At 37.4% G+C, this 115,901-nt stretch overlaps 2 protein-coding genes across 13 annotated transcripts; one reads left to right on the top strand and one right to left on the bottom strand.

Annotated features, from left to right (window-relative positions):
• Positions 1–11,511: 11,511 nt before the first annotated feature.
• Positions 11,512–78,360, top strand: LOC114306065 (disease resistance protein UNI). Its single transcript, XM_082898502.1, has 5 exons — positions 11,512–11,626; positions 11,860–11,979; positions 60,664–63,551; positions 67,427–67,960; positions 78,000–78,360. Exons 3-5 carry the CDS (start codon positions 60,693–60,695, stop codon positions 78,030–78,032), a joined length of 3,426 nt encoding a protein of 1,141 aa, XP_082754628.1. The 5' UTR covers positions 11,512–11,626; positions 11,860–11,979; positions 60,664–60,692; the 3' UTR covers positions 78,033–78,360.
• LOC114306066 (uncharacterized) lies at positions 76,806–98,649 on the bottom strand. 12 transcript variants are annotated; one of them, XM_082898506.1, is made up of 6 exons: positions 98,259–98,649; positions 95,699–95,805; positions 87,377–87,566; positions 87,105–87,266; positions 86,854–87,027; positions 76,806–77,179 (listed from the first exon to the last, which is right to left on the bottom strand). In XM_082898506.1, exons 1-6 carry the CDS (start codon positions 98,562–98,564, stop codon positions 77,135–77,137), a joined length of 984 nt encoding a protein of 327 aa, XP_082754632.1. In that variant the 5' UTR covers positions 98,565–98,649; the 3' UTR covers positions 76,806–77,134. The 12 variants fall into 12 exon arrangements, with proteins under 12 accessions (XP_082754632.1, XP_082754637.1, XP_082754641.1 ...); XM_082898511.1 differs by having other exon boundaries at positions 87,458–87,566; positions 98,259–98,647; XM_082898515.1 differs by having other exon boundaries at positions 76,806–77,189; positions 87,458–87,566; positions 95,699–95,793; positions 98,259–98,646.
• Positions 98,650–115,901: the final 17,252 nt, after the last annotated feature.

Below are 115,901 nucleotides of genomic sequence, written 5' to 3'. Positions count from 1 at the left end.
TCAATGTCGCAAAATATGTAAAAAGTGTATAATTATATGGGTTTGGTTTCTCTGAAGTTATCATCTCAACTTGAGAAAGCATTTGAGCTTGGTAGGTCCATTTTGGGACCGATTTCGGTAATCTGAATCGTTCTCTTTTAGACTCGTTGAGTAGAATATTCATATAAAAAATCAAGACGATTGGACATTGATAGCTATATGTTTGAATGATATATGTTTTAAAAAATCAATGACAAATATAATTTAAAAAATAACCATTCATTTTTTATAATACAAATTTGATTCAAATGTATAGCTATTGATATCCGATCATCTTAATTTTTGACATGAATATTTTACTCAACGAGTTTTAAAAAGTGAACAGTTCAGATCACCTAATCGGTCAAAAAATAGGCCTACCAAGCCCGAACATGTTGGACAATCTTCACTGTATTTAAAAAGATTTAATTCTGTTGTGTACAAAACAACAACAAGAATAAAAGAAATAGAGAAAAGGAGAGAATATGTTTGATTACAAAAATCAAACTCAAAATAAAAATAAATAAATAAAACCACAGATTTTATTTTGTTACAAAAACAAAATTAAAATCTGATTAAATAAACAAATAAAAACAGAATTAAATTAAACAACTTACTTGGTTAATTTATATGAATAATAATATTTCTGATCAAGTCCAGTGTTTAACACTGTGTCCTTAAGACAGATTCGTCCTCTCCACGGTGCTTTCAGAATATGGACGTCTATCTCCCAGGATGAAATGATCTACCACAAACAAGCAGCACTACAAATTGTTTGCCTTACGAACACACTAAGTGTTTACACTCTTTCTTTCGGAAATAAAATGCAGCAAGATGAAGAATATAAATAGCAGAAGTGAAATACGAAATTTCTGAATGCAAAATATCAAATGAGGGTGGTCCTATTTATAGATGTGAAGGTGGCTCTTGGATTTGAAATAAACAGGTATGTAACTCTTGGTTTTGAATTGAACAGGTATCATACCTGTTGGGTTTTGAATTCAAACAGATAGTAAAACGGGAAGGGCCCTGTTTGGGTGTGCACTAATTCCAAAACAGTTTATTTCTGTTTGAAACCGGGAAGGGCCCTGTTTGGATGAACAAAAAATCCAAACTAATTAAATTCAAATTTTTTTGGCCCAAAAAGATTAGAAGCCCAACCCAACCACACACCACGCACCCGCGCCCAAGCCCAGGCCCAGCCCAGCCCAGCCCGGACCGACGGCGGCGGCGGCGCGCGCGCGCGTGTGTGGTGATTTTTGGGTCCAATGGGTCTAGCCCATTTTGCCCATAACCTCTCCCTCTAAAACACTTGGGTACCCCTTGGGGCACACCCCAAGTATCTCACCCTAAGCCTTATAAACCCTTTCAAAACCTCCCACCAAATCAATGTGGGATAAGCCAATTTACAACCTTAAGGAATTTCCACCAAAACTCCATTTCCATGGAGCACACTTTGGCTTCAATTTCCCATTCACTCGGTAATGGTTTTGTGCAACCAAATATACCACGTGAATCACAACGCGGCATAGAACGCGTTACCACTTTGACCCGAGTAAATCGACACTCGGGGCCCACCTAAAAAATAGACCGAACTTAGGAAAAAATTCTGGTTTTATCCAGAATTTTATAACCATTCCCACAATCCCCCACATGAATGGAATTTGATGACAACGGAAATGCAACAAAATGCAGACTTTAGCGAAAGAGTATAAGTCGAAAATATCTTGCATCAGGATAGGTAGTTTTCGGCTTTGAACCTTCCCTAGTGATAACCTATCGGACTTACTGGCTAACCAATGGACGCAATGCCTTGAATTGTTCAGCCGTTTGTGTAAGCCAAGACAACAGATTTCACACAAAATATCTTCTAACACATCGTGGTTCTCACTGTTGTGTTCATTTTGGCCTTGAACGCGCCTGGTTTTCATAAGTGTTTCTAGAGAATTTAGTCTTTGCATTCTCATAGAACCGGCCCCAGTTCAACACTCATATAGGTGATTCTTATTGTGAGTATCTCCTTATACTCGTCTTGATTTTATGTCTTAATCAAGATATAAGTAATCATTAAAAGCAAAGCTTATCCTTATACCTCTGCATACAACATATGTTGCAGATATCACTCTCACCATAGGAATGGGTAGGAATTTTAATCCCTTGGTGATTTCTGGCGAGCCATACATAACTTAGTTGTCCCTTTGAACTTAGTTCTTGGGATCTCTAGTCATATAAGTAGGGTTACCATTATGACGACTCTTATGTAATAGGCTTTAATCCCATCCCCTTCGATGAACTATACACTAGCTCTTTTGTCAAACCTTTTGTTAACGGATCCGCAATATTCTCTTTAGATTTTATATAATCTATTGAGATTATTCCGTTTGACAACAATTGCCTTACGGTATTATGTCGACGTCGAATATGTCGTGACTTACCGTTATACATGTGATTCTGTGCCCTGCCTATTGCAGATTGACTATCACAATGAATGCAAATAGCTGGCACAGGTTTTGGCCACATTGGAATGTCTTCTAAGAAGTGACGAAGCCATTCTGCTTCTTCACCTGCTTTGTCTAAAGCAATGAACTCGGATTCCATTGTGGATCGTGCGATGCAAGTTTGTTTCGTGGACTTCCAAGAAACAGCAGCGCTTCCTAGAGTAAAGACATATCCACTAGTGGATTTTGAATCTTTAGTATCCGATATCCAATTGGCATCACAATAACCTTCGAGTACTGCTGGATATCGAGTAAAGTTCAAACCATGATCACGAGTAAATCTTAGATATCTAAGAACTCGAATGATCGCTTTCCAATGGTCTTCTCCAGGGTTACTAGTGTACCTACTCAATTTACTTATAGCATAAGCTATATCAGGACGAGTACAATTCATTAGGTACATTAGGCTTCCAATGATTTGGGAGTATTTTAACTGAGACACTGCATCACCTTTATTTTTCGATAAATAAAGACTGATGTCTACAGGTGTTCTAGCTAAATTCAAATCATCCTTGATAAATTTATCAAGAATTTTCTCAATATAATGAGATTGAGATAATGCATATCCGTCAGATGTTTTAGTAATTTTCATTCCTAATATAACATCTGCGACCCCCATATCTTTCATATCAAATCTTTTGTTAAGCATCTGCTTAGTTGATTTGATCATGTTTTGACTGCTTCCAATGATAAGCATGTCATCCACATAAAGACAAACTATGACATATCATTGGTCAGTGTTTTTAACATAGACGCATTTGTCACATTCGTTTATCTTAAACCCATTAGTAAGCATTGCATGATCAAATTTTTCATGCCATTGCTTAGGTGCTTGTTTTAATCCATAAAGGGATTTTACAAGTCGACAAACTTTCTTTTCTTGCCCTGATACTACAAACCCTTCGGGTTGTTCCATATAGATCTCTTCATTTAGATCACCGTTTAAGAAAGCTGTCTTAACATCCATTTGATGTATTTCTAAATTAAACAACGCTGCTATAGCAATAAGCATGCGAATGGATGTTATTCTTGTCACAGGGGAATATGTGTCAAAATAGTCCAGACCTTCCTTTTGTCTGTAACCTTTAACAACAAGTCTTGCTTTATACTTGTCAATTGAACCATCTGCTTTCATTTTTCTCTTGAATATCCATTTATATCCAAGAGGTTTAGAACCTGGTGGAAGATCCACCAATTCCCAAGTATGATTTTGCATAATGGATTCAATTTCATTATTAACAGCCTCTTTCCACAAAGGTGCTTCAGGACCTGTCATTGCTGCCTTAAAGCTTTGAGGTTCATTTTCTAACAAGTATGTCAGAAAATCTGGACCAAAGGATTTTGATGTTCTCGCTCTTTTACTTCGTCTTGGTTCATCATTAGTTAAATCCTGTTGGTCGAGACTATTACTAGTCTCTTGTGTTTGATTGTCATTAGTCTCTTGACTTTGTGTACAATCATAAGTTCTTTTCTGTGAACTTAATTCCTGTCCTTTCTTGTAAGGAAAGACATGTTCAAAAAACACAGCATTCCTTGACTCTATAATAGTGTTCACATTTATATCAGGTATATCTGATTTATAAGTCAGAAACCGATATGCACTACTATTCTGAGCATAACCAATAAACACACAATCTACTGTTTTTGGTCCTATCTTAGTCTTTTTAGGAACAGGTACTTCAACTTTTGCCAAACACCCCCACACTTTTAAGTATTTGTAGGAAGGTGGTCGACCTTTCCACAATTCATAAGGAATGCTTTTGGTTTTCTTGTGGGGTATTCTATTAAGAACATAATTAGCAGACAATATTGCTTCCCCCCACAAGTTCTGTGGTAAGCCTGAACTTAGTAACATGGCATTCATCATTTCTTTTAGGGTTCTATTCTTCCTTTCAGCAATTCCATTTTGCTGTGGAGAATAAGGGGCTGTAGTTTGGTGAATAATGCCATGTTGTGCACAAAATTCATTTAATGGTGCATCATATTCACCACCCCTATCACTTCTAACCATTTTAATGGTTTTACCAAGTTGATTTTCAACTTCTGTTTTGTAGAGTTTAAACATTTCTAAGGCTTCATCTTTACTTCTAAGTAAATAAACATAACAATATCTTGTGCAATCATCGATAAATGTTATGAAATACTTTTTGCCACCTCTAGTTTGAATAAACTTTAAATCACATACATCAGTGTGAATTAATTCTAGAGGTTCGGTTTTTCTTTCAACCGATTTAAATGGAGCCTTAGTTAGTTTCGCTTCTACACAAATTTCACATTTATGATTAGGATTAATTTCAAACTTTGGTATATAATCTAAACCAATTAATCTACGCAAAGCATCAAAATTCACATGTCCTAATCTACCATGCCATAAATTTGACTCAAGAATATAAACAAAAGATGTGTTATTCTTATTCCTAGCAACTTTCGGTACAACTGTCATTACATTTAACTTAAAGAGACCATCACTCATGTATCCCTTACCAACATACATACCACTCTTTGTTAATACAAACTTATCAGACTCAAATACAAGCCTAAAACCATTTTTACTTAACAAAGACCCAGAAACTAAATTCTTCCGGATGTCAGGTACATGTAGTACGTTGTTGAGGGTCAGTTCTTTCCCTGATGTCATCTTCAAGATTACTTTCCCTTGTCCAGCCACAGCAGAAGTAGAAGAATTTCCCATGAAAAGTTGTTCACCATTTGCAGCCTCATTGTAGGTAGTGAACATCTTCTTGTCCGCACATATGTGACGAGTTGCTCCAGTGTCAACCCACCACTCTTTGGGATTTCCAACCAAGTTAGCCTCAGACACCACAGCAGAAAGGTTGATGTCATTCACTCCGTCAGAGATGTAATCCAATTCTGTTACATTGGCCTGATTGGTGGTCTTCTTACTTGTACTTCCATGATTCTTTTTAGGGCGGCGGCAGTCAGAAGCTCGATGTCCAGTTTTGCCACAGTTATAGCATTTTCCTTTGAACTTCTTGCTACTATCGCCTTGTTTAGGACCATCTCCAGTAAACTTCCTCTTTTTGTTATGTGGTTTATGAACTTGTTCAACCACATTTGCCTTGGACTCAATGGGATTTTTCCCATTCCTCTTTTCAGCCTTTCGGTTATCTTCTTCAATTCTTAATCTTACAATCAATTCATCCATAGTCATCTCTTTGCGTTTATGTTTTAAATAATTTTTGAAATCTTTCCAAGCCGGTGGTAACTTTTCCACTAAAGCTGCGACTTGGAATGACTCGCTAAGAGACATACCTTCTGAATGAATATCATGCAAAATTATTTGAAAACTTTGAACTTGAGATATTACCGTTTGGGAGTCTACCATAACAAAGTCCAGAAATTTACCGACGACAAATTTCTTCGTGCCGGCATCTTCTGTCTTGTATTTCTTCTCCAAAGAATCCCACAATTCTTTTGCTGTTTTCAGAGGACTGTATACATTATACAGCATATTGTCAAGGCCATTTAGGATGTAGTTTCTGCACAGGAAATCTGAATGTTTCCAAGCATCTACAGCGGCAACAACTTGCCGATCACTTTCACCCTCTTTAAGTGCTGGAGCCTCTTCATGGAGAAACCGGGCCAAATTAAGAGTTGTAAGATAGAACAGCATCTTCTGCTGCCATCTCTTAAACTCGGTACCATTAAATTTTTCCGATTTTTCTCCATGATTGATTGGTACATGAACATGGTTCTGGATAGGGACCGATGTAGGTGTAACAATAGGAGTACCACTGCCAGATGCAGTTTCAGTTGTAGTAGCCATAATCTCTGATTACAAAAATCAGAAAATATTAAAACACAAATTAATTTTCTAGTTACTAAAACCAGAAAATAATTATAACAACAAAATAATTTTATTTTCCTTGTTACTAAAACTTGAAAAATAAAATATCACAAGAATTTTCTGTAATACCAAATAATATTCTGAATTGTTAATGACACCAGTATCGTACTACTAGTAGTTGTCAAAGAAAAGAGACAGTATATTACTACTATCTGTCAAATAGCATAAATCACTATTTGTTTTTCCAACCAGAATATTAATTTGAAAACACAGAAAATTAAATACAATGAAGATACCCAAAAAGGAATCTGTCTTAAGATTGTTGGACAATCTTCACTGTATTTAAAAAGATTTAATTCTGTTGTGTACAAAACAACAACAAGAATAAAAGAAATAGAGAAAAGGAGAGAATATGTTTGATTACAAAAATCAAACTCAAAATAAAAATAAATAAATAAAACCACAGATTTTATTTTGTTACAAAAACAAAATTAAAATCTGATTAAATAAACAAATAAAAACAGAATTAAATTAAACAACTTACTTGGTTAATTTATATGAATAATAATATTTCTGATCAAGTCCAGTGTTTAACACTGTGTCCTTAAGACAGATTCGTCCTCTCCACGGTGCTTTCAGAATATGGACGTCTATCTCCCAGGATGAAATGATCTACCACAAACAAGCAGCACTACAAATTGTTTGCCTTACGAACACACTAAGTGTTTACATTCTTTCTTTCGGAAATAAAATGCAGCAAGATGAAGAATATAAATAGCAGAAGTGAAATACGAAATTTCTGAATGCAAAATATCAAATGAGGGTGGTCCTATTTATAGATGTGAAGGTGGCTCTTGGATTTGAAATAAACAGGTATGTAACTCTTGGTTTTGAATTGAACAGGTATCATACCTGTTGGGTTTTGAATTCAAACAGATTTGAATTAATTCAAACAGATAGTAAAACGGGAAGGGCCCTGTTTGGGTGTGCACTAATTCCAAAACAGTTTATTTCTGTTTGAAACCGGGAAGGGCCCTGTTTGGATGAACAAAAAATCCAAACTAATTAAATTCAAATGTTTTTGGCCCAAAAAGATTAGAAGCCCAACCCAACCACACACCACGCACCCGCGCCCAAGCCCAGGCCCAGCCCAGCCCAGCCCGCCCGACCGACCGGACGCCCATAACCTCTCCCTCTAAAACACTTGGGTACCCCTTGGGGCACACCCCAAGTATCTCACCCTAAGCCTTATAAACCCTTTCAAAACCTCCCACCAAATCAATGTGGGATAAGCCAATTTACAACCTTAAGGAATTTCCACCAAAACTCCATTTCCATGGAGCACACTTTGGCTTCAATTTCCCATTCACTCGGTAATGGTTTTGAGCAACCAAATATACCACGTGAATCACAACGCGGCATAGAACGCGTTACCACTTTGACCCGAGTAAATCGACACTCGGGGCCCACCTAAAAAATAGACCGAACTTAGGAAAAAATTCTGGTTTTATCCAGAATTTTATAACCATTCCAACAATTCCTAGGTTGGTGTTTGCAAGTAGGCTCTCAAAACACTACCAAAATCACTTTATAGGCTCCTAATTGGAAGGAACTTGGTATCTACTCTACGCATGTTTTCAGACTTTCACCATGGATCTCAAGCCAACTTAATTTATAATCAACTACATCCTCTAACTGAACTTACCAAGGTATTTACCCCATTAACTCAACACATTTCCAATATTTCCAATGAATCAATTTCGAAAGCCAAGTACTCAACTTCAATGCGAAAATTAAATCATGAGATTATGTAATGATCAATGAATTTGTAAATATTTCAATTTATCTAATTTGCATGTGAGTTCTACAACAATTAATACAGCACTCCATCAGTTGCCAAAACAATTATCTCTATTCAAAATATAAATTCCAAGAGACAATAAATAGTATATAATCTCATATTTTCAATAGATTCAAAATAGGACTAACAATCAAATGTTTCAACCTCATTCTTTCCAACTCAACCAAGATTCATAATATTAATATTTCCAAAAATTTTAGTTTTTCTCAACAACCAATCATTTATCCAAACTCAACTCAATCTAGGGTTTTGACAAAATTAAGGCGATCCTCATTTAAAGATGGTTTTTCTCAAAGATCATAGAATTCATAACACATATTCTCAAGTATTAAAATCCTTGAAACTTTTGAGGAATTTCCCCTTTAATTCATTAAATACAGATTTAAATAAAACCCTAATTTCCAATATAGCTCAAATTACCAAAATAACAAACAATAGAGGTAAAACACGTACACAATATTTAGAAAATTCCTACCTCAAACTTTATAGGAGAGTAAAGGGAAAAAATCCAAAAAACCGACGTGGTCCAAAAATAATCTCCACGGGTCAAAATGATCCCCTCAATATGCTCGTCAAAATGACTTTAAGAACTAGGGTCTAAATATTAATGAATTTTGGTGGATAGAGGAATTTATGTGGGCTGGTGAGAGTTTAGAGAAAACAGAAAAAATGAAGTGCAGAGAGAGAGAAAAGTGAAAAGTGAGGGAAATACGAGAGGTGCATCAAATTTCAACCAAAAAAAGGGTTCAAAATTCGAGGCTGTCCAGATTTGGCCGCACCTACGGTCCCCCTAGCTACGTGTGCGGCTCTCCTACATGTGCAGTTTACGGCAGATCAAAAATCCAGTTTGCCCACCTGTACCACATGTGTGGCCCAACTCTCCGCATGTGCAGGCCCTAATCTGCATGTGCGGCCCAAGCCGTTTGCATGTACATAACCAACTTTGAAATCCCAATTGCTGCACTAATCCTCACGTGCGGGCCTCTCTTGACCACACGTGCAAGGAAACTTGATAGTCTAAAAATCATTCTAAGGCGTTTTCCACACTCCGGTTCCATCCTTACGCTCAAAATCCGAAAATTTTAGCTTGAAAAAGCTTAAGAAAGTTAAGAATAAAAGGGATTACAACATTGACGCGTCACACAATACTCCACAATTTCGGGATTAAACACATATAGTTTGAAAATTAAGGATTCAAGTCAGGTCAAAAATCTGAAAAATGTAACATTTATCTTAGAAAATTCTAATATCAGGGATCGTAAACTTTTAAAAAATAAAATATGATAATAATAATAATAATAATAATTGGTACATGTTCAAGTTTTTGTATATTTTTTGAATTTGTTTGTTTAATAGTTTTTTAAAAATATATTTTTTAGATGCAACTAAGTTAAGTGTATCTAAATGTAAAAAAATTATTTAAAATATTAAAAAAATTCATCAAAATTGAAAAATATGAAAAATAAAAAACTCAACTTCTAAAAAATTGATAAAAAACAGACAATACAACCTCTTAATCGTCACATCCAACTGTTCTTCTTCCTGTCCCGCACATTACATGGTTGATTAAAACCTTCCATCGTTGATTGAGGATACATAGGCTATTCACATAGAAAGCAAGAATCTCACCTGCGTGAACCAAATGGATCTGTTGGGAAGAGCACTGCAAAAGTACTTAGCATTTTTGAATTCCCCCCTCTCGCTCTATATTTATATAGACATGTTTGTATATGTGTGTGTATAATCACATTGTCATTTTCTCTCAGTTTTTAATTCATCCTATCAAAATAACAAGTAACAAAGAAGTCCAATGAGAGAAGTGTCTCATATTTTGATTATTTCACTTTTTGCATTCTTGCTTCTTTGTAAGTATTCTCCACTTCTATGTTGTATCTATTATTTTTGTATAATTTTGGTGAAATTGTCAATTGGGTCATGATAAAAAAAAAATTCCATGTATCGGGTTATTATTGGTTTGTTTGTCATAGCTCGTTTTCAATTCATTAGAGCATCTCCAACCTTTTACTAATTTTTTCATCAAATTTGATTTCAAATTTCAAAACTTGATTTGATATGAATTATTTCAATTTTTTCATCAAAATCTTTTTTTAAAAATTTCGTTTTATCCCAAATTCCCCTTTTATTCCATATTTCCCTATTCATCAAATTTGATGAAAAAAACCTTATCTTCAATGTTTTATCTTTTTAAATTTTTATTAAATTTAAATCTCATAAAAAATTTGATGAGTTCTTAATTTAATGAGAAAAATAACTCTCACCCAGGTTCTTATTAGGGGCAGAACCACAGATGGGTGTCATCTCACTCCTCTGCTTTTGGATAACCCTCATAGACATCTATTTCAACATGATTCCTTATACACTTTCATTGTTTGGGTTATATAAGATTGTGTTTGAACTTATACTTTGTTGACCTGCTAGGCAGGTCAATTTATAGGTAAGCGTATTAAAATAATAGATTATATTATATAGGTGAAAGTATTACTCTAAAAGGCATCCATGTTTTATGGGGACTTATATACCAAGTTTAAGGGCTAGTTTGGTATGTATTAAATAAGTCAAAAAGTCAAAAAGTCACTATCTTATTTAAGTCACATCATCTTATTTAAATCACATCACCTCTCTAACACATCACATCAAACCCAACCCAAACCCAACCCAAACCCACCAATAAGTCAAAAAGTGCACTTTTTTAGGACATCCCAAACCAACCCTAAGTTACGAAGTCATCCCTTTGTTCTATTGTTCCTTTTTTGGGTAAATTATAAACACACTCTTAAAATTTGATTAAAATATGAGTTTCTCTTATAGTTTTAGAAATTATATCTCGTCTCTTGAAATTTTTAATTTTATAATAAATGAATATTTTTTTTATTATTAATAAATCATCAAGTTAATTAATAGTTTTTAATAATGTCAAAATTTTATTTCAATTAATAATTTATTTAATTTTGTTATTGCATAGGAGAATAATTAGGAATTTCATTTTTTCGATTAATTCTGTTAAATAAAAAATTCTAATAAAGGGGTATTTGTAATTTTTCAAATCATAAAGGACAATTCGTATTTTAAGCAAATTTCAATGGTGTATTTACAATTTATCCTTTCTTTGTAAGTAATGTCTTTATTCTTTTCCTTAATGACACTCATGCACATTATTTGGTTCACTTTAATACTCTTGTATAATACTTTATTCTTTTCTTTTTCTGCAATGTGGACCTTTTTTTTATTCTTTGGGAGTTTTCTGATGCAAGTTTCTATCAATGTCATGCATATAAATTGAGAGGTGAGAAACCCTTTCTACTTTTGCAACAAACATTCGATCACATCGGGCTGTGGTGTAATGCTATTCTAGTTTGATAGACGATTCACGATTTCAACAAATTAAGCGTCTGGGTCTAAACTCTTACATCTCAATAATAGGTTAGCGGTTCGATTTTCATGTGAATAATCATATTCTCCATATATATTTGTCACTTTAAGGATAAGAATTTCTGTGTACTAATTATGTATTATCATAATTCACTGACTTTCATTTTAATAAATAAATAAAGCAATGATATCAGGTCTACTCTTCTCGTTCTAATTACTTGTGTTTAATGTAGTGTTTGGTCCAATCTTCACTCTCCTAATTAATTTGCTACTCTCTCTTGTAGTTGCAGTTGGTGTTGGAATTGGTGACTGCGATTAATATTGTTGATTGGTTGCCATCCTCTGTTGCTGAATTCTGATCTCACTTTCTCTGTCTTCTTTATATATACATATAAAAGACAAAGGTATGTACACTTGAAATACAATGCTTGAATGCTTCCCTCACTATTCTGTTTGATTCCAGTTCAATTACTTGTTTTGATTTAAATCTTATCACTTTTCATCTTGTATTGTTGCTTGACTTATTTATTTATTTATTTTTGGTACTTGTCAAACACAAAAAGAAGAACTGTATATTTATTGGAAATTGAAGATTCAATCTTTCGCTTGAGCGATTATTTATTTATTTTATTTATATAAACACAATTTTCATTTTAAATAATTGATTGCAATTTTAGGTTTAAAACTATAAGATTTAACTTTAATTATTATTATTATTATTATTATTATTATTATTAATCAATTAATAAATTTGAAGAGAATTATGTTCGGACAATCATTTGTCCAACAACTATAGAAGTCCAAGAAAATGAAGACTAGATACACAACACAATAAACCAACAAGTAACTCAACAAAGATCTAACTACTTTTTTTTGGGGGGGGGGGGGAGGGGGTGTTCGATCGCTAGGTAAGTAATTACAAATATAAAAAATGTTACATCAAATGGATGACTAGCCTAACAATAGGTAGAAAGCCAACAATCATCAAGCCCTCTTATCATCACAAATACAAACTTGGAAAGAAATAAAATAAAGGACTATTCCATACAACTTCAATAATGGAAAAAATAAATAAACAAACAACATAAGCGTCAAACTTATATTTATAAAAGTTGAATTTACAATCTCACACCACAAAGTAGTGGTGCTACATAACCATCAGACCAAAGCTCTAAAGAGAATTTTTTTTGACAAGCTAAGCATTAGAACGCTCACTCAATAACACTTGCACTCCATTAATGATAAGATTCTAAATAATCCTATAAGAGATTAAGTTGGATGATCCGTAAAGACTTCACTTATAGTCAGTCATCCAATCAAAAGATGACACCTCACTGATAATTGTAAGCGTATCACCTCCTTGTTCCTGATCCACGCCTCCATTTCCTTCTCTCTTTATAGGTCTGAGCTTTCCCTTCCTCACCCAGCTAGTATTACCAACCATCAACCAAGCCAACGGTTGTCCACCACCGAAAACCATCACCTTGACCTTCCACGCACCGACCATTGCCCCATCCCTTCGGTCCCCACCACCGACCACCAACGACAGTCCCATCCCTCCTCTATCTCAGTATGTAGGGCAAGACAATACGAGGAACGATTGACAATGAGAAAGTTTTGGTGCGAAATCGACAACGGTGAGTAGTGTTAGAGAATGGTTTGTATTGTTCTTCTTTTTGTGTTATGTTAAAAAGTTCAAGACTTATTTTTTGTAATAATTTATTGTTGATTTATTTTTTTAAGAAACTTTTAGTGATTTAAGATAGAAATAGATTTTGAAAAGTGTAGGATATAATATATGTACACAGCGAAGAAATAAGGATGAATTCATATTGGAGGTAAATCACAAACTTTTCTAATATCCACAAGCAATGGAGGAAAACTACTTGAGCTTTACCCATATAATTCACAATACAAAAGTTGTATAAAATTTTTATGGGAAGAGAGAACTTTTGTATTTTGTTGTACGCAATACAAAATCCAAGTTATGTTTATACAGGAGAGTAAAGAGGTGCATATTAGGATACGTATATTATCTCACATAATATTTATTCCAGATTAATATTTATCCCATATCAATAATTATCCTATAATTTAAATAATAGATGAAATATGTTATTATTTGGATATCTCCTAGCTAGGTCATGCCATCATGTGCAACCAAGTTGGGTTTGAGTTCTAAACCTGATTTGATTTCCAACAAAGAGGCTTAAAATGACAAGGGCAAGGTTTGGATTGGGTTGAGCTCCCAAATTGGGCCAAACCCATATACACACTTTGATGTGGCCTAAATAGGAGATTGGGCTAAGCCCAATTGGCCACTCCATAGTGGACCGAACATGGGATTGGGTCGAACCCAATTAGCCACTCCAAGGTCAACCGAAAAGCAACGTGCACTGGATGCACCAAGTCAAATGAACCAAGTTTGGTGCCTCAATTCAGGTCAGACAAAGTAGATGGACGATCCCGGACCGAGCAAAGCCTCAAAGAAGGGATAAGCCTTGGTCTTGGTCCAAAGTAAAGGACACATCACCTTGATCCTCCTTTCTTGTGAAAACTAATAAGAAATGATATTTTCTCGTACAAAGTAACATGGAGTACATCTCGTAGGTCTGCACGCGTAGTAAACTCGTCGCTCTTCTAACTTACTCAGGTACAATTCCAAATAAGACAAAAGGCGACCAAGGGACAGACTGTTGATACCACCCTTGGAGAGCATGGTACACATTGCCTATAAAGGGTAACTTCAGTGCTCATTTCGAGGACATTCCATATTCTCTACAATCACACACTCTCTATATTTGTTCTCTGTTTTGTCTCTCCAAGTCCCTGCCTTCTGCATCAACAGGGTCTTTTGGCCAAACCCTAGCCGGGCAGCTCTCACCACTTGTTGTCCTTGTAGTTCTCAATTCTCGTGTTGTCTAGTTCAGCCACAAAGCTCCACTCATTCAATAGGGCAAAATCTGCCCTACACATTTGAATGATTCACTTATTTTTAGCAGAGTGAACCCAAACCAACCTGAGCTATTTGGGATCAAATTATTCAATTTTCACATTAACTGTACCAAATCATAACTACCATTTGCCAACCATCTTCAACAAATTATCATGTTTATATCGGCCTTTTTAAAGTTGATTTGATGATAGTGTGAGAAAAAACGAAATGATTATGGGTTATATGTGATATTTTGTAGGTGTTTGGGAAGTTGCTATTTTAGTAGGCTAAAATTTTTGTGTTTGGGAGATAGTTAGATAATTTTGTAGTTGGATGTGATGTTTGTGAGAGAAAAAGTGAAATGATTATGGGTTTGATGCGACATTTTGTCTTATTGGCTATTTTAGCTTATTTTGTCTTTTTGTGAATTTTAGCCCAAAAAGCAAAAAAAAAAAAAAAAAGATTTTGTCAAACACCCCATTTGTTTGATTGGCTATTTTAGCCTATTTTGTCTTTTAGTGGACTATTTTAGCCGAACCCTCTTCCCAAACACTCCCATCATGTACTTCATCATATTAGCTTAACCCCTCTCTTCTCTTCACCATTAATCTTCAAGCTTTCACTAGATCGACACTAACACTGTCTCCCTCTTTCCCGTCACTGTCTCCCCTGTTCTCTTGCCACCATCTCCCTTATCTCTCTCAAAAGTTCACAACTCTTCTTCCTCTCATATCATTTATTTTCATGGTGGTGAAGCCTACGATGGCATCAGAAGAAAGGACAGGAATAGAGAAGGGAGGAAGGAAAGAGGTATGGGTAGTGGGAGGGAAGAGTAAGCACACTTACATATACAAATGAAGAGATTATGGGTGAATATCGAAAGGGAGTAATGGCAGAAATTATCCAATCTTGGAAAATAGTGTTTCGCGTTTTCCCCGTAATCCTAATTCTTGTGGACTATATAGTTAGATAATGTTTTGTTATTGCGTGATCGCACCGCCATGGTGAAATTTCTAGAACATTAGATATTTGTTCGAGTAGTGGGCAACTAAGCAGTAATGATACATAGCTCTAATATTAGAGCTCTAAATGGAGCTTTAGTGAGGTAGAAGAAAGAGAGAGAGAGAGTAGAGAGATACAGAGAGGAGTGTGAGCTTCACCTTCACATGGACACTCTCCACATCATTAGAGTTATATTAGAGCTTTCAAACATTATTCAGCAACTAAGCAACCATTTTTTGGTTGGTTATTGGGTTTTACTTTTTAGTTCTTACATTAACTGCTATGCAAAAGTAAATATTTAAAAAAATCTAAGGCAGTCGGTCCAAAAGTTCAAATTATAAATTTATTTGGCCGACGATCCACGTAGGGAAACAATTTGTCCAAAATGACAAGCTCAATCAAAATGACCAAAATACCCTCTATATATATTGATATACACGAACATACACTATAACAAAAAGCATATTTCGCGACTAAAATTGGATTTTTCGTCGCTAAAAGTAGTAGAATTGGCGACTAAAATGGAATTAGTCGCCAAAATTGATCACTTTTGCCGACTAAAAGAGTTTAGTCGCCGAATATAAGGGTTTTAGCGACTAAAAGTCAATTTAGTTGCCGAATATAGCGGTTTTAGCGACTAAAGGGTTTTTAGTAGCCAAAAGTGACAGTTTTTGGCGACTAAAATAATTTAGTAGCCAAAAGTATAGGTTTTGGCGACTAAAAAACAATTTGGTCGCCGATTCTACGTGTTTTGGCGACGAAAAAAGGTTTGGTCGCTGAAAGTGAAGTTTTTTGGCTACTAAAAAAAAATTAGTAGCTAAAAACAGGCAATTGGCCACTAAAGTTCAGTTTAGTAGCCAAAAGGGGACGTTTTTGGCGACTAAAAACAGGTTTAGTCGCCAAAACTGGTTAGTTTTAGGCGGAATGAATTTTTTTAGCGACTTAAAAATAATTAGTAACCCAAAATTATAGAATTGGCGACTAAATAATGGATTTAGTCGCCAAAAGTGGCCTCAATTTTTTTTAGTAAATAATTTATTTTTTACATAAATTATATTGAATAAAAATAATTATATTTATATATATAGTTTTATATTAATACGGCGAAAATATACTATATAAATAATATATATTGCATATATATTCATGTGGTGTTGTAGTGGCATAGTGGAGGGAGTGTGTTGCTAAAGGTTTAGAAAGTGGGATAGGTTGGCAATTCGAATCTCAGAAAAAGCAAAAAAGTTGGTATTTTTTTTTTTCACGGAAGCACCTTTGGCGACTAAATGGTTTAGTCGGCGATTCAGTGAGTATTGGCGACTAAAAGATTAGTCGCTAAATGTGTGATTTTAAAAAGTGTAAATCACTATTGGCGACTAAAACGTTGGTCGCTAAAGAGCTGTTTTTTGCCAACTAAAAAAATTTTAGTCGCCAATACCTCCGGTGGCCATGTATACGCGACAAAACGGGCGACTAAAAATTTTAGTCGGGGAAAGTAAAAACTCGACTTTCAGCGACTTAAAATGGACCTTTGGCGACTATAAATTTAGTCGCCAAAGGTGATTTTTCTTGTAGTGATAATCCATAACAATCAAAACTCTCTCTCTCTCTCTCCCCTTTTCGATCTCACTGCTCACTGCCTTGCGTTGCTCTCGCTGCCAACAACCTCCACCACACGGTTGTTGCCACCATCGCCCTTAGTTCTTAGCTTTATTTGTTTCATTTTCATAATCAATTTTCAGAATTCAAAAAATAATTAGTTTGATAAAAATAAATACTCAAAAGATTTTTAATTTTTTTTAATTATTTTCGCTATAAAAAAATTCATATGAAAATGATGAGTATTTTTTTATTTTCTATTATTTTTACTAAATTAGCTTTTAGTTTTTTTTTTAATTACAAAAAATAAATTCTGAAAACTTAAATAATTTATTTATTAATAATTTTCCTATATTATTTAATTATAGTGTTCTACCTTTTTTGTTGAAACGCACTTAACACTATAGAAGGCCACAAAAAATTAATGTACAATCAAATAATATTTTTCTCTTTTGATCGGTTAAAATTAAGAAAGATTGTATTGATGATAAACCGGAAAAACATAATTACACATCAATGAGACAATGGGAGAAAAAATGCATCATAGCTGGACTAAAACATCTTAACGAGGTTAGCACCTTTGGGCCAGCCCAATCATGTGCCACTCTGAAGCGATATAAGAAAAAACCTAGTTGGCAAGGCACCAATTAGGAGAAACAGAACATGTCCAAAGATCCAAACGCTACAAGGCCTTTTCCTGCAGCGAAACAGAACCGAAAACATGACCAAAAACAGAGTCAAAACATGACCAAAGATTTAAACACTACAAGGACTTTTCCTGCAGCAAAACCATAGTCCCACTACTTTAACAAAGTGAGCCTCTTGATTGATTTTAATTTCTTAACTTTCTCAATATGAAGCAGAAAGTCATCGATCGAGGAACCATAATAACTCGAGTTTATCTTGCACCACTGAGTCGTCTACACTTTAATTTCTTCAACTAACTGTATCCAACAAACTTTAATTTGCTTGAAGATTTCATTATTCCTTGAAAGCCATGACTTCCAGCAAACACTAGCAAACAAACTTCCCAAATCACTCTTTTGAATCCTCTGCGTTTGGAGTTTAACTACCAGGTTGAGAGAAAGGAGATCGAAGCAGGGCAAACCTATTCAACACCCCACCATCGAAGGATAGTTGATATATAAGCCAAGAATGGTGGCAGAGAAGAAGAATATGCAAAAATAAATAAATAAATAAATGCAAAATCTATCAGCCCCCGTGGGGAGAATCATTCTTCTGAATCATAGGTCTCTTGATGCAGTTCTTCCTTCAAAAAATAGCCAACAGAAAATTTTCACCTTTGGGGGGTCAACACTACCCCCATAATCTTTTACAATTATCAACATCACTACCTAGCATCATCTCAAAGTAAGACACAAAAGATTTAACAGTGAACACACCTTGTTTATCGATTTTCCAATTTAAAGAATCCTTTTGATTAGGTGTAGAAGAGATGCAAACAATCAGTTGATGCAAACAATCATTACAAACACAAGACGGTAGTTTGAATGAAGACATAGTTTGAATAAAGAAATATAGTGAGAAGAGCTATGTTTTCTCTTCCAAGTATATAGAATCTTTTAATACTAGTTGCCAGACCTTACCAGCTTTAGCGTGAACACCAGTCGGAAGGCCCAAATAAGTTAACGGAAGACTTGCAATCTTGCATCTCAAGAGAGTTGCTGCCTGATTTAAGAAGTTCTCATCCACACTAATCCCACAGATTTAACTCTTATGCTGTGTTTGGTTGAGAGATTTGGAAAAGAAAAGGAAAAAGGTAGCTGAAATATCATTTTTCCTTTCCCTTTCCAAATTCGTCCCCAAATTCTCCAATCAATCACAACCTTACAAAAGTAACTTTGAACCCTGATAGCAGCACAAAATTATAAGAGCGCATTTTAGCTGTTTTAGATCCCTCCAACTCTGCCATCGAGAAGAGTACCAATCCATTTGATCCAACCGCTCTATGAATAAGGTTGGATTATCAACCTCTTTGTAGCAAGCAAGTCCTTCTACTACGATTAAAAATAACTACGGTAAAAGAGAGTCCCTTGTCTGAGACCTTTGGACATGCCAAATTTAGCTGTGGTAGATCCATTTGAATTTCAAATAAACAATCTCCAAATTAACAAAATTTCGAGTTCACATTTAAATTAGGAGTTATTCATCAAAATTAAACTAATGAACTGAATTTTTTTTTCTTCATATTTTGAGTCCAATGCATTGCATTGCATTTTACTTCCAATGCATTGCATTGCATTTTACTTCACAATATTTTATGAACATATTCTGGCTGACACAATTTGATTTCTTCATTTTTTTGGGGGGGTAAAATTCGGGCGAAGCCAACAGCAAGAAACTACAGAATAACACGACGGCATTTGGATTTCTTTATGATACTATATAAAATGTTTCTTTAAAAATACTATCATTTTCTTAAAATTATTTATGCACTGCTAGTTTAAAAAAATAATAACCTTACTATACCACATAAAAAGTTACATTCTAATAACATCTTTATTATTATTATTTTTAACAGCAAGCTATGGAGGTTTTTTGTATCGGTGTAATGCCTAGGCATCAGATTAGATGACTGGAATTTCTTATTAGCTTTTATATCTTAATATTAAAAAAGCCTTGTTTTTCTATATTTTTTTCTCGTTAAAATAAAAAAAAAAAAAAAAACCCACTATTACTTTGCTGTCATCTGTTGCTTGAAAAGTGATTTACAAATATAATTTTTATACATAAAATACGTTCAAAATAATATGGTAGTAGTATGCTAGGGTGCTTTGACTAAAGGGAAAGGACTATAATTGTCCATGTCATTCTGTAAAAAACTTATGTTTGTATAGCATTAATTGTTGTTGAAGACACTCTCTTCACCCTTTCGTGGTTATTATTTTGATTTGTTACATAAATTTTTTAAAAAAAGGTTAATTACATTTTTGGTCCCTAATATTTAATGTTTAAATTGCATCAATTTTGTTCACAATGCATAAAAAGGGCGCTTCAATGTTGTGTAAATCGAATGTTTTTCTCTTCTTGTGAGAGCTTCAATCCCTTAGGGGTATTAGAGTTATTTGATTGTGGGGAAGACTAGGGTTCTAGGTGTGTAGTTGATAGGAGGATTGCTAGGATTAACGGAAGGCTGCAACGGAGGCGGAAGTGATGTTCGTAGTTTCAAGGTTTTGCTTTGATAGGATATGAGGAAGAGGCTATAATCATTGGAAAGGAGTTGCATGATAAGGCCATTCAGGTGTGTTCACATAGTTTGATGGGTCGAGTGTTGGTGGAGAAGCCGTGTGTGGAGCTTTGTTTCGAATATTAAAAAAACATTTATGTTGGAGATAATCTGTTTCATTTTTGTTTTCCTTCGGAAACGGAGATGAGGAAGGTTATGGAGGGTGGTCCGTGGTGGTTTGACAATCACATGTTGTTGTGTCCTTGGGAAGCCAGTATGAAGCTGGTGAAAGTTAAGTTCGATTTTGCAAATTTTTGGGTGCAATTGCGGGGACTGTTAATTGAATGTCTTACTCTATAAATTGGCGCAGTGATTGGGCGATGTACTAGAGAGGTGCATGAGGTGGACATAAGGCAAAGGTGATGGAGAGAGGGCATTTCATGCGTATTCAGGTGCATGTTGATGTGATGGAACCTCTATGGAGAGGCAAATTCGTTGTCTTGTGAGGCCGAAAGTGGCTATTGCTAGAATACAAATACGAGCTGAGAAGGGGATTTCATAAGTTGACATTGGGTCGAACTAATTCGGACCGAGCTAAGTTGGGCCAAACGCAGTTGGGCCGAGCTAAACTCATACGGATACTAAGCGTGCTCGGTGAAGGCCCTGGCCCGGTCCAGTCGGAGCAACCAGACCATCAGCTCGGTTAGACATGTTCGTTCCGCCGAGTTAGACGGGTGTAGTCTTCCACAGATTAGTCTGGCTGGGGAGCTAGGTCATAACTTGGGAGGTCAGCTAAGCCGCAATGGGATTCTCTAACAAAACCGAACAAGTAGCACGGTCGTGGTGTGTTGGTGTGGCGTTGTACAAAGAGTGGCTCGGCGGAGAGTATTGCGCGTCTCAGAAGGCAGCGCGGTCGCGGTGAGATGGCGTGGCGCCGTGCTGTCTGTTCGCGCCAATGCTGTTTGGCGGTTTTGTTGGGTGGTGTTTAGTTGTATTTGTGTTGACACGTGGGAAAATGTGAGAGAAAAGAAGGTCCACGCATCCAGAGGGGATTGGACGTGGAAGCGTGCGCAAAAACTATATAAACATGCAGCGCCTCCATACACAGGTCTGGACATTTTTTCATGATCACAACTCACCTACCACCTTCTCTCTCTCTCTTTCCCTCTCAAAGTGTGCTAACTTGACCGTCGGAGGGGTTTTTCGGCTGCACACCGCCGGGTAGCTCACCTTCATTGTGTTCTCAGGTAGATCGGGGTGAAGCGGAGCTTGGACACGAGGAGTATGGGTGACATCGGATATTTGGCTCCCGTACAATTGGCGCCATCTGTGGGAAGCTTGACAAATAAAACCTTGTCCTCCAAGCTCGTCCGATCTTCTTTCATGGCGAACAACAACGAAACTCCGTTCTCTATCATCGATGGCATCACCCCAGAGTCAGTCCGGCGGAGAGACGGACCTCCCGCCGTTCCTAACATGGTGGGCCTTGAAACCTCATCTAGAGGGCTCCCTAGAGATGCGCGAGATAAGCGCGCCAGGAGCACCGACCACTCTCGGAGTCCAGACGGACACTGGCTGCGAAGAGAGTTGCATGCTCAACGCCTAGAGCACAAGTTGAGAGACCAATACGCCATCATCCGGAGAATGGCGCCAGAGATGGAGGCTTTGAAGCGGCAAGTCAAAGGGAACGGTGTTGCGGGAATGGGAGACCACAGTGAGCGCACCGGACCCCATTGTTCGGACAGTCAGAATCAACGGATGGCACCTTTCCTCTCCATCACGAGGAGCTATGGGGTTGGAGACTCAGACCCGCCGGTGGATGAGTCATACATGCAAGATAGCAGTTACCGTCCCTCGCGTCCGTCAATGACGTCGAGGTATTCCTACTCCGCTCGGTCAGAGGACCTGAGAAAGATCCTAGAAGAGCGAGCGCGTCGGCGAGAGGCACAAAGAGTGCCGGCACTGCAGTGGTTATCCCACGGAGGTCACACTAGTGAAGAAGTCGCAATGCCGCCACCACACCCAGTGCTACCCGTACCTATAGATAGGGACTTGGCGAGGCTGAGCGCTACCCCTTTCTCCCTGGAGATAGAGATTACACCATTGCCTGCAGGCTTTCACCAGCCCAAGTTTACACTTTATGATGGAAAAACTAATCCTTACATGCATGTGAGCCACTTTAAGCAAGTTATGGCTAGCTACAGGCGTAACGATGCACTTATGTGTCTTATTTTTCCGTCAAGTTTGGACGAGTTAGGGTTAAAGTGGTTCAAAAGGTGGCAACAACTAGCGAAAGCGTTCGTGACCCGATTCAAAACAAACACCAAAACGCCCAAAAAAGTTGACCATCTCCTAAGCGTTAAGATGGAACTGAGCAATTCGCACAAGGCGTACAATGCAAAGTACTAGGAAACCTTTAACGAGATTTTTGATTGTCTGACCAACCTTGCAATCGCTCAATACAAGCGCGGTCTTCCAATCAGACATAGACTGAGGGACTCGCTCACAATGAATCAACCGGCAACCATGGAGCTACTGATGCAATGCATTAACGAGCATAACCGAGTAGAGGATGATACTACCACGGCCACCATGAAGGCAAAACCAATGGCGGCAGATAAAAGAGTGACTGGAAAGGTTCGCGTGGTCAGACAGAAGGTGAACTGCCCGAGTGACCGTGCAAGAGAATCAGACCACGGTGCAGACCGCAGCAACCGGGGTAAAGGTTGCTGCACCGACCGAGCTGATTACTCTCGTGATGTCGTGGCAGATGCGCAGAGAAAGCTAAATGCCCGAATAGGCATCACTATAGTCTTCAAGATCCTAATCTACCGTATCCTTTGCGAAATCCGCGACGAGACATACGTTCGGTTTCCGACTAAGCTGGGCGACGCACAGAGAGGCTTTAATCCGCGGTATCGCTGCACCTTTCACGACGAGCAGGGGCATCGTACCGAGGATTGTCTGCTTTTAAAACAACATTTGGAAGAGTTAGTGGCCGCCGGTCACTTGAACCGTTACATTGATGGAGGCGTCAAGGCCATGCCCCATGCTCCGGCTGAGCCAAAAGGTTTGGCCACGCAAGAAGAGCCCTTCCAAGGCGTGGTCAATGTGATCCACGGTATCATCGAGCCAGCGCGGGTATGCGAGCTCGGGGGAATGATTAAGAAAGCAAAGCACATGAGGGAGGTCTTGTCAGTCCAGTTTGCGGTCAAAAAGGGGATAATCGAGCTAAAAGATGTGCTTTTTTTTTCCAGTCGAGAGCTAGAACGTATTCAAACGCTACACAATGACACGCTGGTGGTCATGCTGTGTGTTAAGGAACTTGACGTTAGGCGCATTCTGATTGACCAGGGCAGCTCGGTCGAAATAATGTACTACGACGCCTTCAAGCAACTCAAGCTGAGTGATAAAGATTTGGCCCCAGTAACCTCACCGCGGGTTGGCTTCAACTCGTAGCCAGAATGGCCCATGGGGAAGATCATCTTGCCGGTCAACTTCGGATCAGTGGTGAAGCAGGTGGAGTTCTGGGTGCTGAAGGTGTCTTCCATATACAATCTGATTCTAGGCAGAGGATGGCTTTACGTCATGGAAGCAGTGGCTTCGATCTACCACCAGGTTATGAGGTTCCCATCTGTCACGGGGATGATTGAAGAGATTTGGGGCGATCAAGTCATGGCCAAGTAGTGTTTCGTAGTCGTAAATGGGAGCCTGGCTGCCAAAGGTTTCGTCCAAATGATTGAAAGACCAGAAGACCAAAGTGTCTTGGATGATGTAGGCACCAAGGCTGAAGACAAGGCTGTTGAAGACTTGGTGGAGGTAAGGGTCAACGCGAATGATCCAGAGAAGTTCTTTCTGTTGGGATCCAGCCTGACTGCCCAAGAACGGTTGGACATGGTTGAGTTCTTGGTGGTAAATATCGAAGTGTTTGCATGGATGCCTTACGATATGCCTGGTGTCGATCCAAACTTTATTTGCCACCAACTCAATGTTTTTCCAGATGCTCGGCCTGTCATTCAGAAAAACGTGGAGGTCGGCGCTTCATCATGCCGAAGTAGTGGCAGAAGAGGTCAAAAATTTGCCTGAAGCGAGAGCAATCTAGGAAGTGCACTACCCTCGGTGGGTTTCCAACACAGTCGTGGTACCAAAGAAGAATAGGAAATGGCGGGTTTGTGTCGACTACAAGACGGTCAACCAAGCCAGCCCTCCCTTGTCGAGAATTGGCCAGCTGGTGAACTTAATGGCCAGACACAACCGGCTCAGTTTCCTAGATGCTTACCGCGGCTACCACCAGATTGCCATGCATGAGCCCGACTGAGAAATTACTTCTTTCACGACTCCAAGAGGATTGTTTTGGTATAGAGTTATGCCTTTTGGGTTAAAGAACGCTGGAGCCACCTTTCAGAGGATGGTTACGAAGATGTTCGCTCCCTTGCTCGATCGAACAATGGAGGCCTATATTGACGACATGGTAGTAAAGAGCAAATTCAAGGCCAACCACTTAGTTGACTTGGCAGAGATGTTTGCCATTCTCAAACAACACAAGTTGCATCTGAATGCGTCGAAGTGTGCCTTTGGAGTGGGGTCGGGAAAATTCTTGGGCTTTCTGGTCACCAACTGGGGCATTGAGGCCGATCCCTTCCAAATCAAGGCCATATAGAAATTGGAAAAACCTAACTCGGTGAAAGACGTGCAACATCTTGCCGGGATGGTAGCCACGCTTAACCAATTTATAAGTTGGTCATCAGATCGTTGCCGCCATTTCTTTCGAGCCTTGAAGTCCAAGTTTTCATGGGACGATGAATGCGACAGAGCCCCGGCCGAGCTCAAGAAATACTTGTTAGCAGCTCCGCTCCTTGTTACACCAAAGCATGGCGAAGAGCTTTATCTTTACTGGGTTGTTTCTCATTATGCTGTTAGCGCGGTGCTTGTTCGCGCAAAAGGCATCTTACATTAACCAATCTTCTATGTAAGCAAAACCTTGCTCCCCGCGGAGTCGAGATACTTGCCATTGGAGAAACTCGCCCTAGCACTAATAATGGCCTCAAGGAAATTGGCACACTACTTTCATGCTCACACGATCGTGGTGCTGATCGAGTTCCCTTTGAAAGCCTTGTTTGAGCAGGCAGACGTTTTCGGCCGAATCTTGAAGTGGGTAGTCGAGTTGGGACAATTCGACATCAAGTTTCGACCCCGAACTGCCATCAAAGCCCAAGCATTGCCAACTTTGTTGCAGGATTCTCGTCTGGAACTCACCCAATTTGCCTGGTGGATCTAACCGACACAACCGAACTGCGGGGGTAGGTACGGCGAGAATTGCACAACCTCCCATCCAACCGAATGTAGAAGGCAACACGGAAGTTGCGTGCCTATCCACGGAACCAATCACTTGAAGGACCACTTCAACCTGACAATGAACCGTTGGATCTGGGAATAACATGATAACTTGTTGGATCCAACGCCGCATCTCCTCGGGCGGATGAAGGCATGCTTGTTGTGGAAATAGCCGAGCAGCTGAGCAATTCTGATCACTTGAACCTTGAAACATCACACGACCCCGCAAAATGTTAGAAGCATTTCGTTGGTGAAATGTGGAAAATTTTTGTAGATGGCATCTTAAACAGGCACGGAGCCAGGCTGGGAGTAGTCTTGATCTCACCAGACGATCTAACCATTGAACATTCCATCACGCTCAGGTTTCCAACATCGAACAATGAGGCTGAATACGAAGCACTTCTTGCCGGATTGAAAAGTGCGCTTCAGTTGTGAGTATCCGAGTTAATGGTCTACAGTGACTCTTAACTCGTGGTAAACCAAGTGTCTGGAGAATATGAAGCCAAAGATGATAGAATGGCCAAGTACCAAACATTGGTGAGAGAGCAAATCAAGAAGTTTCAAGCCATAAGAGTTCAACAAATTGGCCGAGAAGATAACTGCCAGGCAGATGAGTTAGCCGGGTTAGCTTCCATGGCCGACAAATCAACCCCCAGCCTGCTCCTGATTGAATTCCTACCCAGACCCAGCATTGAAGACTCAGAGCAGACGGAAGTTCTCTGCACCGAGCTAGGTCCTTATTCGATGGACCCTATCATCCTTTTCCTCAAGAAAAGGACCCTGTCGACCGACAAAAAAGAGGCACACAAAATCCGGGTCAAGTCTGAGCGGTTTTGGCTCTTTCCATCCGACGCTTTGTATAAGAAGCCATTCACCAGTCCATACCTCAAGTACGTTCACCCACACAGAGTGGATGCTTTCCTTTACGAGATACACGAAGGCATGTGTGGGAGCCACATCGGCTGCAGATCTTTAGCTTACTGCGCTATCTCATAAGGATACTGGTGGTCGTGCATGCAGGCAGATGCGTAGAAATATGTGAGAAAATGCAAGAAGTGCCAGAAGTTTGCTCACCAAATTCATCAGCTGGCCAGAGAGCTCCTTTCTCTCACGAGTCCTTGGCCTTTCGCAATGTGGGGCCTTGACATAGTAGGACCACTTCGAATAACACCGGGCAACCGTAAGTTCTTTATAGCGGCGATATATTACTTCACCAAATGGGTTGAAGCTGAGCCCTTGGCGACAATTAAAGAAGAGGATGTAAAGAAGTTTGTTTGGCAGAACGTGATAACGCGGTTTGGAGTCCCCAAGGCTTTGATCTCTGACAATGGTACCCAATTTGATGGACGGTTGTTCAGGGGGTTTTGCGAGGAACTAAAGATAGAATTCTACAATTCCACCCTGGCCTATTCTCAGTCCAATGGCCAAGCCGAAGTATCAACAAGACCGTTTTGGATGGGTTGAAAAAAATGTTAGAGAAAGCCAAAGGGAAATGGGCCGAGGAACTTCCGAATGTTCTCTGGGCTTACCGAACAACGCCAAGATGCTCAACCGGTGAGACATCTTTCGCCTTGGCTGATGGCATGGAAGCAGTCATCCCGTTGGAGATCGGAATGCCCACCATCCGTAGCGAAAGTTTTAAGCCCGACTTAAATGCTAAAGCCATTGCCTTAGAATTGGACCTTGCAAAAGAGCACCAAGAAATGTCCCTAATGCATATCGCAACGTATCAACAAGAATTGTCCTGAAAATATAACAAAACTATTCATCCCAGACCGTTCAAGGTAGGAGATTGGGTCTTAAGGAAGGTGATGGGCAACGCGCTAGTGCCCGGCGAAGGGAAACTAGGGGCAAACTGGGAGGGGCCTTACAAGATAACCGGCCTAGTGAGGAAAGGGGCATACCATCTCTAAGACTTAGATGGCAAAGCGATACCCTGACCATAGAACGCAGCCAATCTGAAGTTGTATTATTTTTAAGTTACTATTTTTGAATGTCTTTCTTGTATAGGACAAGCTCTCCCATCTGCTTACAAATGTAATCTTTGAAAGTAATAGAAATGCATTACAGCACTTAGCTAATTTGTAGAATTGTACCCAGATGATTTAGATTGGTTAATTGAGTTGGTGAATTGTTCAACTCTAAACTTTTAGCCGAGATGATTTTGCTCGGCCATTAGAGTTGATGAATTGATCAACTCTAACTTTTAGCCGAGATGATTTTTCTTGGCCATTAGAGTTAATGAATTGCTCAACTCTAAACTTTTAGCCGAGATGATTTTGCTCGGCCATTGGAGTTGATGAATTGGTCAACTCTAAACTTTTGGCTGAGATGATTTTGCTCGGCCATCAGAGTTAATGAATTAATTAACTCTAACTTTTAGCCGAGATGATTTTGCTTAGCCAATAGAGTTGATGAATTGGTCAACTCTAAAATTTTAGCCGAGATGATTTTGCTCGGCCATTAGAGTTGATGAATTGATCAACTTTAACTTTTAGCCGAGATGTTTTGCTCGGCCATTAGAGTTGATGAATTGTTCAACTCTTAACTTTTGGCCGAGATGATTTTGCTCGGCCATTAGAGTTGATGAATTGATCAACTCTAACTTTTAGCCGAGATGATTTGGCTCAGCCATTAGAGTTGATGAATTATTCAACTCTAAACTTTTAGCCGAGATGATTTTGCTCGGCCATTAGAGTTGATGAATTGTTCAACTCTTAACTTTTGGCCGAGATGATTTTGCTCGGCCATTAGAGTTGATGAATTGATCAACTCTAACTTTTAGCCGAGTTGATGAATTGTCCTTCTTCCTGGTCTTCTTCAACTCTTCCAGCTCAGCACGCAGAGCATCACTTTCTTGCTCGGTGGTACCAAGTTAACCAAGCAACTTGGCGTTGTCTGCGTTGGCCATCTCGAGTGAGGACTTTGACCGCCCCAGCTCGGTCTCTAGATGTTTGGCCAGGTTAGTAACATCGATCACTTTCTGCCGGAGCCTGTGAATCTGGTCCATGACAAGGTGTTGTTTCTAGATGGCGTGCACGGTAGCAGAGAAAGGTTAATCCAAATAAGAAGCTAACTGGGGTAACACGTTGAAAAATTCACCAAATTCTTACCCTGGTTATAGACTTGACTGTAGATTTCACCAGGCGGGTGTCAGGCATGTGATCGCTGCTGGTAATGTCGCTCCGCAAAAGTAATGCCTTCATTAAGTCATAGGCTAAGAGATGCTCTTTGTCCCCATTTATCGAAGCATTAATTGGGATATCCTTACCTCGGTGCTTCAGTTCTGGGCGCCATGGAGGTGTTGGCTTAGCACCCTCCGCTGGCTGCTCGGTACTCAACTAGGCCACGAGATCGGCCGTCGGATCGGAGCGAGGCCTCTTTCCAGCTCGAGGACTTTCTTTGCCGGCTTGTGCTGCAGCAGTCAATGCCAGAGCGATCAGGGGCAGGAGGGGAGACTCCTGGCGCCTCGGTGGATGTGGCGGCGATGAGGTTCTTAATTCGGCTCTGTTTGGCCATTTCTTGCTCCTCGGTTAACCAGATTAGGGGCACGTCCGAAAGTGTTGGATCTGGTGGTGGAGAGAGTGCTCGTAGGAAGTCGGTAACTTTGCTTCTGCGGGGAGCTGAGTATCGGTAGCTCGGCACGTAACCGATAAGGTCGTGACAATCTCGGTGACGGTACCTCAACACAGTTCTGATAGCAGCCTCGTTTGGGTTTAAGTAATTTGCTTGCAAGGCTTCAATAGCTGCAAGAAGAAAGTGATTAGTAATGGCTAATAAAGGCAAGTAAGTTGACCGGTCAAAGAGCACAACTTACATGTTTCACCAAAGTTCTTACTAATATACCAATTGGGCACGTCGACGGTCTCATAATTCCCAGACACCTAGAAGAAGTCATCGTCGTGCATGTCTTTCTCTGGTGTGCCGGTCACCAATTTTTCTTTGCCTGGCCTTATTTTCAAACAGTAATTAAACCCATCGGCGGTATGGCCGAGGGTGTTTTGGTGCAATATCTCAGCCAGTTCAAGATTTAGACCAAGCCGGTTATTCAGCTCGGCAACCCCATTAATGATTCTGTAAGTGTCTATGGAGACCTGGGTTGGTGGTAGCCTGGTCCTCCTTAAGAATTCGCAGATCAATGGCTACACCGGGAAGCGGAGACCCCCCTCGATAATGGACAACACGGTAAAGGGGCATTGATTTAGCCGGCCCCGTGGAAGGATGTCTTCCTTATCGAGCTCCAAATCTATGTTCGCCAGGATACCGTACTCTTCGTGGAATGCGGCCAAGCTACCTAGAGTTTCTACCAAGAAGCGGTAGCGACCCATGGAGCATGGTACCAGATGCTCGACAGTTTATGTTTCCAAGGATATTGGGTGCTTGGTCCTTAAAGAGGCCTTATGTTGGTGTGCCTGGACTCCTAGAAGTTTGCAGTCAAAAATCAAGTGTAAGTGGCAGCGCATTCGCGCATGAGCCTGATTTTAGATCGGTCACGCTGAGCACACTTGACCACTTAGTTTACTAAATAGCTCGGTCACGCAAGCAAGCCAGATTTTAGCCCGGTCGCGCGACTGCTACAACCTAGTTCGGTGCCCTATGCCCCCGCAAACAACAAACTTACCCGGTCAACCTTTGTTTTGGGATCAAAAGGCATTTTTAGCCCGGTCAGGCTCAGATCTTCACTTGTTCATCACAGAAGATGATGAACAGTGAAGCTAGAGGCACAAAAGCCCTTTTACGATGGAAACAATGCACAAACCTAACCCTATTCAATTTGTGGTGGTTTTTGGGTATTTTTTTCTTCCTTTACAAATTGGTGTGAGATTTAAAGTTCAAAAAATCCAAAAATGTGAGGAACACAAAAAAAATATATCGGAGAAGAATACAAAGGATTTACCTGGACAGAGCTCCAATCGACGGTCCAATCGAAGAAGTGCGCCTCTAATGATGATTGCGTTAGAAGATGAATACAAAAGGAGCTCTAATTTGGGCACTGGGTTCGGGAGAAATGGCTAGGCAGAAAATAGAGAAGACAAACAATGAGAAATGATGGTGAAATAAAAAGGGTGATATATATGAAAATGGAGAAGGCGCCAAAGAATTTGAATTCAAGGCGACGACGGCAGGGTAATTGACGTGAGGCTAATCAGTGAACAACACGTGTCAATGACACAGACGATTTCTGTTTTGAAAAGACTGGCTAATAAGTGGAAGAGTCAACCGTCAACCGAGCAAGTCATGAGGCTGAGCGAGGAAGTTAGCGCGACAGTTGACTCATGGATGACCTAGCAGATGAGTGACCTCGGCCATAGAAGGTAATCCCGGTCACGCTAGTGCAGACGAAATTAAGGGGCAATTGAGAAGGGGATTTCATAAGTTGACTTTGGGCCGAGCTAATTCGGACCGAGCTAAGTTGGGCCAAATGCAATTAGGCCGAGCTAAACTCATACGGATACTAAGCGTGCTTGGTGAAGGCCCCGGCCCGGTCCAGTCAGAGCAACCACACTATCTTCCCAGTTAGGCATGTTCATTCCGCCGAGTTAGACGGGTGTAGTCTTCCACAGATTAGTCTGACCGGGGAGCTAGGTCATAACTTGAGAGGTCAGCTAAGTCGCAGTGGGATTCTCAAACAAAACCGGACAAGTAGCACGGTCGTGGTGTATTGATGTGGTGACGTACTAAGCGTGGCTCGGTGGAGAGTATTGTGTGTCTCAGAAGGCAGCACGGTCACGGTGAGATGGCGTGGCGTCATGCTGTTTGTTCGTGCCAATGTCGTTTGGCGGTTGTGTTAGGTGGTGTTTAGCTGTATTTGTGCTGACACGTGGAAAAATGTGAGAGGAAAGCAGGTCCACGCATCCAGAGGGGATTGGACGCGAAAGCGCGCGCAGAAACTTTATAAACATGTAGGGCCTCCATACACAGGTCTGGACATTTTTTCATGATCACAACTCACCTACCACCTTCTCTCTCTCTTTTCCCTCTTAGAGTATTCTTACTTGACCGTCGAAGGGGTTTTCCGACTGCACACCGCCGGGTTGCTCACCTTCATTGTGTTCTCAGGTAGATCGGGGTGAAGCGGAGCTTGGACACGTGGAGTATGGGTGACATCGGATATTTGGCTCCCGTACACGAGCGCTTATTGCCATTTTATTACAATTATGCCAAGGTTGGTCATGAGGAACAACAATGTAGTATTAAGATAGGGGTTGCTACACATTCTAAGGATGGATCTTTTGGTTATGGTCCTTGGTTTTTTTTTTTAGATGAGATTATGGTCCTTGGTTAGTAGCCTAGATGCGGTTAAGGCATTTCCATGCTAGCAATGAAGATGGGTTGAGGGGGGCGATGAACAGTGATGGGGTAGTTCACAATAGTGTAACTTGAGTTGTCACGACATTGGTATAAAGGTGTCAGGGGACGGTGTTCAAAGGTTTGGAAAGAAAACAGTTGGGCGAAATCAACGTCTCATGGATTGAAGATGATGCTATTGTGAACTTGAACGTGAGGGATTTTTGGGTAAAAGATAGGGTGAATTTAGGGGGGTGAAAGTTTGAATGGGGGAAATAGCGCAAATGTCTTTGGTCTTGGTGGAAGCTAGGCTATTAGCAAATGATGGATTGGATGGGAAAGGTTTTGTTTGTCGTGGTCTTGGGCCAGGTGAGATGGCCATTAGTGGTGGCCTAGTTATGTTAGAATGGTTGTTTAATGATGTGTGCGTTTTAGAAGTCCAAATTTCGAAGGCCCATTAAGGGCATGATGAACTTCTTTTCCATGCAACTAGGTAAATTGGGTCGAGCAGTTCGGGTAGTAGTCATTCTAAAGGTCCAAATCATTATATAAATTGTGCAGAGAAGCATATGGGGTAGAAGAAGAAATGAAGTACCCTATATTTGAAGGGACAATCATCAGAGGATGGAGGCGTTGCTGTTGAGGTTCAGATGAAAAAGATTTTGAAACATAGTTCGGTGGATGTAAATTTGGTGGACTATCTGCCACAATGAAGTTTATCAATTGAAATTGTCAAGGTGTGGAGAACCCCTTGATAGTTTGTCACTTGACAAGGCTTTGTAGGCACCATTCCCCAGATGTCCTTTTTCTAATGGAAACTAAGAATGAGGATTAAGAATGTGGATTCGAAGTTGATTCATGTGAGTCGCATATTGGGTTAACAACAATGAGACACATGAAAGGATTTACAAATAGCTCAAAGGCTAACCTACTCCAGCTAATGAAAACATAAAGAGAAAATATAACTCAATCCTCGTAACTGCCATACTATAAGTTAACAACACCACTATCACCTCAAACCAACCATAAAAGACTATGCAAACTAGGACATAAGGCTAAACTAACGAATACTCACAGTCCTATAGTTATTTTATAATTTCCTCCGAAGTCTCTAGCCAACTCACTCACTCTGAGAAACTTCTTATGCCAACAACGGTCATTCTGAAACAATTCCCTAGACTAACAAAAGAACAAAACATCTCATACCAATATATTTCCCCGATGAGGTATCGGCCAAACAACTTCGTTTAAGATAGTACTATCAAAAGTACGATGGAATAAGATCAAAATAAAGAGTCATCCTCTAACAGGCAAAATTAACATCTCTTAATTAAAAGTACTATTAGTCGTTCTAGGTCTCTCACTTCACGCATAGCAAAACAAGAGATCAATATCGAGGATTCACAGCTCTCATAACAAGGACACAAGGCAGCCCTATAATTAAAGAACAGGTGATACAAAATAATATCTATTTCAACAGTATGAAACACACCGTCACTACACACCAAAATCAATCCAAAGCATGCCCTTATATCTCTGATTTTCAAAATCTTAACTTATAGCTAAGTGCAATTATAGAGAATAACACTAATCACTCTCAATGGTTTAGGAATAAATTTCTGTGAAAATACCCAAGTTACAGTCATGTCACCTATCCCAAAACACCTAATGACAATCACAATCGAATCTTAACATTCTCACAAGGAATTTCTAAGAGTTTCTCTAAGGATACTGGTTCATCTACACGTCCCTCGGTACATTAATCACATCACTCTTCCCAATACCTACCTATTAAACTCAAGTATATCGACCACATAACAACTCTCGACACTCGACACCAAACATAAATATTACCCCAACATCGTTGACCCATAGAGTTCCACACACTTTCACACATCCTTAACTCTACGCTAAATCCTACAACTTTCGCTCCCAATTCAAAACAACATAATGTTTATACCTAAGTGGAAATCACACCCCTTTACATCACTCACGAGAAGACCGATAAGGTCAATGAAAATCTTGCCACTTACACCAATCTAAACACCCACAACGACAAACACAAACACCACTCCCATCAACAAGAGACATAAATCTCATACCCTTTAAGGAACCTTCTCAAAATATACCCAGAACTCTCACCACTATTGAAAAATTCCAAAACGCAGTGTGAAGCCAAGACGTACGCACCCAAAATAATATAACTCCACCCTTTAGGCACTCAAAGATTAGTCACAATGTGAATTACTTATCTCAACGAACAATCTCTAAATCATAATAAGACTCACAAGCCATCACGTGCTCAATTCAAAATAATACAGTCGATATATGTAAATATTAAATTTTCGGTTTCGCAATGACTTATTGACTTAAGGAAAGCTCGAAATTCATTATATGCCCAAATCATGGGAATAAATAGAGAAATATATACAAGCAAGTAGTCAAAATGTGTCAGCATCTAACACCACATCGGGTACAAAAATAGAATAACAACAAGACCATTCCACTAGATATCATCACATAACCTCCTCTCAAACTTATAACAACGAAGGGCCTTCGTTACCACCAACTCTGGAACGAACCCCGACAGATTAGTGAACCATGCCTCAAATTATGCCAAAGGTGGGGTACCTTGGGATAAGTAAACAAATTGTTTCCTCAATTCTTCCCCGTGTGGAAGGAAGAAAATATTCATCCCCTCATCTAGATATCATAACCAAGAATAAGCACAACCTATTTAACACCAAGTACATGTGTTCACAATTGAGTCTCACTAGTCAAATAAAATAAATAATACGACATTTCATTCCACACAGGCACTTAGTCATATAAAATCACATACGAATTATATTCTCAAGATAGAATTTTTCATAGGAAACTCCAAGAGTTCCCATTAGAATGAGCGTTGATCAAGTGCCTTTCTGATAAGAGTTCCAAGTGTTTAATAGATGCAGACAACTGTCAGTTTTGAGAAGAGAAAAGTTAAGGTATGAGTAGTCACTCATCCTCTTTTATATTACATCATAAACATAATTATAGGAGTGAGTTAAGGCCTAAATAAAGGGCCCATTACATCAAATAAAGATACCTAATAAGAATAGAATAGGAAATATCCTAACACATTTTAACACTGCCCCTCAAGCTGGTGCGAAGATATCTCTCATGCCCAGCTTGTTGAGAATGTCACGGAATGGTTTATTCCCAAATCCTTTGGTGAGAACATCAGCCAGTTGATCCCCAGACCTCACGAATGGCGTACATATAGTACCACTAGTAAGCTTTTCCTTGATAAAATGCCGATCAATCTCCACATGCTTAGTCCTATCATGCTGAACCGGATTCTGAGCTATATTGATGGCGGCCTTATTGTCACAGTATAGCCTCACAGAATATGTTTGATGAATCCCCAAATCCCTTAAGAATAATCTAATCCATAATAGCTCACACACACCTTGAGCCATAGCTCTGAATTCGGTCTCTGCACTAAACCTCGCAACTACATTCTGTTTCTTACTTCTCCAAGTAACTAGATTTCCCCCAACAAAGGTACAATAGCCAGGGGTGGATCTTCTATCAGTCACTGATCCAACCCAATTAGCATCTGTACTAAGATAACCATGCTTTGAGAAATAGAGACCATTTTCCAAAGAAGATTTCAAGTACCTCAGAATCCTCATAACTGCCTTTAAGTGAGTTGCACGTGGAGCATGCATAAACTGACTAACCATACTCACTGCAATAGCAATATCAGGACGCGAATGGGAGAAGTAAATAAGCTTACCCACTAGTCTCTGGTATCTCCCCCTGTCTATAGGCTCGCCTCCTTGATCCTCACTAAGCTTCAGTCCAGGCTCTAGTAGTGTATCATAGGCTTTACTTCCAAGCATTCTAGTTTCTTTTAGCAAATCAAGCACATACTTTTGTTGACATATGAAGATGCCATCTTTGGACCGAGCAACCTCAATGCCTAGAAAGTACTTTAAGTTGCCTAAGTCTTTGATTTCAAACTCATTAGCCAAATACTCCTTTAACCGAGGAACCTCCTCAACATCATCCCCTGTGAGTACAATATCATCCACATAGACAATAAGAGTTGTCGTCTTACCAAGTGAGGAGTGTTTCACAAACAAAGTATGATCAGCTTGACTCTGTTTGAACCCATATCTCAACATGGCTTGAGTAAACCTCTAAAACCAAGCCCTAGGAGATTGCTTAAGGCCATAAAGTGACTTGCGTAATCGACAAACCTTTCCTTTGGTTTTAACATCCTCAAAGCCTGGGGGAATGTCCATTTACACTTATTCTTCCAAATCTCCATGGAGGAAAGCATTCTTCACGTCAAATTGATGGAGAGACCAGTCGAGATTAGAGGCAAGGGAGAGAAGGACTTTGACAGAGTTCATCTTAGCAACAGGGGCAAATGTGTCCTAGTAGTCAACTCTATAAGTCTAAGTAAAGCCCTTGGCCACCAGTCTTACCTTGTAACGTTCAATTGAACCATAGGCTTTGTGCTTCACGGTGTACACCCACTTGCATCCAACAAGTCGTATGCCCTTAGGTAACGCAGCTAGTTCCCAAGTGCCATTTTTAGCAAGAGCTCTCATCTCCTCCATCATGGCATGCTTCCACTTAGGAGTAGAAAGAGTATCCTGAAAATTAGAAGGAAGACTCACAGAAGAAACTTTAGACAAAAAAGCTTTATAGGAAGAAGACAGATTAGTGTAGGAGATAAAATGAGAAATAGGATGTTGAGTACAAGACCTAACTCCCTTCCTTTTAGCAATGAGAACATCTAGATTAGAAAGAATAGAGTTACCTGGAGGTTCATCAGCAGAAGAGGATTCTGGACACTTTTCAGAAGGAGAAGATTCATCAGCAGAAGAGGATTCTGGACACTTATCAGAAGGAGAAGATAGTAGTGGAGAATTTGAATTGGTCTCTTGTACCCAAGTAACTTGTTTTCTATCCTTGTCTCTGACATAAACTTTGCCATCTTTTACTGTGGATTCAGATTCAGAACAGTCTCAATAGCTGAGTCACCCTTAACATCCTGCTCAATCACTGATGGTAGTGATACAGAAAGCACTTCATACCAAGGCTCCCCCCTAAAGGGATGACTAGGACACCGGTGAGGACAGGAAGTAGGACTGAGACTCAAAGAACGACACATCTATAGAGACAAACCATTTCTGATAGGGTGGATGATAACACTTGTAGCCCTTTTGGGTGGCAAAGTAACCCAAGAAGACGCACCAAAGAGACCTAGAATCCAACTTACCATGGGTAGGAGAATGGTTATGAACAAAGCACACACACCCAAAGGTTTTGGGAGGAATGGAGAAACTAGAAGAGGAGGACCCTAACAAAACCTGAAGAGGAGTGTGTTTGTTGAGAACTTGGGTGGGCAAATGATTGATGAGGAAGGCTGCAGTGAGAACAACTTCTCTCCAATAGGATCGAGGAACATGCATTTCAAAGGATAGACAACGAGCAATATCAAGAAGATGGCAATTTTTACCCTCGGCAACACCATTCTGTTGAGGGGTATTGGTACCTGAAGTTTGGTGAATAATACCATGAGTGGAAAAATAGCTGGCAACGCCAGAGTCAATATATTCCCCCTCATTATCAGAACGCAAAATTTTGACAACTGTCCCAAACTGAGTGCAAATCATTTTATGAAAATTTTGAAACACAAAAAAAAAAAAACCTCACATTTGTCCTTCATAAGATATACCCAGGTGGTCCTAGAACAATCATCAATAAAGGTGACAAATCATCTTTGACCCTTTAAAGACATAAAATGAGAGGGACCCTATACATCGGAATGAATCAATGAAAAAATGGACTAAACTTTTATTAATAGAAGGGGTAAAAGAAGCTCTATGTTGTTTTCCAAGTTGACACGACTCATAGTGAAACTCATAAACATTATTTTGCAAAACAACTGAAAGAAAAAAATGCTTAAGTAACAAAAAAGATGGATGCCCAAGACGATGATGCCACAACTGGAGGTCTTCTTTTGTAGATGGTAACTAAATGGAGGAATGAGCCAGCTTGTCTACTTGATCCAGGATATAGAGACCATTCGCGTTTTTACCACTGCCAATCATCTTCCTCGTGATAAGGTCCTGAAACAGACAATGATCAAGGAAAAAGGTCACACTACAATTTATGTCCCGAGTAATACGACTCAAAGATAAAAGATTAACACTAAAATTCGAAACATGTAGTACAGAAGACAAATGAAGGAAAGCAGTGGCATGAATTAAACCTTTTCTAGACATAGAAGAAATGATACCATTAGCAATTCAAACTTTATCCTATCCTAAAAAAAAGGTATATGCTGAGAACAAATCAGAAGACCTAGACATATGGTCGGAAGCACTAGAATCAATAATCCAAGGAAATATTTGATGAGAGAGGAAAGCACTTGTAGAAGAAGCTAAGTTGCTTGAATGGGAAAAGTTACCTGAAGACGAACTAGATGCCCGACAGTCTAGCAAGTGGCGAAGAGTAACCTCTAACTCAGAAGTAGAAAAACAAGAGATATCAGCAGAAGAAACAATTGGAGTTGGGGACTGTGGCTCAACTGTATCAGAATGATGGGCCCGGGCATTGGGTTCGTGGCTTCTAGACTGACCGAAGCGACCCCCATGAGAACCAAAACGATCTCTACAACCACCAGATGTCGGCCCATGCAACTTCCAACAAGTCTCACGGGTGTGGCGAGGGCGACGACAATAATCACAGAAAAGGGTATCCTTCTCAAAAGGAGGACGGGAACCACGATCCCCATCTCTAGAGGGTGTAGAAACCAAGGCAGAGCGGTCAGAAGAGGTAGATAGAAGCATAGCAGAACGACGACTCTCCTCATTCTGCACGTAAGTAAACACTTCTTGGAGAGAAGGAAGCACATCCATACCAAGCACACGACTCCAAACAGGATCGAACTCCACATTCAGACCTTCCAAAAACTTGAAAACTCGCACTTGTTCAACAAATTTTTGGTAACCAACAGAATCAGTGGGACAGACAGGCTTGTAGTCCTGAAGATGATCAAGTCTCTTCCACCTATTGCTAAGGAAAGTAAAATACTGGAGGATAGTCATCTCACCTGGACGGACCGTTAAATGGAGCGCCGCAAATCAAAAGTCTGTGAGAAATTGCTTTTGCGAGAATACATAGTGGCCACAACCTCCTAAATATTTTGTGTTGTGTCCATAGACAAGTATCCCTCATCAATCTCTGGAACCATTGAATGTATTAACCAACCCATGATAAGAGAATTGGTAATTGCCCACTGATCATAACCTGCATCAGTGATATTGGGAGCCTGAACGTGCCCATCAACATATCACATCTTCCCTTCCCTCTTTAAAAATATAGTCAAACTCTGTGACCATGCTAGATAGTTCTGACCATTAAAGAGAGAGGTGATGATTCTTTGGCCAGAGTTGAGGGAATCGGTCATAGTATTAGTCAAAATTGGACTTGCGCCCTGAGTAGCAGGTTGCAAAGTAGCAGACTCACTAGCCAATTCTGCCATGGATACTCTACTAAGGAATCCTCACAAACAAACACTGGGCTAATTCACAAACCCAGAAGATGGGAGAACATAACAATAAGAACAAATAGAATTTAAGAGAACATTATTATTATTATTATTATTATTTTGTTTTTGTTTTTTGTTTTTTTTTAAACACAAAACTGATTATGAAGGATGGTGAGAGACGGATTGCATAACAGAGAGAGACAGATTACACGAAGAGAGAGAGAACAAGGAAGAGATGAAGCTACTTAGATGACGTCGCACCCGACTGGACCTCTGGGTTCCTTAGAGGCTATCAACAGCCAGAGAAGAGAAGAAAAAACTCCCTCGACTGAACCTTCAAGCCAACCGACAGGCCTGGGCTGGGAAAAAGAGAGGCTCTGACGAGCCCTAGGGTGCTGTCGAAGCCCTAGGCAGCTGTGACAGGGACTGGCGAAACCCTAGGAGTCGGCGACTAGGGTGAAGGAACCCTAGGGGTGCGGTGACTGTGGTGGTGGTGTGGTGGTGACTGAGGTGGTTTCTAGGGTTTAGAGTAACTCTGATACCATGTCAGTTTTGAGAAGAGAAAAGTTAAGGTATGAGTAGTACTCATCCTCTTTTATATTACATCATAAACATAATTATAGGAGTGAGTTAAGGCCTAAATAAAGGGCCCATTACATCAAATAAAGCTACTGAATAAGAATAGAAAAGGAAATATCCTAACACATTCTAACAACAACATCCTAAGGGTCCAATTCCATACCAACTTAATCACATTAACATGCTATCATTTAGCATACCAGGCATACAAACATTTCCATTAAGCGAAACAAACACATTGTGGTAATAACCACATTTCACATGTATTCAAACTCAGTATGCTTTGATACCAAGTTGTCATGCCCCAAAAGTATGGATACTGAACTACTCTTTATAATTCTCATTAACCATGCAGAAGCTTAAATAATCGTAAACATGAGTTCCAAAACATGATAACGAAAGGAACCAATATTTAAACTAATACAAGTTAATGCCTTCAAAGCTACAAATTTTGAGGCCTTGCCTGATTACAACAAAAGTGGGACATAAGCCAAATACATCAAAGCCCAAGGGTGTACAAGAAAAATACATATAAAAAATAAAAATAAAAAAATAAAACAATGGAGCTTCAAGCTCTAAGATCCTCCCACGTCATCACCTTGGTGGAAGCACATCATCGATAACTAAAAGTTGTTTCCACATAGGGTGAACATAATGCCTAGTACAGATAACATAATGACATGTATGATAATTAACAATGCCATATGGTGAATGCATATGAAATGCCAAAACTTGAGTTTTATCATTTTGAAACAATGTCATGCAAGAGTTTCAAAACCACATTCCAAACAATTCATATGACATAGAAAACAGGACAGCAAATACAATGTTGCAAATCCCCAGGGTTAGTGTCTGCAAGTATGCTACAAAAGCACTACCAAAATACCACTTTATCGGTACTAACCGAAAGGAATGACACTTGACCATGTGGGTTTTAGGACTTTCACCGTGGAGACTAAAGCCAACTTAATTATCCACAACCACACCCCCTAAACGAATTCACCACTTTATTTATCCCTTTCTCGAAAAGAAATCATTTCCATGATACAATAATGAAAGTTTACAAATCTATGATATGATCAATGAGGTGCATGATTTGTAAATAAATCCATTGCCTAAATCACATGTAATTTCTAACACAACAATGCTATCCTCCACCATTAACACTCAAAATTAGCATATAACAATGGTAAATAACATGCATATCCTTAAGAAAATTCCTACCTCAAAGTAATAAGAGAAAAAGACCTAATGCCCCAAAATTAGACGACGACAAAAACGTGATCTTTCTAGATTAAAACGATGCCCTCAACACCCTCTACCTTAAAGCCTAAGGTATTATGGGTAGGAAAGGATTAAAAGGAGATGAACTCAAGGGTCTTATACCTTAAAAGTCAAAAATGGAGAAACATGAGAGAGAAAGGAAGATTTGGATCAAAATTCATCTTTTCATGAGTTGAGGAGATACTTAAAGATTTGAACATCGCGGCTGCAGTCTAAAGCATTGCGGGCGCAAAAGAGATTGTTGTGGCCGTGATCACTCCTATCGCGGGCACGACCACAAGGTTTGATTGATCGCGGGTTACGCACTTTCGCCCAGCCAAGTGACCTGAAGGTGGTTTTGGTTGTGGTGTTGGTTCATATTCGTGTCATTTTGGGTTCATGTTAGAATTACCTCAACACTAACCAACTCGTTTATTATTTCGTGTTATGGTGTCCTGTCATTTTCGGTCCATGTCCGGCTCGTGTTGTGTTAACGCGTCATGTCAAAAAAATTTACTATTAATTAAAAATAACAAATGTATGAAAAAAAAAATCCAATTTCTTCACAAGTTAAATTTTACGAAACTAATCTCTATTAAATGAAATTATTTTTAAAAATATTTGGTTTCAACTTAATTTTTTCCTTAATTTATAAAAATTATATTTTATTATTATTACATTTTTTGCTAGATTAACTCAAATAATAGACAAGAAATACATTAAGTTCAATTAAAAGTAAAAGCAAAACCTATATTAAATTTAAAATCATATTTTACATACTTTTTAATAAATTGGATGTAATTACTTAAGAGATTAAAAAAATGTCATGATACTTTTTAGTGGAAATAATATTAAAACGTGTAACTAATTCTTCATTATATGGGCTATCTGTATCAGTTTCGTGCTATACAGATTTGACACTAACCCGGCCTGTTTAATATTCGTGTTATTGGGTCGTGTAATATACATGTTCATATTAGGAAACAGTCAATCCTAACCCGCTAACTTCGTCTACGATTTGACCTGAGTTATCGTGTCGTGTAACAAATTCCCACCCTTAACGGGCACGACCACAAGGTTTTCCTGGTTACAACCTCATTCAAGGCCCATCATGGGCCACGCACTTTCGCCCAGCCAAGAGACCTGAAGGTGGTTTTGGTTACGGCCCACGGCAGGCGCGACCCACACACTTGTAGGCGCAATGATAACCATCGCAGTCGTGACCAATCAAATAGGGTAGGCTGCCTACTAATTCCTAGGTTCAAAACTAAGGTTCTCCTGTAACCAAACAATCCAAAGATTCATGAAACAATTCACAACAAGGAATAATGCAAAATGAAAGAACTACACTTTCTCAAAATGTCATTTTCTTCCAAAACCACATCACAAGTTAACCAAAGGAACATTTATTCATGAACAAGCAAAACCTAAGAGAAAATTCCCTTTTTATGCACTAATACATAATTCAAATCAAACCCTTGCTTTCCAAAATCATTTGTCTTACAAAATAACACATATCAAAGCTAAAGATCATACAAGACATCAAGAAAATCCCTACCTCAAAGCAAAAGAGGAACAAGGAAGAAGAACCCAAAAATGGATGATAGAAAAATGATGATTTGTTTCGATTAGAATGAAACCTTCAACGAGCTCTACACTTTATCTCGAATGAGGAATAGGAAAAAATGACCCGAGGTGGGTAGATCTGAAGATTTGAGTGAAAAACCTTAAGTTTGGAGAGAGAGATGGTGTTCTACGATGTAGAGAAGAAAAAGAAAGAGAAAAAAGAAGATAAATGAGGAAAGAGAGTAAGTGAGGACCCTATTTATATAACTAGGTCAAAGTGAAATAAAGTCCTAAAGTCTACCCAAAAGAATAAGTCAAACACCTAAAAACTAGGGCCCAAACTGTGACCCAAAATCTAGAAATTTCTTGTAGGTGTCGACATCCAAATGATAGGTGTCGACCCCAAGAAACAGTGATGAAACACCAACATGTGCAGTAGACAGGGTGTCAACACCCAGAAACCTTGGTGTCGACACTAGAAAGTAGTAGCAAAACCTCAACTCAACACCAAGCAAGGTGTCGACACCCAGAAGCTCTGGTGTTGAACCTAAGAGGCAGAACCAAAAAGAAAAGAAAGTAGAACAGAATGTGTCGGCCCTCCAGAAGTCTAGTGTCGACACCAGAACAACATTTCCAAGTTCTCAATGAACTTTTTGACAAAACCAAACGTGAACAAGCAATCCTAACGAGTCTAAATTGAATTACACTCCTCCAAAACCAAGATACAATTACTCTAAAGACTCCAATAATGAAAATGAAGGAATTAAATATACTTTCAAATGGTTAAAATGACGCAAATGTTACACGCTCCATGGGTAATAGGTTGCGTCAAATCTGACCCAATTTCCAACACAATGCCATCCTTAACAATGGTGAAAAATTTTGGTTTGTGAGGGGGGTTGGATTGATTTGGGGTTTGTGGGTTATCTGTATACTTGGAATAATAGGCGTAGTGGTCCTTATAACACTAGGGAGTGGATTGATTGAGCTCTAGCTAATGAGCGATGGTGAGTAGATTTTCATACAGCAGTGGTCAAGAACTTGGTTCCTATTGGGTGAGATCATTACGCATTGCTTATTGATACTGTGGTTCATCATTAGAGGGGGAATGCTAATTTTTTATTTATTTATTTATTTTATTTTTTTTGAAGATGGTCTGGGTATGAGGGGTGTAGGGAAGTGGTTCAATGTGTTAGAATGTGTTAGGATATTTCCCATTTTATCCATTTTATTCTCATTCAATCTGTAATGGGCCTTTATTTAGGCCTTAACTTATGTTTATGATTTAATATAAAAGGGTATGATTAACCACTCATACTCTAACCTTTTTCTCTTCTAAAATTAACATGGTATCAGAGCAGAACTAGAAGGAGAGAAAAAAAAAAACAAAAAACAAAAAACAAAACAAACAAAACCAGTCGACGGCAACTAGGGTTCCGACAGCCACAGCATCACCACCCCAGCCTGCAAGCCTCCGGCGAAGCCACCTAGGGTTCCGACAACCCCAGTCGACGGCAACTAGGGTTCCGACAGCCCCAGTCGGAATCACGACTCCAGTCGAAGGCACAACCTAGGGCTCCGACAGCCCCAGTCGAAGGCACCTAAGGTTCCGACAGCCCCAGTCGGAGTCGCGACTCCAGTCGAAGGCACAGGCTCATCTCTCTCTCGGCTAGCTTGGAGCCCTGTGGTCTGTCCTCGACGACATCTCTCTGTCTCTGCACGTAAGACCTTCGTCTTGATCTTTCTCTTTATCTTCGTAATATTTGCCTCTCCTTAATCTGTCTTCTATAAAAATAAATAAATAAATAAATAAAAAAACAGAAAATTCAAAAAAAAAAAAGAAATGTTCTCTTAAATTTTTTATTTTTAAATTCATTATTATCTTCCCATCTTTCGGGTTTATGATTCACTCTGGATGTGTTTGTGAGGGTTCCGTCGCGACGTCATTATGGCCGAATTGACTAGTGAGTCTGCTACTTCGCAGCCTGTTACACAAGGCGCGAGTCCTGTTTTGACCACTTCGATGATCGATTCCTTCCACCCTAGCCAGAAAATCACCACCTCTCTCTTTAATGGTCAGAACTATCTAGCGTGGTCGCAGAGTTTGACTATATTTTTGAAGAGCAAAGGGAAGATGGGATATGTTGATGGGCGTGTTCAGGCTCCCAGTATCACCGATACAGGTTATGATCAGTGGGAGATTACCAATTCTCTTATCATGGGTTGGTTGATACACTCTATGGTTCCGAAGATCGGTGAGGGATACTTGTCTATGGACACAGCACAGGATATTTGGGAGGCTGTGGCCACTACGTATTCTCGCAAAGGTAATTTCTCACAGACTTTTGAGTTACGACGCTCTATTGACCGGTCTGTTCAGGGTGAGATGACTATTCTCCAGTATTTTACTTTCCTTAGCAATGAGTGGAAGCGACTTGATCATCTTCAAGACTACAAGCCTGTCTGCCCCACAGATTCTGCTGGTTATTGGAAATTTGTTGAACAAGTGTGGGTCTTCAAGTTTTTGGAAGGTTTGAATGTGGAGTTTGATCCTGTTTGGAGTCGTGTGCTTGGTATGGATGCTCTTCCTTCTCTCCAAGAAGCGTTTGCTTATGTGCAGAATGAGGAGAGTCGTCGTTCTGCTATGCTTCCGGCTGCCTCTTCTGATCAATCTGCCTTAGTTTCTGCCCCCTCTCGAGATGGGGATCGTGGTTCTCGCCCTCCTTCTGAGAAGGATACTCTCTTCTGTGATTTTTATCGTCGCCCTCGCCACACCCGTGAGACTTGTTGGAAGTTGCATGGGCAACCATCTAGCGGTCGTGGAGACCGTTCTAGTTCTCGAGGGGGTTGTTCCGGACAGTCTCGAGGCCGTGGACCCAATGCCCGAGCCCATCATTCTGATACAGTTGAGCCACAGTCCACAGCTCCAGTTGATTCATCTGCTGATATCTCGGGGTTTTCTACTTCTGAGTTGGAGGTTACTCTTCGCCACTTGCTAGACCGTCAGGCCTCTTGTTCATCTTCAGGTAATATTGCCCAGTCAGGTAACTTAGCTTCTTCTACAAGTGCTTTTCTCTCTCATCAAACATTACCTTGGATTATCGATTCTGGTGCTTCCGACCACATGTCTGGTTCTTCTGATTTGTTCTCCGCGTATACCCCTTCTTCAGGGCAGGATAAAGTTCGCATTGCTGATGGTACCATTTCTTCTGTGTCTGGGAAAGGTTTAATTCATGCCACTGCTTCTCTCCCTTTATCTTCTGTCCTACATGTTCCCAATTTTAGTGTTAATCTTTTGTCTTTGAGTCGTATTACACGGGACTTAAATTGTAGTGTGACGTTTTTCCTTGACCATTGTCTGTTTCAGGACCTTATCACAAGGAAGATGATTGGCAGTGGTAGACACGAGAATGGTCTCTATATCTTGGATCAAGCAGACAAGCTGGCTCACTCATCCATTCAGTCACCATCTACCAAGGAAGACATCTGGCTGTGGCACCGCCGTCTTGGGCATCCATCTTTTTTGTTACTTAAGCATCTTTTTCCCTCTGTTTTTTTGAAACATAATGTTTTTGAGTTTCATTGTGAGTCGTGTCAACTTGGCAAACAACACAGAGCTTCTTTTTCTCCTTCTATTAATAAAAGTTTAGTTCCTTTTTCTTTGATTCATTCTGATGTATGGGGTCCCTCTCGTTTTGTGTCTTTAAAGGGTCAACGATGGTTTGTCACCTTTATTGATGATTGTTCTAGGACTACCTGGGTGTATCTTATGAAGGACAAATGTGAGGTGTTTTCTGTGTTTCAAAATTTTCATAAAATGCTTTGCACTCAATTTGGGGCAGTTGTCAAAATTTTGCGTTCTGATAATGGGGGGGAATACATTGATTCTGGACTTGCCAGCTATTTTGCCACTCATGGTATTATTCATCAAACTTCTTGTACCAATACCCCTCAACAGAATGGTGTTGCCGAGCGTAAAAACCGGCATCTTCTTGATATTGCGCGTTGTTTATCCTTTGAAATGCGCGTTCCTCGATCCTATTGGGGGGAAGCGGTTCTCACTGCTGCGTTCCTCATCAATCGGCTTCCTACCCAAGTTCTTCTTAAACAAACTCCTCTTCAGGTTTTGTTCGGCTTCCAAGCTTCTGCTGCCTTCTCCATTCCTCCCAAAACCTTTGGGTGTGTGTGCTTTGTTCATAATCATTCTCCTACCCGTAGTAAGTTGGATCCTCGGTCTTTTCGATGTGTCTTCTTGGGTTACTCCGCCACTCAAAAGGGCTACAAGTGTTATCATCCCCCCTCTCACAAATGGTTTGTCTCTATGGATGTGTCTTTCTTTGAATCCCAGTCGTATTTTCTCTCATCCCCGGTGTCCCCGTCATCTCTTCAGGGGGAGCCTTGGTGTGAAGAGACTCCTGTATCACTACCATCACCATCAGTTATTGCGACTCCTGAGACTCCTGTATCACTACCATCACCATCAGTTATTGTGCCTCCTGAGACTATTATTACTGATGATCCAACTATTGAGAATGTTGACTTTCCATCTGCAGTGAAAGACGGCAAAGTGTATGTCAGGGACAAGGGTAGACAGAAAGTTACTTGGGTACAAGAGACCAATTCAGATTCTCCACTGCTATCTTCTTCTTCTGATGAGTGTCCAAAATCCTCTCCTTCTGGTCCATGTAACTCAATTATTTCTGATCTAGATGTTCCCATTGCTAAAAGGAAGGGGGTTAGGTCGTGTACTCAACATCCTATTTCTCATTTTGTTTCCTACACTAATCTGTCTTCTTCCTATAAAGTTTTTTTGTCTAAAGTTTCTTCTGTGAGTCTTCCTTCCAATTTTCAGGATGCTCTTTCTACTCCTGAGTGGAAGCATGCCATGATGGAGGAGATGAGAGCGCTTGCTAAAAATGGCACTTGGGAATTGGCTGCGTTACCTAAGGGCAAACGACCTGTTGGATGTAAGTGGGTGTACACTGTAAAGCACAAAGCCGATGGTTCAATTGAACGTTACAAAGCTAGATTGGTGGCCAAGGGTTTTCCTCAGACTTATGGAGTAGACTACCAGGAGACATTTGCACCGGTTGCTAAGATGAATTCTGTCAGAGTCCTTTTCTCCCTTGCCTCTAATCTTGACTGGCCTCTCCATCAATTTGATGTAAAAAATGCTTTCCTCCATGGAGATCTGGCAGAAGAAGTGTACATGGACATTCCCCCTGGCTTTGAGGATGTTAAAACCACAGGAAAGGTGTGCCGGTTACGTAAGTCACTTTATGGCCTTAAGCAGTCTCCTAGGGCTTGGTTTGAGAGGTTTACTCAGGCCATGCTGAGATATGGTTTCAAACAAAGTCAAGCAGATCATACGTTGTTTGTGAAACACTCCTCACATGGTAAAACGACAGCCCTCATTGTCTGTGTGGATGATATTGTACTCACAGGGGATGATGTTGAGGAGGTTCCTCGATTAAAGGAGTATTTGGCTAATGAGTTTGAAATCAAAGACTTAGGCAAACTGAAGTACTTTCTAGGCATTGAGGTTGCTCGGTCCAAAGATGGTATCTTCATATGTCAACGAAAGTATGTGCTTTATTTGCTAAAAGAAACTGGAATGCTTGGAAGTAAAGCATGTGATACACCACTAGAACCCGGACTAAAGCTTAGTGAGGATGAAGGAGGCGAGCCTGTAGACAGGGGGAGATACCAGAGACTAGTGGGTAAGCTTATTTACTTATCCCATTCGCGGCCTGATATTGCTATTGCAGTTAGTATGGTTAGTCAGTTTATGCATGCTCCACGTGCAACTCACTTAGAGGCGGTTATGCGGATTCTGAGATACTTGAAATCTTCTCCGGGTAAGGGTCATTATTTCTTAAAGCATAGTCTTCTCAATGTGGAGGCATATACAGATGTTGATTGGGCTGGCTCAGTAACTGATAGAAGATCCACCTCTGGCTATTGTACCTTCGTTGGCGGAAATCTAGTTACTTGGAGAAGCAAGAAACAAAATGTTGTTGCGCGGTCTAGTGCAGAGGCCGAATTCAGAGCTATGGCTCAAGGTATGTGTGAGCTTTTATGGATTCGATTATTATTGCGGGATTTGGGGATTAATCACACAGATTCTATGAGGCTATACTGTGACAATAAGGCCGCCATTAATATAGCCCATAATCCGGTTCAGCATGATCGGACCAAGCATGTGGAGATTGATCGGCATTTTATCAAGGAAAAGCTTACTAGTGGCACTATATGTATGCCTTTCGTGCGGTCTGGGGATCAATTGGTTGATGTTCTTACCAAAGGATTAGGGATTAAACCGCTCCGTGACATTCTCGACAAGCTGGGCATGAGAGATATCTTTGCACCAACTTGAGGCGGAGTGTTAGAATGTGTTAGGATATTTCCCATTTTATCCATTTTATTCTCATTCAGTCTGTAATGGGCCTTTATTTAGGTCTTAACTTATGTTTATGATTTAATATAAAAAGGTATGATTAACCACTCATACTCTAACCTTTTTCTCTTCTAAAATTAACACAATGGTGTTAGAGGGATGGAGAGTAGGGCACTTTGTGGTTTCAACTTTATGAGAAGGTCAAGTAATGTTGAAGGGAATTACTTGAGTGGAGAAGGGCCAATTAATTATGGTTTGCAAATTCAAGAGTTACAGAGTGAGTTAGATAGTTTACTATAATAAGATGAGTTTTGTCAAGTAGAGGTTTGGTGGGTGAAAGGAAAGCTTAAAGAAACATATCGCGAAGATGAAGTGTATCGGCAGGATAAGGCTAAGGCTCAATGGTTGTGTGGACAGAGGGGGGGATGGAAATTCAAAAGTCTTTCATGCAAGGGTCATTCAACTAAGGCAACATAATAGAATTAGTGGCTTAGAGGATGATGCTGGCATTTAGAGGATGGTGATGAAGTAGTGAGATGGATAGCTGAGGATTACTTTTAGTGAATTTTCACGTCATGAACTCCAACTGAGGTGGACAATGTGTTACACCTTGTGGATTGGAAACTCAAAGATCAAATGATCCTTATGTTTACAAGATTTATTTCTCAAAGGGAGATTAAGGATGCAATGTTCCAGCTTTGTCTAACAAAATCTTCTAGACCAAATGGTATGGGGGTTGTTCTTTCCAAGATTTTACAATATTGTTGGGCCCTTGGTAGGGGAGGCGGTCAGAGGTTTCTTTTTGATAGGGAAGCTTTTGCATAGTATCAATGATACACATACGGTGCACATTCCTAAACTTAACTGTCCTATGAATATGAGGTAATTACAGTCGATTAGTTTATATAATACGACGTACAAAGTTCTTGCTAAGGTTTTAGTGAATCGTTCGCAACCGATTCTATCGAATGTTGTCTATGAGAATCAGAGCACTTTAGTTTTTAGGCAGCTCATTTCAGAAAACATTATTATCCTTCAAGAAGTGTTACATTACCTGAAGCATCATAGGTATGGAAGACAGTGCTCGATGGTGATTAAGTTAGTTATGAGCAAAGTGTATGATAGGATTCAGTGGGGTGTCCCTTGAATATTATATTACAAATATATCAGTAGCCACTAATCAGTACAAAGTGTATTGATGTCCCTTGGACTCTCCAAGCAAACAATTTAATAATGCTAGCTACCATCAATCAAATTTTCTTACTTGATTAAGTCTTCAAAAGTCAGATATAATATATAAAATATATATTATAACTAACACTAAATTAAATTAAATATTATTTGAATAAATCAATTGGGTCCCACACTCCATTAAGGAGATATACCCACCAATTCTCCCCTAGTGACTTAAGTGGAGACATCAACCACATCGGCCAAAGTTCGACACTTCGACTATGTTTATTTGGCGAATTAGGTTAGATATGATTATGAATACGATGAGATTAAGTGAGCAAATTAGTAACATGGTGGTATTAAGTTGGAGATGTAAGATAAAAAATGTTTGTTTGTACATTACCGGATTAGTAATACCATGACAAGTTTATTTTACCATCTTTGAATGGGATTAATATATGAAACTTCATAAATGTCTTTCTTATTATTTTGTGTGATTTTATGTGTTTTTCTATATTTTTTGCGTTTGTATAAAAATTATTATAAATAATAATATTATAATTTAACTTTATAGTATAATATATAATATATAATATTATTATAATAAAAGGATGATTTGGTAGATGATCCACTATACATTTTATATATATATATATATATATATTATTGTACAGGAGAGGAATATTCACCTCGTTCCGTACTTCCTTGTTGCCAAGCTTAACTCACTCTGTTAGAACTCCGTCGTGCTGTAAACAAAACAAAGGTGAGCAACCTGGCGGGTGGGTTTGCCATAAAACCCTTCCGACGGTCAAGTTAGCTTTCTTGGAGAAGAGAGAAGGGAGAGCACTGTAGAGAGAGAGAGTGGCTAAAGATTTCTTACCCCCAATGTCTATATGAACGTCTTTATCTAGGCTGGCCATGCAGCCTCAAAGATTGTGGGCGCACTACCTCTGCTGTCCTTCACTGGCAAGATGTTATGCTTCCCTCTACATTCCTTACACGTGTAGAGACCAAAACCGCCAAACAGTATTTGTTGCACAGCCAAACAGTATTGACGAATACCAGGGATGGATTTCTCTCTTCTAGTCATTGATCCACATGGCACACCCAACTGTGCCACTACTTGGCAATAAACAACACCAACTCTGACTTCCCAAATACCTGGTTGAATCTGGCCGGTTGCTAACTCGGTGTCAGGGCCAAATTACATCAAATACGGCCTCCCCTGAAATGCGGACAACAATTAGCTCGTTCAATGCCAATGTGATCTTCCCTCAAACCGCTCAGCCGTGGTAGGCACAGTCGGTCATCTCGGTTGAATAGCGCGGCCAGGGCATACTTCACGTTCCTTATGTACGCACCATATTGTGCTTAATCTCACCGACCTTGTGATGTCGCCATGATCTTTGGGACCTTGGTACCAAGAGATGGCCCGGTCCAAACCCAGGGCCCGTACTCAAGTAGCCCAGTCAAGATAGCCGGTCTCAATACCAAACTCTGTACTGGCACAGCTCGGCCCAACACTACATTCCATGTTTTCCTGCCACGGTCCAACACCACATTCCGTATTGGTGCAGCTCGGGCCCACTGTTTGGCACAAATCTCCCTCTCAATTATTAAATAAATATAACATATAATAAATAAATAAAAAAAGAAACTTACTTGGAACACTATGTTGTTGGCTTGATTTTTCAATTTCATCTCTATTCAAGGCATCCTAATCAGATGATAGTATAGGACTACCAGTCTCCTAATAATCCAACAGCCAATAAACCAACCAAACAAGCTAGGTATGGAGTCCACTTCATTCACAATCCAATCCCACTCGTGAGTTAGCCAAATAAATATAGCTTTCAAGTGTTTGTCCCTAGACAAATCTAAAGGATAGTGGATGCTATGTGTGGCAGCAACAATTTTATGACAATCGTGGAAATGTCGCAATGCTACAGTGTTTGATGGTATGTGTCGATGAATGTTTGGAATTTGGTTGTGGCAAATGCCAATCCATTTATTATTATTATTATTATTATTATTATTATTATTATTATTATTATTATTATTATTATTATTATTATTATTATTATTTTAAAAAAATGCCTATGTGTTTGTTACGACAAATAAGTCTAGTGGTGGATTAGGGAGCATGTCATATGAGGTTCATAAGTCTATTAGGTGGTGTAGACCCTAGAGGCTTTGTTAACATTAATTTTAATGGAACCTATGTAGCAAACATTGGTAGGGGAGGATTGAGGATGGTTGCGCATGATGCAAATGGGCAGTTCTTGGTTGCTAGGACCATGACTTATGAAGATGGATAAGAGTATATCGGCTATTCTTACTGATGTGTGGTCACTTTTGGGTGGTGTGAAGGAGGGTACGGTGGAATTTGGGCAGTAGGTGAAAAACATAGTAGCTCACAAGGTGGCACAGACGGGGCATAATAGGGGGGTCTATACAAGGGAGGCCATGCCCCCAGTTTGGTTAGTGGATCTTCTGCAGGTTGATAGGGATGTAGTTTGAGTGGTTTTGGCTATTTTTCTAAGTTTTTCCATCTTTGGAAAAAAAAAAAAACAAAACAAAACTTGATTCTCAAAGTTTAAATTGTATTAATTTAATCTCCAATGTATAAAAATTATTTCAATTTAGTCCCCTAACCAAAGTTCGTCAATAGACGCCATTATGTCAAGGGTAAACGTGTAATTGTTGATATCAAATGAAAAAAATCACATATTTTAAAGATTAAAAGTGTAACTTTTTATGTGGATTTTCACATTTTTTTTTGATTTATCACTAACTTTATCAGGCTCTATTAATGGATTAGATTGGGAAAATAAATTTGATGTAGAACAAGTGGTTGCAAATTTCTTGAGGCAGCTAGACAAACACAAGCCAAGGAAATCGAATTATTGACCAAGGATGAAATGATAGTTTTAAACAAGTTTTACTTGGATACCAAGAATTTTTCTTGATGACCAACAATTATCCTAATTAGTTAATTTATTGTGATACTTGGTCTCCAAGTATTCTTATTGACCAAGACTAGTGTTATCTTAGGTTATTATTTTCTTATATTTTCCTATACTTGCTCTGCAAGTATTCTTGTAGACCAAGACTAGTACTACCCTAGTTAATCAGTTCTTTTTATATTACTTGGTCTCCAAGTATGCTTGATGACCAAGACCTTATCTAGTATAAATAGTTATATAAATCAATATAATTTCCAAGTTACTCTATTTTCCTTGTGGATTCCAGGGTTTCTTTCTTGTGGATTCAAGAATCTTAGTCTACTAGAACGATATCTAGTTTCATGCGTATTTCGCTGTGTCAAGTGGTATTAGAGCAAGGATTTTCCTAGCTCAATGGCACAAGACAAAGATGTACACACAAACCCCACTGATGGTGATCGTGGGGTCGCTGCTTTGTGGAAAGCATTTGAGAGACAACAACGGTAATTGGATGAGATTTGTGACATGATTAAGGGATTGACTCTCAACACCAACAACACACCACCAACGGTTGATCGAGCACAGGCTAAGGGAGCTGCCCAAGGCCAACCAATTAGCCGAGACATAGTTCGAGCTAGAGGAATTGCCCGAGGCCACCTTGTCCAATCCAACTTGAGGCTGGTATCAATCAGACAGTGAAGGGTTTGACCTAGAGGTTGAGGAGGAGTATGGAGGTCGACAACCAAGGAGATAGCAACAATAAATCGATGACTACCAGTTGAAAATTGATATTCCCCAATTCAATGAAAATCTACATATTGAAGATTTCTTGGGTTGGATCTCCGAAGCTGAACGGTTCTTCAAGATGATAAAGGTTTCAGAGTCAAAGATGGTGAAATAGTTGCATACAAATTGAAGGGAGGTGCTACAATTTGGTGGGACCAATTACAAAGAACTAGGCATCAACAAAGAAATAACCCAATTCAGACTTGGTGGTGGATGAAGAAACTTCTCATAGACAGATTTCTACCACCAGACTATGAGCAATAGTTGTTATAACTTTATCAAAATTGCTCACAAGGGTCCAAATCTGTATTTGACTACACTCTCGAGTTTTCTTGAATTTCATATCGTAACAATCTGGATGAGAGAAGATGAGTAGCCAGATATCTCAGTGGGTTGAAGCAAACTATTCAAGAGAAAATTAGTTTGGTAATTTTGTGGACTATGAAGGAAGAACACAACATGGCTCTCAAAGTCCAGTTGTTGGAGTGCAAGCCAACATATTCGAGGTATCAACAAACAACTACGAATTTTTCTTTTCTTACCACTGAAAGGGAAAAGGAGGTCCAGACGTCAAATGCTACAAACCAACCCAAGGGTGCTAATGGCGGAAGCAACAACTAGATGACAAGTTCCATGGTTAGAGAAGCTGCCAAAAACCCTAAGCCTTATGCTAGGCCGACAACAGACAAGTGTTATAGGTGTGGCAAACTTGGCCACCGTTCTAATGTTTGCCTAGAGCAAAGGCCAGTCAACCCAGTGGAAGAAGATGATAACTTTGGAGCTGATGAGAGCAGAGAAGGTGATGATTATGATCCATATGATGGGGCTAAGCTCACCATAGAGGATGGAGAATGAGTAAACTGTGTGGTCCAATGAGTTTTATTCACACCAAAGGCGGAGGATTTTAATCAGGGCCAAAATATTTTTCGATCGTGTTGTTTAGCCAACCGAAAAGTATGTGATTTGATCGTTGACAGTGGAAGTTGCGAGAACTTTGCTGCGAAGAGATTGGTGGAAAACTTAAAACTACAAACTGAACCACATCTCAATCTTTACAACATCGGTTGGATCAACAAAGGCTCGACAACAAAGGTAACTGAAACTTGTTGAGTTCCTATTTCCATTGGCAAGCATTATAAAGAAGATGTTTTTTATGATGTGATTGATATGGATGCTAGTTATAAACTCTTGGGTAGACCTTGGCAATTTGATGTAGATGTCAGATTTAAGGGTCGGAACAACACCTATTTGTTTATATGGGGGACTTATAAAATTGTTATAGCTTATTCAACACAACAAATAGTGTCCAAAGCACCTAAACTAGAGAGACAATCTTTTCAAATCATCGTTAGTTTAGAGGCTAAGTTTATGATAGATCTTAAAACTTCAGAAGAGATTTATATGATGCTTGTTAAAAATCTAATGGAGGAAGGAAAGAAGAAAGCAGTGTTAACCATTTCTTAAGGATTTTAAAGAGCTCGCCATTGATGAACTACCCAATGAGCTACCACCGATGAGGGATATCCAACATCAAATTGATTTTGTGCTAGGAGCAAGTTTGCCGAATTACTGCACTATATGATGAACCCCAAGGAGAATAGGATTTTGAGGTAGAAAGTTGAAGAGTTGCTACAAAAAGGGCATATTCATGAAAGTTTGAGCCCATGTGCCGTTCTAGCTCTTTTGACACCAAAGAAAGATGGAAGTTGGTAGATGTGTGTTGACAGTCGAGCTATTAACAAAATCACCATCAAGTACAGATTTCCTATTCCACGTCTGAATGATATGCTTGATATGCCTGAAGGTTCAAAGTGGTTCTCAAAGATTGACTTACGAAGCAGGTATCACCAAATTCAAATCCGATCGGGAGATGAATGGAAGACAACATTCAAACCAAGGATGGCCTCTACGAGTGGTTGGTTATTCCATTCGGACTTTTGAATGGTCCTAGTACTTTCATGCGGTTTATGAATCGGGGATTGAAGTCATTTACTAGAAAATTTGTAGTTGTTTATTTTGATGATATCTTGATTTATAGCAAATCTGAAAGGGACCATATCGAGCATTTGCGGCAAGTGCTAATAGTTTTGCAGGAGAATAAGTTGTTTGTTAACCTCAAGAAGTGCAGTTTCATGACAAGTAGTGTATTGTTCCTGGGGTATGTGGTTAGTTTAGAAGGTATTCATGTGGATAGAGAAAAAGATCAAGCCATTTGAGAGTGGCAAACGCCAAAAACTGTTAGTAATGTTCGAAGCTTTCATGGGTTGGCTACATTCTACCTTCGATTTATCTGCAATTTTAGTTCAATCACAATGCCAATTATAGAATGCATGAAGATGGGAAAGTTCTTTTGGGGAGAAGATGCTGAGAAGAGCTTTGCTTTGATTAAAAAGAAGCTTTTCTTCGCACCAGTATTAGCTCTACCTAGCTTCAAAAAGATTTTTGAAGTAAAGTGTGATGCTAGCGGTGTAGGAATTGGAGCAGTTCTTTCACAAGAAAAGAGACGGGTGGCTTTCTTTAGTGAAAAACTGAGTGAAGCCCGACAAAAGTGGAGTACCTATGACCAAGAGTTTTATGCAGTGGTGAGAGCTTTCAAGCATTGGGAACATTACCTAATGTAGCGGGAGTTTGTCCTATACACAAATCATCAAGCATTGAAGTTCCTTAACAATCAGAAGCACCTAAGCAACATGTGTGTCAGATGGTCTACATTTCTTCGGAAGTTTCCTTTCACTATCTGGCACAAGTCAAGAACTTTGAATCGGGGTTGCAAATGCGTTGAGTCATCGTGCAAATTTGCTAGTTACAGTGACCCATGAGATCGTGGCATTTGAGTTCTTGAAGGAGCTTTACCTAAAAGATGAAGACTTTCGAGAGATATGTGATAAATGTAAAGAGAATAAACTTATCAATGATTTTCATGTCACTAGGGGATATTTATTCAAGGAAAATCGTCTTTTCATTCCCAAGACATCTCTTCTGGAAAAGCTAATTTGAGACCTACATGGAGGAGGATTGAGCGGGCGCTTGGGTAGAGACAAGACCATAGCAACCTTAGAGGAACGTCACTTTTGGCCTCAATTGTAGTGAGACGTTGGGAATTTTGTAAGGAAGTGCTACACATGTCAGATATCCAAAGGCTAATCTCAAAATACTGGTCTTTATATGTCTTTACCTATTCCTAACAATATCTGGGAAAACTTGTCTATGAATTTCGTGTTGGGACTCCCTCGTACCGAACGAGAAGTATATTCTATATTTGGGGTTGTTGATAGGTTTTCTAATATGGCACATCTCATTTCTTGTTGAAAGACTTCTGACACATCCAATGAGGCTCGATTGTTTTTTTCGAGAGGTTGTTCGCTTGCATGGAGTACCTCAATCTATTACTTCCGATCGTGATGCGAAGTTCCTTAGCCATTTTTGGGTGACTCTATGGAAGACATTCGATACTTCATTAAATCGAAGCTCTACTGCACATCCACAGATAGATTGTCAGACCGAGGTGACTAACAAAACTTTGGGAAACTTGGTTTGAAGCATATGTGAAGCTGAATTTTCTTACAACAATGTGGTTCCAGTGCCACTGGAAAGTCACCATTCTCTGTGGTATATGTGACACCTCCAAGGAATGCAGTTGATTTGGTTCGTCTACTAAGAAGTCCGAAAGTATGTGTTGTAGCAGAGGCCATGGCTAAACAAGCTCAAGCAATGCAAGATGATGTGAGATAGAAACTAGAAGAAACCAATGCAAGGTACAAAGAAGCAGCTGACAAGCGCAGGCATACCAAGGTGTTCAAAGAAGGAGATTCAATAATGGTGTTCTTGTGCAAAGACAGATTTCTAATGGGTACATGCAACAAACTAAAGCCAAGGAAGTATGGTCCATACAAGATTTTGAAGAAGATCAATGACAATACCTATGTGATTGATTTGCCTGGAGATTGGAAGATTTCCAAGACTTTCAATGTTTCTAATCTTTTTGAGTATCATGCAGACGAGTCTTTCTGCCCAGATTTGAACTCAAGGTCGAGTTCTCTCCAAGTAGAGGGAGCTAATGTAGAATAAATGATAGTTTTAAACAAGTTAGACAAACACAAGCCAAGGAAATCAAATTATTGACCAAGGATAAAATGATAGTTTTAAACAAGTTTTACTTGGTTACCAAGAATTTTTCTTGGTGACCAAGGATTATCCTAATTAGTAACTTTATTGTAATACTTGGCCTCCAAGTATTTTGATTGACCAAGATTAGTATTATCTTAGTTTATTATTTTCTTATATTTTTCTATACTTTGGTCTCCAAGTATTCTTGTTGACCAAGACTAGTACTACCCTAGTTAATTAGTTCTTTTTATATTACTTGGTCTCCAAGTATGCATGGTGACCAAGTCTTTATCTAGTATACATAGTTATGTAAGCCTAGAGGCAAAGGCATTTTCCATCAATATAATTTTCAAGTTACTTTATTTTCCTTGTGGATTCCAGGGTTTCTTTCTTGTGGATTCAAAAGTCTTCGTCTACAACCTAGTTTCGTGTGTATTTTGTTGTGTCAAAACTGAAACACTTTTTATATATTGAAAACTAAATTGAAGCAATTTAAACATTGGGACTACATTTAAATACATTTTATACATTGCGAACCAAATTGACAAAATACGTCCCATATTTTAAGATATATATAACGCAGTGGGTAAAAGGATTCAAACCATACCTTGTGTGATAGAATCCGAAACGAGAACCTTGTGGGTAAATCACATGCTTCTTTAATCATGAACTAAGAATCCCCAGCAGTGGGGTGATACCACAGTATAAGTATCACCCACTCTAATCACAGTGCAAAGGCTTGATCGTTTTTCATATGGGAGAGAGTTAGAGAGGGAGAGTATGAAAACAAATGTTATGGGTAAAATCAACATAACGTATTTGATATCAATATATTCAAATATATAATCAGAAATATAACCATATATCAATCCATCCATATCTCCTAAGGATAGGATAGATGTAGATAGATAAAGGGTTATCCTAACAAATAGGATAATCAGGAAAAATCAAATTCAAATTACATAGGTAATTTGAATGAGCCATGGGTCATGCCACATGGGCGCCCAAATTCGGGTCCAATATCTAGCCCAATTTCCAACACGTACAATAGCAACTGTTGTGCGGCTGATGAGCCTCATTTCAAGGGCCATTTCAATAATATAAACCGTTCACATTTTAGGATACATTGAGAAGAGTATACCTACCAAAAATTAAAGTGATAGCATATCGATAGACCTTTTATCGAGTTGCATTTGTACATAATTTTTTTTTTATTTCAAATTAGATTTACCATTTATTTATTTAGATACAAATGCAATTCGATGAATGGACTATCGATGTCCGATTAATTTGATTTTCTGTAGATATATTCTACTCGATTTACACTAAAAAGTAAATTATTCGAATTATCGAAATGAGACCCAAAATGATGTCCATCGACTGCACAACAATAGTTGTTGTGCCTCCCAATTCCCAAAATGGCACAAATATCATATTATGGACACCAAAAATGTAATTAACCCAAATATATTTGTTGTGTGTGTGTTTGGAATTGGTTGTTTTAACGTATTTTTTGTTGACTTTTTTAGTTTATAGTGAACTTTTCAATTTCTTTTTTATTAGAATATTTACACTCTTAAATTTTACTCAGCTATATAGACCTAAAGTTAAAAATAAAAATTTTGAAAAAAAAATCCACTAAGATAAAAAAAAAAAAGTTACTTTTTTTTTTCGAATTTTGTCTTTTTAATTGTTTATTTATGTACATTCTCCTATACTAGATTAGACTGAGTTAATAATTAATATTTTATACACAAATTTAAATAAATAAATAAATAAAGACCACCGAATGCAAAATATAAAAAAATAAAAAAAATCCAAAATATAAATTTGAATTTTTAAAATTGTATCTTGAGAAATTCTACTATACACGCCCTTAAAAGGGGTATACAATATACACCTGTAATTATGCTATTTTCTTCTTTAGGTATAATTAATTTTCTTTTTTAGTATACACGCCCTTAAAAGGGGTGTACAATATATCCTCGTAGTTATGCTATTTTCTTCTTTAGTTATAACCAATTTTCTTTTTTAGTTATGACATTATTTTAGGTATAACTCATGAGATCTTTGGTCATACCTCATGCGATATTTGGTTATGACTTTTTTAGGTATCACGTGAGGTATGACCAAAAACAAGAAAATACAAGCTGTTTTTTTTTGTTTTTTTTTTATTTTTTTTAATTATCACTCAAAAAGTAAGGAATTATATCATTTTTTTCCTTTAATTATAAGCTGCATATCGTGTACCATAGTCTTTGCCCCTAAATTAACATTACGATTACAATTACAATTACTTGCTTTGGTTTGTGGATATGTTCTGGATTTTCATCTTGTATTTGCTTGTTGATTTCTTTTACTTTGAATCAAAACAGCTTCAGCAGTAGGAGAAGAAGAAGTTTAAATGGCTGAGGGAATTGGTTATGCCATTTTGGGAAAAATAGGAGAAAACTTGGTTGATCCAATTGGACGTCAATTTGGTTATCTGTTTTGCTTCAACAGAAACATTCAGAATCTTCAAACTCAACATGATGTCCTAAAAGCGACTAGAGAAGGGGTTCAGCTAGGGGTGAATGAAGCACGCAATAATGTGAGAATCGTTGAACCTCTCGTTGAGGCATGGCTGATTAATGCAAATAACAAAATTGCAGAGGCAGAGACAACTATTGAATCGAAGGCCCCAGTTGAGAAGGGATGTTTGAAAGGGTGGTGTTGGCCCCGTTACTCACTGAGTAGAAAAGCCGCGAAAATAACTCAAGATCTTGTCCATCTTCATACTGAGGGCATCAAGTACACTCAGTTGTCCCACAGTCCACCACCACCATCCATCCAATCTCTACCCTCGACAGGATTCAAGGGGTTTGAGTCTCGAAATTTGATTGTGAAGCAAATCATCGAGGCTCTGAAGGATGACGAGATCAACTTGGTTGGGGTATGCGGGATGGGGGGAGTGGGCAAGACAACAATGGTCAAACATGTTGCCAAAGGAGTGGAAGAGGAGAAACTCTTTAATGAAGTTGCAATGGCAGTTGTCAGCCAAGAGCCAAATTTGAAACAGGTTCAAAGTTGTATTGCAGGCATGTTGGGTCTCGAACTTCATGACTGGGAGAGCCCGATAGCAAGAGCAAGTCTCCTGCGCAAGAGACTTCTGCTAGACAATAAGAAAATTCTAGTCATATTGGATGACATTTGGGAAGAATTTGAACTAGAGGAGTTGGGATTTCCTTTGGAAGGAGGCAGCAACAAGAGTTGTAAGATCCTTTTCACTTCACGAAATCGAAATCTATGGAAAGGAATACCAAATAAAAGGTATATCCAACTTGAAGTCCTAGTGGGTGAAGAACCATGGCATCTTTTTAGAGAGAAGGTAGGCGATTGTGCTGACAACCTTGATCTGCTACCACTAGCAAAACAGATTGTAAATGAATGTGGAGGTTTACCACTTGCCCTCGTAACTATCGGAAGGGCTCTTACAAACGAAACCGACCAACATCATTGGAATAATGCGCTTGAACAACTAAGAACCCCCTGTTCAGAAAGTTTGTCGTCAGAAGTGCCTGCAACAGTGTATCAAGCTCTATATTTTAGTTACAATTTTCTAAAAGATGAGAGAGCCAAGAAGTTGTTTCTGCTCTGTTGCTTGTTTCGAGAAGACGCTGAAATTCGTATTGAAGAATTGGTTAGATATGGAATCGGATTGCGGTGGTTTGAAGGCATCGACAAAGTGGATGAAGTAAGAGATCGAGTGCATGTCTTAGTTGATCAACTTAGAAGTTGTTATTTATTGTTGGATGTTGATCGCGAGCCACGAATAGAGTTGCTAATAAAAATGCATGATGTAGTGCGCAATGTCGCCATATCAATTGCGGCTAAAGATAAGCATGGTTTTATGATAATCCATGGTGCCAAATCGAGAAAGTGGCCAAAGAAGGCGACATATGAGCTTAACACTTCCATTTCGGTGATATCAAATAAAATTGTAGACTTTCCAGGAGGATTGAAATGCTCAAAACTTGAGTTTTTACTAATACATTGTTGGAATAGTTCACTAAAAATACCAAGCAATTTTTTTGAGGGCATGGGAGAACTCAAAGTTTTGGACCTGGCAATCACGAATGACATCTCGTTATTGCCGTCGTCACTGCAATTCTTGAGCAACCTGTTGACATTGCATCTTGATCAATGTCAGAAGTTCAATAATATATCTGTAATTGGAAAGCTATTGAATCTGGAAATTCTCAGCTTTCGTGATTCCTTCATTGAGGAGTTACCTGAGGAAATAGGAGGACTGGTTAATTTAAAGTTGTTAGATCTGACAAGATGTGATAAACTTAAAAGAATAATACCTAGGGTCATATCAGCCCTAGTCCAATTACAAGAGTTGTACATGGGTGGCTGCGAAATCATTTGGGAACGAGAAGGCAAGGAAGGAGGAGAAAATGCGAGCTTAAGAGAGTTGGAATCCTTGTCCAATTTGAATACTTTAGAGATTAATATAAAAGATGTCGTGTGTTTGCCAAGAATCCCATTGTTTAGCAAATTGACAAAATACTCAATTTTGATAGGTTATGGAGCCAACCGCACTTTTGTTGAAAAATACATAACAAGGGTCCGAAAGCTTTTGAGTCTCAGACTTCGTGACACGTGTACTATCCCGTTAGAATGTGGTGGGATCAATTCGTTGTTAAGGAGTAGTGCAGTTGTATGGTTAACAGGGGAGGGTTCGGAGGATGCAGTGCAAGAGTTGTTTCGAGAGGGAGTTGAAGGACTCCAACACTTGAAGAACCTAGCAATTGAAGATTGTGCTACACCAGAATGTTTTGTCAATACAATGGAATGGGTCCCGCGTACACCTAATGCTATTCCTCCTATTTTTCCTATCTTGGAGAAATTGGAGCTCAATGATTTACCCAATTTAAGAAAGATATGTCACTGCCAATTTCCAACCGGCTCTTTTGGAAAACTAGAACGTCTTGAAATCAAGAATTGTGATAGAATGGAAGAAGTTATTTTGAAGGAAAAAGGACAAGATGATGCAACAAACAAGATGGAGTTTCCAGCGTTAGAATCCATGACTTTGTTCAATCTACCAATGCTCATTGGTTTTTGCAGAGGGATTGACGAGATTGAGTTCCCTCAATTGAAGAAATTGAGTCTTGAGAATCTACCACAACTCAAGTGGCTCTTCCTCAATAGCAGTAATCCGTTTTCAGAGTCAATGGAAAACCACAATGCTACCTTCCTATCTCTTTTCCCCCACAAGGTATGTCCACAAGTCTTTCTTTTCTTATAAGGTCTTCTCTCTCTTTCTTTCGTTCTTTCTTAATTTTTTTCTATAAGAAAAAGTAATCATTCTATTCTTATTATGGGGACAAGGTTCTGAATCCATGGAAGCATCTCAGTTATTCTTTGCAAAACTTTGATTTTTCCACTTTGACATAGTTTCTTCGTTCTAATAAGATTTGCTGTAAATAATTTTTTTAAAAAAATGTGAAAATTGAAATCTAGGGAGAGAAAAAAAAAAAAAAAAAAAAAGAAAAAAAAAAAAGAGAGAGAGTTAATACTGTGTCATAAAATGTGATTATACAATAAAAGATCTAAATTTCTATAGGGAAACTCGGATCAGTATTACTAAATATGAAATAAACTTCATGTGTGATTTTTCCTTTCCCATTTTCAAATAATTAATATGGTATATTTAGAACCATAAATATGGATATGACATGTTAAAATCATGCTCACATGACAATTAAAAAAAAATCCAAAAAAATATGAATAAATTACATCTTTGTAGTCTAATTGATGATAAAAATATCTTTTATATTAGTAATTACTCTCTTATCAATTGACCAATTTTTTTTTTTTTTTTTTTTTTTTACATTTATCTATATCAATTATATCAGTTTACTCCTCTCAATTAAAATTTGTAACATCTAACTCTCCTCGTCTACTAATTTTTTTTCAATTTGGACTTTTATGATGAAAATACCCTATCATCAATAGGATAAATTGCATTTTACTCTCTTGAACTATCACCTAATCTCACTTAACCCCTTCAACTAAACAATAATACATTTATCACTTCAAATTATAAATTTATATCAATGTAAATATTTTGTTAAGAATATGTTTCTTAAATACATTAAAATTTGACATGTGACTTATACATGACATCTCAAATGGAATGCCTAAAATAACATTATCAGTTTGTTTGGTTTAGTTTTAAAAAACTATTTTTGAGTTTTTTTTTTTTAATTTTTCATATTGTTTTTCTTTTGTCTTTAATGAATTTTTTTTAGTTTTAATTAGAACTTTTTTATTTTTAGGTACATCTATTCTAGATGCATCTAAAAAGGAAATATTTATGAAAAATCTATTAAAAAAATTAACTAAAGACAAAAAAATACAAAAATATACCAGTTTTTTTCATCTTTAGTGAATTTTTTAAAAATATTTCACAAATATTTACTTTTAAGTCATCTAAAAATTTAAATTTCCTTTCTAAAGTATGAAAAAAAAAAATTTAAAAAAACTAAAAAATTGTATTTTAGCTTAAAAATTAAACAATTTTTGCAGGGGTAAAACAAATTGTAGTTTTTTTCAAAAAAAAAAATTAAAAATTTTTTTTAAAGGGGGTTAAGTGTTAAAACTTTTAGTTCAAGTACAATAGATGAGGGGGTAAAATGTAATTTTCCCAATAAATATTTATAAATGTGTATATATATTATTGCATAAAAATATTAACTATTTATTTTTTACATTATATATTTATGTTTTATTATATCGATAAGGAATCAGTTTTTACATTATAAATATTCAAGAAAAAATTCAAAAAAAAAAATTATCTTACCAATATTGTGTTGATACATAAAAATATAATATATAAAAAAGTGGGTCAATTCACTTCAATTTCATGTAGTGTGGCCTATGTGTGCATAACCCCTTTGTCATTGGGAACTAATTCTTTGTGGTTTGTGGACCAAAGTGTAAGCTGAAAGGCTAAAATACATTTGTACATAAGTAACGGCATTGTCCAAACCACAAGTATTTCGTAAGTGTTTTATAAGGCAAAATTCACTTCAATATTTCTTGTGTTTTACTCTATTTGTGATTTACCTCTTACATCCTGGAATGTGTTTCACACTTGTTAATGTCTTTCATATGTAACCGTACACTTTAATTCACAAATTATAACAATTAGGTTATTTTCAAATGACAGGAGGTAAGTCACACAGAGTAAACCACAAGAGTAAAGTGAAATTTACTTTAAAAAAATGTAGTTTACAAACTAGAAGGAGTTATATGTTTATTTGTAAATGACAGAGGGTAAACCAGACATAGAGTAAACCAAGTAGTAAACTGAGGTTTGTCTAAAGAAATATTTATTTCACAAATTACAAAGAACTATCTGTTTATTCCAAATATTAAAAAGATAAATCGCACTTAAAGTAAATCTAAGAGTAAAGTGAAATTTGCCTAAAAAAATAGGACCATCATAATATTATTAAAATTATTAAAATAATGTGTTTTATATATAAAAGAATACTAGAATAACGTAGTTTACAATAATTGTTCCTCAAATTACCGAAACAGCTTAAACTTATCTCATGTGTGATAAAAGTAGCCAGGTAGAAGAAAGCATGACTGAATATTCTACACAAGTCATCAAAGAATAGGCAACCGTTTCTTAGAAATATTAACCATTCACCAAGGACGGATCTAGGGGGCGGGTTGTGGCGGTCGCACTCCAATTTTTTTTAAAAGTTAGAGTAAATTATTAATAAGTCTTAATAGTTAAAATTATTTTTATTAAGTTTTATTGAAAATAAATTTTAATAAAATTGCTATTAAAAATAATTTTTTGTGATAATTTTTTACATGTCGCTAAAATATGATAATTAGTGACTTTTTTTCTGGCTTTTATAAATTGTAGCTAAAACTTACAATTAGTCATATTTTTCTGTAATGAATTTTTCAAACTGTACTGAAAGTTGAAAATTAACGAAATTGTTTTGTGACAATTTTTAAACTGTTGCTGAAAATTGACAATTAGTGACATTTTTTTTAATAGTGTTCGATAAAAAAACGCCATGAATTATCACAGAATCTAATGAACAATGAGTTTACCTATTAAAACTTACACGTAATTTTCCTGAATATATATATATATATATATATATATATATTGTACTATTCATTAGTAAGATAATTATAAATTGAAGTACTTTGCACTTTCAATAGTTTGCACCTTCCAAATTATTTACATTACAAAATTTTAAAAATAGTTTTTAAATTGAGTTTTATCAAATATTGATCTATTCTATTTGTTATATGTATTGTTTATTATATTTCTATATTGTATAAAGTTTCTTGTATTCTTTTATTTGTTTATATTTGTAACTATTCTTGTTTTCTGTTCATATGTCATTTTTTTTTTAAATCACACTTTAATTTGCTTATATATATATATATATATATATATCTTATTTTACATTTATTTTTGTTTGTTCATTCTCTAGAAATAAGAATATTGTCTGGAAATAAAAATATTATCGATTTCAACATGACATTCTTAAAATAAGTTAATAAAATTTAATATTGCTTATTGAAATGGATTATGATTATACTCAAAAAAACATACATTTTCAATTATAATTTATTTTCAAAACTAAACTACGTAATAAGATGGAAGATGATTTCATATTTATTGAGAAAGATATTAATTAAGGTTTTGATGTCGAGTTTAACATAGATATTTTTATATATATATTATAAAAAGTGGCGACATAGTAATAGTTAATATTTTGTTAAATTAATGCAAACAAGAAATATGTCTAACTCTATTTTTATTCTCAATTATGTTAACAAAGAATGTCCAATTAATAGTAATATTATTTATTTATTGTGCTGGTATAAATCAAAATTTAAAATTTTATAATATTTTTTTTGATGAAAAGTTACATATGTTTCCCCCCTCCAAAACTCAAATCCTAGATCTGTCCCTGCCACTCACTTTGTTTAGAAATGAGCGAAGATCTTTAGAAAAGGTGAATCATAGAAGTTGAATGCTCTAATGACACTAGAGCAGTAAATCTCCTTCTTAAACATTTCATATTAATGCAATTGTTTGTTTTTCAGGTTGCATTCCCTAGCTTGGAGGAATTGGTACTCCATGGACTTCAGAACATGAATGAAATATGGTGCAATCAACTTCAAACCGGCTCGTTCAACAAACTAATTACACTGTTTGTCTCAAATTGTGGCAGTTTGAGAAATATGTTCTCTCCTTTTATGGCTAGACATCTTGTGCATCTAAAAAGGCTAGCCGTAATTAAATGCTCGATGATGGAAGAAGTAGTTGCAAATGAGGAAGATGGAGGAAGGATAAACAGAACACCATTGCCCAAATTGGAGTATTTGGTACTCAAAGATCTACCAGAGCTCAAGAGTTTTTGCCACGTTACTCACGATTGGGATTTGCCATTGGTAGATGACGTCACTATCCTTAATTGCCCTAAAATGAAGGCCTTCTCTCCTGGAGTCATATGCACCCCAAAGTTGCAACGTGTATTTGTGAAGGAGGGAAAGTACAAGTGGTCCCCAGGCAAAGAAGGAGAAGACTGGCTATGGATAAACGACCTCAATCAAACCATACTGCACCTAATTGAAAAGGTATGTTGTTTATATAAATATTTTTGTTTCTCTCTCTCTCTCTTTCTCTTTCTTCCATTAAGTGCATAAGCCACATTTTAACGTCCAAATATCCAAAAAGGAAAACAAGCTCCAGACAATTGAGAAATAAGTCCTTTAAAACTATCAAACCATGATTCTTCCAAAAATTAAAATTTTGTTTACTATACTGCTAAATTCGCAATTAAAAGAAGCATCAAAGTAATATATTTGAAGTACATTTTACATAAAATTTTCTTCCATTCAATTATAAAATTTGAAAGATCAAAAGTTCGTTCTTTCTAAAGCGTGAAAGTTTCTCTTAGGTTGTGTTTGTATCATAGATTTAGGTAGGAATTTAGAAAATAAAAGGGAAATGTTGAGTAAAATATGAATGACATATAGTTACATGTCACATACTTTTTTCCTTTCTCTTTAAAAGCTCTATACAAATCCATGATCCATACATAGTTTTCAAAATTCACAAAATTAGAATTCATTGTATAGGGTTATTTATTCTTGAGCTTTTACTATATCACTTGTGAATTGTGAATATTAAAACTAATATTTTAATTTCTAATTAATGGTAGTACACCTCAAGTGGAACCAACAATTTACTCTCTTCTGTTTGCTTTCCAACTAATACGCCATCATACATAAGCCATAAGATCTATTTATAATAAAAGCATCTACGTTACATATCTGTGAGTACGAGTATCGGTTGTTGATGCCTAGACAAGTACAAGACTTTTTAAATCTTAAATCTTAAGATATTGTGATATATATTCAAAAGTTACGAGGACATGTAACATACACATATCTATATCTACATTCATATTATATAAATTTATTAGATGATATGAGTAAATTATTTAGAAATATACTTAAAATTAAGTAAGATATAAAAAAAATATAAATTTCTATCTCTCAACCATGTGAGAGTAGGCAAATATATATATATATATATATATTAGCAAATGTGAGCTTCTTCCTCTTCAAACATCATATAAAAATTAGAGGATACTAGTGTTTAAATTGGATACAGGTGTTGGACATATATCCAACACCCATATTCTTCTCATATCTAATAAACATGAATATTATAGGAGAAATAAAAGGGTGTATCTAACATTGAAAAGGATCACTTGAGACCTTGAGACATTTTAGTGAATATACAAAATATCATATTAAATCTTAACAACCAGAGTGAGTAAAACATTACAAATAAACAATAGATTTAATAATTAAAGCATACTTCATGTAGGGGAGAGGTTCTTAAGAAAAAAGAAATAAATGAAAGTGGATGATTAACCTAAAGTTTTTTTTATTATATAATTCTAAACAAATTCAAGGGTTTCGAAAGGAAAATATATAATACAATACCTAGAAATAAATTTCCTCCACTAATCAGGAATGCTAGTCCAAGATAAGAGTAATATTGGTCCAACAAATTTCTAATTTTCATCATTATGTACACAAACTACTTTTAATCTCTCACACATCCCTTATGAGAGGGGGGGGGGGGAATCGAGTATAAGAAGCTTAAATTAGAGTGTTGTTAGCCAAAATTTAATTAAGGTCAATTGATAGAAGCCAATCGACAGACAAAATTCAATTTTTACAAAACAAAACAGATCAAGCTTGTGGTTGAGTTTTATGCCTTAAACTGATTAGGGGTTTCTTTGGAGGAAATTAAGTAAAGAAGAAATATAGAGAAACAAATGAACTGAATTTGTGTTAATCAAATGAAATTATCACTTGCCACAAATCACATGAACTTAAACAAGAACAAACATTCGAGAAATACATTGGTCAACAGAGAAATAATAACAAATTATCACTGATCTACTCCTAAAATGATGAGTGACTACTCCTAGATAGAAACTACTCCAAGAATTCATGTTGCGTGAGTTGTGTTGGATATCTTCTTTGTATCTCTCTTGGCTTATTTATAGGCTCGACCACATGTGTGAGAGAGAGAGAGAGAATCTAAACTCAAGATTTCCTTAATAGGCTATGATTTTCTCATCAGGCCATGATTCCTCAACATCATCCATGTCTCATGTTTGACCACTTTCCTAATTCCTCCATATTCTTCACAAATCTAGCAACCAAATTAATAATAACAATAATAACAAAATTGATAAAGATAATAAAATATGGTCATAATCACTTAAAAAGATAATTTATGGTATAAATCGACGGCCACAATAAGATTAGATTTGACAACAATCAATAGGCCATAATCGATAGAAAAATAAATTATGATGTCAGTAATGCCCTTTCATTTAAGATAAAAGTAAATTTTACCTTAAATGATATAAAAGAAAAAATCTGGGCTAATCCAAAATATTGGCTAGTACTAATTAGCCATGTAAAGACGAGGACCACTGTCAATTATGTTGGGCTTCTGTTCCATGTAAGGAGTGGCGTACGTGAAAGCCATTGGAAGTCAAAGAAAGCTGGAAAATGAAGAAAAGAATGCAACTGCAGATTTGAGCTGGAGATCTTCAGTCGAGCTATCCTATTATAGGGTAATTGTGTTGGTGGTTGCTATCAATGTGGTCGGTGGCTCGTCAATGGCTAGTCGGTAGGCAAGCTTAACTTTATGCTTTCCGATTTGTGTATAAATAGAGGTAGATAGAGTAGACAAGTGAGTGGGGAAACCAAAAGAGCAAAATGAGAGACTAAGATTGGCCTTCTGTGTGAAAGAGGGTGCTCCCTCAGTGTGAGAGGGATAAGTGTTCCCTTCTCCTCCATTGTAATCTTTGTATTCTGTCCATCTATAGTGAAATTTGGTTACTCTCCCGTAGAGGTAGGCATTGAGCCAAACCAAGTTAAATTTGTTTGTCTCCTTTATGTGTGTAAGTTGTTTGGTGCATGAATGTATACTCTAGACGTATGCAAGGTTTGAGGTCAAGGGTTCAAAACAGCCAGGCTGCGTTCTGGAAAATATTTTTTTTGTAAAGGATGACACGGTGTTGACATAGCAGATGACGTTAGCATATCCGATCCAGGAGGGACCCAACGCAGATTCGACCCAGATAACATTAGTTGGATCCAATCCAGAAGGGACCCAAACCAGATCTGGCCTAAGAAGGGTCTATGGGTGATGATGTCATTGCTGACACAGTAGGCTAACGTAATGCTAACGTGGAGATGATGTCAGCAGAAGGAATATTTCAAGAGAAAATTAAATATTCCCTGGTGGTTCTAGAAATTGCAGGAGGGCCCAGTTTTTTAGAAATTACAATTTTACCCCAGGTGTTGGGGAGTATTTTCAGTGAGGCCCCCAGAAGTGCAACAATAGTTAGTCCTAGCGAAATGGACCGTTCCGGACATAACCGCAGTGTTAGAATGGTGAAATTCTGAACGGTTTTTAAAGATTACCAAAAGTATGAGTTTGTCATCTTCAATAACTAAAAGGAGGTTGTCAGATGTTGTGAAATGCTACGGATTCACTAAAGAGATCAGAATGGCAAGTTTCTAATCGGATTGGACAGACAGATGCAAATAGAGAGATAGATCATTGGAGACCAAAGGAGATCATGCTTGATCAAGTGGTGGAGCAAGGGAGATCATGATTGGTCAAGGACAATCAGAAGATTGTATATGATTATCTCAGGATTAACAATGTCTAGAAAAGTTTTGTCAAAAAGGCACCTATAATGTCTAAGGAGACTGGTTCGTAAGTAGGACCAATTGAGACCCAATCAGTCTTTCTTGGAAACTTTCCCGGTTATTGAGTCCAGGTTATCAGGAGATCTGGTTCAATCAGGAGAAGATCACTTTATCGGTAGACAGATGATTGGCAACCAATACAGGCTCAGGGGAATGTTGTGGCAGTTGGAGCTACTATCAAACAAGAATACGAGTAGTACTAGTGGTATGTGAACGTGGAAGAGCAACAGCTGCAGAAGTGCACACACAAGGCACAGAAGCACATAGCTATGAGCATAGATGGGTGCGCAGGAGTATCGTACAACGTGCAGACGAACAACAGTGCAAGAGTATGCAATAAAGTCGTACAGAGGTGTAGTGTGTAGGATTTTGGCCTGGAAGCAAGAACCAGCTCACAAAAGAAAGCTCTAGACAGAGAAATTAAGACGGATAAGACACGACAGTGCGCACCCAGTGAGAGGCAAATCTCTTGATTTGTCTTGGATTTGGTTTGTGGCAATGATGTCACGACGGGCATCTAGAGAGTTTGGGTGGAGTCACCTCAATAGGGAAACCGTATGTATTTTATTGGATGATGCAAGTACCTGGTGATAGAGGTGGAAGCCATGCAGGATTATGTATGGCGGTTAAAGACATTTCAAGCAGGAGGTGTAGTGTCACTCCAAATGCTTGATGAAATGGAGGTGTGTTTGTACAATGGCATTGTATCACCCATATAGGTAATGGGGGTGATAAATTTTGTTCACCAATTGGAAGCCAATTAGAAGCCAATTTGAAGACCCTTCAGATTTAGAAGTTCTCATTTCATTTGGAGACTCTCGAGTCAGTTGAAGAACTTCACAATTCATTGGGATCTCTCTAGGAGATAGAGAGAATGGGTATTGGCACAGTACACTATGAAGATTTGGCATGTATGATATGTCCAAATAGTAGTACTTTATTGGCATTAGCCTCTGTGGAGGCATTAGAGATCCTTCATGGATCATTGTTGAAATACCTGCATATGGTGAAGCCTTGGTGTCCACATTTGTCAATTTGAAAGAGAAGTTATGGCAATCTACTTCAGATCTTGGTGGAGCTTTGGCGTTCTTTTTTGCAATGTCTATTGGAGACATTGTTTTGGGGTCTTTCACAAATTATTGGCGACTTCTTTGGAGTTGTGTTTTGTTGAGATTCACTATCACATTTGGGATCTATGATCGTGTTTGATTAGATCCATTGGTGCTTCTAGTTTGTAAGACTTGATCGTTTCTTCCTCGTGATATTCATTTTTGCAATCTGTTCCATATTCGAAGACATCAACTATTAGCGGTCTGAGTGACAATTCAGACTCTGTGTGTTTGCTTCTGTGGAAGCAGTGTGATCGTTGTTGTTCGTTGAAGATTGAAGGTGATTTTGAATCTTATGTTTTGGGATCTATCCATCAATCTGCCATTGGATTTGGAGGTGATAGATCATATGTTGACTCGGTGGAGTCAATGGGGACTGTTAGAATTGTGCACCTATAGTGCATGCGCCTTTGGGCAATTTTGGCAGCTGTAAAGATGGTGTATCATCTTGTGTCTGCCAGTTGGAATTGTAGTTGAAGGAATCTAGAGTTTGCTCGACACTTTAGACTTTTTAGCTCTTGGCTTGTTCGTCTGAAGTTTGTTCTGATACTTCCGAACTGGTTAGAGTCTAACTGCATCCACGATCCAGTTTTTATTTGGTGGAGAACTTGCTTCGGTTCTTAGAGTATTTGTTGGCTCTCGTGATTAGTTCGAGCTTGAAGATAGCAGTTTTGTGTTCGATGGTAGATCGAACTAGAAGTTTATGGTACCACTTTTGAAGTTACTTTGATGGAGAATGTGAATCATCTCTTGTTTAGTCTCCTTAACATTGGTTCAAGCGGATTTGCTCACAATGTTTTTGTTTTTTTTTTTTTTGTTTTTTTTGAGTTGTCAAGTATAACTTGTTTGGCACTTGTGGAAATCAAAATTTGGCACCATGGTGTAGCTTGAGTTGTAGAAAATCGAAAGAGCTAGCTCGATTGGTTCCGCATGTTTTGTGCATTGGCTCAATATTTTTTTGAGCAATGGAATCTGCTATATTCTTTGGAAAAGCGCTCGTGTTTTGTACAGCATATGGCATTCAATTTTGACTGAATGGTTGGTTTTGGTTCCGTGGCGACAAATGCACCTCTTGATGAGACAGAGTAGTTACGGATCTCTCAGGCAAGCTCAAGCGTAGGAGGAAAGATAAAGCCACGATGAGCACTTAAAGAATATGGGTGCGGTTACTATGCTAGGTATTGCATAGTTGGTGACTTGTACAGACCTGTTGAAACTGCTTTGGTAGAAGGAGCTACTGTCAGCCGTCAGTCTGGTAGTACAAGTGAGAGATGCACAGGTGAAGTTCATTACTGAACTGGAGATCAGGGATTGCAAAGGGCACATACAACAAACGTGTAGAAATGCTGGGGGTTGTTCAGAAGTGCAAAAGACAAATGCTGATAGTTCAAATGGAAGCTCCAAGCAAAAAAAATAGGAAACGTTGACCAGGAAAATGAAGAGTTTTCTGTTGTTCCAATTTTGACCATACAAAGTGGTGCATGGCAAGTTAGTGACATTTCAGAGAAGAGCTATAGTGTCACAGAGCCCTCAAGGGAGTATGGGGCATCCCAGGCAATGGGTGCAGGCCTAGGCATCCAATTAGGGGGTGCCAGATATTTTGATCACGCATGTTCAAGCATGGTAGGCAAAGACACTCGTGACAGGAAAGAATGGAAAAGATGTGTGAGATAAAGCAAGGGCTCTCTTCAAGAGAGAATGAAAGAATGGTGTGAGTTGAGTTGAGTTGAGGATGTTGGATTCCCTACACCTCTAGTATCTCTGTATTTTTCTGGTGTTTTGTCTCTAGCTTCTACCATGGACACCTAGATGAGGGGGTGCCAAGTATTTTTTGTGAGGGGGTGCAGGCGTCTCAGTGTGGAAATGTAGACTATGCTAGTTTTGGACGTGACAGGATTTGCAGCAGGTTTTGTTGCAGATACGACACATCACCCCACATGAGTAGAAAGGGGTGATTGTTGGGTTTCTGCTCCATGTAAGGAGCGGCACATGCGGAAGCCATTGGAAGTCAAAGAAAGTTGCAAAATGAAGAAAAGAATGCAACTGCAGATTTGAGCTGGAGATCTTTAGCTGAGCTATCCTATTATAGGGTGATTGTGTTGGTGACTGCCATCAATGTTGTCAAAGGCTCATCAGTAAGCAAGCTTGACTTTAAGCTCTCCAATTTTTGTATAAATAGAGGTAGAGAGAGCAAACAAGTGAGGGCGGAAACCAAGAGAGAAAAATGAGAGAATAAAAGAGATTGACCCTCTGTGTGAGAAGGTGATCCCTCGGTGTGAGAGGGTGAGTTGAGTGTGAGTTGAGCGAGGATGAGTGTTCCCTCCTCCATTGTAATCTTTGTGTTCTCTCCATCTATAGTGAAATTTGGTTACTCTTCGACGTAGGCATTGAGCCAAACCACGTTAAATTTGTTTGTCTTATTTATGTGCATGGGTTGTTTGGTGCATGAAAGTATACTCTAGACATCCTGGATGGGATCACTAGATCCCAACAAATTGATGGGTACTCACCTTTGGCTCTGTCGAATAACAAGATAAAGAGTCACATCCCTTATTTTTTCAAATAAAACCATTCTTTGTTAGCCATGTTTTAGCTAATCAAAGAGAATTCATTACAAATAACATTTTCCAACCATTTTTGTTTTTCAAACCATGTCATGAAGCTTAATTTTTTGTGTGATCCACTAATTCAAAGTGGATGTTGGATTCCAAACTCACATAATTGAATGTCATGAAAAATTCATAAACTTTGACACTTTCAAAAATGTCAGCAAATTCACATTCAACAAACGTGGATTGCTCATAATTTTCAATCATCTTTGGCCTAAAATCATGCCCCCAAGTGAATCTTCATCACTATTTTGTGATTAATTCTCAATATTTTATGAGGGGTTGTTTTTCTATTTTGGCCACTAATGGCTTATCACTCTTTGCCATGTTTCGCTAAAAATATGCCCTCCCGAATGAACTTTCATCATCATTTTATGATGTATTTTAATATTTTTTTGAGAAATTGAGTTGTTCTTCTTTTTTAGCCATTAATGGCTCGCCACTCATTGTCATGTTTGGCAAAAAATCATGCCTCACAAGTAAATTTTCACCATCATTTTGTGATGTATTTTTATATTTTTTTAGAGAATGGGTTGTTCTTCTTTTTTGACCATTAATAGCTTATGAAAACCTTCCTTAGTCATTTCATCTTTATGACTTGGTTCTCTAAAAATAGATATATCAACCTTCCGAGCCACATATCGTGCCTCCTCATGAATAATTAGCTCTCTAAAAGTACGTGCATTAACCTCAAGAGTCCCATATCTTGGCACTTCATAAATAATTGGCTTTCTAAAAATTGGTATATTAACCTCTCAAGCCACATTATTTTCATACTTTAATTTTTTATTAGCCATTATGCTTTCTAATTTTTTCCTCCAATATCGAATTTCTTCATCAATTAGGAAAATTTAGCCTTCAAGTTGATGAATTTTTTCATCAAAGTAATTTAAATCTCTTTGCGCCAAATAATACAGAGATGATGAAATTATTTAAAATATTTGTCTATAAAGAAAATTAATTTTTTCTTTTAGGGCCAAAGTTTCACTCTCCCACACTAATAAATTTTATTCTCACAACGCCGAATCATTCTTTCCACATCATTTGTCATGCCATTATGTTGGCAATAAATGGTAGAACCACCACCATAACACTACCAATCTTTAGACATGAAATATGAGGTATTCCACTGATAATTTGTATCTGTGGGAACACTGCCACTCCATTGGCAGTTTGCATCCACAAGTGCACACGATGTAAACATGCCACTTGAAGGCATGATTCCATAGACATCAGTCTACTTCTTCATTCCCATAACTCCAAATTAGAAATGTCCCACCAAGCGTGCCAATTTATGTCAACAAAAATTTAGTTAAGGCCAATCGACAGAAGCCAATCAATAGACAAAACTTATTTTTTACAAAACAAAACAGATCAAGCTTGTGGTTGAGTTATATGCCTTAAACAAATTAAGGACTTCTTTGGAGGCAATTAAGTAAAGAAGAAATATAGAGAAACAGAGGAACTGAATTTGAATTAATCAAAAGGAATTGTCACAAGTCACATGAACTTAAACAAGAACAAACACTCGAGAAATACACTGATTGACAAAGAAATAGTAACAAGCTATCATTGATCTACTTCTAAAATGATAAGTGACTACTCCCAGATAGAAACTACTCATAGAATTCACGTTGTGTGAGTTGTGTTGGATGTATTCTTTGTATCTCTCTTGACTTATTTATAGGTTTAGCCACATGAGAGAGAGAGATGTAATCTAAACCCATGATTTCCTCAGTAGGCTATGATTTTCTCAACATGTCATGATTTCCTCAACATCATCCATATCTTATGTTTGACCACCTACCTAATTCCTCCATATTCTGCACAAATCTATCAACCAAATTAATAATAACAATAACAATAAAACTAATAAAGATAATAAAATATGCCATAATTACTTTAAAATAATAATTTATGGTATGAATCGACAGGTCATAATAAGATTCAATTTGGTCACAATTGACAGGAAAATAAATTATGATATCAAGAAGTGTACATATCATTATTCTTATTTATATGCCATGTTCTTTTTAAATTTCATCCTAAATAATATATTAAAAGGGCTGGATGAGAAACCAAAATTACCACCAATGAAGATGCCAAATCAAGTATGAAGTTCATGTGCCACTTGAAAATTCTAATGGTAAAGCAGCTAATCTCCCATGTCCAAGAGGGGGGAACTTCTAAATACACCCCCTAATTCCTTTAGCCAAGCCGCTACTTGCGTGCATGTGATTGGGTGTATTTAGAAGCTCCCGTTTTAGAGCCAAACTTTTCATTCATCCTAATAAATGAGAAACATTCAAGAAACCTCAATAATTCTGCCCAAATCCACTTGTATCTTTTATGTTTTGATTCTTGATCTGTTCTATCAATTTTTTATGGTATATAGACAATCTTCTATTGGTGATCAAAAAAAATATATAGACAATCTTCTATCATGAAAGTATAGTAAGTTGTGGCTCTTATGCACCATGTTGCCCCAAATGGCAGTTGCCTCAAATGGTGCTTGTGAGTTCTGGTGGATTTATTTATTTATTTATTATTTTATGTTGTAGCAACAACAAGAACAATTGCAAAAGCAGCAACAAGAAGAAGAAGTGATTTTATTTGTTTATTTTTTGTATTCCTTTATTGTAGCAACAAGAAGAACAATTGCATAAGCAGCAATAGGAAGGAGGAAATGAAGAAACTTATGAGACCTCTGATGATAGTGATGGGGATGACTTGTTTTTTTTTTTCAATTCAACAAAAAGCCTAGGAGGAGGGGAGGCTACCCCCACTCCAGGGCCTTAGAAGGAGGGGAGGCTACCCCCACTCCAGGGCTAGGAAAAGCATTACGCAATATCGCCCACCAACAAAGAACTGCCGTCAGCGGGACTCAAACCTAAGTCAAATAGGCGAAGGGAACAAGCCTTACCAACAATGACTTTTGATGATAGTAATGATGGTAATGCTCAATATTGTGGTTATTAAGCTCTCTGTACATTCAAAAAAAAAATGTTCATTAAAATTTTTTTTTCTATATTATTTTTCAAGCAAGAGAACAATGTGTCTTGTGGCTTCTCTAAACCAGAATTCCCAGTGTATCATCATTCATTTTCATTTTGATGAACGTGCTACAATTTTTATTTTCTTTCATTACATTGGTTATACTGTCGAACTTTTAGATTAAAATTCTATTTATGAACACATAATTATTTAGGAGCTATTTAGGAATATGTTATTATAGTTTTCTTTTTAACTTTTTACAACAAAAAAAAAAAATACAAAAAATAGAGAGTAATATAAGAATTTATAGTGTCTTTTTAGCTATAAACCCACCTTCCCAAACAAGGCCTTATTACAAAGTATATGGAGCATATCTGTTTGGGAACACCCAAAAATGTCACATTTTTTCTAAATTTTGATTTTGTCCTTAGTTATCTTTTTCTATCCCCGACCACCCCCCTAACCCTATTGCCACCACTACCATACAACCACCATACCGCCATACCACGACCACTTTACTATCGTTATGACCACAATCACTACCACTACCCCTACAGCCACCAAACCGCCACCACCTTTGCCACCATTATTACTAGAACCACTACCCTATTACCATTGCTTCCACCACCACTACCACTACTACCACTACCTCCACCACCACAACCACTACCTTACCACCACTACCAACACCTTCACAAAAACCACACCACCACAACCATCGTGAGAACCACCACTCTATAATGTTGCCCACGCCCACCACCACCACCACCACCACCATCATTCTACTATCACTTTTATCACCACTGATGATGCTGTCACTGTCGCCACCACTACCATGGCTCACACCATCTCTTCTACAAGTATCAACACTATTGTGATCTATATAAATTTTTAAGTTATTTGTTACTACCTTATTAAAAATAAATAAATAATAAATAAAAACTTATTTCATTCGATTACTTTAATAGGCATAACCAAATATGAGAATGAGAATTATCATTTTATTCTTATGTCATTCCATGTTGACAACCAAACAATGAAATGAGAATGAACATTCCATTTCATTCTCACTCTCATTTCATTCCCACTTCATTCCATTCATTCGTACCAAACATGTAAGGGTGATGAAAATATGTATCTGTGAGATACTTATGTGAACATTTAATTATCTATCTAATGGAAGCCATCTTGTGAAAATATATATACATATCTATGTAGAATAGAAAACAAAACAGCTCTCACTAAAAATGTTCTTTTATTGCCATTTATTCTGAAGTTAAAGTAATTGTATATTCATCTCTGATATCTCTCATACAGATTACAGAAAAGCAGAATATATACAACTGGTTATGAAGAAATACAGGATAAGAAGCCTCTCTATATATACAATGAAAGAAAGCCCTCGTCAAGTTGTTGGAAGGGAATAGTCCTATTCAGACCCGAACTCCTATCCTTTGAGCAACCTACATCAAGAAATGCAATAAGTTCATTACTGTATCATGCCTTTAACATCGTAATTCATGAGCGTATCCATCCTTATTTGGCAACTTGGTTGAGTAAACTTGAAAACTATACATATTTAAACTTTCCCCGTCCTGATCTACTCCTCTATGCCTCAATTTTATTTCTTAAATATATATATAATATATATAATTTTATTTTTTTAATAATAAAATTAAGATATTAAAATATTATACTTAATATTCATTTTCACTCATTTATTTATCATATTACATCTTTTAACTCTCATTAATTATAAATTATTATATATAATATACTATATTACCTTTAATTTTTGTTAACTTCTTTATTTTTAAAGCAACAAAATTAACCCGCCCCTTCAGTACTCTTGCCCCGCCCCCAATATGATATGTGAGAATATATTGTGAGTCTTACAAATTAAACTTAGAGTCCTATTAGAGGCATGATTGTATTAGAGTCATGATAGCATTGTATTTGTATTTCCTTTTTGGTTTAGGAGTTAGGGCTATATATATTCTAAGGTCTGATTGTAATTAATACACATTGAATAAATGAGATACAGAAAACTATTCAGAAATCTTACATGGTATCAAAGCCTTGTTCGAATCCCTAAGTCCATGCCTGTTGTTCGAAGTTGTCGCCGATTGTTCGAAGTCGTCTCTGTTCTTTGGTCTTCTTCACAGTCGCCACTTAGGGTTCGTGGGTCTCTCTAGTTCGTGGGTCGCGTCTTCAGTCATCATCAGCAACTCGAGATCAGCTTCAGCCCGTGCTTCGTCGCGGCTCAGTTCTGGTCCTTCTGGTTCACGAACGCCATCACCGTGCTTCAGATTCAGGTCGCGATCATCTTCCGCCGTCGTCCACAGCCATCACGACTCCGTCCTGTCTTTTGAATCTTCTTTGGTTCGTGATCTGTCGTTGGAGTCGTGAAGTTGAGTCGCTGCCATTGCTAGACTCGCAAGGTTGGGTCATGGCGACATCAAGCTACCTTCTCTCTCTGTTTCGACTAGTGCTTGTCTCTCTGTTTCGACTAGTCCAGTTCTCTCTCTCTCACTGTTATTTGATCATCTGGTGGTATAAATATATACCTCTCATATAAACTCTGTTTTATTAAAATAAAAAAAAAATGGACTCTTCTTTGGCCACTCAGTTATCTGTTATTGCATTTTAACCCTACAAAATTTTGGGTACACTTGAACCCCTTGGTTTTCTAGTTATTATGATGTCTCTGGCTTCGGATGAATGTGCCTACTGCCATCAAAGAGGTCATTGGAAGTATCATTGTCCCAAGAAGGGATGTTTTTCTGCTTTGTCTGTGTTTGCCTCGTCTTCTCAACAATTGTCGATTAAGTTCTGCGCTCCTCCTTTGAATACCGTTCGGCCTCCCACCAATTCTACTGTATCTGCTCCGGCTCCTGATCTTGACTTAGCTTCCTTGACTGCTCAAATTAGTCAGTTTCAACACACGTTGTGAACCTCCCAGCCATCTATATCTGCCTCCATTGTTTCCCCTCTTCATTTAGGTTTTCTTGGGTCTTCTTCAGGTATTTCTTCGTCTGTCTAGCTTTTTGACTCTGGTGCCTCTCATCATATGACTCCCCATCTCTCCTTACTTCAAAATTGCACTCCTCCTTTTCCTATTACGGTCAATGCTACTAATGGGTCTGGTATGTCTGTTATATCTGTTGGGTTTATCCTACCGTCTGCTATGTCTGTTGTCTCTATTCCATCTGTTCTTTATGTTCCTCAATTATCTGTCAGTTTATTATCTATCAATCAACTTGATGCCTCTGGTTTTGATGTTATCTTTTCCTCTTCTACCTGTTCTGTGCAGGATCGGATATCTAAACAGCAGATTAGGACTGGTCGTAGAGTTGGGGACTTCTATGTGGTAGAGAGCTTGCATCTACCTTTGACAACCTCTCTGACTGCCTTTTCCTCTTTTCAGTTAGATTCTCTGTCCAGTCCTTTCTACTTGTGGTATTCTAGATTAGGACATTTGTCTACTGACCGCTTACGGTCTTTGGTTCAATCAAGTATCTTGGGAAAAGTTTCTCCTAGTGAACTTACTGAATGTCAGGGGTACAAACTCGCCAAGATGACAGCCTTACCTTTTCGTAAAAGCATTTCTATATCTGATATACCATTTTCTTTAGTTCATACTGATGTTTGGGACCCTTCTCCTGTTCTCACCAAAGGGGATTCTGCATACTATGTGTCATTTGTTGATGACTGCACCCGTTGCACTTGGGTTTATCTTATGACTCATAAGTCCGATTTTTATCAGATATACCGTACCTTTCAGTCTATGATTACTACACAGTTTGGGCCTACTATTAAAGTGTTACAGTCTGACTTGGGTGAAGAATATTTTAAAACTGAGTTTTGTGAGTATTTGGCCAATTTGGGTACCATTCACCAAACTTCTTGTACAGATACACCTGCCCAAAATGGTCGCGCTGAGCGTAAACACCGTCATCTCCTTGAGACAGCTAGGTCACTTCTTCTCTCTGCCTCAGTTCCGGCTCCATTCTGGGAGGAGGCAGTTCTTACTACTGCTTTTCTTCTCAATCGCATGCCTACTCTCATTCTTTATGGCCGGTCTTCTTATAAGGCTTTGTTCTCCCAACTTCCTAACTACTCCCTCCTTCGTGTGTTTGGGTCTGCCTGTTTTGTCCTTCTTCCCCACAAAGATAGGACCAAACTTAGTGCCCAGTCTGTCCTCTCTGTCTTTTTGGATTATAGTCCTACTCAGAAAGGCTATCGGTGTTACGACCCTGTTTCCCGTCGTCTTTATGTCTTCCGTCATGTTTCTTTTATCGAACGTCTACCTTACTTTCAGCTTCCTCCTGTCACTGCTCTAGTTTCCAAAGAGGATTTGGTTCACATTGACCCATTTCCTTCTGAAGTACCGTCTGACTCTGTTATCAGAATCTTATGATTCGCGATTCGATTCGCGATTCGATACGCAATTTTTGCAAAATCGATATGAATCTATGAGTGAATCTATTTTGGAAGTGAATCTCTAGTGAATCGCACGATTCACGATTCGATTCACTTTTTACGATTCATGCAAGTTTTGAAATTATTGTGTTCGACATATTTTCGACTCATTTTTTTTATCTTTTTAGTGAAAATGACATAATACAACTTCTAATAGCATTTAATACCAAAATAACCAACATATATATATGATTTGTAGTTATTTTAGTGATCATGGAGTTTTTTTATAGGATCCAATTAGATTCAATCAGACCTAACATATTTTTAACCTTTCTTCTCATCTTTTTCCCCTTCAAAAAATTGTAATATATCTTCTAAAGATGTTTAAGATTAAAGTTACACTATGAATTATCTATTACTATTTTATTAAATTGAATATTACATGTGTGAGGTCAGTTATACCTTTTAAAATGTTTTAAGCTTTAAAATAAAATATCCTAAATAATTCTTTCTTATTATTTGCTCGCTCTTACTTAAAAAAGTATATATGCTTATTGTCGAAATATCAATATCGTTGTTAACTATTGTTACTTTAGAAATTAATAGTTTGTCTATTTGGTTATTATCTTTATTAAGAATGGTTGATAAAAAATATCTAAAAAAAAAAAAAAAAGTAAGATGGTGATTTTACATAGGAACCTTTGTCAACTTCTTACCTATTAAATTACGTGATTATCATTCAAAATAACATTTTTGTTGATTTAAGTCTAAATATTTTATATTCATAAGATATATTTAACATCTAAATGTATAGATATATGTTTTGAAGTAATTTAAAAAAAGTGACTGAATTGTTACGATTCACGATTCGATTTGATTCGCGATTCGGTACGAGGCCATTTCGATTCACGATACGAATCCCGAATTGACAACTATGCCGTCTGATGAGTACATCTCCACAGTTTCTTATGAGCTTGTTTCATCTTCTCCTCCTGCTTCACCTCTGGCTACTTCTCCTCCTTCAGTTTGTTCTCCTCCTCCGTTGTTAGTTTATTCTCGTCGCAAGGCTCCTCCTCCACCAGTTGTCTCTACCCCAACTGCTGATCCTCCTGCTGCTGCCGACTCTAATCCTACTGCACACCGATATCCTGCTCGAGCACGTCATCCTCCAAACAGGTTAGGTTGGTCTAATACATGTTTTTCTACTTCCTATCGTACTTTTTTGTCCGCTAGTCACTCTTTTTCAGAACCTCAGTCTTACAAAGAGGCATGTCAGGACCCTCATTGGGTTCACGCTATGGAAGATGAATTGTCTGCTCTACAGAAAACTAGTACTTAGGAGTTGGTTCCTTTGCCTGCTGGTAAGAACTTGGTTGGTTGCAAATGGGTCTACAAAGTCAAGACTCATTCTGATGGGTCTCTTGAGCGCTACAAAGCTCATCTGGTTGCCAAAGGTTTCTCTCAAGAGTATGGTATTGATTATGAGGAAACATTTGGCCCTGTTGCCAAGATGACTATTGTCCGTACTTTGATCTCTGTCGCTGCTATTCGTTCTTGGCCTCTTTATCAGATGGATGTTAAGAATGCTTTTCTTAATGGCTATCTCACTGAGGAGGTTTACATCCGTCCTCCTCCTGGTCTTTCCCATTCCTCTGGCCAAGTTTGTCGTCTTCGGCGTGCTCTGTATGGTCTGAAGCAGTCTCCTCGTGCTTGGTATGATCGCTTTCAGACTGCTGTTACCGAGCTTGGGTTTCATTGTTCTGCTTCTGACTCTGCTTTATTTCTGAGACATACATCGGCTCGTTTTGTTGCTCTCTTACTCTATGTGGATGATATGATTATCACTGGCTCTGACTCTTCTACTATCTCTAAGGTCAAGCAGCATCTCTTCTGCACCATCGAAATGAAAGATCTGAGTCCATTACGATATTTTCTGGGTATTGAGGTTACTTCTACTCCAAAGGGCTATTTTCTGTCTTAGACTAAGTATGCTAATGAAGGCATTCACCGTGCTGGTCTTACCGATTCTAAGATTTCTGATACACCTATTGAGCTTAATGTGAAGCTTAATTCTATTGATGGTGTCCCTCTGGATGATCCTACTTTATATTGCGAGTTTGTGGGTTGTTTAGTTTATCTGACGTTCACTCGCCCTGATCTTGCTTATGCCGTTCATGTGGTTAGTCAGTTCGTTTCTGCTCCTTGCTCTACCCATTGGGCTGCTTTGGTTCGCATTCTTCGCTATCTCAGGGGTACCATATTTCAAGGCTTACTATTATCCTCTACTTCCTCTTTGGACCTGGTGGCCTATGCTGACTTTGATTGGGCTGGTGATGTTACTGATCGCAAGTCTACGTCTGGTTTCTGTATGTTTCTTGGTAATTCCTTGATCTCTTGGAAAAGTAAGAAACAATCAGTCGTTGCCCGCTCTACTGCCGAAGCTGAGTATCGTGCTATGGCTTATGCCACTGCTAAGATTGTTTGGCTTCGTTGTCTTTTGTCTGATTTGGGTGTCTCTCAGTCTTCTCCGACCTCTCTATTGTGACAACCGCAGTGCTGTTCAGATTGCCCACAATACTGTCTTCTATGAGCGGACAAAACACATTGAAATTGATTGTCACTTTGTTCGCCAACATCTGCAGTCTGCCTCTATCTCGCTTCCTTTCATCCCTTCAGCTTTGCAACTTGCGGATTTTTTCACCAAGACTCATACTACTGCTCGGTTTCAATTTCTTCTTAGCAAACTCTCCATGTTTTTTGGTAAAACACCTTGAGTTTGAGCAGGGGTGTGAGAATATATTGTGAAATATATTGTGAGTCTTACAAATTAAACTTAAGAGTCCTATTAGAGGCATGATTGTATTAGAGTCATGACAGTATTGTATTTGTATTTCCTTTTTAGTTTAGGAGTTAGGGCTATATATATTCTAAGGTCTGATTATAATTAATACACATTGAATATATGAGATACAAAAAGCTATTCAGAAATCTTACAATGGAGTGGTGGTGGAGGATGACAAATCCGCTCCAAACCCACCCTGCTATTGGCTACCATCACCAATGACCTCCTCCGTTAACTACCTTCGGCAAACACCTCCCTCAACTGTTTTTATCCAAAATAAATATGAACATGTTTAATGTTTTTTGTAAATAAAAAATAGTAAACTGTAAACGTTGCCGAACGGTACCTAAATGTTTAGTAGCAGCCTTTTGAATCTCAGTACACACAATGTACACCTTGTACATATTGTATCCTCACAACTATTTTCCAAATTTTGTTTTGTTTATAATCACTTAAATTCACACTCCCCTTTTTTTTTTCTTTCACTCATTAGAACCTACACTAGCCTATTCTAAGGAGAAAGGGAAAAAAGATCAGCCCCAACACCACATGAAGCGCGAACCCACAATCTCCACTACAAGGATTGTAGACCATACCACTGTGGCACAAAGCCATGGGTTAAATCCACACTAGATTCTCATAAATTTGCCTATCTTTTTTTCATTTTATTTATTTTTTTATTAAGAGTAACCCCTTGACCCCACTTTTGGTGAGACCAAGGTAAAAAAGCGCAATAACCATGCAATAAATTTGCCTATCTATGTTGAACATGTATTGGACATGTAACTGACACCAACACAACACTACATTCAAAAAGATATCCTCTTTTATTTTAGTATATCATTGTGCTCCATAGTAGAATATGAAATACAATTGCACCTTATCAAAGTTCTTGTTTCAGTATTATTCAGCACTATCTAGCCCAGTATAACCTACAAAAATACACGTATAACATAGCCCCACAAATTTTTACCATTTTTCCCAATCCAAAATAAAATAAAATAATCATGTAGCTTTAGAGTTTTGAGTGATCTCGCCGCAGGGGCTTGTGGGTCTTTTAGCTATTTAACATACATAAATGCAACAAAAGCATATTGAATTCTGAAGCTGTAACAAGTCAAAAGAAGACAGTTGCTAAATGCAGAGAGAGAGAGAGAGAGAGAGAGAGATGCATAGCAAAAAGGCATGTGGCTCATGTAGTTTGCTAGCAAGCAATAGAAGTGAAGTTGTTAATGATACCTCTTTGAAGGAATGTACATCACTTCCCCATAGCCAAGCATCACAACCTGCATCTCTAGCACCCCATATATTGTTTCTACAAACATCCCCCACATGAACAACATCCTCAGGCTTTACTCCCAACAACTCACAAGCTTTTATAAATATGGTCGGATTTGGCTTCTCTGCTTCAACCTGTTCGTGGAGAAAGAGAGAAATTGAACAATGCCATAGGAAGAATGAAAGGAAAAAATAAATAGATTGATACTTACTTCAGCTGATACTGCCACAGTATCAAACCAGTAATCACAATTTAGAGCCCGCAAAACAGGCCTCAATCGAGTGTCAAAGTTTGACACAACAGCCAATTTTACACCTGCATTCCTTAGGGTCTTAAATACTTTTTCCGCATCAGGATCACAGAGGTGCCATGCCTTTGGATAGAAACAAATGAAAATTAACTTAAAATTAAGATGGTAAAAGTAGTTATAAGTGTCAATTAATATATCAGGCAAGGTTTGGTTGGCATTTTGGAAGTATTTACCTCACTTTTTATTCCAAGGGGAAAAAAAATGCATTCAATAATCCCAAAAGCATTGTAACCAATCAATGCCTCGAAGCTAACCTTTTTAGTGGTATAATAATTGTACAACTCCTCAAAGTACTGAGAATCCGAACAGCCAGTTGAAGAACTGACTATATATTGCCAGAATGGTCTCCCATCGTTAACATATCTGCAATTTAGTAAACACACATGTATAAATTGTTATCGCCTGTTAGAAGAAAATAATATTTTGCAAAATATAAATGGAGAAAACTTTTACCTTTGTAGAAAAAGGGGATGAAACTTTTTTATTGTAAACTAATTAAGGGGAACAATGTCTAAAATGTCCCGAGAGTTGAACAAACAAAATGCCTAGAAGAATTTCAATTAGAAAGTCTAGAAATAGCATCTTATATATCTTCAAGAAGTCCGTGCAAGATGCAATCCTGATCAACGATAATAAAGTAACTAATATTAAAAACCGATTACCGTAAAAGTTTAAGCCATATAGAATGACGTGATTCATATATTTATTTCACCATGTGCCCCTCAAACTTTACCATACTCCTCATGAGTGAGGCATGCACATTATGTTACCTGGACTCTTAAAACTAAATCAAACACTCATATTACACACCTAACACTTTGACAAGGGTGTGCGCTATGTGTCTCATACTTTCTATCAAGACACTTATATATTTAATAATATTTGTATTTAACACTATCATTATGTATATTTTTGTTGTATAATAGCTATAAAAGGCATAAAATACCTTTTTGACAATGTACATTAATGTTACATATAACAAAATAATTTTATCTCACATAAACAATTAAAATATATAAATATGACCCTTTTTATGCCGAGTCCGTGTGCATTTAAATTTGAGATTTGGATCCCTAGAAACGCATCCACACACCGGACACCTATACCCAAGTCCATGTAACATAGATTCACAAAAGAGATGTACCTAACTAGGGTCCAGGAAGGATTTCAAATTGATAAAGATCCTACTGGCTTTATCACCATGCAATCAGACAACTAGTACTCTAAAAGCCAAAGCTAATAGAGAGTGATTAACTTATCGATTCATCTTGCCACTCATTTACATTTGAGAGAAGTTTATGAAATACAAGTTCAATTTTGTGTAGCAACTCTATGAAAGCTCAATATAGATAAATTAACTATAATCACACGAGTAACACAAAGTCTCTCTCTAATGGGTATCATCTCTCTCTAATGGATAGCTTGAGATCTACGCACCAACGATGGCCTCTTCCGGCGAGATCACTCTGATCTCTGCCGGAACAATCTCTAATGATCCCGACCCTCCGATCATCAATGAAGATCACCCTATGGTTGAGATTTCACCGAATCCTCCCCCTCTCCTTGCTGGTTGCCAACCAGTGACCATTGTAGAGGAACCTAAGCCTAATACCCTGTCCACTTCTCTGCAAACGCAATTGAAGATTCGTCCCCAACCCATCCAATTGCAAAAGGGGATCAACGTATTAGGGCCCAAGAAACTGAAATCCAGCAAAAATCCTTCAAGCAAGTGCTGCTAGACCCAAAATTCAACGAAAAACTTTTCGATAGTGATGCGGACAATCTCTCTACCGACGGTGAGCTCATGAGTGATGGAGAAATGGAAGACTTACCTGAGGCGGACTCAAATCTCAGCACCTCTATACCCAGAGTCCTTCTCCCTCAAAGCCTTTTAAAGAAAATCTGAAGGCCATGGAAGGATTGCTTAATTGTTAAATTAATGGGCATGAACATAGGTTAGAAAGCTCTTCTGAATAGGGTCAAGAGGCTGTGGGAAATCCAAGGTGATTTCGAAGCTGTTGATCTGGGATTAGGATTTTTCCTATTCAAGTTTGAGGTAAAGTTAGATTTCACAAAAGTATTCACAGGAGGCCCATGGGTTATTTTAGATCACTATTTGACTGTGAGAAAATGGAAGGCAGATTTCAAGCCATCTGTAGCTGAAGACATCTCCACAGTTGTGTGGGTGAGGTTCCCACAATTGCCTATTGAATACTACAATGAAAAGGTCATCTTCCACATAGCCAAGCTAATTGGCAAACCAATCAAAGTTGATCTCAACACTGCTACAACAACCAGAGGGCGCTATGCTAGAGTTTATGCAGAAATCAACCTGGGAAACCCGCTAACTTCGTAATTCGCTATAGGTAAATATGTCTATAATATAGAATATGAACACTTACACCTTTTTTGCTTTTCTTGTGGCAGGGTGGGTCACCGGCAAGAGCACTGTGGAAGGACTCCGACTACGAACCCAGACAAGTCCACAGAAGCTTTAGACAGCACCAACGCACACCGGCGCGTGGAAAACTCACCTTCTGCTGAAACTATGGAGTCCGGATCAGACGAAACCAAGTATGGGCCATGGATGCTAGTAGCTCGAAAGCCCAAAAGACCAAACCAAGGGAAAAAACCTATAACCAACCAACCCAATTTGGAGAAGAATAGATTTGGTCCGCTACAAAATGCTAAAGAAGGCCCATTCAAATACAAACATTCTGAACCTAAACACAAAGCTAAAATGGCCCAAACTCAACCCTCTACTTCTAAACCCAACACTGTTTTTACAGCCACAGAAAATCAGCCAGTTTCCTCTTGTATGGATAGAGATATGTTATTGACGACGGATGTAGACACAATCCCTGAAGTGCAAATCACCACAGTCAATGCCTTATCTCCTTCTGAGAAACCTGCAATGAAGAGTAATAAAGTTGATACTGCAATGAAGAGAAATAAAGCTGCTGCTTCTGTCCACCCTACGTCTACTTCTACAACCTCAACAGAGATGGAAAATTTTCATAACTCTTTTACCTCTCCAAACCATAACCAACCAGAAAATGATCTAAACTCCAATCTCACCCAACATCATCACTCTCATTTATCTCCAGTTCAATCTATCCTTCAAGAAAGACCCCCAGATACCTCAATTCGTCATGGATCCAACGGAACCGACCCACCATCGCATGAAATACAACAATGTGAGTTTGTTCATCGAGCCAGAGACCGAAGCAACTCACCTAGTCGTCGTAGAATGGTGGGTAGAACAAGCAAGGATGAGTATCGAACCAAGATGGAAATGCCTCTCAGGCCACATTCAACACTTGGTGAAACTAGCATCAATGAAGTCCACTCTAGACGATTACAAGAGAGTTAATCACATCACGGGTCAACCAGACTTCAACACTCCCCCAGAACTTCCCAATAAGGGATCAATGAATTTGCTTATCTGGAACTGCCGGGGGGCCGGCAATAACACCTTCAAGAGAAACATCCAGGATCTCATCCGAAACCACAAACCTGATATGATAATTCTCATGGAAACCAAAGTCACACTTAGTTCTATGGGCACGTTTTTCAACAACTTGGGCTTCACTGCCTCATCTAGTGTTGATCCAAATGGTAGAGCTGGAGGAATTTGGCTCTTATGGGAGCCCTCACAGGTCAGTGTTAATGTATTCGAAGCCAACAACCAAGTAATTCATGCCACAATCAACAGAGTGGATTACGAGGAATGGGTTCTTTCAGTCGTGTATGCTAGTCCTAATCCCAGAAATAGAGATGCTCTATAGGATGGCATTGAAGCTATCTCTGAAGACATTCAAAGCCCTTGGCTAGTGGCAGGTGACTTTAATGATTTTGCTAATCAAGAGGAAAGAAGAAGTTTCACCCTCAATACTAATACGAGTAGGAATTCGAAATTTCTTGAAAGACTCAACAACTGCAACCTCATGGACATGGGCTGTTCTGGTCCAAAACTCACTTGGACCAATAATCGTCAAGGATTAGCCAATACCAAAGAAAGACTTGATTGTGCTCTTTGCAACACTCAATGGATGAACGCATTCCCTGAAAGTTGTGTCCGGAATCTTCCCCGAACATACTTAGACCATGCTCTGTTGGTGGTCTACATTGAAGGTATGAACTCTACCCCTACTCCAGTAAATAGACTTTTTAGATTTGAAGCTGATTGGATTACCCATCCTAATTTTAAAGAAGTTATTCAAAATGCTTGGAATGAATGTAACTCTTCCTTGATTGATAAAACCAACTTCATGATGTCTAAAGCTAAAATCTGGAACAAAGACATTTTTCGCAACATTTTTCATAAAAAAAAGAGACTGTTATCTCGCATTGAAGGCATTCAAAAAGCCCCAGACTATGTTTACTCACAACATGTTTCTCCTTGAAAAATACCTCATAAAAGAATTCAATCTTGTTCTTCGCCAAGAGGAAATCCTTGGCATCAAAAATCTAGAGTTAAGTGGCTCACCCAATGGGAAAGAAATGCCAAGTATTTTCACATGGCTACCATCACTAGAAGAAGAAAACTTAGAATCTGCATGCTTTGTGATGATAATGGTATCTGGATTAACAACCCCAATGACTTGAAATCCCTTGTTATTAATTATTTTCGCAATCTCTTTGGTCATGAAGATGTCCTAACTCTTGAGCATTATAATAACATTGCCAAAGTTAAAATCAGCGAAGAAGAGAATCATCATCTTAAGCAACCTGCTAGTGATAAAGAGATTTGGGACACTGTTAAGAACATTTGGGACACTGTTAAGAACATTGGGGCCTTTAAAGCCCCTAGCCCTGATGGTGTTCAAGGCATCATAAATTTTGGGACATTGTTGGTCCATCTGTTTGTATGTTTGTTAAAAATTGCTTTGCCAATAAAGAAATTCCTACTGAAGCTAATGAAACCTTGATCACTTTGATTCCCAAAATTGATAACCCTGAGAATATCAAGCAATTTAGGCATGTCAGCCTTTGCAATGTGAGCTACAAAATAATCACTAAATTATTGTTAACAAAATTAGACCTCTCCTTGATTAGATTATCAGCCCCAATCAAAGTAGCTTTATTTCTGGTAGATCAACCACTGATAACATCATCATTACCCAAGAAATTCTGCACACTTTGAGACATAAAAAAGGCAAACTTGGCGGTATGATTCTTAAAATTGACCTTGAAAAAGCTTTGGATAGGATCTCTTGGGACTTTATTTTTAATACCCATGTTGAATTTAATTTTAATAAAGACTTGATTGATCTTATTATGAGCTGTATCTCTTCTGTGAACACTACTATTTTATGGAATGGTGAATCCTTGCCAGCTTTTCACACTGGTAGAGGCATCAGACAGGGCGATCCCCTTTCTCCCTATATTTTTGTCCTTTGCATGGAAAGGCTCTCTAACATGATCAATCTTAAGGTTGATTCTGGTGATTGGAGAGGGGTTAAAGCCTCTAATGACTGCCCTCCTCTAATTCACCTTTTCTTTGCTGATGAGCTCATTCTTTTTGCCCAAGCGAATATGGTTAATTGTGATGTGGTGATGGAAGTTTTGAATGATTTTTGTGATATTTCTGGCCAAAAAATCAATTTTCATAAGTACAAGCTTTTTATCTCTGCTAATGTCTCTAGGAATAAAGCTCGAAATCTTAGCCACCATTGTGATATTCCTCTCACTCAAGATCTTGGTAAATACCTTGGCACTTCTCTTCTTCACAACCGTGTCAATAGAGCTCAATTCCAATTCATCATTGAAAAAATGCACAAAAAGCTCTCTTGTTGGAAAACTAATACACTCTCCTTGGCTGGTAGAGCAACCCTCATCCAATCTGTCACCTCAGCCACGCCCTCCTATGCTATGCAAACCAGTGAGCTCCCCAAAAACCTTTGCAATAACATTGACAAATTAAACAGAAATTTTCTTTGGGGCGACTCTACTTTCAAGAAAAAAATTCACCTCATTAATTGGGACCAAGTTTGCTTACCTAAAAATAAAGGGGGCTTGGCATTAGAAAAGCTAGCCACCATAATCATGCCCTCATTGCCAAACTAGGTTGGAAGATCCTTAATGATGATCATAGCCTGTGGACTGTTATCTTGAGAAAGAAGTACCTCCACAAACACTCCCTTTTTGACTAGCCTTTGGGTAAGAGAGGCTCTCCCTTGTGGAAAAGCATTGTCAAAACTAGAGATACTCTTAGACTAGGTACCAAATGGACTATTGGGGATGGTAATAAAGCTTCTCTTTGGAATGACTAGTGGTGCGGAACCCAACCTTTAGCTAATACTTCTCCTGGCCCTTACACTAACACTCATAACACTGTCAACACTATCATTAATGAGGAGGGGGACTAGAATTTGAACCCGATTGCTAGTCACCTTTCACCTACTGACATTGCTAGCATCCATAAAGTCAAACTTCCCCAATTTGTGACTTTTCCTGATAAACCCCACTGGACAGGTTCTCTCCAAGGTAGATTCTCTTCCAAATCTGCTTATGACCTCATCATTAATGTTGAAGACCATAACTTTTGTTGGAATTGGATTTGGAAAATAAAAATTCCTCAAAAACTCAAAGGCTTCTTATGGCTTGTTATGCATGGCCGACTCCTCACAAACCAACTCAAAGTCAGCAGAGGTTTTGACAGCAATGATCTTTGTCCTAGATGCCATTCTAATGGGGAAAGCATGAGCCACCTCCTTAGAGATTGCTATTACTCAAGGGAATTGTGGAAAAATTTGAAAAATGATCAATGGATTAGGGATGGCATTGATAAGCCTCCAGATGTTTGGCTTTCTTTTAATCTTTGTGATTGAACTAAACTTGCAAGTATCAACTGGAACATATGGTTCACTATCATCCTTTGGTTCATCTGGAAAGGTAGGAATAAAACTGTTTTTGATAATTGTGATGTTCACATTAGTAACAGCTTACACCTAGTGTTCCAGTATACTCAAGAGATCCATGAGGCTTTCCAATGCTCCCTAAGCTCTGATCATCAAAGAATTAAACTAATCAATTGGTTGCCTCCTCCTACAAGTAATATCAAGCTAAATGCTGATGGATGTGTCAAGGAAAGTTTGGGAAAAGCTGGTTTTGGAGGACTCTTTAGAGATGCAAAAAGTTCTTGGATTCTGGAATACTCTGGAAAGTTGGATGTAGCAACAGGCCTCGAAGCAGAAATATGGGCTATTTATCGCGGAACAGCCATCATTCATGAAAAAGGTTGGAGAAATGTGATAATTGAAACAGACTGTCAAGATGCTGTCAACCTCATCAATGAAAGAGCTAATCCAAATTGCCCTTATCGTGCTCTTGTGGAAGACATTAAATTCCTTACTTCTCGTATGGACTGCATTATCAAACACATTTTTCGAGAAGCCAATTAGTGCACAGATGCCCTTGCTCATATGGGAGAAAACCAAGTGGAAGATTTGAAGATCTATGAAGACCCTCCTATTTTGTTACGGCCCATTCTAGTGGCTGATATGGTTGGAAATGTGTATGAGAGGGATTAACCCTCTCTTTTCTTTTCTTTTTTCTGTTGTTTAACTTTCCTTATTACCTAAAAAAAAAAAAACTATAATCATCAAAAAACTATTAAAATAACAACAAAGCAACTTTTTGAATAGGTAAATGACTCTTTTATTGAGGGTGACAAATTGAGTCCGGCTAGCAAACGAAAAGATAAGAAAGGCCTCAAGTGTCAAATTTTCTTTCTCTGAAAGAAAACCCACAACACTAGATTAGGGGATTGTTTGGGATGATATAAATAAGTACACTTTTTGACTTTTTATGAAATATGGGTTGTGTTTGGGTTGGGTTTGAAGTGATGTGTTAGAGATGTGATGTGACTTAAATAAGATGATGTGACTTACATAGGATAGTGATTTTTTGACTTTTTGGATTTTTTAAGAGTTGCCAAACTTAGCCTAAATTAATTTTGAGACCCATATATAAAAAATTGTGACCCATGTCTTACCATAAGAAAACTCTGGCTCCTCCGAAATATCAGAACTGAATGATTCTATACATGTTCAACCAACATGGATATCCCAAAAAGCTTTAATTACTCTAGTACCGTATTAGTGAATAAAAGGACAGGTTTGGTATAAAATCAGCTAATTAATAACGTTCAAGTTACATAGTTCTCTGTTTTAATGGTTAGAATAGGAAACCTATAGTTGGTGAAAAGGAAAGCATACCCTTATATAAAGCAAAAAAAGGTCATAATCATAACACATAATTAGATGCAATTGAAACACAGAACCCACCTCTCTAATTATGATAACTTAAACAAAAGAAAGTTATAATTCTTGCTTTTCATATCGTACAAAAATGAATCAAATATGGGTCATCAAAAATCACATTTAATCCTCTATGTAACTCCCAAAATATTTTCAAATCCAACCATGCAAACTAAATTAATTCAGAAACCAGCAATGATATGTTCAAACTTGTCAAGGACAATAAATCACCTGAGTCGAGATCTGCCCCAAGGCTGCTCATAAGCCCTCCTGTATCTGTTTAATATCTTAGTTTCTGAGTACTGAATGCCATATTTCTCACCAATCTGTCTATAAATCTGCAACATAAACACATTAAGAAAGAGAAAGCAATGAGATATATTTAATGCATATATATATGTATACAGAGAAAGTTACATTGACAAATATATGAATTCCGAATGTAGAGAGGTTAATTTCAACTTTATCCTCTAAACTATTGTCATATTTTTCTAGAGCACATTACGACGGTAGTCCCTAGGATGTTCAAATTAACCAGTGAACCAAAGAACCGAACCAAACCGACCTCTTTGGGTTGGGTTGGGTTGGGTTGGGTTGGGTTGGTTTTTCAGTGCATTAGTTTGGTTCTGGGTCTTCAAATTATCAAACCGATAGGATTGTGTTGGTTCTTGGTTTAGGCCTTGCCTAAACCGAACCAATCCGAAAACTGAACCTATTTATATATATATATATATATTTGTCGAATTTTTTTTCTATTAATTGGTCTATTACAATGGACTTGATTGTACCTAATAATTTTCCGCATACAAGAATTTTTAGGTGAACAAAGGAAGAACTAGAAGTTTGAGTCAATTTCGTAATCTATTTAATTTGTATTGGTTGTATTAATGGATTTTATTGATATTGGTTATGTTTAAGTTTGAGTTGGATTTAATTTGTATTGATTTGCATTAAATAATGTTTTTCATTTGTATTATGTTAAAATATTAAAGACTTGTTTATTTTAATTATTTATTATTGATTGATTCACTTATTTTTAATACAGTGGAACCGTGGTTTTAACCCAAACCAACCCAAACTATATTGGGTTGGGTTGGGTTGGGGTGGGTGGGGTTGGTTCTAATGCATGATTGGTTTTGTTTTAGGTCCAAAATTTTGGAACTAATTGGTTTTAAATTTAGTGCCAAACTGAACCAAACCGACCCATGAACACCTCCCTATATTTTGGCCCTATCATTTTGGTCCCTGTTTTAGTTGGCATTATTTTGACCTTGAAATTTATGATTTTGTCTCAATTCAGTATAATTGATTACAACTATTCATATTTTTATATGAAAAATATGTACATAAGTGGCATGTATCATAATTTTAAGCGTAAAATTATAAATTTATTCAACTCGGTGGTCCTCAAAGTTGTCAATTTGAATCAATTTAATCATAACTCTAACGTCTGTCTACATTAATAATGAGAAATAAAAGTAAAATACAGTTTTAATCTCTAAAGTATGTGTTGTGTTCCCTATCATTTTAGTCCTTTCAATTTCAATTTTGTCATTTTGGTCATCGAAATTGTCAATTTGAGTCAATTTGGTCATATCATTTAACGTCCGTCTACATTGATAACGAGAAAAGTATTGTATCCTTGTTTTTAGAGTAAATTACACCGATGGCCCCTCTTTTTTTTTATTTTTTTATTATCAGTGTCACTCCCTTTAATCCTTAAAATTACACTGGCATTCCTTGCTAGCTACCTCTGTCAAATGAAATGGTTAAATGACTATAACACCTTTCTAGATTAATCAAATTTCATCTATTAGCCACTACTCTCAACTTTACTTAGGGTTGGTTTGGGAATTGATTATTTTAGTTTTTTAGCTAAAATGTGAGGTAAAAAAATTGAAATGTTTGGAATAAGTTTTTATTTATTTACCCAAAAAAAAATTGTAAAAAACGTAGAGAGAATGAAAATGAATTTTTGACTTTTTTCATATGACTTTTTGAATTTTTGACTTTTTTAGAAACTTTTTAACTATATTAGCCCTATCCCAAATGATCTCTTAATCTATTTCTTATGATGGTCATGATTTGGAGTTTGAGTTACTAACAAAAAGAAGAGAGAAATGTGAAAGATGTTGTGTATGGCAAGGTAAATAGACATGTGGCATAATATGATGGGAGCCAGGACCAAACAGACTGAACTTGACAATTTTAATGATCAAAATAATAAAATTGAAACTTAACTAAAATTGTTTTTGTTTATATTGTTCACGTTATCAATGTAAACAGATGTTAAAATTAAACTAAATTGACTCAAATTGATATTTAGAGAATAAAAATAATAAAATTAAATTTTAAGAGATTGAACTGACAAACATCACATAATTTGGGACTAAAACTGTCTTTTCAACATTACACCCTACAATTGAACACTGATCTTCTTCTCTATATTTCATTTCAAAATAGTGAATTTAAAATTTGTTTTTAGTTTAGTTGTTTAAATTTTGAAATGACCATTTCTCACCGCAAATGAAATTAGATTTTAACCGTAATTAATTTGGACAATTTTTTTTTATAATTAGCTGAAATTATAAACTTTAAGAGCTAAATAAATCAAATTAATAATTTACGAATGAAATTAAACAAAACAAAACAAATTTTGTGATAGTTTAGGAGATAAAAATAAATAAAAAAATTAACCCAACATAGAGAAATATAAAGAGAAATGAAATGGGTACATAATTCTAGAGCGCGCGCGGGGGGGGGGGGGGGGGGGGGGGGGGGGGATGCATGCCTGGGCCATGGGCTGAGAGGGAAGAGCAAGAGTGCCAACAGCATCAACCAAGAGAGCCTCGTGAGTGATGCCACCGTACAGAGCCTTCCTATACTCCTCGTAATCTGTCAAACTCACCATGTCCGACTCCAGAGGAGCCACCGAGGACGATAATGACCGATCCGAACCTCCAAATGGAGCGACCTGAAACTTTCTCGCAGCGCCATTGGAGTACGAAGCAGAAGCCAAACTGGGCGTTTTGTGGGTTGCTGTTAAGATGCTCAGAAGATTACTGATCTTGGACTTTGTTGTCGGTATTAGAGCCATCTCTGTGCTTCATTTGATGTTTTTGTATATCCAAGATTTCAATACCAACGCCTCGTTTGGAACAGATTATTTTAATAATTTTTTAATTTTTTATAAAAAAATATATAAAAAAATAAAGAAATAATGTGATTAATTTTAATTAATTTTTTAATTTTTTTTTTTGACTAAAATAACCAATCCCAAACGAGGCCTAATACCAACCTCTTCTCCCCCTCTCTCTCTCTATATATTCTGGTATTTTTGGATAGGGAAGGGAGAGTCGCTGCGAAATGATGAGAAGACCCGAAAAAGTGGCGAGGGGCGATTTGAATTATTTACTAGCCTACCCCTACCCTTGTGCGCCTTCTGTTATTATCTTCTCAACGCGTTTCGAGAAAAGAAAATAATATATAGCCACTGAGAAGATGGAATGGAATGGAATGGAATGGGTTGGGTTGGAGTTGTATTAGTTACAAAAATAAATAAATAAAAAATAAAATAGGTTTTTTAATAAAAAAATATCATATTTAATTTATAATTATTATTATATTTCTCTCATAAAAAATTAAAAAAATATAAAAAAAACTCTTTTCAAACAAGGTATTTTAACATTAAGTTAAAATAATCAAAAAATCAAATAACTAACTTATTTTCCAAACAAACCCATAAGTGGATATTTTAGACTTGCTTTATAAATTTAGTGATATGTCAAGAATTGATATATCAATTAATTATTTTTTAATATATCATTAGATCTAGAATTGAGAATTACAACCAAAAAAAAAAAAAAAATTGAATTTGAGTTATAATAAAATTAATCTTGAATTTTTATTTTTGTCAATTTGAACTCAAATTTTTTAATTTTTTTTATCTAAATTTTTTATTTATTTTTGTTAAGTAAAATAACATAAAAAGAGTTTTTGAGTTATTAAACTCAATGTAAGTATATATAAAATATCTAAAATACTCTTTTTCATTAAGCTTAAAAAATATTTTTTTATGTTGATTTTACTAATGAATATAGGCAAATAATTTAAATTGAAGATAAATCAAAATACTTTTAGACTTATGAAATCTAGTCGAACGAGCAATTGATTGTACAAATTTCATTTGAAAACTTGAATGAACTCTAAAATATGTTTAAGTTTAACTTATTCAATTAAGGAATTGAGTTTGAATGAGTTTTTAATGAGCCGAACATGAGCCAAAGTCAAATTGTTTAGTTCATTTATCACCCTTATTATTTACTACTTAAGAGATAAAAATAAATAAAACAAATTTAAAAAACCAAATTATTTGAAAATTAAAAGAAGAGATTTGTTTAATTTTTGCCTTAAGAAAAACTACTCAAAAGTCACTATATATGCTTTCATAAATTAAAAGTCTACTTGGTTGAAAGTAAAATAATTTACTTGGTAAAATATTTTTAATTTAAAATCTTTTACAAGTAGTGAAATAATTATTATCTATTTGATAGACACATTCAAAGATGATATAGTGTAAAACAACAATTATCTCGTTTTTGCATATATACCGTGAGAAGAAACAAATGTTGAACTATACTCTCTTAAATGAACATAGTTCTCTCATAATATACACTAATCCACCTTGTTTTTAAGGGACTTTTGTATGCAATCACAATAATGGGATGGCTACTCCAACATAAAGCTTGCCAAATTATACTAATCTTATCTATTTTATATAGATTCTATTTGACAAATATTTTTTTTATATATTTTTCATCGTAAATTAAGATAATCCACAAACTCAATACTAATTTTGCGTTTCATGTTTTTCTTCTTAATTTTTTCAATGATTTTTTTTTAATGCTAAATTACCTTCTTCTTTTTTTCTTCTTCTTCTTCCTCTTCTTCTTCTTTTTTTTTTTTTTATCTTTTTTTAATTTTTTGTGCATTATTCTATACCCAATATCAATTTTCTATTAATCTATAATATGGATTTGTGGTTTAAATTTTATAATGATTTTATATGTGAAATTATACTTCATTTCTTACATTATTTTATATAATCACAACTTATAGGAAGAAAAATATGTACAATAATGATACTCTTAAGTAACCTCTAAAGTTTGGATTTACTGCTTGAGTTACTTTTTTAATTGTTGAATAGTAAATTCTTTTATGTTTTGATATCATATTACAGATGATTAATCACTCCACACACTGAGATGTATTTATCGTTTGGATGTTTTTATTATTTTTTCTTTTTGAGTCTTGTTGTTATATGATTTTTTCGTAGTTAGTCATTATTGAATTTCTTTTATATAATTGATATTTTAATTTAATTAAGAGTGTTTATTATTATATATATATATATATATATTATATAAAATCATTATATGATAATCCAACTGCAACATATTTATATTTAATTTTTTAATAAATTTTATATAATTTATATTTCTACATATTGTTTTTCTCAAATGAATATAAAAGAAAATTAAATAGTTAGAATTAATTTTAATTTTATGTTACTAATTATTCTTCTAATTTAACTATTATTTTTAATATCAAAATGAGTATTTATTTTACTATTTTATAATTTAATATATATCATACAAAATTATTATATGATAATTACTCTTTTATAATACGATAGAATTAAAATTATCAAAATACCTAGATAATTTAACTAAAATTAATATATATATATATATATAAGTATTCAACTAATAATTTTATAGAATGATAGTACTAATATTATCAAAATAAATAATTAAAATCATATTTTAATTTTAATTCTTTTATAACACATATTATAACATTAAATATTTATAAAAAAAAAAATAATACGTCCATTGCACAGCTCAACAGCTAGTTTTATCATAATATAAAGTTTGCCTCTTTAATTAAAAAAAATAAAAATAAAAAGAGGCCTAAGTAATTCACATTACAGGTTAAATTTCATAATATTTTTTTATAATAAACATCTGTCACTTTTTTTGGAACTGATGTGGCAGATGAAGAAGGTTGCTAGAATTCAAGTCAACAAATTCTTCCATATAAGGCCCATATCACAAATCTGGGCCCACTTGCAAGCTCATCCACATATGTGGGGCCCAAACCTTATTTCCTGAATGAGTCATCACCTAAGCCATCAACTACCCGTCCATCTGTCCCTCTTTTTTGTTTTTTTATCATTATTTTTTAGGTAAAGTATTATTGACTCAGATTAAATTCTTATAGCTGAGCAAGTTTTCTGAAATAAAAATTTTAAACCTTGCAATCTATAATCGTAGGAATTTTTGCTGATGAAAAGAGCCAAATCTAAAATTATGGATGGAGTAAATCTCAAATTCCAACCTTATTCACCAAGCCAAACCTTTAAAATTATTTGTATCACACTTTGAGGGTGTTTGGTCTAGGTTTTTTGGATCAACTTATATCTTTTAACTTTGAAAAAGCAATTTAAGACTATTTGTTTCAGCTTTAAAAAAATTGCTTCTGCTTCTAAGAGCTTTTTTTAGAGGAAAATAAGTTGAGAATTAGAAGCTGGTCCAGGCAGCTTCCACAATTGAGATTATGCGAAGGGGTGTGCAATAACTTAAATGCCCTTCACAATTTCCAGTTATTACAAGTGTGCCATGTATATAAATCAAAAACTCTCATTCTCTCTCTCTCTCACGAATGGGAGAGGCAATTTCTGGTGACCAAAGCTCTCTCTCTCTCTCTCTCTCTCTCTCTCTCTCTCTCTCTCTCTCTTTCCGGTGTTCTCTGATCGCTCACAGTGAGAGATTTGAACCAGAGCTTAAACCTTAACCATCGCGATCTCTCTCTTCGCGATCGCTCAAAGTGACGATCGATCTAAAACCCTAACGCCGCCGGTGACGATCTCAACCCGTAGCCCAATGGTGACGATCACGATTTCTTCTCTCTCTTTTCTACGATATCTTCTCTCTCTCTCTCTCTCTTCTGCGATCTCACACTAATTATGATTGCGGCTAGGGTTTGACAATCGACGACTACCGACAGTGGGATAAGGAGGAAGAGAAAAAGGGGCTATCGACAGTGGGAATAGGAGGAGGAGAAGGAGAGAGTTGCTGACAGTGGGATTAGGGTTTGTAATTAAAAAAAAATTTAATAAATTAAAAAATGAATATAAGGCAAACTTCCATTAATGAATATTAAGTGCAATTTGTGTAATGAAAAAAAAAATATTTAATGAATAATTGGTATTTTATTAATTGATATTTAATGAATAATTTTTTACAATAAATTATTTAATTATTTAATTTTTATATAAGGGCAAACTTCCTTTAACAATTTTTATATTATTAATTGGTATTGTGTAATAAAAAAAAATACAATTTACTTCCACTAATGAAAAGAAATTAAACAAAATTAACAAAGAAAAAGAATAAAAAAATAAGGAGAAAAAGAAAATAAAATAAAATAAAATGAAGAAAAAGAAAAAGAAAAAAAAATGTTTTATAAATGAAATCACAAATTTTATATCTTATAAGGGCAAAAAGGACATTACATAGCAAAAAGCTATTTTGCAGCTTATTCAACCAAACACTATTCTGCTGATTAAATCTATAATCTCACAGTTACACCAAACAAGTTAATAGCTTATGTTTAAAATTATAATATATAATCTATTAAACCGTAATTTATAATCACTTTCTCACAATTACACGAGGCCTTTGTCCCTTCTCCTTGCTGTCAATCCTTCGACCTATGGAGACTTCTCCCTATGATTCAGGTTGTACAAGCATATACGTATTGAGGGATGATTTGGGCATTGGACAGAAAGTGTTTGATAATCAAATTCAACATTTAAAATTGAATGCATTAAATAATAATTAATTAAATTATTTTGATAGTACTTAAAAAATTAAGTACCTCTTAAAATGTAAATTAAATTTTAGAAAAAAATTTAAGTCATATGAAATTTATTTAGTTATGATTAAATTTATAAATACTAAATATAAGTATCAATATACACTATTACAAAATCACCACTACCATCACCACCACCACCATCACCACCACTATCATGCCACCGTCACCAGTACCACCATTATACCACCACTGCCACTACCACCACTACCACTATTACTATCACCACATTAATCACCATTATTATTATTGGTATCGTTTTATTATCACTATCATTATTACTACCACCACCACCACCACCACCATGCCACAGCCACCATACCACCACCTTTATTACCATTTTTATTGTTTCCATAAACACCACCATTATTTTATAATCACTACCATTGCTACTGCTATCACTACTACCAAATCGCTGCCACCGCCTCTGCCATCGCCATCTCTACCGCTACCACTACTACTACCACCACCATCATCATAACATCACCACCACCACTACTACAACTATCACAATATAAAAATTGAAATATACAATTCGAAAATAATAATTTCAAATTTGATCTTATATATATTAAAAAACTTATTTTAGTTCAGTACTTAAAACTTTTATCAAATAATTTTTTAATTTAAAAAATTTCAATACTAATTTTTAATTGTGAACTTTATTAAACATCACCTTATTAGTGGCTTATTGATTTTTTCAAATAAAATTACGTGAAAAAAAATAAAGAAGTAATTTGATAACTTATAATAAATAAGACAATAAATAACTTATCTTGGTGTACCTAAACCATCCCTAAAAATCTCAAGATCAAGCCTATTGGGACAAAAAGGTTCGTAGCGAAAAACAAAGGGCATTTAATAGGCTTTTGAACACATAAATATATATATATATAAAAAAAAAAAAAGAAGTCTAATTATTGGACATAAATTAAAACTCAGTTTTTTTGACTTTTTAATTTTTTTACACAAAAAAAAAAATCATAAAAAATCACAAAAAATCAATTTTTTTAGTCAAAAAAGTCAAAAAAAATCAAAAAATTAATTTTTTACTAACTTCCAAAAACACCACATGACTATTTTATTGTATATGTTTTTTTTAAAATGATTTTTAATCATTATAAAGATCTTCATATGAACAATGAATTTGTGCAATTGAATGTTAAAAGGGTTATTTTATTGTATGCGATTTTTCTTGTAAGATTTGTTATCATTATTGGTATCTTCATATGAACAAAGAAATTTGTGCAACTGAAAGTAAAAAATTGTTGCATGAAACAAACCAACAATGCTAATTTGTTTGTCATTTCGTAAGATATTAATTACAAAAATAAAAATAAATTATATCAAATTATATAATTATAATGGGACATTTATTCATAAATTCTTTTTTAGCTACTTATATTTTATTTAATCCAAATTATTTTATTATATTTTAATAAGTCTTATGGGTTACATAGTTATCAAAATACGCCTAATAATAATATTCACAATGACAGTTTGAATATTTTTGATGTGAACATTCACACTATCAAATATGAATGTTCACATCATCAAGTTGCTAAGCGTCCAAAAAATATTTGTAAGGATAAAATCCATAAAATACTTTAAATATAAGAATTAGGATTTGGTAGATCAAATATTCAAATAATAGAATTATTGTAATGTGAGAAATGTGAAATTGGGAAAAAGTATAAATGAATGGTGTAGTTAGATTTATTTAATCACTCACTTATGAAAATTTGATGAATTATCTGTTATAAAGATTGAATATCTGTTTATAAATATCTGTATTCAGCTATCGGTAGAGGATAACTATAATTGTTGTAAAAATTGTATGAGAATTAGATGAATTGAAACTAATCATTTAAATTATGTCATTAAATATGGCGGTACGATTAAGGCATTGAATATGTGTTGTGGATGGTCATTGTATATGACGGTACTTTTAAATACATTGTATATGTATAACATTTTGGGATGAGAAAGATAATGTACTCCATTGTTTGAGAGAAGATAGGAGATGGACTACATTGAGAATTAAGTTGGCCGGAGTGTTTAGGGTGAAAGTCTCGAAATCTTATGTATATATGGATGCCGATTCCGCGGACGAAATTTTCGTAAAATGACAAAGTTAAAGTGTTTGTATGATAGTTATGTTTGATTGAGCACCATTGAGTTGTACTCTCAGTTGGGTTATTTGCAAAAGTATATACACTTGTCATATGACTTGAAATGAAAGGAGTTAACTTGAAATGAATAAATAGAAATGGATCGAAATGTGAATATCAATATTGAATGGTCATGGGAAGAATGTAAGTTGGTCATGAATACAGAACATTTATCTGACACTTATATCTTAATTAAACCTCATACATTGTGTTAGACTGTTTCTACTAGGTTTTGTCTCACCTAAGGTTCTGAAAAGCGGTTGTGGTCGCTGTAACGGTGGCGGTGACGCGGTTGCGGTTGCGGTTGCGGTTGCGGGGTGTAAAGGTCGTAGCGTAACGGTTGCGGTAACCGGGACCGTGAATTTTTTTATTTTTCGCATAATTTTAAAAAAACTTACCGATATGCATATTTTTTTCTATAATCATATTTATTGGGTTTTAAAATAAATATTAATCAATTATTGTAAATTTTTAAATATGATCCAATATATTTCATATTTTTAAATTACTATAAACTGAGTTTTTTACATTTTATTTTAATAATTAATGACTTTATATGTCATAAATCCATATTATGCTTGTGGCAAGAAAAAAAAATTATTGGACTTAGATGTATAAAATTATTTTTTTAATTATTATACTTGTGGAAGCATATGTAACTTTTAATTTGAATAGTTTTAAAAAATAAATTATACATGCTAATGTAATCATATAAAAATTAAAAAATAAATTTTAAAGAAATTTTTTTTTTGTTTGGGTTTGGATCACTTGAATATTCATTCTCTTTTTGGATAACTAGTAAATAAAAATAAAATAAACTAATCAAAAAAAAAATTGACATGTATAAAAAATGTATTAATATATAATTATAGGTGTCATGTTTTCTAGATATTTTTTACAAAAAAAAAAATCAATCACTAAATAATGACAAAAGTAAAAAAATAAATAATAGCCTAAATATATATATATATATATATATAATGACCACACTTATTATTATTATTATTATTTTCAAACAATATATAGATAGACGCACACAAACAAAATGGTTGAGTGATAGCAGCTGAATAGAATAGCATAAGTCTTATAGTTTTAACAAATCAATAATATGTTCTTCATCTTCTCTCTTTTCTCTCTCTATTTCTTATTTCTCCATCCTCCTTTTTCATTTTCCCTCTTCTCTCTCTATCCCTCTTTCCCCATTTTCAGCTTTTTTTTTTTTTTGTTTTTTGTTTTTTTCCGAAAGCAGCAGTTCGGAACCGTTACGTAACGGTGCATAATAGGTCGTTACGGCATTGTTACGACCGTTACGGCAGCCACTACGGCCGACACACCCGTGAATCTCAATCACACTACAAAAGCGGCCGTAACGGGTGGCGGTAACCACCAAAATCCTTACGTAACGGCGTTACGTAATGGTTGCGGTCGCTTTTTAAAACCTTGGTCTCACCCTACTTGGTAAACCACTTTCAGGTACCAGTGACATGCTTCCTCTAAGAACGTAACTTGGGAGGACTTAGGAGTTGGAGGCTCCATTTTGTTGTTCAAATGTTTAAATGTTTATTCAAGCCGAGGACTTTATATGTACAGAGTATATGACTCTTTCTTTTGTTGTAACCAAGTAATATCTTGGAAAGATGTAAGTCCGTAGGGCATTCATTTTGTTGTCATTAATTGATGTTACATGGCATAGATTCATGATGAATATTTATGAATGTATATTGCATGTATTATCTTTTATAATACGAACACTGATGAATGGAAGTATATCAATTCTATTATGTTCAATTCTCTTATGAGTTGGTTTATTTGTAATATTTTTTGGGGGGTGTTACATAAGTGATAGTAACCAAATCGACAAACATATAGATGGGATTTACATGTAGGTCCCAATAGGTGAATTTATTTCTCAATAGGTTCTGTGATAATTAGTAGTATTTTTCATTAAACACTATTAAAAAAATCACAAAATTTTAATTTTCAACGATGGTTTGAAAAATTTATCACAAAAACGTCACTAATTAAAAATTTTAGCAACAGTTTAGAAAAAATTATCACAAAAAATTACATATTTTCAACTTTTAGAGACAATTTGAAAAATTCATCAATAAAAAGACACCACTAATTGTAAGTTTTAGTGATAATTTATAAAAATTGTGACAAAAAAAGTTATTAATTGTCAATTTTTAATGACATGCAAAAAATCGTCACAAAAAAATATTTTTAACGATAATTTTACTAAAACTAACTCTTAATGATGAATTAATAAGATTTAATGGGAATTAAATCCATCTATTAGAATTTATTAATAATTTACCCAAATATGATATATGTTAAATAGATAATGTGTGGGTGAAAATCTGACCACACTGCCCGTCTAGTGATCAGCTGGAGAGCACAAGCAGAATAGATGGCTTAAGCAACCTGAAACAGAAAGAAAAAGCTCCGGCGGTGGTTCTTCCACCCGGGGACACTCCGACGATCAAGTCAGTATATCTCTCAAAGATAATCAAGTACTAAACTGAATACTCAAAGTATAAATTACATACCTTAGACCCACGGGGGTGCCTCTCTTTTATAATATACTCAATCCAAGTCCCACTAGAAGTATGACTTCTATGAACTCTAGTTCACTGCTTACTCTGGACTCTTTTAAGTGATAAAGATAAACTCCTTGAGAGTTTTATCCTTATCTTGGTTCAATCCCCTTTGTGCCTTAGGACTCTTGCCCCTTATCTCGGATTCCGATATCTTTGGAGATGACCTCGGCTTCTCCGAGATTACCTCGGCTTAACTACCAAGGCACGTGGCACCTCGGCTGACACGTCGGCGTCACCATGCCACGTGTTGGTATTCAGAAAATATATCCCCACAACTACCCCTTAGGTTCTATTACCTCGGCATTCTGAGGTGATGGAATCTATTCCGAAATTTTGTCACTTCTTTTCTGAGTAATGGCTTAAAAACTATTTAGCCAAGATTATCTACTTTCAGCCGACGTGTTCTCTTCGGAGAACAAGGCTTCGATCGTATTCTCCCATGCGCATGAGCTGTCATGCATATCTAACTGTTTCTTTTACGTGTTTCATCTTTATTGGAGCGTGTCGGTGACGCGCCTGAAGCTGTCTGTTCATTTCGTCTGCGTCGCCTGACGCGTGCGTTACCCTAGGCGTAATGATTACCCTAATTTTGCCGCCGTTTCACATTTTTGACAAAACTTTTCTTTTGCCTCTATCTTTTCTTCACTTTTTCATTCCGTCTTCTTGCTCTTTCTCTCTCTGAAAGCTCATTCTTCTTCGAATCTGCCATCGCCTCAATCTCTCTTCTGGATTTGCTTTTAACCCCTCATTCTTGCAAAGCCTTCTTTGCTGTTGCAACCGGTTTCTGGGTTCGGCGAACATTGCCTCGGCTTCCTTTGTCCTGGTAAGATCCTTTCCCTTAATTCTTCCATTCTTTTTATGTGCTTTTGTCTGTCTGTCGCCATTACTGATCTTTGCTCGAAGTCTTGATTTCATTTGTATCTTGAATTTGTGGCTATGCCTTGAACTTTTATGATTTTTCATCATTCTCTTTGCCGCTGTTCTTGATTTGTTTCTGTATCTCTATTGTTTCTGAGAACTATACCTCTGTTCTTGAATCTGAAACTTCGTCTTTGTTTTCTCTTTTTTGTATCTGCCCCAGATCTGTGCCCTCGATTTTTATCTTCATACTTCATTGATTTGGGATTTGTCTATAGAACCCTTAATCTTTAGGGAAACCTGAAAAACGCCCATCTTCTGAAACATATTCCTCTTAGTTTAATCCAACATAATGGGTATGTGGAGGCATAGGGTAAATACCCCGACAAAACTTGAATACTTTAGGCAAGAATTCTCTATCCCAGCCGACGTTCATCTTAAATTGGCTGGGGATAATGATACCATCGTGCCCACAGATTATACAATGCCTTTTCCAATAGTTGCTTTTACCGAATGTGGACTTCGGCTTCCACTTGATCCCCTTTTTCGTCAAGTTCTCCATTTCTATAAGCTGAACCCTATGCAACTTACTATCAATTCCTATAGGGTAATTAACGGTATTATTGCCTTAGCTAGGCAAGAAAACCTTAGAATCACGCTAGCCGACCTTCAATATTGTTATACCATGTGCCCTCTCGATCTGAAGGATAGGGGTTTTGTCTATTACCTTAAGCCGAGATCCACTCAGTACAAAATTATTGCCGACCTCCCAGACTCCAACAAGGGGGCTGGAGATGATTTTCTCATAGCTTCTGGAAATTGGGAATTTGGCCCAGATGAAGATGTCCACCTCTACCCTCTTCCTCGAACACTTACAGAGGGCAAGAGTAAGAGCCCTGAGTCAACACTTAGTTGTTTTTACTTAAGACTTTAATACTTTATTTCTGACGCCTGTTTCTTTGCAGATCTTCATCAGCCACCGAAAAATTTTCGCCAATCCTTCTTCCCAGGAACAGATCTGAAAACACTTCTTGGCCTCCCAATCCATAAACGAAAAGCCCCAGTATTACTAAACTTCATCCCTACATACAAATCCACCTTACCCGACGTCCCAAGAAAAAGGAAAAAGAGTCTTTCTCCACCTACAGCCACAACCTTAACTGCTTCTACATCCCGAACAGATCAAGAATCCACATCTGACCCAGCCGATCTTCCATCAACTTCGGCCCCCTACTTAATACCAATTCCTGAACGTAAACGCCGAAGAAAGCTTGTAAAAACAGCCGAAATGGTTCGTCCAAGGCCTGTCGTCCAAGATCTTCTCGCCGACCTTCCAACTGACGCCGAAGCCGCACCAACGCAATCAATGCTTCCACCCAAACCAAAGAGGGTAAAAAAGGCTCAGCCTAAGGCCAAGGCTACAGATGCCGAGGCTGAGGATGCTCTGCCGATTTCGAAGCTAGCTGAAAGTAAAAAATCAGCCTCTACTTCAACCAAAAGGTCTGCTGAGGGCCAACCCTCAGGGTCTACACAAACAAAGAGGCCAAGGTCATCGTCTGCGACGACCTCGGCTTCGAAGAAGCCCGACGTCCCCTGGGCCCCTGATCTATCCCTGGAGGATAGGCCCATCATGGCTAGTGAAAGTGCTGACGACATTAATGTTGCTGTCGCCCTTAGCACTGCTCTTCTTCTACCAAATGACTTGGAGCGAAATAGCAAGCTTAGTGAGTATGAAAATTATGCTCTTATGCTCCAACATTCTGCTCAAGTAAGTGTTTCTGTTTGTACTTGTGATTTTTTTTCTTCTGTTCTTCACTGAGAGTACTGTCTCACATTTCTGTTTTTCTGCAGGCCATTCAACATGCCCACTCATTTGCCATGCAATCCTTTGAAAATCGTCAAAGGTTGGTTGATATGAAAAGGGAAGCATCTTCTATGAAGAGAGAGATCAAGTCTCTTGAAGCAAAAATGAAAAAGTTGGAGGATCAAGCCGAGGCTGCAACCAAAGTTCAAACTTTAGCTCTTGAGAAAGCCGAAGCTGCTGAGGCCATTAGAAAAGTTGCTGAGGCCGAGAAAAGAGAGGCCGAGGTTCAGAAGGCCCAAGCGGAGAAAGAACTCCAGCAAGCTCTGGCTACAAAAGAGGCCGAAATCAAAGAGGCCGACGAAAAGGCCTATGCTCAAGGTATGGCCAACGTCGCAGAAGACTACAAGCTTCAAGTCAGGCAGGCATGCAACAGGGGATTTTCCCTTGGTTGGATGTCCTTGATAAAGAAGCTTGACCTTCCTGCTGACTCGCCATTGCGTCAGGCCGACGCTATTCCGTTACCGTTTCCTCCTCCTCCTCCTGAAGGTGAATCAGAGTCTGAGGCCGAGGCCGTTGATGAAGATGAAGAAAAAGATGATTGTGACGCCTTGGTGAGAAGACCCAAGAATGCTGCCGAAGCCAAGTCCCCTCCTCCTGCTGAGCAGGTTATGGACTTGACTTTGGATGAGGAGGGTGATGGGGCTGAGGGGGCACCCAAGGAGACTGCCACTGGGCAACTATCGTCCAATCTTCTGTTGGTAAAAAGAAGTGTTGAGTCAACAATCGCTGAGATTGATGCCGAGATAGAAGCGGAGAAAGTGGCCGAGGAGGTACCACCAGAGTCATCTGAGGTCCCAGTCCCTGCAGTGGCTGATGCTGAGGAATCTTGAAAAAATTGTCCTTTGTACTTTTTTCCTTCTTTTTTTTCTGTTTTTTTTTTTTTGCGCTTTGTACTTTTTTACTTTCTGGGTAATGCAAAACTCTTTCTTTTGGCCGACGTGGTTTCTTCTATATGTAACTGCAACAGTTCTTCTTCTGGATGTTCCAATCTTGTGATATTCTGTTGACTATTTCTGCATAGTCTTGTACTTATGAAATTTTTGCATATTTCCTCATGTTGCTTCTTTTGTGCAATCTTCTCGGGGTTTCATACCTCGGGTATAACCATAAAACTTTGACTTCGGCAAGATACTATCCTGCAAACTTTTCATAGATTTCAACAAGTATAGAACATATAGAATGTAAACTTTGCAAGCTTCTTCTCAATTAAGTATTAAATGATAATCTTAATCTGACCTACTTGTAAATTGCTACAAATTTTAACAAGTAATGAACAATATACTTAGCCTTTATTTTAACCTGTAACTTTCTGTATACCTCGGCGGTTGATCATATGTCGGCTTAACATAAACTTGTAAATTGCTACAAATTTCACCAAGTGTTAAGCATCTTCCCTAGGGTTTAAACAACCCACATATTGCTATGAGAACTTAAGCAATAACTTCGGCTTATCTTCGTTTTGTAAATTGCGACAAATTTCAACAAGGGAAGATAAGGAATCAGCTTAATTCCAACTTGTAAATTGCTACAAATTTCAACAAGTGAATTAAGGAATAACATCGGCTTAACTTCAACTTGTAAATTGCTACAAATTTCAACAAGTGAAGATAAGGAATCAGCTTAATTCCAACTTGTAAATTGCTACAAATTTCAACAAGTGAATTAAGGAATAACATCGGCTTAACTTCAACTTGTAAATTGCTACAAATTTCAACAAGTGAAGATAAGGAATCAGCTTAATTCCAACTTGTAAATTGCTACAAATTTCAACAAGTGGATTAAGGAATAACATCGGCTTAACTTCAACTTGTAAATTGCTACAAATTTTAACAAGTGAAGATAAGGAATCAGCTTAATTCCAACTTGTAAATTGCTACAAATTTCAACAAGTGGATTAAGGAATAACATCGGCTTATCTTTGCCTGAGTTTGATGTGTCTTCGAAAACATCCATGCATAATCAATCGAACATGTTGAAAGGATTCTGAAAAGACTTTATTGATAATATCGGCCAAACAATGATGTTTATCTAATGATAGAAAAATTTCAAATTACAAGTATTCCAAGGTCTGGGTAATGCTTTGCCCTCATTGTCCTCAAGCCGATATGCTCCATTGCCTAATACTGAAGTGACTCTATAGCGTCCTTCCCAGTTTGGGCCAAGCTTGCCCTCCCTGGGATCCTTTTTTTTCCCGACGACTTTTCTCAGGACTAGGTGGCCAACTTGAAAATCTCTTGGATTAACCTTCTTGTTGTAAGCTCTGGCAAGCTGTTGCTGGTATACTGCGAGCTGAATTGCAGCTTTTTCTCTTCGTTCTTCCAATAAATCCAGGTCTCGGGCTAACAGAATGTCATTGGTGCCATTCTCTACTCCCTGGGTTCTGATCCCTGGGATGCCGATCTCCAATGGGATGACTGCTTCTGTGCCATAGGCCATGGCAAAGGGGGATTCTCCTGTTGATCTTCTCGACGTAGTCCGATATGCCCAAAGTACGTTGGGCAGTTCGTCCACCCACTTTCCTTTTGCTGCCTGCAGCCTCTTCTTTATTCCATCCAAGATTACTTTGTTGGATGTTTCTTCTTGCCCATTGCTTTGAGGAAAACTTGGTGTTGAGAAATAATTCTTGATCTTGAATTTTGCACAAAAGTTTTTGATGAGTTTGCTGTCGAACTGTGTCCCGTTGTCGGCAACAATTGCTCTTGGAATCCCAAATCTGGTGATTATGTTTCTCCAAATAAAATTCTTGACGTCCACATCTCGGATTTTGGCAAGAGGTTCTGCCTCTATCCATTTTGTAAAGTAGTCTGTTGCTACCAGCAAGTATTTTCTCTGCCCAGTTGCCTGGGGAAGTTGTCCAACCAGATCCATGCCCCATTGGGCAAACGGCCAGGGGCTGGATACTGGGTTTAGGTCGGCAGCTGGCTGATGTATCAAAGGTGCAAACTTTTGACATTGTTCACACTTCTTTACATAAGCTTCGGCATCCTTTTGCATGTAGGGCCACCAATACCCCTGGGTAATGGCCCTGTGGGCTAACGATCTGCCCCCTGCATGGCTTCCACAAATTCCTTCATGAATCTCGTAAAGGAAATCTTCAACCTGCAAAGGATGTACGCACCTTAAAAGTGGTCCAGTGAAGGACCTCCTGTAGAGATGGCCTTCCGCTGTTAGACTGAATCTGGCCGATTTTAGCCTAATTTTATGTGCTTCTTTATGGTCTTCTGGCAGCTTCCCCTCTTTTAGGAATGCAATGATTGCATCCATCCAACTTGGTCCAAGGCCCACGCACATTGCTTCTTGTTCAATGCTCTGTTTATCTATGCTCGAGGCCGACATGTAGTCGATCATAATTGTCCTTGTTTTTCCAGTTTGAATTGAGCTGGCCAAGTTTGCTAACGCGTCGGCGTGGGTGTTGTCATCTCGGCTTACTTGGAGTAATCTGCAGTTCTGGAATAGGGCTGCCAGTCGGATGACTTCCTTTGCATATGCCGACATTCTTTCGTCTCTGGCTGCAAATTCTCCTGTTGACTGGTTAACAATCAATTGTGAATCACAAAAAACAATTACCTCGTCTGCCTCTGCTGCTGCTGCTAGCTTTAGCCCTGCAATTAATGCTTCATATTCTGCTTCGTTATTGGAGGCTTTGAACCCTAGACGGATGGACTGTTCTACAATTTCTCCATCTGGAGATATCAGCAGTACTCCTGCTCCTGCTCCTGCTCCCTGGCGGTTTGAACTTCCATCGACGAATAGTCTGAATGAATCGCCGATGTAGATGCTGCATGGTCTGAGCTTTTCTTTCTCTTGCTTTTTTGTCTTTGACTGGAATTCTTTTTCCTTGTCGGGCCGATGCTCATCTTGGCTCGACGGAGCCTGAGGTGTGATGGCTTCCGGTGTGAGTTCTGCGACGAAGTCGGCCAAAACTTGGCCCTTTATTGCTGTTCTTGGTCTAAATTCTAGGTCAAACTGGCCTAGTATTACTGCCCATTTTGCTATCCTTCCTGTTAAGTCTCCTTGATGTAATAAAGACTTCAGTGGGTGCTCTGTTAGGACCACAATCTTGTGTGCCTGAAAGTAATGGCTCAATTTCTTTGAGGCCATTACCAAGGCTAGCATTAATTTTTCCAGTGGTAGGTACCTTGTTTCTGCGTTAGCCAGAGTCTTGCTTACATAATAGACAGCCTTCTGTTCCCCTTTTTCCTCTCGGATTAGCACTGCACTGACTGCGTGTTCAGAGACTGCTAAGTACAAAAACAATTCCTCCCCTGGGATTGGGTTAGAAAGGACCGGGGTTGTGGTCAAGTACTTTTTTAGGTCGGCTAAGGCAACTTCACATTCTTCCGTCCATAGGAAGTCTGTGGCTTTTTTCACCAGGTTAAAGAAGGGTCTGCACTTGTCTGAGCTTCTGCTGATGAATCGGTTTAGGGCTGCGGCCCTTCCAGTGAGCACTTGAACTTGTTTTGCCGATGTTGGACTCTGTAGTTCCATGATGGCCTTGATTTGGTCTGGGCTGGCTTCAATGCCCTTTCTTGTTACCAGATATCCTAGAAATTTACCTGACCCAACTCCGAAGGCGCACTTTGAGGCGTTGAGTCGGAGCCGATATCTTTTGAGTATGTCAAAGACCTCTTTTAGGTCGGCAAGATGACCTTTTGATTCCTTGGTCTTTACAACCATATCATCGATGTAAACTTCTACCGTTTTGCCAATCAGGTGTTTAAACATCTTTGTCACTAACCTCTGATAGGTTGCTCCTGCGTTTTTTAGCCCAAAAGGCATTACCCTGTAACAGTACAGGCCTTTCGGGGTGATGAACGCGGTCTTCTCCTCATCTGGAGGGTACATAGCAATCTGGTGGTACCCTCTGTATGCATCTAAAAAACTCATCCTTTCATGTCCCGAGGTGGCGTCTACCAGTTGGTCGATTTTGGGCAGAGGAAAGCTGTCTTTCGGGCAAGCTTTGTTGAGGCTGGTGAAGTCTACACAAACCCTCCACTTGCCAT

This window comes from Camellia sinensis, chromosome 12 (assembly GCF_055761805.1).
Source record: "Camellia sinensis isolate YWXY chromosome 12, ASM5576180v1, whole genome shotgun sequence".
Classification (NCBI taxonomy): domain Eukaryota; kingdom Viridiplantae; phylum Streptophyta; class Magnoliopsida; order Ericales; family Theaceae; genus Camellia; species Camellia sinensis.
The sequence above is the reverse complement of the archived record's forward strand: the minus strand, read 5'-3'. Positions and strand labels throughout refer to the sequence as shown.

Coding starts and splice junctions, on each gene's coding strand:
- LOC114306065 (XM_082898502.1), top strand. CDS start 60,693: ATGGCTGAGGGAATTGGTTATGCCATTTTGGGAAAAATAGGAGAAAAC. Junction 63,552..67,426: donor TATCTCTTTTCCCCCACAAG/GTATGTCCACAA, acceptor TTTGTTTTTCAG/GTTGCATTCCCTAGCTTGGA. Junction 67,961..77,999: donor TACTGCACCTAATTGAAAAG/GTATGTTGTTTA, acceptor CCTTTATTGTAG/CAACAAGAAGAACAATTGCA.
- LOC114306066 (XM_082898504.1), bottom strand. CDS start 98,564: ATGGCTCTAATACCGACAACAAAGTCCAAGATCAGTAATCTTCTGAGC. Junction 87,267..87,376: donor CCCTTGGAATAAAAAGTGAG/GTAAATACTTCC, acceptor TTCTATCCAAAG/GCATGGCACCTCTGTGATCC. Junction 87,028..87,104: donor CTGTGGCAGTATCAGCTGAA/GTAAGTATCAAT, acceptor CTCCACGAACAG/GTTGAAGCAGAGAAGCCAAA.